The following is a 129,727-nucleotide window of genomic DNA, read 5'->3' as shown; positions in this document are numbered from 1 at the left end:
CAAACTGGCATTGTTCTCATCATTCTTGTAACTGCCGAGGGCTGTGGAGCCAGAAGCAGTGATTGCTCCAAGGATGAATGCCGAGCTATGTGCTGTGCTACCTCTGGACAGGGCTGACTGGGGTGGTTCCCAAAGTAAAACAAAGCCTCTGACTTAGAAAGTGCTGTCTTTATATGGTTGTTTTGTTTGTTTGTTTTGTTTTGTTTTTCTGTGCCAGTAGTGGGGCTTGAACTCAGGGCCTAAATATTGTCCCTTAGCTTTTCTGCTCAAGATTAGTGCTCAGTCACTTGAGCCATACCTCCACTTCTGGCATTTTACTGATTCATTGGAGACAAGAACATTACAGACTTTCCTGCCCAAGCTGGCTTCAAATCACAATCTAGGATTGTGTGAGCCGCTCATGCAGGGTGAAAGTGATAGTTTTTAAATTATAAGCCATGAGACTGAAGGAATGCTTTGGGGAGGAGAAACTAGTTATATGTTGAAAGCCAACAAGCAATTTCCCATCACTGAATGTAAAACATACTGTGAGAGGACCATAATTAGGTCTAAATGTTTAATGCCATCATTTATTGTGTCTGTTGCTGCTGTTTTTCCAGAACCTATTTGGTACATCTTGCAAACTAAATACTCTGAGGTGAGGCTTAATTATCTTTTCAACTACTCTTAGTATGCCCCTATCCTCCTGCTTTGTAATAGTAATGATGAGTGTCTTTTGTGTGTGTGTGTCTTTTGTGTGTGTGTGTGTGTGCGCGCGCGCGCGCGCGCGCGCGCGCGTGTGTGCACACGCATGCTACCGGGGCTGGAACTCAGGGTCTCAAACTCTTACTTGGCTTTTTTTGCTCAAGGATGGTGCTCTGCTGCTTGAGTCACACCTCCACTTCTGCTGTAGTCTGGTTGATTGAAGATAAGAGTCTCAGAGACTTTTCTGCCTAGGCTGACTTTGAATCGCAGTCTGCCGATTTCAGCCTTCTGAGTAGCTGGCATTAGAGGCCTGAGCCTAAGTGGGGATCTCCTCTTAATTAGAGTGAAAAGGCCACATGTGATGAATGAACAGCTCCAAGATAACATCTTGCACCTCTTTCTGGGGATGTTTGCAGTGAGGGAAGGACAGCTGTGCTCAGTTGATAAGAAATTGACTTTATTCCACCCTATTAGAGCCCAGAGCCAGAAGGAAGCCCACATCAGATCCTGTTCTGTCAGCTTCCAGCCTGACATGCTTTGGGAACTAGTCCTTATAGTTATACCTTCTCTTAGCTTATGTGGAAATAAACCCAAGAGTTAACTTCAAAGAGCTTTTGCCTATGTTAATGGGATTCAAAATCAATGAGCCCATGATGAGTTTCCTTGACCAAAGCTGAGACTCCCATGTTGTCTGGAGACAGTTTTTATTTTGCAATACTTAAAAAACATTTAGTAAGCCCCCTCGCTCAGCTAAGTTGTGGCCCTTAGCCAGTGAAGTCTTAATTGTGGATATTTTTTAATCAAATGCTGTATATATAACTTATTATATTTTATATCCTCAGCAGACATGTTAATAAAAAAAAAGAGAGATCTACTGACTGGTGTCCTGTTGGCTCTTTGTGTATGGTGGTGGTGTTAAGACGGAGAAGCTCCTCATTGCTTTGTCCTGGGTATGATAAGAGTGAAAAGTTACAGCCACTCAGGAAGAAAATGCCTGAGAAATTGTAACCTGAGCCATTAACTCGGCAAAAGCAAGTGCAGCAGATCCCTGGTTTCCTTGGGTGTACAGTTCTAGGGAGACTACCACTGAGGGAAAACCACACGTGCTCAGGATGCAGGGTTTAATACTGGATTATGTGGGTACTTGATTCCTTATTCCCATAACACCACCCACCTTTCGCCATCTTTCAATCATTCTAAAAAGTTTCCCACTTTCTCACTTCAATTAAGCATGCTCACTTTTTCCCTTGCTTTTGTGGCACCATTTAATTTTTCAGGAGGCAGATTCTCACAAAATTAAAGGCAGGAAAACACCCTGCAGATCACAGAACAATTTAAACACCATCGACAGTACCAGAAGGCTGAGAGTTCCTCTGCAGTTATGAGTGCAGCAATTGGAAATTTTTGTTCTGAAATTTAAAAGAGGACAGTGTGATGGGAATTGGAACTAAGTGCCTCATACTTGCTAGGCTGGAGCAAAAACGCGATCCATGCCTCCAGCCTTGTTTTTCACTGGCTGTTATTCAGATATGGTCTCCTTTTTTTCCTTGCTTCACCTATTTTAGGTTTCCTATTTTTGTTAGGATCACAAGCACATGCCACCATGTCCAGATTGCCTTGTGGAAACTGAGTCTGTCAGCCCTTTCTATTCTGGCTCTCTTGGCAGCAGGGCCCTCTCAATCTCAGCTTTCCATATAGTTTGAGATGACAGACACATACCACTGCACCCGGCTATATCATGACCCAACCAACCTATAGCAGAAAAGTAAAGAACACAAACTTCCCTTGGGACTTTTGCTCTGTCATGTTGCCTTAAATGTGATCACTTAAAACAACACAAACATGTGTCCTCAGAGTTCTGGAGATAAGAAATCCTGAAATCAACGTGTTGCTAAGGTTGTGTTCCTTCTTGAGGATTTAGAAACCCATCTATTCCCTTGTCTTGTCTGTATTTCTCAACTTGAAGTTCCTTCAACCTCTCTAGGCCTTCCTCTGTGCTCTGATGCTCTTGACTCCCTCTTTACCTCATAAGAATACTTGTAAGTCCATTATACCCACCCATTCATCCCTCTGCCTCTCACAGCAGATGTGTGAAGGAATGTGAAGTCAGAGAAGTCCCCACCAGCATCTGGAAAGATGCACTCAGTTGAGTCCACTTATTATATTAGCAGAACATAGTAACAGCAGCAGCTTCCTTCCTGTTGAGGCTTTGGGAGGAGGCTGGCATGGTATGATCAGGCTCACTAGGCTCATGTGGGCCTCCTGTCTGGATACACGCCTGTGTGTCACTCAGCACTCCTCCAGGTCCAATCATGTGGTCCAGAAAAGACATGGCAGAGCCATTTAATCCTCATTTTGAATTGCAGGACAATTCTTTATTCAGGATTTTGCTCAGACTTTTCTTGTGAACATTTCCTGCACCAGTTCCCCCAGGAAGCAACAATCATGTGGAAGGCCCACGTGAGTTTTCATCTGCATAACACCAGAGCCTGAGCTTTATATATTGCTTCATCACTCATCCACTGAGGCCCTTCAGACATTTTATTCCCAATTCCTGGTACTGGAGTGTTTTACCAACCAGGAAAACATGGAGAAACCACTTCAGAGAAAGAGAAAATCTGGGTGCTGGTGTCTCATACCTATAATATTAACTACTCAGAAAGCTGTGATTTGGGGATTGTGGATCAAAGCCTAACCAGGCAGAAAAGTCCATGAAAGTCTAATCATCAATTAACCAGCCAAAAGCCAGAAATGGAGCTGTGGCTCAAGTGGTAAAGCACCAGCCTTAAGCAAAAAAGCCAAATGAGTTGAAGGCCCCAAGTTTAAGCCCTCATACCAGCACACACACACACACACACACACACACACACTTGAAGCTTTGGTTTCCATCCTGTGAATTGATTGGTGATTGGATCATGAGGACTGTGACCTAATCAGAGGATTCATCCCTGCATAGATTCCGAACAGAGAATTCTTAGGATGGGTGAAAGTAAAATGGACATCATAGAAATGGGCTGCTGGAAGTATACCCTAAACAATGTCTTGTTCCCAGCCCCTTCCTTCTCTTTGCTTCCTGTCCACCATGAAATGAACTGATCTGCTTACCATAAGCTTAGGGCCAAGATATTCAACCTTGCCTGGACCCATAGCAATGAAGCCAGGTGACCACAAACTGAAACTTCTAAATCCATAAGCCAAAATCAATCTTCCTTTTGTTTTTCTCAGGCCTTTGTCACAGTGATGAAAATTCAATACTGGGTGAATTGAGTAGCCACGTATATGATCATAGGTGGGTGTCTCTTTTCCCTAAAAGATGAGGCGAACAGGACAGGGCTATGCTTCTGAATCTCTCTGGGCCCCCCAAGATATAGATGGCACAGGGAGGCCAGGACCAGGTCAAGAGAATATCATGAGAGGCTGCGTCCCAATGTGTGGCCAGAGGTCAGAGACACTTGTGTAGCCCAGGGTCAGGAGCCTCTGAAGAAGACAACAAGAGAAAAGGAGACTTCGAGAGCGAGGTGACCTTGTTACTGAGCCAGGCACACTTCAGTTGCCTGGATGACAATCACTAAAGCATGAGTTATGAAAGGAGATGGTGTTTCTTTGGAGAGAAAGACAACCTAGAGGAGGTCTTCACGTCAAACTTGCCTTCCCCCAGGACAGAGACTGGGTCTATGAACGGATATGTTACAGCAATGCATCTTAGTCAATGTCAACTTGGTTTCAAATTAACACAATGCCCCTTGACATGGCATTGGTTCACACACAAGTTCATCTTAAGCAGCCCACCACTACTGGCCCCAAAGCAAGGAGAGGCTGAAGGACTGATCTTTTTTCTAGATTCCCTGGAAAACAGCCATCGTTCCTTGATGGATTTGCCATTGTAGCTCTGCACCTCTGTGAAGGTTTGTATTGGCAATACTCTGCGGAGCCTCTTGCAAAAGAATACCAGTTATTCTCATTTTTCACACAGGGAAATTCCAGCAGTCAGGACACCAGGCCGGTACACTGCCCATGGCAGCATGTGTGTCCTTGGAGAGACGACACAAGGCTAACGTGGCCCTTCCCAGTTTGAAGATGCCAATGGCAGCTTCCAGCGAGTTCTGTTCAGTAGGACAAACACTAACTAGCTGAAAGGGGACTTGTCCTAACAGCCTCAGCATGCTTACTTTGCTCTTCTGCCAAGACAGTCACTTTATATGGCTGGCCTTGACCTCATGGGCTTTTCTCAGTGGCCCTAGATGAAGCATGGGATCACTATCACAGAGAAACAAAAATACAAAGCAAAACCCAGGCTCCTCTCTGCTATGATGTACTGTCTTGCTTTGCTTTCATGCAACTATTCAGAATGGAACCAGACCCTGTGTCTCCAGGGTCCGTCATTCTCATCCCAGTCGGTGTAGGCTACACAAGCCCATTCTTAGCCTCTTGTAACTGCACTGCTACCTTGCACTTTTTATTGTTATTGTACAGGTGATGTACAGTAACATCTACAGAAGTCAGGCACTGAGCATATTTCTTTTTGAACAGTGTCACAGCTTCCCTCATTTTGTCCCCATTTCTTCCTCCTGACCCCCTTCCACCAAGTTCTATAGTTCCTTTTCCACATAGTGTCTAGTGAGTGTCACTGCTGCATTTGCTCTCCCTTTGTCCCACCATTTCTGTGCTCCCCCTTATCTTTCCCGAAACAAATAAACTTACATACAAAAGGTACGGGAAAGAAGGGGGAAAGAGGAGGAAAAAAGGCAAAATAACAAAAACATCTCTTGCTTCCATTTCTTGGAGTTCATTTTGATATGTATTATTTTATATGATCATATGCACATAGCTATTAAGCCTTTGTGAAATTCTCCTAAGAATATCCCCCCTTTGGCCTGTGTGAATGTTTAGAGTCCTGTATAATTTATCATGTCCAGATGTATTTTTTGTCTTTTACCATCGAGTATGTTTACTTGTAAATTTATAGGCACATCCTAGTTACAACAAATGAGCTACCTTTCATTTGGATGATTCATTGACATTTTCCAAAGTGTCCATTATGTTCCTTGACATTCACAATCAGGGCTATCAGGTATTATGGTCCTGCTGGATAGGACTTGTGAGGCAAGTCAGGTACCAGGAACTGACCTTTTCAAGTACAAAAGTTTCTGGAGGGACCCTGGCCAGCCAGGAAGCAGATGGCATACTCAAGTGGGAAATCATGAGACCAATTTGTAAGAGAGGTGTGAGCTCCACAGAAGCCATGAGGGACAAGGATATGAGCTGCTAGGCCCTGGAGATGCAGCGGTAGACCCAGGTCATGTGGGGCATAGAGGGACACTGGAAGGGTTGGAGATTTGGATATCCTCTCCCCACTGGTCAAGCCCAGCAAGAAAGCCACACAGGTCATGTTCCCTGTCAGGGAAGGGTACAGAGTAAGTCTGGAGGGAACCCCAGAAGTCTCCACCACAGTCAGCAAAGCTGGCATGGGATACACTGTCTCCTGGCTGTCCTCATTACAACCAAGGGCTCTGCAGAAAGAACTGTACATACATAGTCGAGGCACGGGACACACACAGGTCCTGTGCTAACTCTGTGTGCACCCCCAGCCACTCATGTTTATGTCAGGACTTCAGCATGAAACTGAAGTTTGAAAGAGGCAATATCTGGGCAATTGCATGCATAAACAGAAAATAGTGGATGTTCTTGTCAGCAATTCTAACTCCATCTTACAAAATTCACAGGCACAAGAGCCACAGAGCTTTTTCTAGGTTAGTCTTTCTATGAAATGCTTTCAGAGATTTGTGGGATGAACTGTGGCCTAGGGCACATATACCATCACAGGTTTGATCACTGTGTCAGCCTTCCTTGACACATACCTAAAGGCTACAGACTTGCAAAATACAGAAGGTGGGATGACATGAAATACAAGGAATTCAGTCATGAGTTCCAATTTTTCTGGCCCTCTTGTTTAGCTTATTCACTCAAGGTTGGCTCGCTACCTCTTGAGCCTCAGCTCCACTTCCAGTATTTGGCTGGCTGGTTGCTGCATGGACTTTCCTTTCCAGAGTGGTGTTAAATTGGAATCCTCCAATCTCAGCCTCCTGAATAGCTGGGATTATAGGTATGAAGCACCCACATCTGGCTCACACTAACATTTTTAAAAGACTTCTGTGTGAATAGAACACACAACAGTGCTCCTTTGCCTATTTTTGCAATGAGCTTTAGAAAGATTTTTCTAATATCAAGTTCTTTGGGAATGCTGATGGAGATTGATTTTGCTGAAATGTGCAAAATAATTTGGCACAATCTGATGCCCTACAAGTATCAAGACTTTTCCCAAGAACAGCTAGCTGTCTTCCTGAAGTCTTCAATGTCTGCTATGGTTGCATGTATCTGCCAAAAGTTCGTATGTTGGAAACTTATTCCTAAAGTTGGATGTTTTTTGTTTTGGGGGTTTTTTTTGGGTCCGGTCGTGGGGCCTGAACTCTGGGCCTGGGCGCTGTCCCTCAGCTCTTCAGCTCAAGGCTAGCGCTCTACCACTTGAGCCACAGCGCCACTTCCAGCTTTTTCTTTTTGCTTATGTGGTGCTGAGGAATCGAATCCAGGGCCTCGAGCATGCAAGGCAAGCGCTCTACCACTGAGCCACTTTCCCAGCCCCCCCTAAAGTTGGATGTTAATAGAGGCACAGTCTTCAAGAGGCAATAAGAATTAGGTGAGGTCATGGGGGTGGGTGGCCCTGATCTTAGCAACTTCATGAGAAGCAGCAGAGATCTTAGCACATTTGCTGAAATCTCCCCCTATGAGCCTTCACCAGGTTATGCTACCGCAAGGAGACACTCCCCAGATGCTGAACAAATGTGAGCACCACTCAACTTCCCAGCCTCCAGCACCAGTCAAATAAGCTTCTGTTCTTTATTAACGCACGGTGTCTCCAGAGTATTGTCATAGCAACAGAAGACAGACCCAAGATAATATCCCTCACCTATTAGTTGAAAGTCTTTCATTTCCATTCTGGACATGACAGCCTTTCACTTAGATTCTGGACATTTCTTAGTTTTGATTCATTTTATAAATAATACAGTAAGTAAAATATCAATTCCTAATTTATCATTACTCAAATATTAACTTCATTTTCTATGGTTATTTTGTAACTGAGTATGTTATCTAACTAAAGTTTGATAATAACCCTGCAATTTTCTAGGTAGTTGTATCAACAATCATTTGCTCCTTTTCAATACGTTATGTCTTCTTAAATATATCATATTATACAAAAGTAGCGACTGCCTTCATTTATTCCTAACCTTACTAGGTCTATCTCTAGTGTTTCATTGTAAACGTTTTTTTTTATATTACCTTAAACACAGTAGAATCCTTGTATCAGGAATATATTTGTATTTATCTTTAGGTACTTAAATAAGAACATAGCTTTACTCTTTTGCTCCAGGAATACAGTAAAATGTTTTCCCAGCAGAAAATATTGTATTGGCAGGATGCACATTTTCCTTCCTTCTTGCTGATTTGAGGTTCTTATCATAAGCAGTTCATGTTAATTTGCTCAATCTCTTTAAGACTTAGGGATGGATATTCTTCCTCACTTTCTCTGATAATGTTTTGATGCTGGATTCATGCTATCTGTATAAAGCCACCTTAGATGTTTCCTTCACTACCTTTTGGGATAGTTGGTATAACTTTAAATATTTTCACATTGAAATTTTAAAATAATTCACCTGTAAAGTACTTACTGACACTTCTAAAAAGAATTGATAATTTCATGTAAAGCTTCAATATTTTCTATTAAAAATTTCTTAGCACAATTTTGGTAATGCCTTCTATAAACCTCTTTTATACAGATTTCAAATTTATCACATAGGGCAATACAAAATTTGTTTTTTATAAACTTCTATTGTTTATTCTGTTCATGTTTCTCTATTCCTGTTTATCTAGGTTTTTTTGTCTTTATTTTTTTAATTTTTATTTATTTTTTATTGTGAAAATACTGAACAGAGGGGTTACAATTACATGGGCAAGATAATGAGTACATTTCTTATCAAGCATTGTAGCCTCCTCCTTTGTTTCTTGTCTTTATTTTTTAATGACAAGCTCAAGACCAACCTGGACTAGATGTTTTAGAGAGAACTTTTCTCTACAAGACCCTCCCTTCAAATGAAAAAGAAAAGAAAATGAAAGCTAGCAAGGTAAAATATTCACATTTTGGAACCTGGGTGAATGGTATACAGGCAGCTATTCATAGTATATTTGCCACATATCTAACATTGCAACATGAAAAAGTAAAAGGAGAACTTGAGGTACGGTAGAGGACTTGCCTAGCATTTCTAAATATGTGGATTCATCCTCCTCCCACTCCCCTATTTCCTGGGCAAAAAGAGTTAAAAAGGGCATATAATCTTTCTGCTTCAGGCTCAAAGGCTAAGAATGAAGTCTAAAACTGCTTATAAAACTCTTAATGAACCAGCCCCTTCACCCAATTTAGCCTAACCAAGAATACTCCCACCAAGTCATTCTCAACTGTTGCTCCCATGAAAACCTACGTAGAAGGAGCGGGGACCAAGATGGAGACGGGGCAGTAGGGAAACACCACAGCTCCCACCAACCAAAAAGAGAGTTCCAGTTCCCATGCTTAATCTCCCCAAGAATCCGACAACAACAAAAAGACGAACACTCAGAGAAAAACAGGAAGTGGAAAAAAATTAAAAAGAAAGAGAGAAAAAGAAGAATTTCAGAACAGAGGAGCATGCAGACCCTTCCCCCAACCTTTACTGGCCGCGCTGCAGCACGCCAAGCCGCAGCCAGCCAGCCCGGCAGGGGCTGCTGGAGTCCCAGAGACACAGGGGGCTGTCTGCAGATCACCCGCACAGAAGCCACCTGAGGTACCAGTGTTGGACCCGCTGATCATAACAAACAGAGAAACCTCAAAGCCGGGAGCTTGCACAAAGATCCCACCCCCACCCCTCACTCTCCACCTGATCACAGAGGCTCCATCCCGCCAAAGCCCCATGGCAGGAACCCCAGAGCTACACGTGATGCCTACAGAACACCAGAGCAGAAGACCTGCAAGGAACTGGTGCTGATCCGGAGAGCGCAAACAGAGACAAACCCCAGTACTCAGAACCTGCACAGAGGCCCCATTCCCACCCCTAGGGCAGAGGCTGGAGACCCATCACAAGGTGCAGACCTGTCAACGGAGGCAAAGGCAGAAGAGAAACACGCAGAGCCGCCACCACCCAGCCCAGCCCACAACCACCTCACTAAACTCTGATTGCAACGGCAACCAATGACCTACATCACATAGAAACAACAACTAGCTCCAGGGTGAGTACCCCACAGGGGACAGTGTATCCCTCAAGGGAGACCAGAGCTGGTGGGAATCCCCAGACCTTGACCCAGACCCCCTACCCCAACACCTGGACCACAGGACCCACTAAAACTGGGAACTGTTCAAGAGCTCCAACAGCCCGTGGAGCACACTCAGCTGGCCAGGCTAGAGCAAGAGCGCCCCTGGAAGGAAGCTTAAACGCCCTAGCCAGGAACAGCGCACCTGTCAAGAAACCCAACAGTGGAAGAAATTTGAACTTTGTACTCCAGGCTGCGTAACCTAGGCAGGATACACAGCAGCACAGGTCCAACCGGCCTGCCCCAGGCCGGGAGCTGGTGGCTGAGCAACACAACCAACTCCTCCCAACTGAAGTCAGAAGCTGAGCAGAGGGTAGAAAAACAGAACTGCATCCCCTGGGAATAATGCCTGTGACAGCAAAAGACCCTGGGGTTCAGGACAAGAGAAGCCCAAACCCCACCAAAACCCAACCCATATATTCTAGGCTGGGAATTGGACAACACAGGCTGCCAGCACCTGATAATAGTCAGGAGCTCAGGCTGGTAAGGTGGCTCAGCAGTAGAGTGCTTGTCTTGGGTGCATGAGGCCCTGGATCTGATTCCTCAGCACCACATAAGCAGAAAGGGCCAGAAGTGGTGCTGTGGCTCAAATGGTAGGGTTCCAGCCTTGAACTGAAGAGCTGAGGGACAGCGCCCAAGTCCAGAGTTCAAGCCCACAACCGGCTCCTCCCACCCCCCCCCCAAAAAAAATCAGGAGCCCATAGCAGACTCCAGCATCTGGGAGAGTGCATCCAGCACATCTGGTCTTGCCAAGAGCACCTGTAGGAGCAAACAGGAGCAGTCTAGGCTGCTCAACCCATCTAAAGGTGGGAACTGCCAGTGAGCTACAGCAGAGAGCCGAGAACCCTATTTGGGTCAGACCAGTAGCTGGAGGTCGGCCCCCCAACAGAACCGAGATCAGGTACAGACTTTCTCTACCAGCACAGAAACAGCAACCAAGCAAAGACACACCTATTGACCAAAACAAAATTTCAGATTAGTCTCCCATAATCCCTGAATCCCCATGCAAAAATCAGAGAAAAATTACAAGGTTTATCAACACCCAGGATAGCAAGCTATCCCCAAAAGCCAGTAGCCACCCAAGCCAGAGCCCCAGTGGGAGCAAAGCAGGAATGGAAGACAAAAGCTACATCCAAGAGATTCTGGAGGCAATGACTCAAGAAATAAAGCGAGAAATAGACCAGAAATTGAAAGAACACAGGGTCGAACTATCGAAAGAGATGCAGGATATCAAACAGGAGATGCACGCAAAAATAGAGGCAGCACACACCTCACTAAGAGGTGAGATTAGTGCCAAAATAGAGGCAGTACACACCTCATTAAGAGGTGAGATTAGTACTTTGAGAACCAACATCGAATCCATAAATGAGTCCATTTCCTCCATGCAAACCACAATGGAAGCCACAGTCAACAGAGTGAACAAAATGGAAGGTAGAATGTCAGATACAGAAGACAGAATACACCAACTGGACCAAAAAATGACAGCTATGGAAAAATCACTTAAATTATGCCAAAAGGAAATTCAAGAGCAAGCAGATAGTAGCAAGAAATTTAACCTTCGTATAATTGGAGTGGATGAAGGTGAGGAATATCAAAGCAAGGGGATGCAACACCTACTCAACAAGATAATTGGTGAAAATTTTCCCCATCTCAAAAAAGAACATCTTACCTACATAACAGAAGCGTATAGAACACCTAACAAGCAAGATTCCAGGAGAAACACTTCTAGACACATTACAGTAAAAATGATAGATCTGAATAATAAGGAAACAATCTTGCATGCAGCAAAAATGGAAAAAAAAAATTAGAATCACTGAAGATCTCTCCACACAAACATCAAATGCAAGAAAGGCCTGGGAAAGTACCATACGAGCCCTGAGAGCCAGTAACTGCCAACCCAGACTGATATACCCGGCAAAGCTAGCATTCACATTCAATGGAGAACTGAAAATTTTTAATAGCAAAGTAAAACTAAATGAATACATAAACATTAATCCAGCATTACAAAGAATACTAAGAGGAGGGACACAACCTGAAGAAAGCGATCAGGAACTGGGACCTGCACCCAGACAGGCATTAATCAAAGTCTAACTGAGCAAGCACAGGAGGAAAGGAAAGAAGAAAAACTTCAGAAAACAGGGAATGACAGGGACCACAATGTCTCTATTCTATCTCTTAATATTAACGGGGCTTATTTCACCAATCAAAAGAAAAAGAACTGCAGATTGGATCAGAAAACATGACCCATCCATCTGTTGCCTTCAGGAGACCCACCTCTCAGCCAAACAAACAAACAAACTCAGAGTGAAAGGTTGGAAAAGGATCTACCAATCAAATGCCCCCAGTAAGAAAGAAGGTGTAGCAATCCTGATATCTGACAAAATAAACTTTTCATTAAAATCAATACAAAAAGACAAGGATGGACACTACATATTAATACAGGGAACAATCCAAAAGGAGGATATTACCATCATCAACTTATATTCCCCAACCATTGGTGCACCCAAATATGTTAAGCAAATACTCTCAAACTTACAGAATAAAATAGATCCCAATACGATAATGCTAGGAGACTTTAACACCCCACTCTCACCAAAGAACAGGTCTACCAACCAGAGGATTGGCAACGAAGCTACCGAATTAAGTGAGGCCATACTTCAAGTGGAACTAACTGACATCTACTGAGTATTTCACCCTAAAACAACACAGTACACATTCTTCTCAGCAGCTCATGGAACTTTCTCCAAAATAGACCATATCATAGTTCATGCAAGGAACTTAAGCAAATACAAGGGGATTGACATAATCTCCTGTATCCTATCTGACCACAGTGGAATCAAGCTAGTTCTCAATAACAAAGCATACCGCAGAAATTTCTCTAATACATGGAAATTGAATAGTACACTTCTAAGCAATGCCTGGGTAATGGAAGAGATCAAAGAAGAAATTTAAAAAATCCTACAACTCAATGATAATGAAAACACATCACAACAAAACTTGTGGGACACAGCAAAAGCAGTCCTGAGGGGCAAATTTATTGCCCTCAGTGCCCACATCAAGAAAATAGAGACAGACCAAGTAAATAATCTCATGCTGCAATTAAAACAGCTAGAAAAACATGAAAAAATGGAACCTAAAGTTACTAATGGAGCCATATAACCAAATTAAGAGAGGAGATTAATGAAATGGAGAATGGGACCATCATAGCCAAAATTAACCAAACAAAAAGCTGGTTCTTTGAAAAAATAAACAAAATTGATGGACCACTGGCAAGATTAATTTAAAAAAAGAAGAGAGGAAACCCATATTAATAGAATTAGGGATGCCACGGGAAAACTCACAACACGTACCCAAGATATCCAAACAATTTTAACGGACTACTTTCAAAAGTTATACTCTCTAAAGAAAGAAAACCTGGCAGATATGGGTGCATTTTTAGAGAAATACAAGTTGCCCAAACTGAGCAAAGAAGAAGTAAATCAATAAGCCATATATCCTACAAACGAGATACAGGAAGCAATCAGAAGTCTTCCAACATAGAAAAGCCTAGGACCTGATGGATTCACAACAGAATTCTATAAGACCTTTAAAGAAGAACTAATACCCATACTCCTCAAGCTCTTCAGAGAAACAGAGGAGGGAGCTATTCCAAACTCATTCTACGATGCCAATATCACACTCATACCCAAATCAGGCAAAGACCCAACCAAAAAAGAGAATTACAGGCCAATTTCCTTGATGAACACAGACGCAAAGATCCTTAACAAAATTCTAGCTAACAGAATCCAGAAACACATAAAAAAAATCATACACTACGACCAGGTAGGCTTCATCCCAGAGATGCAGGGATGGTTTAACATATGTAAGTCAATAAATGTAATCCAACACATCAACAGAGCCAAGGTCAAGAATCACATGATTATCTTCACAGATGCAGAAAAGGCCTTTGAAAAAATTCAACATTCATTCATGTTAAGAGCTCTGGAGAAAATAGGAATAGAAGGAACATTTCTTAAAGCAATCAAAGCCATTTATGACAAATAGCCAATATTATACTTAATGGGGAAAAGCTACAATCAATTCTCCTAAAATCAGGAACAAGGCAAGGATGCCCACTGTCTCCACTCCTCTTCAATATAGTCCTGGACCCCTTAGCCAGGGCAATAAGGCAAGAAAAAGACACTAAAGGAATCCGCATAGGGAAAGAGGAAATTAAACTATCCCTTTTTGCAGATGACATGATACTACACCTTTACAATCCCAAAAACTCCATCCCCAAACTCTTAGAAATCGGCAAAGCAGCAGGATACAAAATCACCCCACAAAAATCAGTCACCTTCCTGTACACTGACAATGTACAAGCTGAGAGGGAAATAAAGGAAGCAACCCCATTCACAATAACCTCCCCAAAATAAAATATTTAGGAATTAACCTAACCAAAGATGTAAAAGAACTATTTAATGAAAACTATAAAAAGTCAAAGAAAGAAATTACAGAAGACACTAGGAAATGGAAAGACCTCCCATGCTCTCAGATATGCAGACTTAATATAGTGAAAATGGCAATACTGCCAAAATTAATATACAAATTCAATGCAATTCCTATTAAAATCCCAATGACATACATCTCTGAAATACAGAAAACAGTCCAAAAATTCATATGGAACAACAAAAGACTTAGAATAACCAAAACAATTCTAGGGAATAAAGACAACATGGGGGCGGGGGGGGGGGGGAGGGGATATCCATGCTGAACTTCAAACTCTACTATAGAGCCATAATAACAAAGACAGCATGGTACTGGCACAAAAACAGACCCGAAGACCAATGGAACAGAAGATCCAGAAATAAATCCACATGCCTACAGTTAGCTGATATTTGACAAAGGAGCCAAAGACATACAATAGAAGAAACACAGCCTCTTCAACCACTGGTGCTGGGAAAACTGGGCAGCCACGTGCAGAAGACTAAAAGTGGACCCCAGCCTATCACCATGCACCAACATCAACTCAAAATGGATTAAAGACCTTAACATTAAACTTGAATCTCTGAAACTACTGCAGGACAGAGTAGGAGAGACACTTGAACTTATAGGCACAGGAAGGAACTTCCTGAGCAGAGTCCCAGGGTCACAACAAATTGGAGAGAGACTCAACAAATGGGACTACTTTAAAATAAAAAGCTTCTGCACAGCTAAAGCTATCACAACCAAGCTAGAAAGACAACCAACTAATTGGGAAAAAAATATTTACCAGCAATATATCAGACAAGGGGTTAATATCCAGTATATACAGGGAACTCAAGAAACTAATCCCTCCCAAACCTAACAAACCAATTACTAAATGGGCCAGGGAACTAAAGAGAGACTTCTCAGATGAAGAGATAAAAATGGCAAAGAAACACATGAGGAAATGTTCATCATCCCTAGTTGTGAAGGAAATGCAAATCAAGACAACCCTGAGATACCACCTTACCCCAGTCAGAATGTCCCACATCCACAAATCAGCCAACGACAAATGCTGGAGGGGATGTGGAGAAAGAGGAACCCTGCTGCTGCTGGTGGGAATGTACAGGTTTTTTTTGTTGTTTTTTTTTTGGGTCTGGTCGTGGGGCCTGAACTCTGGGCCTGGGTGCTGTCCCTCAGCTCTTCAGCTCAAGGCTAGCGCTCTACCACTTGAGCCACAGTGCCACTTCCAGCTTTTTTCTTTTTGCTTATGTGGTGCTGAGGAATCGAAACCAGGGCCTCTCATGCATGCAAGGCAAGTGCTCTACCACTGAGCCACCTTCCCAGCCCTGGGAATGTACACTTATACAACCACTTTGGAAAGCAGTCTGGAGGGTCCTCAGAAAGCTAAATATTGACCTCCCTTATGACCCAGTCATACCACTTCTAGGCATCTATCCTAAACAACAGGAACCAGTATGCAAGGACACATGCACCTCCATGTTTATTGCAGCACTGTTCACAATAGCCAAGATATGGAAACAACCCAGATGTCCCACAACAGACGAATGGATCCAAAAATTGTGCTATCTATACACAATGGAATATTATGCAGCCATTAGAAAGGACAAAATAATGGCATTTGCAGGGAAATGGATGGAGCTAGAAGAAATCATGTTGAGCGAGGTAAGCCAAGAGCAAAGAGACAAACAGTACATGGTCTCCCTGACAAGTGGATGTTAAATCCAAAATGTTAGGTGATATGACAAAATTAACAGGACTTAAGAAACAAAGGACTTCCACTCATCTGGTCGAATCACTAATAAATAACCCCATGCTGTTGATCACATGTATGGTGTATATGTGTTCACTGGAGGGAAAACAGGAGGACAGCACAGAACTAGAGGGAATCAGGGAAAAACATACAACAGCGGGACCCATCAGCTGCACTGGACATTGACCAAAATGAACTAAGCAACTTAATGGCAGTGATGGGAGGGAGGGAACAAGTGGGAAAGAGGGAACAGCTGATGCTATGCAAAACAAAAGAAATGTACATATCACCCAATGTGGAAGAAATAACTGTATCGCAAAGCTCATAGAACTCATAAATGTTATAGACCATGATAGATATTGCTCCAGGAAAGTTAGAATGTGTTTGTGATTTTAACTGAGCATCACTATCCCACAATACTGTGAAATTTGGGAAATTATGTAACCACTTATTCACAATAAAAAATTTGAAAAAAAAAAAAAAAAAAAAAAGAACCAGGGTGGAGCTGACAAGCACAGGACCCATCCTCAGAAGAGTGTCAGGAATGCCACAGATGAGGACATTTGCAGATAAAAAAAGAAAAAAAAAAACCTATGTAGAATTCTCTTAGCTCTACCTATATAGTTTTCTTCTTAGTACTTTGATATTATGTACCTTAATTGCAACAGCATTCTTCTATACCTTGTTTAGAAGTATCTTTTAAGCCAGCCCAGTGATTAACACCTGTAATCCTACCTACTCAGGAGTCTGAGGATCAAAGTTCAAATTCAGTCCAGGCAGACATACAGATATGTATTTCCAATTAACCACCAAGAAACTGGAAATGAAAGGGTGCCTCAAGAGGTAGAGTGCCAGTTTTTAGCAAAAAAGTCAAGCAAGAAAGTTCAAGCCTCAGTATGGGCACAGAAAGTAAAATAAAATACAAATATAAAAGTATCCTCTAGGGCTGGGAAGGTGGCTCAGTGGTAGAGTGCTTGCCTTGCATGCATGAGGTCCTGGGTTCAATTCCTCAGCACCACATACGCAGAGAAATAAAAAGCCAGAAGTGGTGCTGTGGCTTCAGTGGTAGAGCGCTAGCCTTGAGCTGAAGAGCTGAGGGACAGCGCCCAGGCCCAGAGTTCAGGCCCATGACCAGACCCAAAACAAACAAACAAACAAAAGTATCCTCTAGACTATATTTTTCTGTTAGTATTAAATTTTGTGTGTGTGTACACTGAGAATCAAACCAATGGCCACACATTCTCAGCCCTCTTCCTCCTCCCTCCTCTTCTCTTTCTTTGGCCAGTCCTGGAGCTTGAACTCAGGGCCTCAGTACTGCTGTTTAATTTTTCCACTCAAGGTTGGCACTCTACCAATTTGAGCCACAGCTTCACTTCCAGCTTTTTAATGATTAGAGATAAGAATCTCACAGACTTTCCTGCCAAAGTTGGCTTGAAATTCATCCTCAGATCTCAGCCTCCTGAGGAGCTAGGATTATACAGGCGTGAACCACCAGCACCCAACCCCAAACACTCTTTCTGATGAGAATAGAGAGTACAAATGTACTACGATTCCTTTTTTCACCCATTACTTCTCAGTTTTGGTTAATCAAGTTAATCCTTTTGTGTGTGTGTGTGTGTGTGTGTGTGTGTGTGTGTGTGTGTGTGTGTGCAAGTACTAGAACTTGAACTCAAGGCCTGGGTGCTATCCTTTAGCTTTTTCACTTAAGTCTGGTGTTCTACTCCTTAAGCCAGGCTCCACTTAAATAATACACAGCATTAGCCAAATACAAATGTTTTTCCCTTCAGTTATCCTTTTGGAAAACATTAACATCTCACTCCAACTTATAAATTTATTTAGAACCATCATTTAAACTTATGTTTAAGTGGTTTTAGTGTTCACTAGTCTTTCAGGATGGGGCTGATCTACACAAACTGTTTTCCCTAATCTCTACATTGATTAAAATTTAATTAAGTTTCTTTTCTTGAGAAGAGCACATAGGTAATAGGCTTTCTGAACACTTACCTGTCTGTAAGTATGTTTTCCTTACCTATAAAAAAATTAAAATTTTTCCTTTTTGTAACTTCATATTTATTTCTGGAATTCTACTAGGCTAGTTTGTAGGTCTTATCTTGTAGATTAATGCTTTTTGTTCTTGCTTTGACCTTACAATTTATTATTTTGTCAAGATGCACCCGATTATAGGACGTTTTAAGCTTTGTCTATCTATACATGCAGCTCTCTTTAACTAAAAAACTTTACTCAACTCTGTCTTTGAACACTGCATTTGCCTCATTTACTCTGTCCTCTTCTTCAGAAACACCCTTTGCTGGGGTACCTACTATGCATTATCTAGAGATAGTTAAACCAGTTAGAAAACAGTACTTTTGGACTGGGAGTGTAGACTCAGCAGTACAGTGCTTTCCTTCATGCAGAAGGCACTGGGTTCTATCCCTAGGCCTGCAATAAATAAAAGTCCCAATTTTTTAAAAAGCATTTAAAAATATGTACTTTTTCTTTCAAAAGGAGGGTTTCTTGTATGCTAACAGCCAAGTACAGTGGATCACACCTGTAAATCCCAGCTACTTGGGTATGGAAGTAAAAGGATTGTGCTTTGGGACTCCCCCAAACAAAAGTTAGCAAGACCCCCAGCCCCATTCTCAACTAATAAAGCTGGACATGGTGGGACATGCTTATCAGCTCAGCTACACAAGAGACCTAAACAGGATGACTGAGGTCTACTTGGACAAAACAAAAACAGCTAAAGCAAATAGGGTTGGGAGTGTGGCTAAAGTGGTAGATGCTTGCTTAGCAAGTAGGAAAGTCCCCAATTCAAGTCCCAGGAGGATCCAAAAACAAAACAAAAAACCCAGAATGACAACATGGTTAATTCTTCCCACATAAGCAACCAATTTATTTCAAATTGTCACATAATTTTAATAAAGCTTTCCTAGAGTACTTTTATAAAAAGTATCCCAACCCCAATGTCATAAATTCTGAAAATGTCATCTGTCATCTTGTACATAAAACTTTCATAGCTTATAGATTCCATTTACAAAGATGAAAAAAATGCCAGTTATCTTTCATGATAGATGATTCTATTCTACTTGGGAGAATCTGTTACTGTGGTGACTTTTTACACTTCTACAAATAACACCTGTTTTATATACATATATACACTCATCTAATGGGGCAATAAACCAATCTATTCGCTTGTATTGGAGACAAAGGAATTGCACTTTGTTAAGCCCAAATTGAACAGAGTTGAGTTCAAGTTAATACAGAGGAAGGCGTGCTCTGGATGAGTGGTCCTTTGTAGTTCTTGCAGCATCAGATGAATTGTAAAAAGCTCAAAGAGCTTCTTATTGCTCCTGAAAAAGAATAAACCATATTACTGAACTATACACACTGAGGAAATTACCTCTAGAGATAATTTATATATAAATGTGGAGAAATGGCATTTATTTTTTCAAATATTGGGGAAATGGCTGAGTAATGAATTAAAATGCTAAGAAAAACAAAGTTTTGGGGTACAGGTCTTAGGCCAAAAAGGCTTAAAAGGGTTTCACAGTCCTGAAAACTATACCATATACACAATTAAAAAATGAGAAATCTCCTCCCCAAGTCTCCCGGCAGTCAGCCAGAAAGTTAAATACTTGTTATCAAAGTAAACTAGCTTTTAAGATGGCACCATTCTGGTTTACCTTTGAGATTAGCTCCAGAATACTTTTCAACTACTCCTTTTTAACAGCAAGTTGGTAATTTCATTTTCACTCAGTAAGACTCTCATTTTCTAGTAACATATTTTTTATTTCCTTGTCTAGACAAGAAATATGTCTCATCTCTTCGAAGAAATTATCAAATGATCACATCTACTACCCCTTTAAAACAGGATTTATCTTTGTGTGCTTACGCAACAAAACACTTCATGGAGAATGCATTTTTGGCCTAAGGATAAGCTTCTATGTAGAGACTACTTTTATTCCTATTATATTTTTATTATCTTTAAGTACTTATACAAAGGGGTTTCCATTAAGCATGTCAGTTTATAAGTACCATGTATCTTGATGGATATCATCCCTTCCATTATTCTCCCCCATCCCTCCTAGTCCCACCCATACCCTCAATGTTCCTAGTTGGGGACTACTTTTTAAAATTCTATGAATTGAGAGGTAAAAAAGACCTAAATCTAAATAATGTTACTGAACCTCCACAGAACCACAGGTTAACTGTATTGGGCTGCATTGAGACATTAACAAACCAGAAAATCATTGTTCCCAAATTGATTGATTCCAAGTAAAGGGAGAGAATAAAATTTATAAGGTTAATTGATACCAGACTAAAACTAACAATTTGGTGAGTTAATACGTTACAAGCCAGGTGCTAGTGGCTCACGCCTGTAATCCTAGCTACTCAGAAGGCTGAGATCTGAGGATCACATCCAACCTGGGAAGGAAAGTCCATGAGACTCTTTGTCTCCAATTAACCACCAGAAAACTGGAAGTAAACCTGTGGCTCTAAGTGGTAGAGTGCTAGGTGCTAGCCTTGGACAAAAGAGCTCAGGCCAGTGCCTAGGCCCTGAGTTCAAGCCCCACAACTGACAAAAAAAGAAAAAAGAAAAAAAAGAATGTGTTACAGCCAAGTGCAGAGGCTCATGCCTATAACTCTAATTACTCAGGAGGCTGAGATCTGAAGAACATGGATGGAAGCCAAACAGGGCAGGAAAGACAATGAGACTCTTACCTCCAACAAAAGCCAAAAGTGGAGCTGTGGCTCAAGTAGTAGAGCACCAGGCTTGAGCAGAGAAAAAAAGCTCAAGGACAGTGCCCAGGCCCTGAGTTCACGTCCCAGGACCACACACACACACATACAAAAGTCACAACTTGGCATTAATAAATTATATGACTGGGTATATGACTGTCTATAATCTTAGCTCAAGTGTTGAGATCAGATGATCTCAATCTGAAGCTAGCCTTGGCAAAAAAGTCATGAGACACTATCTCAAATTAAGTAGCAAAAAAATTCAGGTTGGAGGCATGGCTCAAGTGGAAGAATACCACAGGTACACAAAAGCATGGAGCAGTAAATTCAATCTCTAGTACTAGCACAGGCGTACATACAAAATAAGAATTTATAACAGCCAGGTACTGTTGTCTCATGCCTGTAATCCTAGCTATTCAGGAGGCTGAGATCTGAGAATCACAGTTCAAAGCTAACCTGGGCAGCAAAGTACATGAGATTCTTATCTCCAATTGACTAGTAAAACCTAGAGATGGAAGTGTGGTTCAAGTAGTATAGTGCAAGCCTTAAGTGAAAAAACTAAAGGAGAGCACTGAGGCTCTGAGTTCAAGTCACAATACTGTCACAAATACAAAGACTGACATGCTGGGCCTAGTGCCATATACCTTTAGTTCCAATACTTAGAAGGTGGAAGCAGGAGGATTTCAGGATTGAGTCGGCCTCGCCTAGCTACATAGTGAGACAATATCACCATTAAGATTAAGAGAGGGAGAAGAAGCACTGTTACCTCCTCCTTTGTGCTCGATAGGAAATGTACTCATTACCTTTTCTCATCTAACTGTAACCCCTCTGTACACTATTTTCACAATAAAAAAAAAACATTAAAAAAAAAAAGAGGGAGAAGGAAGCCAGATACTGGTGGCTCAACTGTAATCTTAGCTACTCAGGAGCCTAAGATCTGAAGGCCATGACTCTAGTCAACCTGGGCAGGAAAGCCCATGAGACCCTTATCTCCAATTAATCACAGAAAAATCTGGAAGCGGTGCTGTAGCTCAAGTGATAGAGTGCTGGCCTTCAGCATAGGAGCTTGGGACAGCACCCAGGCCCAAAGTTCAAGCCCCAGGACCAGCAACAACAACAATAACAAAAAAAAAAAATGGAGAAGGAGAAGAAGAGGGGTGGGAGAGGAATGGAGGAGGATAAAAAGATTTGCAAAGGAAAAGACTATGCTAAACTTCAGGGGAAAAATAGCTCAAAATCTATGTATTTAATTCATAATTTTTTAATTTTTATTTTATTTTATTTATTTGGGTCTGGTTGTGGGGCTGAACTCTGGGCCTGGGCACTGTCCCTCAGCTCTTCAGCTCAAGGCTAGCGCTCTACCACTTGAGCCACAGCGCCACTTCCGGCTTTTTTCCTTTTGCTTATGTGGTGCTAAGGAATCGAACCCAGGGCCTCAGGCATGCAAGGCAAGCACTCTACCACTGAGCCACCTTCCCAGCCCATTAATTCATAATTTAAAAACTAGCCATACCAATATTTAAATCGGGGGAAAAAGAAAGTGAAAAAAGAAAGCCCTTGATTTTCACAGTAAAACTCAATCAGCAGCAGTAGGAAATCCACAATAGTTTCCTAAGATAAACCCCAGTGTAAAATCATCTAAAATCTCTTTGCCAGCTTCCTCAAACTCACTTTAGTATTTAATAAGGAATTACAAAATAAAGTTTTATTATCTATTTTATTTTATATTTATATTTTATATTTATATTTACATATTTATATTTACATATTTATTTTATTTTTTTATTCTTACTTACGGAGTGTCAGTATAGCATGATTTGTTCTGATTTGTTTGCTAACAGGCCTAGAGGTGGAGCTCAGTGATAGACCACCTGCCTAATATGAGAAGTCCTGGCTTCCACGCAGGACATGCACATTGGTGCATGTGCGCATGTGCATGTACACAAACACAAAATAAAAAGATAAAAGTGTTCTTAGATTTATATACTATAGTTTGTTTTAGATGAAACAATTAGATGTTCTAAGATTAATATTATAATCATAGTCTATTAAATATATACTCTTTGATAAGCAGTAATATTCATGAATCTTGATTTTCTTCTTTTCTTTCTTTTGCTAGGACTAAGGTTTGAACTCAGAGACTCACAGTTGCTAGATAAGTGCTCTAACACTTAAGCCACAACTCCAACCTTTTCTATCAGCTATTTTTCAAATAGGGTCTTCCATTTATGCTTCAGTGCACCTAGACTAGAATCCTATTTATGTATTTATGCTTCCTGCACAGCTGAGATGACAGACATGCCCATGACTCCCAGCATTTTATTGGTTAAAATGGGGTTTTGCAACTGTAAGCCTCCTGATCTCCACCTCCCAAGTAGCTAGGATTATAGGCATGAGCCATGGAGAAATTCTTACTTGATTTTGGACAGCTTCTGTAGAATAATACTGAGCTTTTCTAGGATTTGAAGATCAAGCTTAGGGGTTCGAAGCAGCACAGAACAAGTACGAAAAAATAAAGCGTTGCTACAGGCTTCCAGGAAAGACTGCAAGCATCCTGCAAAACAAATAACCAATGTTTACTGTTAGGGAATAACTAAAAAGGAAATTAAAAACAAACCCAAAATGATGTGATGTATAAGTACTTCCTTGGAATTTTTTTTTTTTTTTTTTTTTTTTTGCCGGTCATAGGGCCTGAACTCAGGGCCTGGGTGCTGTCCCTCAGCTCTTCAGCTCAAGGCTAGCGCTCTACCACTGGAGCCACAGCGCCACTTCCGGCTTTTTCTGTTTATGTGGTGCTGAGGAATCGAACCCAGGGCCTCATGCTTGCAAGGCATGAACTCTACCGCTGAGCTACCTTCCCAGCCCCACTTCCTTGGATTTTTATTCCATCATATTTAAATTTTGAGACAAAATTATCATTTCAAAAATTAAAACATTATTGTGTGCCAGTGGTTCACATCTGTAATCCTCGCCACTCAAGAGGCTGAGATCTGAGGCTCACAGTTTGAAGTTAGCACGAGCAGCAAAGTCTGTGAGAATCTTATCTTCAATTACAGCAAAAAAAAATGTTGGCAGTGGAGCTATGGCTCACGTGGCAGAGCACTAACCCTGAGCACAAAAGCTCAAGGACAGTACTCATGCCTTGAGGTCAAGTCCTAAGACTAGCACACACAAAATATAAAATCCAATGGCTTTTGTTTAATATCTCAGAGATTATTTTTCCCCTATGACAGACTTTTTTTTTTTTTTTTGCCAGTCATGGTGCCTGAACTCTGGGCCTGGGTACTGTCCCTCAGCTCTTCAGCTCAAGGCTAGTGCTCTACCACTTGAGCAACAGCACCACTTCCAGCTTTTTCTGCTTATGTGGTGTTGAGGAATCGAACCCAGGGCCTCATGCATGCAAGGCAAGCACTCTACCACTGACTCTACCAGCCCCCCCAATGACAGACATCTATTAGCAAAATTTTTCAGAAAGCCCATGTTTGAAAGGAAAAATAAAATTTCCCAATATAGCTCATAACTATAAACTCATTCCTGACAACTGTCAGTAAGAAATTTTGGCCAAGCCCCAGTGTCGAACACCTGTAATCCTAGCCTCAGGAGGCTGAGAATTGAGGATTATGGTTCAAAGCCAGCCCAGGCAGGAAAGTCCATGAAACTCTTATCTCCAATCAACCATCAGAAAACTGGAAATGATGCTGTGGCTCAAGTGGCAGAGCACTAATGAAGAGCTCAGGGACTGCGCCCAGGCCCAGAATTCAAGCCCCATGACCAAAAAAAAAAAAAAAAAAAAAAAAATTGTAGTAAATAATACTAGAAAAAACAACCAAACAACAAAAAAAAACCCTCAGCTCTTTCTTTTCTCCTTCTATTGTTCTGCCTTCACTCACTCTATTTACACTGACTAAAAAAACACTGCACAACAGCCAGGCACCAGCGGCTCATGCTTGTAATACTAGCTACTCAGGAGGCTGAGATCTGAGAATCACAGTTCAAAGCTGTTTGAAGCCAGCCTGAGTAGGATCCATGAGACTTCTCCTTGCAGACATGCTTCTTGTCATGCCACATAGAGTGCAGTGGTTACATGATTCTTCCTCCATGTACAGCCCAGTGCCTGCCAGTTCCAAAAGCTATTTACCAATTCTATTGAGATTTCTTTTCCTATGATTTTTGGCATGTGAAAATTTTATACGTAGTGAATGAGTTTCTAATATCAAACCTAGAAAATAAACAAATGGAAAGAAGAACAATAAAAGAAGTATTTATTACATTTTGATCTATTCCTTCAACCAAATGACAATGCCAGTCACCAGATTTACATTTAAAGTGGGAAATAAATCAACCAAATCAATATGCTTCAACCCAACATCAAAAATTTACCCATTTCTGATATTTAAAAAGTTTGTCACAAAATAATAAGGATTTCATAGAAACAGTATTAAAGAGCTGGGAAGGTGGCTCAGTGGTAGAGCGCTTGCCTTGCATGCATGAGGCCCTGGGTTCAATTCCTCTACACCACATAAGCAGAAAAAAAAAAGCCGGAAGTGGCGCTGAGGCTCAAGTTGGTAGAGCGCTGCCTTGAGCTGAAGAGCTGAGGGACAGCGCCCAGGCCCAGAGTTCAGGCCCATGACTGGACTCAAAAAGAAAAAAAAAGAAAAAAAGAAATCAGTATTAAAAATCAATTTGAATAAGTGTTAGAAGTGAACAAGTGAGAGTAATTTGATCAACAGTAAACATATATGAAGGACTAAAATGCCTGCTGATTTCTCTAAATATGAAATGTGGTGCCACAATTTTTCTTCGTTGGTTATTCCATCAAATTAAACTTAGCTTTTCTTTGATTATAAGAATATTAAAAAATATTTGTTTCTAATAAAGACAACTTCTATTTGGTAGAATGTTTTCTCATGAAAATAAAAAATTCATAAGAAACAAGTTGGAAATCTAGTCATCACTTATAAGCAAGTAAAATTTAAACTTTTGTTTTATTTCATATGTTAGTAAACTGAAAAATAAAACTCTAGGATTACTCATCCAGATAGCCAGATCCTTACCTTGAAGTTCAGTATCTGAAGAGTTACAAATGACTAAATATACTGAGGAAATATCCGAAAACTTTGGAATAGGGAAAAAGCAAATTTGAAAAACTTAATTATGGTACTACAGTAGAGTGATGCTAATGTATAGCTCTTGGATCCCTGAAGGTATCTCACTTTTCTAGTTTTCATTTTTCCTATCAGGCCTCCTTCATAGAGAAGTTGTGAATTAAAAATGAGAAACTGTACATCAAGCCCAGCTAGTCAGAAACACATCCAGGCTTTGTACCCAAACACTGGAAAGCTGCTAAAGCAGTATCAAGCCCACAGATTTCAGAACAATAGCTTTCCATTCTAAGTTTATATCCCCTGGGGGGAGGGGGGGGGAGGAAGTAGGAGTTTAGTTTTAGAACAGTTGTAGAGAGAAGAGAGAATAAAGAAGAAACAAATAAATGATTGCTTTTTATTTATTTTTATGTCGGTCGTTGGGCTTGAACTCTGGGCCTGGTCATTTTCCCTGTACTGATCTTCAGCTCAAGGCAAGCACTACTTCTGGTTTTCTAGTGGTTTATTGAAGATAAGAGTGTCACGGACTTTCCTGCCCGGGCTGGCTTTGAACAGCGATCCTCAGATCTCAGCCTCCTGAGTAGGTAGGATTACAGGCATGAGCCACAGGTGCCCGGCAAATGACTGCTTTTTAAAAGTCAATAGATTATCTGAGGTTTAAGGAGCCATGGAAGTAAATTGTATTTGGCATCCCTGTACTGCTCTGTGTTAAACTAGAAACTATTAACAAGCTAAAAGAACTTATCTTACCAATATAAAAACCCAAAAGGAATCCCATAGACTTCAGAAAATCACAAATGAGTGAAACAGATTATTCAAATGCCCAGCCAAAGTGTCCCTTTTCTCTGGCCTATGCCCTACCCCTTGAATGAAACAGAAGCTGAAGAGACAACAACAGGAACATGTCTCTGTCATTATTCTCATTTTAAGTAGAGATACATTTGATGCTCTTACTTCAGCTGAGCAAAGAGAATATACAACAGAATTGGCTAGAATGACAGAACACGAGCAAATAGAAAAAGAGGTTCAAATATGTAATGCTTGCGGTGTACCCACAGCACAATGAATGACTAATGGAAGCTGTTAAGTCTGTGAAAATCTAACAAAAGGTGAGCGTTTGAACTCTTGATGATGAGTGTTGGAACTCTTGGTGATATTAGTTGCTGAAATGCCAAAAACACTGGAATCAGTTAAAGTATAAAATACAATAGTGTCTAATATGGAATAACATGTATATAACAGAAGATAGGAAAACCATTCCCCTTTAACTTCTTTACATATAAAAAACAAAAACTTACTAGATTCTACTGTCATCTGGAGCAGACTATCAATGACGTTGGATAAAAGTCCCTTACTGGATATTTTCAGATGGCCTAATATTACTGGAACAGCTTGATACTCTAAAAACAAGGATTTTCCTTCATCTGTCTTCAAGTCCAAACATAGAGAATCAAATGCCTGAGCCAGATAATCAGCTGAAAAACAACATAAAATCAACAGTTTATCAGCAGGCACATCGGTACTCAGAAATAGAAAGTAATAAACATCATCACTGTAACAAAATCAAAAGACAGACACAAGTTAAATGATGGAGAGATTATAGGCAAATTTAGATGAACGTTCTCCTAATTGGTTAGGAATTCAAATGGGGAAGTGGAAAGGAAAAGCATTATGTTATAGTAGGGTAAATTTTACTTAGAGTCTTTGTATTTTAGCACTACAATAATAAAGTCTCTTTCTCATGTCAAAGAAAAACTGATGATTCATACTAAAATACAACAGCAATGTTTATATTCTACATACATGCTTTCAGACATTTAAACAGCATTAGTGTTTACTTCTATTTTTGCTATTATCTATTTAAAAATATAACTACACAAATTTGCTAAAATGAGCTTTAAATAAGGTTTTCTGTCTCCTACTAAAGAGCAAACAGTCCATTCTAAGACAACATCGGAAGACTAGAAATGCTCGTGTGCTACTTTTTGTGATATATCTGTCATTAAGAATGGCAACAGGGCTGGGAAGGTGGCTCAGTGGTTGAGTGCTTGCCTCACATGCATGCATGAGGCCCTGAGTTTGATTCCTCAGCACCACATAAACAAAAAAAGCCAGAAGTGATGCTGTGGCTCAAGTGGTAGAGCGCTAGCCTTGAGCAAAAGCAGCTCAGGGACAGCACCCAGGCCCTGAGTTCAAGCCCCAGGACCAAAAAAAAAAAGAATGGTAACAAGTTTTACCAAGGCCAGCATTATAATGGTGTCTCCTGAATCCAAGTCACAGAAACTCTAAAGATGACCCATGGATGATTTGTATTAGTTTTACTAGGATTAATGCAAATAAAGTATTAGATATGTATATATTACACTGGGGGGTGGGGGAGGGGTTGTGGGTACATGCCAATACTGAATCATGAACTCAAGACCTTATACTTGGTGAATGTGAGATCTTGAGGCCCTGGGTCTACAACAAAACCAAGCCAAAAGAAATCTCTAACATTTCTCTAAAAAAAAAATCTCAGCCAATCTGAGCTTGGCTTGCTTACTCATGGCTGGTGCTCACTCATGGCTAGTGCTCTAGGACTTGAGCTACACCTCCAGTCTTGCAAGGGTATAATAATTGTTTCCTAAAACTCTTCCTATAAAATACTATTCAAAGGAACAAGAAACTGTTACTGTTTATAAACTACTGTTTTTCTACTAACATTTCTGCTTAAGAGTACCTTCAAATTTACTAAAAGTATAGAAAGAACCATCAAAGAAAATATTAAACAAACCAAATCCTAATTATTAGGAACCTGAAGTTGGGAATAACTTACGTGTTATTAAGACATATATGAGGACTGGAAAGGTGGCTCAGTGGTAAAGTGCTTGGCTTGCATGCATGAGGCCCTGGGTTCGATTCCTCAGAAAAAGCCAGAAGTGGCACTGAGGCTCAAGTGGTAGAGCTCTAGCCTTGAGCTGAAGAGCTGAAGGACAGTGCCCAGACCCAGAGTTCAAGCCCCATGACCGACCAAAAAACATACATATATATATATGTATATATATGTATGTGTGTGTGTGTGTGTCTGTGTGTATATATATATATCAATTTTGAGGAGTATCTGTGGCCTCTGGGTTCATTTACAGTGTATTCTATTTTTATTTTTGGTAGAATTTAGTTCAAGAAACACCACTTGATCTTGTAGTAAATAATAAACACTGTAAGCCAGGCATAGAAGGCTCATGCCTATAATCATAGCTATTCAGGAGGCTGAGACCTGAGGACCAAGGTTTGAAGCCAGCCCAGGCAGAAAAGTTTGTAAGACTCTTATCACCAACCTCCCCTCCCCCACCAAAAACACCCCCCCAAAACAGAAATAGAGCTGCAGTTCAAGTGGTAAAGCACTAGCCTTGAGTAAAAAAGCTTAGGGATAACACCCAGACCCTGAGTTCAAGCCCCAGGACCAGCACAAAAATAAATAAAAATAATAAACATTGTAAACAAATGTATATTAAGTTAAGCAAAATTGTTAAGATTCTACTCAGACTTGCCTTATTAAGATTTTTTGTGTGTGTGTGATGCTGGCAAAAGTATATAAATGGACCTTGAATTCGATTCTTTACAAAAATAAACTTTATCATGGTGCCACCTTCTGTATTTCATACAAAATTACTTCACTTAGCCAGGGCGCCAGTGGCTCATGCCTACAAGCCTAGTTACTCAGGAGGCTGAGATTTGAGGATCACGGTTCAAAGCCAGCCCAGGCAGGTAAAGATCATGAGATTCCTATCTCCAATAAACCACCAGAAAACTGGAAGTGGCGCTGTAGCTCAAGTGGTAGAGCGCTCACCTCAAGCTGAAGAGCTGAGGGACAGAGCCCAGGCCCAGATTTCAAGCCTCACAACTGACAAAAAAAAAAAAAATTACTTCACTCATTAATACATCATCTGATAAATTTAAGTCAGTTGAATACTAAGTGTTTTTGAGCTGGTACTCGGGCTTCAACTCAGGTTCTCAAACTCTTGCTTGGATTTTTTGCTCAAGGCTAGCACTCTACCATTTGAGCTACACCTTTTTTTTTTTTAAAAATAGTAAAAATGCCATACAGAGGGGTTACAATTACATGGGCAAGGCAAAGAGTACATTTCTTTTTTTTTCTTTTTTTTTTTTTTGTCAGTTGTGGGGCTTGAACTCTATGCCTGGGCGCTGTCCCTCAGCTCTTCAGCTCAAGATGAGTGCTCTACTGCTTGAGCCACAGTGCCACTTCCAGTTTTCTAGTGGTTTTATTAGAGATAAGAGTCTCATGGACTTTCCTGCCTGGGCTGACTTTGAACCGTGATCCTCAGATCTCAGCCTCCCGAGTAGCTAGGATTACAGGCATGAGCCACCAGCAACTGGCTTTGAGTGCATTTCTTATCAAGCATTGTTGCCTCCTCCTTTGTTTCCCCTTCCCATCCCCCCACCCTTGCTAAAGTTGTAAAGTTTGTTTTTCAACCTAATGTCTTGTACTGAGCTACACCTTTGCTTTCAGCTTTTTGCTGGTTAACTGAAGAGACTCAGGGATTTATTTGTCTACCAGGCAAGATTCACATCTCAATTCTCAAGTCTCAGACACTTGAATAATTAGGTTATAGGCATGTGTCACTGGTGTCCAATCTTTTTTTTTTGGACCCATTTAGGATTGAAAGCTTAAAGTGTCATTTTTTAAAAAGCCAGTGCTCATGGCTCATACCTATAATCCAGGCTACTCAGAAGGCTGAGATCTGAGGATCATGGTTCAAAGCCAGCCTGGGCAGGAAGGTCTGTGCAATTCCTTACTTCCAATTAATGACCAAAAAGCTTAAAATGGAGCTGTGGCTCAAGTGGTAGAGTGCTAGTCTTGAGCAAAAGAGCTTGGATGGGAATGTGGCTTAGCAGTAGAATGCTTGCCTAGCATGCATGAAGCCCTGGTCAATTCCTAAGCACCACATAAACAGAAAAAGCTCTGCTAGCCTTGGGCAAAAAAAGCAGCCAGGGATCGTGCCCAGGCCTGAATTCAAGCCCCAGGACAAAAAAAAAAAAGCTCAAAGACGGCATCTAGGCCCTGACTTCAAGTCTAGAACAGGTGTGCTCACACACATGCACAAGTGTGCACACACATACACACACACACACATACAAAAGTTGTCATTTTATAGTTTATAATGGGTATTTGATTATTTTTAAAGGGTGGCTTTATTTTTAAAAATAAATTATGATTTCATCTTAATTTCTCTAATTCTAAAGACTTTCTAAAAATGAGACCAATTTAACTTCCTGAGCACTTTTTTTTTGGTAATAGAGTTTGATCTCAGTCTTATACTTGCTAGGTAGGCACTCTACACATGGGTGGTATTCCAGCTCTTTTTGCTTTGTTAATTTTTAGTCCAGATCTTGACTTTTTTCCTCATCCAGTCTAAACCATAATCTTACTTTTTACAAGTAACTGGGAAGACAGGTATGTGTATCCACACCCAACTTTTTTGTTGAGATGGGATCTCACTAATTTTTTCCCTCTCCTGATTCCACCTCCTAAACAGCTGAGCTTATAGACATGGCCACCATGCCTAACAGTAAAGAATTATTTTTAATATTTTAGTTATCAATACCAAAACATTTAGTTCCATATATATGCTAATTTGTGTGTGTGTGTGTGTGTGTGTTGGCTGGGGCTTGAACTCAGAGCCTCAGTACTATCCCTCAGCTTTTTGGCAAGGCTAGTCCCTCTAAACACTTGGCCAATCTCTACTTCTAGCTCTGTGGTGGTTAATTGGAGATTAGAGTCTCATAGACTTTCCTGCCCTGGCAGCTTTGAACCACAATCCTCATATCTCAGCCTCTTCAGTATCTAGGATTACAAATCTCAGCTTCTTCAGTAGCTAGACAGGCTATGTATACACACACACACACACACACACACACACATATACACACATATATGTATATACGTATATATGTGTGTATATATAAAATATTGACTCTTAAATGTTAAATTATTTTAATTCTTTACAAAAACAGTTATACTGTCAATTAGTATGATTTTATTTTTTGTGCTTGTCTATATGGTTGATTTTAAAGGTGTCTATATGGTAGATTTTAAAGGTGACTAGAAACTCGCAGCAACTCTCATCAAAAGCTCCACTACCCTTCTTTGGACTCTGGGCTAAACTTGACCAAAAGTGCAGTTGCAAGGACTCCATGCAGTCAGACATCCAGCACTTGTATCTCTCACTATTCTACTAGGCATTCTTCTCCTGCCTGGTCCAGTAGAGAGGCCAGTGAAGAGCAAGGGAACCCAGCCCAGAAAAAATGGCCACTGTTAATGAAAAAAAAAAACATCGTACCATCCTCATGATGATACTGTTAAGGGTCCAATATTTGGGGTTAAGAAAGATCTGAGTTTATATTTGCCTGACCCTTAGTTTGCTCTTCTGTGAAAATGGCACTGGCTAGGGCTGGGTACAGTAGTACATACCTGTATCTGTAATCCCAGCTACTTGGGATGCAGAGACAGAAGAATTATAATCTGAGGCCAATCTAAGCAAAAAATTAATAAGATTTAATCTCTAAAACAAGACTAGTACAATGGTTCATGGCTGTGGTCACAGCTACTAGGAAGATGAAGGTAGAAGAACTACATTCAGAGGTCAGTCTGGACAAAAGCAAAAGAATCTATCTAAAAATAACAAAAAGCAAAAAAAAAGGAGGCTCAAATGGTAGAATGCTTGCTTGCAAGGCCCTGAGATCAACTCACAGTACCATCAGACAAAGATTAACCACAGTGAATAATTCACAACCAAACAAGAACAGGGACTAAAACAATATTAGCAACAGTACAAGGGCTCAGTTAATATTCATTTCCTTACCATTCGAGTTGTGGTTTGTCAGTTATTTTCCCTTAATACTATTACAAGCAGCACATTAACATTTAAAATTTTTAACTTTTTAAATGATTTCCTCACAATGAATCCCATTAAAAGTTATAGTGCATTCAGTGGCACCTGTGAGCATAATGAACCTTAAAATGATAACTGACAGTATAATGAAAATCATAATGTACCTCACAGTGGTACATTATATCATTTTACTTTTATGAGTATAATGTCTATAAGGCTCTATTACACATTTCGTTTCAGAGATTCAGTATAGCACAGTGATTAACTCAAGGCCTTCTACTTCACTTGAGCCATGTCCCCATTCCTTCTTACTTAGAAATAGAATCTGCTAGTGTTTTTGTCCTGGCCAGCCTCAAACCTTGATCCTCGTACCTCAGCTTCCCAAGTAGTTGAGATAATGGGCATAAATTACTATCCCCAGCTTGTTTTTTAAGATACAATCTTGCTAACTTTTTTAGCTAAGATTCTTTTATTCTTACCTTTTCAAACTAAGGACTTTATTTTCTCAAATTCAGTAAATAAAACAAGTTTTTTTTACTTGCTTAAAACAAGTTTTTTTACTTGCTTTTTACTTGCTTTATTATACAGTATTTTCCCCAAGCTGTATAACAAAATTATCCTATAAACACCCTTGAAAGCTTACCTTGAGTGACTGTTTTGAGAACAATTAAGGTTGATAAAAATCTCAATTGCAAACTGGAACTTTTAAAGAAAGCAACTGTCTTTGGTTTGTTCTCCACAGAATGCTCTAAAGAAGTATCGTGGATTCCTTTAATTGTCACTCCTTTAAATATGTCCTCACCCAATCTCCTCAATGTTGATGTCATAGTTGAATGCTGTTAAAAATACAATCTTAGACAGCGCCCAAGCCAAGAGTTCAAGCCCCACGACTGCCCCTCCCCAAAAATACAATCTTAGTAAGAACTTAAGTTCATGCTATCTTTTCTAGCACAGAGAAATATCAAAGAAACAGGGTTAAGCTTTATGTTGAGTTCACCATTGTTCTACCATCACTCACAACCAGCTTCTCAATTGTATCTAACTATACATGCTTACAAGTGATCATCCAGATCATGTCTTCTTCTTATTAACAATTTCAAAAGAATAAACATGGAGAGTTTTCTTGGAGAATAGACTGAAATAAGAAAATGGGCAAAATAAAGACAATGGCATTGGGCTGGGAAGGTGGCTCAGTGGTAGAGCGCTTGCCTTGCATGCCTGAGGCCCTGGGTTCGATTCCTCAGCACCACATAAGCAAAAAGAAAAAAAAAAGCCAGAAGTGGCGCTGTGGCTCAAGTGGTAGAGCGCTAGCCTTGAGCTGAAGAGCTGAGGGACAGTGCCCAGGCCCAGAGTTCAGGCCCCATGACTGGACCCAAAAAAAAAAAAGAAAAAGAAAACCTATACAAAGACAATGGCATTGAAAGATTTCTAAAATGACAGTACTTAGTGAAAGTCTACCAATCTGTTAAAGAACCTACTGAAACTGCTGTATATGGGAATGCTTAAGTCACTAAAAGTTTCTATTTTTATGATCCAACTTTTGAATGTTACAGTTATAATGGATTTCCCACATTTGCATGGGAAGTTTGTGAACAACTAATTTCCAGTTCAATACTGCTTCTTCAGTGTAGATAACAGGTTTTATCTTTTGAATTTATATAGCTAATATTAGAAAGATATACTGAGGTGATTTTAAGGACAAAGGCCAATAGCTGCATGATGACTGGTACTAACAATGGAACCTAATTAAAATACACTACCAATATGATTTTAATATCATTAAGGAATAGAAACATATAGGTTTTTAAACCTTGAATTAAAATCACAATAAAATATTTTAAAATTGTTTTAGGCTGTTAACGGTAAAGTAAATCAGTTTTTATTTTTTGTTTTTTTTTTATTGTATGGATAATTTTTAAAATTTCTTGCTAACTCAACAGGTAGAAAATTGTCACCAAGATTTTACCTTTGGACACTGAAAACAATCTAGATCCCAAATCCCCAGTACTCAGTCTAAAAGCACACACCCAGCCAAGAAAGAGAAAGAGATGAGACTAAATGAAACAAGTAATACCTGTCAATGCCAGGAGGATTTTAAAATGAGCTGACAAAGCATTTAAAGCAGCCATGATAAAATGAGTTCCTATATACACTTAGTAAATCCTATCAAAGAAACAGAAAAGTACTAACAAATATAGAAGAATGAAAGAGAAATTTTAAACTAGAAATAGCATAAAGAAAAGAAAAAACTAAGTGGAAAGCTTCTGTAGCATAATGGAGGCAGAAAAAAAAAGAATCACTTAGTGGGAAAATAAAACAACAGAATATAGCCAATCTGAATAACCAAAAATAACTGGGAAAAATAAAAGCTTCAGGGAGGAAACAAAAAAATAACCAAAATAAATAAAAATCTAACTATGTTAGATTTCCTCAAGTGGAAGAAATGCAGGTAGGACTAAAATTTCTTGAAAAAAAAAACACTATCTCCCCAAATTTGGCAAAATGCATACATAGAGGCTGAAGATGAGCAAATCCCAAATGGGATAAATCCACAAAGACCCAAACTGAGAGTACAATTACTTTTAAGAAATCTAAAGTTTATAATGTGGGTGGCAAGAGGGGAGAGGGAAGGAAGAGAGAGAGAGAAAGAAACTAGCAATAACAGTTTCAGGCCTAAGACCTATTTTTGTACACGATGAGAGAACTTCAGCTTTCTGTTTTTACAGCACCTTTTGCCAACATATATTTATGGCTCCTTTGTCAAAAAATCAGATGGCTGTAGCTGTGTGTTTATTCCTGGGTCTTCTATTCTGTTTCACTGGTCTATGTTGTCAGCTTTCATGCTAGTTCATGCTGCTTAAATGGCCAATAAATACAGGGACAAATTTGCTCAACATCCTTAGCCATAAAGGAAATGTACAACAAAATGACACCAAGATTCTATCTCACTCCAGTCAGAATGGAAATTATCAAGAAAATAAACACTGGTAAGGATGCATTGGAAAAGAACCCTCATACAGTGTTAATAGAAATATAAACTAGTGTAGCCAACTACAGGAATGGAGGTTCCTCAAAAAACTAAAAATAGAACATCTTCTGAACCTGCTGCTCTATTCCCAAGCATATAGCTAGAATGTAATACAAAACCCGGTAGAGATATCTATCCACTCATGCTTGTCACTGCACTACTTCACAATAACCAAGACCGACCAATGAATGGATAGAGAAAATGTGGTACAATATACACAGTGAAGTATTATTTGGACACTAAGAATTATATCACTTGAAGTGATAGAACTGGAGATTGTCCTGTTGAGTGAGATAAGCCAAGTATCTCATTTTTTCTCAAATGTAGAACTCAGACATAAAATGGTTATAATACTAACAAGCAATGATGGTAAAAGGGGAACTGTTGGGGGATGGGGACCAATGACAAGGAATCCAGTGGGAGGGGGAAGAGAAAAAATGGGTGCAGGAAGTGAACATGATCCAAGTACTTTATATGTTTATTAAGATAGCATAATGAAACCCACTAAATACTGTTTGAAATAAGGCAGAAGAGAGAGGAAGGTTATAAGAGTAAAATAGAAGAGGTAAATTTGATCAAAGCGCAGTGTACACATCTCAGAAATATCACAAAGTGAATGCAGCCCTTAAGCTGACAAATGACCTTCAACTAGCCAGTTCCATCACCAGCATACAGAGCAGCCAGAATAGTGATGTTAGTGGGGGACAACTGGTTTTCTCTTCTCTAGTAAATAGTACTGGGTACGGAGCCCCCATGGGAAGAGTATACACTAAGAAATCCTACAATTAAAATGAGAAGTGATCCCTTTTCCAACAGCTATGCAAATTACAAACCAGAAACAAGAAACAGGAACAAACAAAGCACTATACTCCTCCACAAGCCATAACTCTTCAAATAGCTGAATCCAAAGATGCTCAATGGCTGGAATGGCTAACAAATTAAAAAGGAAAAAAGGATTGAAAGAAGTTAATGAGCTAGGTACAATAGCTCACTCTGTAAGACTAGATGTTTATGAGGCAGATTATCTGAAGGATAACAATATGAGACTAGCTCAGGGAAAAAGTCACTGACAGCCAAGAGCTGGTGGCTCACACCTGTAATCCTAGCTATTCAGGAGGCTGAGCTCTGAGGATCACGGTTCAAAGACAGCCTGGGTAGGAAACTCTGTGAGACTCTTATCTCTAGTAATAAACAACCAGGAAACCAGAATTATTGTTGTGGCTCAAGTGCTCACCTTGAGCTAAAGAGGTGAGAGGCAGCGTCCAAGCCCCATGACCAACAATAACAAAAAAAGTCACTGAGACCCAATTTCAACAATCATAGTAATGTGTGCCTGTGATCCTTACTATATATGAGGCATGGATAGGAGGATCAAGGACTGAGACTGGCCCTGGGTAAAAATGACAGAACCATGGGGCTGGGAATGTGGCTTAGTGGTAGAGTGCTTGCCTAGAATGAATGAAGCCCTGGATTCGATTCTTCAGTACCACATAAACAGAAAAGGCCAGAAGTGGCACTGTGGCTCAAGCGGTAGAGTGCTAGCCTTAAGGCCTTGAGTTCAAGTCGCAGGACTGGCACAAAAAGAAAAAAAGAAACACAAAAATGACAGAACATGTCTGAGGTAGGGGCATGACTCAAGTGAACCAGCCTAGTAAGTTTAAGGCCCTGAATTTAATCTCTGGTACTATGTTTTTAGGTTGTAAATGAAGAGACATTTTGTTCATGAACTGGAAGACTTGACATTCTTCTAAAATTGATAAACAGGTTTTACTTCAATCAAAACTGCAACAAGATACTTTACAGTATAGTCAAGAATATTCTCAAATATACAGAGAACACAAGCTATGTGTATATATATGTATATTTTTTTCCTGTGAAATCATGATCAAGAGAATAAATGGAATATGATAGGTCAATTACCTGTGTTCCTGCATCCAGTTGCCTTAGGGACCAATATATAAACTTCACAAAAGGCTCATGAAATCTGGCATTGATAAATGGCATCCACTGTAGCTGCTCTGTCATCAAAGGTAAAAGCTAGAGATAAAATCATGGGAAACACAGGCACTGCATGTTTAGATATCTGAAATCAACCACAATTTTCTAAAGGCAAACTAAAGTTCTCAAACAGAAAACCTTTTCTTTAAATCCCTATGTCATACAATTTGTCAACATGTATTTGTAACTTTAAATAGATATTTCCTTTCATCCAGAAACAACACATGTAAGATTCAAGATCAATCTGCGCAAAAATATTTTTGAAGCTTAAAAGTTAAATTTATTGTACACATATAGCCATTAAAAAAGATAATCTAAGGCCAAACATAGTGTTCATGCCTATACTCCCAGATACTCAGAAGGTGGAGATAGTGAATATCAATGCCAGCCAGGACAAAAGGTGAGACATGTTTCCCCATCTCAATCAATACACTAAATGTGATGGAATGTGACTAAAAGTCCAAGTGCTCAGGAAGCTACAAGTAGGAGAACTGAGGCCCTAGGCTGATCCTGGACCAAAATATGAAACCTTATCTGAAATACAATGCAGAGTAAGACTGGAGACCTGGCTTAAGAGGTAGAGTGCCTGCCTAGCAAATGCTAGGACCTGAATTTAAATCCCAATACCATCTAAATAAATCAATTAAAAATGAACTACATAGGTATTTTCATCACTATGGAATAGTCTAGAAAAAAGGTTACAAAAGAGCAAGATCTCATTTACATAAAATGTGTCTATACTTTCACTGAAAGAGCTATAAAGATATCTTTTAAATAATACAAGAAAGGCTGTACTTTAAAAATCAAAGTAATATTTACTTTCCACTTTCCACACCTAAAAATACATTAATAATATGTCGATATGTAAAACTAATTTTTAAAAAACTTTAAAAGATGATGAACTTTGCTCCAAAAATATGTCATTTTAAACTGGGAATAGTGGTACATGTTTATAATCCCAGACCTTAGGCAGATGCAATAAGATTATGAGTTCAAGCCAGCATGGACTATATATAACTTTTCAAGTGTATATGTATGTAAACATATTTACATATAGGGAATAAACCTATAAATATCTAGTAACAGGGAAATGTTTAAGACAACTAAATATCCACTCAGTAAAATAAAGAATATGAGTGTATTGTATATACGTATTATGAGGGTTTTGTTTTTGTTATTGATTTGTTTTTTTGGTAATATACATTTTTAATCCCAGCATTAAAGAGCCTAAACCAGTAGGATCCTAAGTTCAAAGCCAGCGTACATTACATAATGAATTTAAGGTTATTCAGCAAGAACCCCTAATAACACAAAACAAAAAATTTTCAATAAAACTTTCTCACTTATAAAAACACCAGGAGAGATGCTGTGGCTCAAGTGGTAGAGCATTCACCTTGAGTTGAAGAGTTCAGGGACAGTGCTCAGGCCCAGAATTCAAGCCCCACCACCAGCACAACAACAAACAAAATCAAAAACGTCAGACACCTGGGCAGATGGCTCACACCTGTAATCCTAGCTACTCAGGAGGCTGAGATCAGAGGATCATGGTTCAAAGCCACCCAGGCAAAAAGTCCATGAAACACTTACCTTTAATTAACTACCAGAAAACCGGAAGTGGCGCTGTGGCTCAAGTGGTAGAGCACACACTTTGAGCTGAAAAGCTCAGGGACAGCACCCAGGCCCAGAGGTCAAGCCCCACAACCAACCAAGAAAAAAAAAAAAAAGAGGTTTTTGCTTAATCTTGCATCTAATAAATCAAATATTTCAAATTAGAAAGAACAAACCTTTACACATTTCTCTTGAATATCACTTCTCTGAGACTTGGGTAATGGCTTTTCACCATCTATACCAGATTCTTCATGTTTCACTTTGCTAAGGTGATGGTCTGATATCCAGTCCATGAAGACAATTAAAAGTTCATATACTTGTCCATTAACTGGTCCCTATTTGTCAAAAATTAAATATTTTTTTCAGTTCACAACCTCTTAAAAGCTGAAAGACCAACCTTGAAATTCACGAGTGACTATAGAATAAAAAAGATGAATATGGCTAGCTGTGTGTGGTGGTACACAGCTATAATCCCAGCACTTGGGAAACAAAAACAGAAAGATCCTAAGTTAGAGGTTAGCCTGGATTATCAAAAAAAGATTCTGTCTGGGGAAAAAAAAAGAATTCCTTAAGAGTTCTTTAACTAGGGGGAGGATGGGAAGGTATGGGAAGGGGAAACAAAGGAGGAGGCTACAATGCTTGATAAGAAATGTACTCATTATCTTGCCCATGTAATTGTAACCCCTCTGTTCAGTATTTTCACAATAAAAAAAAACATTAAAAAAAAAGAGTTCTTTAACTAACTTTGATAATACAGAAAAATAAAACTACCTTTAATGCAAGAGCATAAAGCTAAGTTAGAAGATTTCAGTAAAGATTTCCAAAATTCATCTGTGGGCCTTCATATTTACTTCTGCTCTTTTATTTTCTTTGTCTTATAGTACCCATAATCATAATATACAATCCTCCCTCCTCCCCAGCTTGAAATCCTTTTCTCTGAGAGCTTAGCAAATAGGAAGAAAAAGAAGAACAGAATACTTCAAAAATGTTTAAATTTAACTGTAGAATTCAGTATTCCTTTGTGAAAATCTATTATGCAAAATGGACTCATTAATATCATCCCAACTTATATAGAACTGAAACGCAGGACAGAAAGGGAAATTTTAAAAAGTCACCTGCTCCAAGAATGATTTCACAGTCCCAACATAACAAAAATAGCTGTTTTATATTTAATATTATTTTCACTTGGAAACTGTCCACCCTAACCTTCAGACTAACATTACATAATGACTATTGCCACTTGCCAACAATCCCACAGCAACAAAAGAATTTCCTTTCAAAATTACTTTGGTAGATGCCTGTTTCCTAATAAAACTTCCACATGTCACACCAAAGCCATCCTTGACCATGCATATGTACTTTAGATTGAAATCTGATTCCTTACTTCAAATAAAAGTTTGTGAACTGGAAATATGTTCCTATCTCTGTTTGCCTTTGTCAAATCACATTTTTAGCTAATTTAATAGCTTTCATACATTTACCTTAAACTAGGAACTATGTTACATTTAATTACTCTTTAAACATGTAAAGTCAACTGGGTATCAGCAGCTCATGCTTGAAAACCTAGCTACTCAGGAAGCTGAGATCTAAGGATCTCAGCTCAAAGCCAGCCCAGGCAGGCAAATCTTTGAGACTCTTATCTCCAATTAAGCACCAAAAAGCCAGAAGTAGAGCTGTGCTGTGGCTCAAGTGATAGAGTGCTAGCCTTGAGAGAAAAAGGTCAGGGACAGTATCTAAGCCCCAATTCAAGCTGCAGGACTGGTACACAAATACAAATAATAATGAAAACATGTCCTCTAAAACCTTTTGAGTACCTGTAAAAAAAAACAAAACTAGAAACCATCAACATAATAGTGGAAAAACAAACTGTAACACATTATGTAATAAACCAAATAAAATACTAATACACTTGATAAGATGTTCAGAAAGATAATCTTTAGTCAAATGCATACATACTGTATAATTCTGATTAACGTACCATGTAATAAAGCTGTTATTTAAAGATGGTGCTGCAGTTTGCATATGAAATGTCCCCCAAAACTCAAAGTTCACAGAATGGGCTTTCGGAAAATGATTACATTATGAGGGTTCTCAACTAATCAATGAATTAGGTTTATGAGTTCAGGGATTCATCATTTGATGGCACTCTTGGGAGGTGGTGGAAATTTAGTAGGAAGAAGTACGTGACTGAAGGCATGCCCTTGAAGGGTATCCTCTGTCCCATTGCTTCCAATCTGCTCCCTAGCAGCCGTGAAATGAAGTGCACTACTCTGCCACATATTCTTCTACCATTATGTACTGCCCTTACTGCAGGTCCAGAAACATGGAGTCAACTGACTATTGGATGAAACCTCTGAAACATAAGACAAAATAAACCTTCCCTCCTTTAAGCTGATTTGGTTGGGTCTCAGTGATAAAAAGCTAACAGTAAGCAGTATAAGCCTAGCTATGAAAGAGGCCTAGGTGGGAGGGTTGTAAACCAAGGCTAGCCTGGGAAAAAAACTGTCCCTACTGGAAAAGTAACTAAAGCAAAAAGGGCTAGAGGTTTGGCTAAAGCTGTACAGTGCCTGTCTAGCAAGCAAAAAAGGGCTCAAATCTTTAACCTTAAGTTCCTTTGGCTTGTCACAGTTACAGTACCTGAAACATAGCTCAATATTGGTTATTATTATGGTGAATCCTTTTGTAGCAAAAAAAAAGAATTTTTCCTAAATTAAAATAAAAAGATAAAGGAGCAAGAGAAAATTTCCTATTTTCCATTGGAGAAATTTTCAGTCACGTCATACCTTAAAAGTTTTTGAAACTGGTACTTTTTCTTGTTTTAAACTTTTTACTTCATGAGTAGAATGGAAATTTCCTTTCAGCCTCTGTATTGTCATAAACTCATACTTCCTCTGCAACAGTACACACCCATGAATTAGAGAACAATTTATGAAATAAACACATAGAAAACCAAGTATTTTAAAAACCAATTTGAGAAAAAAGCTGACAACTTACCTGTAAGTTATCTAAACGTGCTTGAACCCTCTTAGCCTGAATCTCCATTTTCTTGTTTTCTTCACCTACGTCATTTAGCTAAGGAAGAGAAAAGTTAAATTGTTCAATATAAACATTAAAATGGTTCATATTAAGGATTTCTCAATCTACTATCTCAACTGGTCTAGTTAAACAAACAAAGGCAAAAAACAGAAGCATTCATGAACAAAGTAGGTCATCATTTTCCCCTCAAACATTAATAGTTTCTAAGAAAGGTCACGTCCTTCTATGAAAACTTTGTAAGCTTCCTGCAATTTGAAAAGCATATTTTACTTTGAATGTTTTCTGCAGTAAAAGCTTTATCAAACTAATATATGAAAAATATGTCAGAAGTATGTACCGCAGTAAGTTATTATTTAGATTCTAATATACTACATAAATAAATGGAATAACTGGCACCTTCACAATGTTGAGACTCCCCACCAATAAACACAGCAGTCTTCAATCTTAGTTTTTAATTTTTATTTTCTTTTAATGATTTATTATAACTTCAGTCTTCTACATAGTTTTTTCAATTTATTCCTGGTAGTCAATTTGTGATAATACTATCTTTGATACTGTTTAATAAATCACACTTTTTTTTTCATATACAAAAAAGGCATTTCATTTTCATACATTGACATTACTTATACATTTACAATATACGACATAGAAAATATTTAATATTTATTGTAAATATATAATTTATTTATAAAGTAATGTTAAATTATATATTTATGTATTTATTTAGCATATTTAAATATTAATATATTCCTAAAATATATTTACAATATTATATATTAATATATACACTATATTGTAAATATACAATGTTTTATATATTTAATTTTATATACTTATGCTAATAACGTATTATAAATATATACTATTAAATATAGTTTTTATTATGTTATTTATATATAGAGAGAGATATATAGATATATATTTTTGTTGTGTTGGTCGTGGGGTTTGAACTCTGGGCCGGGGCACTGTCCGTCAACTCTTCAGCTCAAGGCAAGCGCTCTACTACTTAAACCACAGAGCCACTTCCAGTTTTCTGGTGGTTTACTGGAGATAAGTCTCACAAGCTGGGCGGTGGTAGCTCGCGCCTATAATCCTAGCTACTGAGGAGGCAGAGATCTGGGATCATGGTTCTAAGCCAGCCCAGGAAAGGAAAGTCTGTGAGACTCTTATCTCCAATAAAAACCACTAGAAAACCGGAAGTGGAGCTGTGGCTCAAGTGGTAGAGTGCTCGCCTTGAGGTGAATAGCGCAGGGACAGTGCCCAAGCCCAGAGTTCAAGCCCCACAACCCACCCAAAAAAAAGAAAAAAAGAGTCTCACAGACTTTCCTGCTAGGGCTGGCTTTGTACTGTGATCTTCAGATCTCAGCCTCCTGAGTAGCTAGGATTACAGGCGTTAGGCACCATCACCTGGCTTATTATGTTATATATTTTTATATATTTATAACATATTATATATATATATATATATACTTACAATATTTTATACATATTGAAAGTAATTGAAATTACTTAGAGATTCTGCTAAATTTACTTATTAATCCTGAGTCTTTCTGACAGACAACTGAGAGCTAAGGTCATATCCCAACTGTAGGAAACTATAAATAAACTTGGAAGTATAACTGGATCAAGTAAAATATAAGATAAAGAGGTATCACTACCAAGAAGAAGAGTTCAAATAACAAATAGATACAACAGTAAATCAAAGCAGAAACAGAATGTAAGGACAAAGATCTTGCTAAAGAATTCCAGGAGGCAAATTATCTCCAAGAGTCTAAGCTTACTTATATTTTAAAATTCATGTCTCCAAGTCCAAGGCTATATTTTTAAAATTCTATTTATATCTCCTCATACAATATCAAATAGAAACATAACCATTCTTGTTTCTCTCTAAACATACTCCCTTTATTTTCATCTCTTTAGACAAACACTAGCAAAAAGGACATTTTTTTAAAAAGTGTGTGTTTGTTTTCACAACTACTCAGGAGGCTGAGATCTGAGGGTTATGGTTCAAAGTCAGCCCAGGCAATAAAGTCCATGACACTCTTACCCCTAACAACACAAAAAGCCAGAAGTAAAACCGTGACTCAGCACAAAAGCTCAGGGACAGAACTCAAGCCCTGAGTTCAAGCTTTGATTTCAAGCTCCAGACTCAGCACAAAGAAACAACAACAACAACAAAAAACTCACAAGAATACATTTGATATGTCATTTAGAATTCTTCATTGACCTATATTTACCACCTACATATATAATTAATTACAGTTCAATGTTTTAACATACTATACCCATGCTAAACAAGTAAACACTTATTAGTTATGGTGAATATCAGTGCCAAAAAAATCAGTGACTTTTTATTTAATAATTCTTAGGATATTAGTTTTCTTTTGATTTTCTTTAAACTAATGGCCTTGTTTTTAAGAAGTTTTTCAAACTACCAAATATATCAGCTATTTACCAAAATAGATTAACAAGAATCAAGAGCTTCAGAATATATCTTATTAGCCAGATGTGTTGGCTCATGTCTGTAATCCTAGCTACTTGGGAGATTAAGATAGGGAAGACTATGGTGCAAGGCCAGCCTGGGCAAAAAGTGTGTGAAATACATCTTCACCAAGAAAAAGCAGGAATGGTGAAGGGTAAACAAAGGAGGAGGCTGCAATGCTTGGTAAGAAATGTATGCATTATCCTGCCCATGTAATTGTAACCCCTCTGTACAGTATGTTCTCAAATAAAATAAAATAAAATTTAAAAAAAAAAAAAAAGAAAAAGCAGGAATGGGGGCTGGGAAGGTGGCTCAATGGTAGAGCACTTGCCTTGCATGCATGAGGCCCTGGGTTCGATTCCTCATCCTCAGCACCACATAAGCAAAAAGAAAAAAGCCAGAAGTGGCACTGTGGCTCAAGTGGTGGAGTGCTAGCCTTGAGCTGAAGAGCTGAGGGACAGCGCCCAGGCCCAGAGTTCAGGCCCCACCACGGGACAAAAAAAAAAAAAAACAGTAGCAAAAAAGCAGGAATGGGGATGCATGCATGTAATCCCAGCTACGTGGGACATGGCAATAGGAGAATCACAGTGTAGGCTGGTCTGTAGAAAACTCAAGACTCTATTCAAAAAAATAATGAAACCAACAGGACTGTGGGTGTTAATCAAGTGGTGAGTGCCTGGCAAGTAAGCACAAAGGCCTGGGTTCAAACCCCTGTCCTGAAAAGAAAAAAAATCTTATTATTTATAAGTCCTTTATAATAAAGCTAACAAAATTAGACAAAATGAGCTAAGTACTGGTGGCTCACATCTGTAATCCTAGCTAATCAGGAAGCTAAGAGCTGAAAAGCACCAGAGTTTGAAGCCAGCCTGGGCAAGAAAAGTCCTCGTCTTATTTCCAATTGAAAAAAAAAAAAAAAGCCAGAAGTTGAACTGTGGCTCAAGCTGTAGAGCAGCACTAGCCTTGTGTAAAAAAATCTTGTGGACAGTGCCCTGAGTTCAAGTTTCAGAACCAGTGCGTGTGCGCGCGCGCGCGCGCACACACACACACACACACACAATTAGCTGAAATTTTCTCTAGCTAACATATGTTCTAACACTGACTTATAATTTGTTAAAATATAATGCTTAGGTCTTAGGTTTTATACCAATAAAATAGGTCTTACTTGTTTTTTTAGATTATCATTCAGTTCTTTGAGTGAATCGAAAGATGATCTCAATCTCTTGCATTCTTTATTCCTTTCCTTGAGAACTTCAGTTAAATGTTCAACTTCTGCATTATGTTGCTAGGAGGGGAAAAAAAAAATCTGAAAATTAGGTAAGGTCCTATATCACTAACACTATAGAAGCAGTCTATGGTTATAAATTGGGGGGCAGGGAAGTTAGCACTCCCTGATCTGTGAAAGGGACTAGGTTTGTTTCCCAGCATCACAAACAAAACAAATCTGCTTTGAAAATTTGGAGGAACAAACTTTAAGGGGTGAAGTCCTGGGTTTGTTTTTCCTTTTCTCTGTAAGGTTTGCCCCAGCATGCCCTACAACCTAAGGAAATGGAGCAAAAACTTCCACAAAAACTCTGGGACAAAACATTCCTTCTAGCAGAGAAATCAGGAAACCAGAGGTGGGAAGAACCTCAGAAGAACAGTTCAGAAAGAGGATCTTTCTGCTTTAGTGTATGTGCAATTCTGTACATCAAGCTCAGTTCTACCCTGTAATGCTGAGGTACAAGACAGACAACTGCAGAGCAGGTTCTTAAAAAGAACTGATTAACTGATTAGAGAATTATTGCTAGTATCAGACTAACCTCTAAGTGGTACATGCATCACTGCAAAGTCTTTGAAAGCTGACCTGAGATGGGTACCATGGCCCATAGAAGCTGAAAAAGAACTGTGATCCAAACATAGTTGATCTGAATAAATGCTTTAAATAATAATATTTTACAGAGGATTATAACTGGACAGAATCTATAAAACATAACTTCCAAAAGACTTCAAATAAAATTTAAAAATTTTTGAACATATAAAGAACAAAAAAAGTAATTAAGTATCAAAAAAAAAAATCAATAGATGTTTACTCTAAGATGACCCAGATAATGAGTTAACTGATGTCTATAAGGTGGGTAGAAAGACAGAAATTCTTGTAAGAAAACAACAAAATAAAATCTGAAGTTAGAGATCAGTAGAAATTACTCAGAGTCTGAAGAATTCAGAAGAAAAAAGATGGAAGAAGAGGAACGGAGCCTTAGAAATCTTTTATAGCAAACAAACTAAACACATGACTTGCTGGACAACAAAAAACAGAGAAGAAAGCAATTAGGACAGAAAAATTATTTGATGATATATTAGCTGATAATTTACAAAATTTGGAAAAAAGACATGTGTTTATAAAATCAAGAAGCACAGTAAGTCACAAATAAAGACTAAACTCAAAAGAAAATAGCAGGATACATAATGAATGAACTCTCCTGAAAAGCAACTTAAAGAAAAACCATGAAAAAATCCTATTTATATAACATTCTGAAAAAGGAGAACTATCAGGACAGGAAATTAAAGGGCATAATATAGGGACCAACTGGGAAAGTGAACTGTATATTAAATATTATTATTCAAACAGTACTCTTTTTCTGCTATGATAATTGTATTTATCTCCTATTCTTAGGAGATATATGTTGAAGTATTTCAAGACACTATATCATGATTCTCTAAATTACTTTCAAATGGTTCAAACAGTAAGGTGCCTAGGTGTGAGAAGGAAAAAGAAGCAAATATAGCAAAATGGTAATAACTAGTGAATCTAAGAAAAAAGGAGAAATCACATTACTCTAAAATCAATCATACAGAAGTGAAGGACCTCTATGATGAAAACTTTAAAAACCTGAAAAAGGAAAACAAAACAGAACTTAGAAAGTGGCAAAACCTCCCATGCTCCTGGACTGGAAGGATCAACAACATGAAAATGGCAATACTTCCCAAGGCTAGTTACAAATTCAATGCAATACCTATCAATATTCCAACCTCATTCTTCAAGGAAATAGAAGAGGCAATCCAAAAATTCATATGGAATAAAAGACCCCAAATAGCAAAATGATCCTTAACAGAAAGAACAGTGCTGGAGGAATATCAATAGCAAATTTCAAACTCTACTACAAAGCCATAGTAATCAAAACAGTTTGGTACTGGCACAAGAACAGTCCCTCAGGACCAATGGAATAGAATTGAAAATCCAGAAATGAACCCACAGACCTATAGCCATCTAAACTTCAATAAGGGAGCTAAAAAAATAGAATGGAAGAAAGACAGACTCTTCAGTAAATGGTGCTGACAAAAACGGTTAATCACTTGTAGAAAACTAAGCAAGATCCTTATTTATCACTGTGCACCAGAATCAACTCCAAATAGATAAAAGACCTTGGAGTTAAAGCAGACACTCTGAAAACATTGCAGGATGGAATAGGAGAAACCCTAGGTCTCTCTGGCAAAGAGAAAGGTTGGACAAATGGGATTGCATGAAATTGCAGAGCTCTGCATGGCAAAGGACATAGCTAGCAAGATCAATAGAAAGCCCAGGGATTGGAAGATCTTCACTAGCCATACAACAGACATATCTAAAATATACTTGGAACACAAAAAATTAAATCCCCCAACAACAAATCCTCAAAGAAACAACTGCCCAATAAATAAGTGGGCTAAAGACTGAAATTTCTCTGAAGAGGAAAGATGGATGGCCAATAGACACATGAAGAAATTGCTCAACCTCTCTAGCCATAAAAGAAATGCAAATCTAAACTACATTGAGATACTACCTCACCTCTGTTAGAATGGCTATAATCAAGAAATCTAATAACAACAGATGCTGGAGGGGATGTGGACAGAAGGGAACCTTACTGCATTGTTGGTGGGAAAGTAAACTTGTTCAACCACTTTGGAAAGTAGTATGGAGGTTCCTCAGAAGACTCCACATAGAGCTACCCTATGACCCAGTAATCCCACTTTTGGGCATTTACCCAAATGATCACAAACAAGACCATACTAAAGCTACCAGCACAACTATGTTGATTGCAGCGTTATTTACCATAGCTAAGATATGGAACCAACCCAGATGCCCCTCAGTAGATGAATGGATCAAGAAAATGTGGTATATATACACAGTGGAATTCTATGCCTCCATCAGAAAGAATGACACTGCCCCATTTGTGAGGAAATGGAAAGACTTGGAAAAAATTATATTAAGTGAAGTAAGCCAGGCCCAAAGAAACATAGGTCCCATGGTTTCCCTTATTTGCAATAACTAGTATATGTCTGAGACAAGCAGAAACGGTCAGGTAAGTTGATGTTAGGCAAAATGAACCCCAAGATAAAGACTCAAATGTTTTTTCTTTCTTGCGATTGTTTCTAACATATTTATAAGATGATTTCTTTTTGCTTTGTATGTCCCTCCCCCACGGTATAACCCCTGTTTTCACTGTATTTGATGTTGGTATAATTTGTGGAGGGGAAGGAAAAAAAACAAATTGTTTAAATAGGGATACAGGTAGACCCATTGCAACAATGGGATGTACAGACAATGTAATGAACTTTACAACTTTGGCCTGGGGGGGGGGGGGGGAAGGGGAGAGGGGAAGGGATGGAAAGGGAAGGGAAAACAAAGGAGGAGGCAAGGAGCAACAATGCTTGATAAGAAATGTACTCATTACCTTGCCCAAGTAATTGTAACCCCTCTGTATGGTATTTTCACAATTAAAAATAAATAAATAAAATCAATCATACATAATTACCTCCTTTATAATTTGAAATCTTGTAACAACTTCATCTTCAACACCTTTAATTTTACTCAAGGCATTTTCATGTCTGAAAAGCAACTGTTCTCTTTCTACTAAAAACTCTTCTCGCTTTTGAAGTTCTTCAGCAAATTTCTGTTGTGCTGTGGTTTCACACTAAAGCAAAATGCAAAATGTAAATGTGTTTTTTTAAATATGTTTACAAATTCTGCAAATTATGGTCTGCCCACTGACACTGTGATTTACTTAGTTTTCAGCAATACTATTTCCCTAGAGAAAATGTAGATAGTTTAAATTCTTTGCTTTACTTCAACTTCATGGTCCACATTATTTTACTACACACTCTACTTGTGGCTACTCTCTTACCTTCACAACTTTGTATCATCTCATGCTGAAAGATTCCAGGCCTACATAAATATATTGATCATGGCCCCAGCCCAAATGATAAGAATAATAAGACAGTATTTAGATACAACTGAAGAAAAAACACACACCTTAAAAAATGGTACAAATGTGAATTTAGCTTCAATTGTCTACTCAGTTCTAAATACAGTCCATAAATCTTTTGTATATTTTCATGGGCAACTATTTCTCTTTAGGGGAAGAAACACACACACACACACACACACACACACACACACACACACACACACACACACACACACACACACACACTTCTCTTTAGGGGAAGAAACACACACACACACACACACACACGTAGATTGCTTACAGTCCATAAATCTTTTGTACATTTTCATGGGCAACTATTTCTCTCTAGGGGGAGAAACACACACACACACCCATAGATTGCTTAATCTACTACTTCAGAGAAGATGACAACAGAAGACAATATGTGTCTCCAGTCCAAAAGGTACATACCCTTTTTCCCTCCCTACATTACAAAGGTATGCTCAGGATCTGGTTGCATTAAGCCCTCTTAAAATGTTAACACCTTAGATTCAAATATTGCAATACTGTAAATGCTTTGTCTAGGACATAAACATACTTCTGAATCCTCAATTTAGTATTTATTACTTACCTGTAGCTTCTGATGTATTTGAAATAATTCATCATATATCTGATTTACATGATGCGGAAGTATGCTATGCCTGTTTGATACTTTAGATGTTGCATAACTGACATGTTTCAAAGGACTGTCATTGGTATCACTACAACATTCAGCACGAGGTCTTGATGAGGCCACATTAGTTGGCGGGGCAACTGCAAAAGTTTTAAATATTCTCAGAGTAATCTTCAGGAAGAGTTGCTTTAAGTAAAAATTACAGTATTGTTAGAAAGGAAAAAAGGAATGATATAGCAAAAACGGTGATGTTGTAACACTCAGAAAATCTGCATAGAGTATAAAGGAATACTTTGCACTTTGTACAACTTCTCTTTTAATGTGTATGAAAACATGCAAGTACTGAAAGCCTAGACCAAAAAATGAAAAGTTACTTCAGAAATCTCTCTTGTGCTAGGTGTGGTGGCTCATGCTTCTAACACTAGATACTTGGGAGGCTGAGAACTGTAGGATTATGACTCAAGACTAGTCAGGACAAAAAGCCTATAAACCCCCACATCAAGCAATATTTAGGTGTTAGGCACACATTTGTCATCCTAGCTATACAGAAGAAAAAAACAGAATTCCAGTTGGACAAAAATCAAGAACTTATCTGAAAAATGATGAAAGCAAAAAGGACTGGAGGCATAGTTCAAGTGGTACAGGACCTGCCTAGCAAGTGTGAGGCTGAATTCAAACGCTGGTACTGCCAAGAAAAGAAAATCTTTCATCTTATTTTCCCTTCCTACTAAACCAAATTAACAATTAACCCAATCATACTGCTAATCATTGCCTTAAATTTCCACTGCTTATATCTTTGTCTTTGTTTTGCCTATTTTTAAAGAACTATGTAATGGTTACAATTATGTCATTTCTTTTTTTATATCTAAATTTTATTATATTCAAGTATTTGAATAGAGGGGATTCAACATGTCAATTTGAGTTCAATACATCTGTTTATGAGTACAAGATTCATTTATGTAATTTCTTTATGTCTTTTAAAATATATGTGGGTGAGTCAAGCACAGTGGCTCATACTTGTAATCCTTAAGCTACTCAGGAAGCTGAAATCTGAGGATCACAGTTTGAAATCAATGAGCACTAAAATCCTAAGACTCTTTATCTCCAATAAACCGGCAAAAAGCCAGAAGTAGAGGGAAAGGAGAGATGAAATGTATGTAAACAAAAGGGCAACCTGTGTTCCAAATCCTGTAGCCCAAATGACAATGGGCACCCTCTTATACTACTAATCAGAGCTAAGAAAGTTATAACAAATAATTTAGAGTAGTTTCTCAAAATATTAGCATTAGACAGATACTATCACAATCTTTTCCTCATTCCATTTATACACCAACACAAAAAAGTATTGGAAAACATCATAAAAGTACTGAGTTAATTGTTAACTTATTTGGCTGAATTGAGGATCTTTAGTGTACAACTGGAAAACAGCAAGTTTTATTTTATGCTTTAGTTTAATACATAGTAACAAACTTGTGGCTTATAAAAATTCAGAACACAAAATATAGAGTTAGTCCTAAGAACAGTTATTACTATGGTTTATGCACTCTAACAAAATTATCATTTAAATGAATATTTCTTTTACCTTTCTCTATGTCTTTAAAAGATTCCTTGGTTATTTGGGAAGTACTAACTCTACGATTGCTCTTAATTAACTCTTCTTCTGTTTCCTGTTTCTTCAAATCATGAAAAGAATCCAGTTCATCATCTAGGCTTTAAAAAAAAATTCTATGACAAAAATCTGGAAATTTATTACAGCACTTGAAAAAGATAAAATTGCTTTTCAAATATAAACAGCTTACTGAGAAAAAAGTAAAAATAAATTTCAAATGCAAAAATACACAAGATGTAAAAATTAAGACACTGATTCTGATAACGAACTAACCAACACCTTTCCACCTTTTCTACACATTAAACAGACCAAATTTAAAACTACATACACATGTACAATCCTCTGCAGCTGCCAAATTCTTCTTTTTGTTCCCCAGTCATTGAATGTGATAGATATAACAAGTATTATCTATTATTAGTAAAAGACTTAATATTTAACATGAGGAAAAGGAACCCTAAAGAAGTCAAATAACAGAAAAGTTATATAAAAGGGAACAGAGCTATAGAATCCCAAGTATTCTCTCCAAAAACAAATAATCTCAGAATTGAAATTTCTAGAGAAGCACTGTTTTAAAAGAATATAAGCTATATTATTTACCATAGCTAAGATATGGAACCAACCCAGATGCCCCCCAGTAGATGAATGGATCAAGAAAATGTGGCATGGGGGGAGGAGGGCTGGTTGGTGGGGTAGGGGGATGGGATGGGAAAGGGAAACAAAGGAGGCTACAATGCTTGATAAGAAATGTATTCATTATCTTGCCCATGTAATTGTAACCCCTCTGTACAGTATTCTCACAATAAAAAAAAAAGAAAATGTGGTATGTACGTGTATGTATATACATATATATATATATATATATATATATATATATATATATAATGGAATTCTATGCTCCATCATAAAGAATGACATTGCCCATTTGTTAGGAAATGGAAAAACTTGGAAAAATTATATTAAGTGAAGTAAGCCAAGCCCAAAGAAATATAAGTTTCCCTTATTTGCAATAACTAGTATATGTCTAGGACAAGCAGAAGAGGTCAAAAGCTATGTACATATGACCATATAAGATGATGTTAAGCAAAATGAATCCCAAGACAGGACACAAGTGTTTTTTTCTTTCTTGCTATTGTTTTTAATGTACTTATACATTATAATGTTTCTTTTGTATGTTCTTCCCCCATGGAATAACCCCTGTTTTTACTGTATTTGATTCCGGTGCCCTGCATCTTGTATATACACTTTTCTAATTTGGGGAGGGGAGAAGAAAAAACAAAATGCTTAAATTGGGATACAGGTTGACCCATTGTAACAGTGAGATGTACAAGACACTATGTTGAAACCCAGAATGTATTTTCCACATATAGTGTATCTCAATTTAAAACAGGCACTTTTCAAGTACTAAATAGCTACATGTGCTTTGTAGCTCCTGTGCTAGACATCATATTCTAGACTAGATCATAATTAGGGATTGTGAAAATACCCAACTGTATGAAGACCTTCATAGTCCAAAACTTTAAAATTATAATTTGGAATTACACCCAAATAGTTAAGAAAATAAAACAAATTATAACACTACAGAGCACAGCAAGGGCTGGGGAAGTGGCTCAGTGGTAGAGCACTTGCCTTGCATGTATGAGGCCCTGGGTTCGATTCCTCAGCACCACATAAGCAAAAAGAAAAAAGCCGGAAGTGGCGCTGTGGCTCAAGTGGTAGAGTGCTAGCCTTGAGCTGAAGAGCTGAGGGACAGTGGCCAGGCCCAGAGTTCAGGCTCCACGACCGGACCCAAAAAAAAATTTTTTTTTAAGTGCTCAAAAGGCAATTTATTTAAAAAATTTCAAGCTCACATGCATCATACCAATAATTTATATTTTATTCTTAATTATCTTTTCTCTCCATATCACATCAACATTTCAAATTGTGTGTTCATACACCTTTTCACGTTTTTCAAAATGTTAACTTCTGAAAACCAACATTTCTTCTGCCACATATTGATGTCACTAAATAATATTCAATTAAAAATGTATATCAGCCAGATACTGATAGATCATGCATATCATCCTAGTGACTCAGGACGGTGAGATCTAAGGATCGTGATTTAAAGCCATTCCAGATAGGAAAGTTCAGGAGACTATTATCTCCAGTTAACCACCAAAAAACTTAAAGTTGAGCTATGGCTCAAGTGGTAGAGCAGAAAAACTAATGTACAGCACCCATGGTCTGAGTTCAAGCTCCAATAGACAGGCAGACAGGCAGGCACGTAGAGGCAAAGAGGCACAGAGGCACATGCATGGGTGCATGATGCGTACAAGCACACGCACACATGCGTGCGCACACACACGTGTGCGCACACGTGCATTGACATGAGCAGGGGCACATACACCTCCCCCCCTACACTCACATTATTTCACATTTGCTCCCATTGTTTTTATACTGATTGTATCTGTAAATATTAAAGTCCTTTACAAAACTGAAACTTCATTTAACAACCCAGCAATGTAAAGATATATATTTTCTTATTACAGTCTCCTTTTCAATCTCTCTCCCAACTATCTTATGTACAGTGCTTACCACATTCCAAGACATACAATAGACACAGAGTTGCCTGAAGTCTCGTATTACAGTTCTATATCTTTCTAAAGAAAGTAAACAGGTCTTCCAAGATAAACTCTATAAGTGAGTGAGTCTCTTTAGCTATTCAGTGGGATCCAGATTGCATATATTTCCTCTCAAGGAAAGGAGCACATAAATATTTCCTTTATTCAGAAGATAATAACATTAAGAATTCAGAATACTTTACCCATTCACATTTAAGTGTTTAAATGAACTGCAAAAAGGTGTTGAATAATTCATTCTTTCATCTGAATAACATCTTAATGATGAACCAATCTTATCTCCAGAAGAGTAGATATCCAAATCTGTCAATTAAAAAAATATATACTGATATCAACTAATTCTCTCATTCTAGTCTCCTAAAGGTAAGATACTAACATCACTGAATGACTTATCTCCATGTCTCCCTAATGAAAGCATATAGATCAGACATCAATTTTTATATTTATACAGTATTTCATTGATTACAAAATGTTTTTTCCATTATTAACTTATTTGTCTCTGTGAAGCAAGTAAAATAAGTGTCTTCAATCCTATCCTATGGAACAGGAAAATAGCAAAGAACTGAACTTTTCCAAGTAACCTAACTAGTAGGTATGTTACTTAGAAATTCAGAATCCAGACTAAAATCCAAAATCTACCCTTCTTTCCTCACGTCCCCATTTGTCTTAACTGTAAGCCTCTATAGCTAAAAAAAATAAAAAGGAAAACTGCGACAAAAAATTCAGATATTGTTACGATTGAATATAAAATGTCCCCTCTCTCAGGCTCATGTGTCACAATTTGGTCTTCAGCTTGTGGCACTATTTTGGGAGGCTCTGGAAACCAAGAGGGGAGATTCAGATGATGGGAGCAAGTATGTCAGTAGAGGCAGGTCCTTGGGAGGATCTTGTCCATGACTGCTTCCTATTTCTACTTCCATTCTAACATCTCTCCTCAATTACAAATTCCTATTATTATGATGCTCTGTTCCAAGCACTTGGGACCAAGTCACCACAGACTGAACTCTTGAAAATCGTGAGCCAATATACATCTTTCCTCCTTTAAGCTGCTTTTCTTAAGTATTTGATCATAGCAACATAAAAACCTACTATAGATAATCAGGCAAATGTATGTTCCTTCCTCTGACATTCATATCTATGCCTCAAAAATTTAATGGGATGTCATTATTTTTAATTTTTATTGTTATTGTAAAGGTGATATGCAGAGAGGTTACAGTTAGATAAGTAAGGTAGTGAGTACTTTTTTTTGTTTTTGTTTTTTTTTGTTGGTTGGTTGTGAGGCATGAACTCTGGGCCTGGGTGCTGTCCCTCAGCTCTTCAGCTCAAGGGTAGCACTCTACCACTTGAGCCACAGTGCCACTTCCAGCTTTTTCTGCTTATGTGGTGCTGAGGAATCATGGGAGGCAAGCACTCTACCACTGAGCCACCTTCCCAACCCAGCACATTTCTTTTTGGACAATGTCTCATTCTCTCCCAGTCTCCTGACTCGTACTCACCCACAAGTTACATAGTTCATTTTCAACATAATGTATAAATGAGCACCACTGCTGCATTTGTTCACCCTTTGGACTATAATTTTCAAGGTTTTTTTCTCTTGGAAGTTTAAAGGTTTTAGTACAAATTTCAAACTGAAGTTTGATATTATTAAGAATGTTTTTAACAATCTGGAACTCTTCCTCATTCTTGAAGAATGAGTATTTTTCAACTCAACCCATTCCAATTTAAAACAAAATAGATTTACTAAACCAATTATCTGAGATAACCCATCAAAAGAAATATCTATACATAAGTTACATTACCTAATACTTCAAATGGGGAATGGTAAACCCTTTATACAACTACTTAAAGATAATAAAAATATAATTAAATGAATAAAATTTCAAAATGGGGCCAGGCATGGTGGGGCATGCCTATCATTGTAACTGCTCTGGATGAGAAGGCAGGAGTTGTGATTTGAGGCCAATCCAGGTTAAAACTAGTAAATTCTCTATCTAAAAGTCAAACTAAAAGCAAAAAGACTGAGGCTGTGGCTAAAATGGTAAAGTACTTGCCAAACTTGAGATCCTGAAGTCAATCTCTAGCAAAAAAAAAAACAAAAAACAAAAAAAAAAACTCAAAATGGTCAAGCATGATGGCGCTCACCTGCAATCCCAGCACTCAGCAGGCTGAGTCAAGATGACTGTAAGTTGGAGGTCAGCCTAGGCCACATAAAAGACACTGTCATTAAATAAAAATAAAAATTAAAAAATGATCCCAAAAATTTACAGGTGGACCCATTGCAACAATGAAATGTACAAGTCGTTATGTTGAAAACGAACTTTACAATTTTAGTGGGGGGAGGGGAGCGGGGAAGATTGGGTGGGGGGGGCAAGGGAAGGATGGGAAGGGATAGGAAGGGGAAACAAAGGAGGCGGCTACAATGCTTGATAAGAAATGTACTCATTATCTTGCCCATATAATTGTAACCCCTCTGTATAGTATTTTCACTATAAAAAAAAGTCAAAAAAAGATCCCAAAAATTAAAAATGAAATAATGAAATATGATAATAAATGGGATATCAAAATGAAATATGAAAACCTAACCAACCACCTGATAAACCGTGTATATCTATCTTGGTACTATGACTTGAACTCAGGGCCTCAGGATTTTTCCACTCACATCTTGTGCCTGACCACTTGAGTCACACCTCCACTTCAGTTCTTTGCAGGTTAACTGAATCTGGCTCCTCACCCAATTCTCTAATTTCAGTCTCCTGAGAAGCTAGGATAATAGGCATAAATCATCACTGTCCAGATTTTTAAACTTTTAAAGATAGTCTTTTTCAATTCTCCTAACATTTAATGATTAGTATGTTTTACTAGTGGAAAAAAAAATCATTTAAAAGTATTAACAAGGGCTGGGAATGTGGCTTAGTGGTAGAGTGCTTGCCTAACATGCATGAAGCCCTGGGTTTGATTCCTCAGTACCACATAAACAGAAAAAGCCAGAAATAGTACTGTGGTTCAAGTGGTAAAGTGCTAGCCTTGTGCAAAAGAAGCTCAAGGACAGTGCCCGGGCCCTGAGTTCAAACCCCAGGACTGGCAAAAAAAAAAAAAAAATATATATATATATATATAAGTATATTAAGTTTAATACATATTACCATAGCAATAATGCTGCAGATTACCAAAGATATTATTAACTAACCTAACCTTACATTACAATTATCTTTTCCAAGTACTTGATCAATCCCTGTTATAATGGAACATAAAATTTATGATTGAAAATAGCAATCAGTTTTCTTTACTCAATATATTACAATTTTTAACATCTTCAAAAGCAGACATTATCAGTTGTAGATGTAACTCAGTAGTAGAGACTACTCATGCCTAACGTGAGTGACGCTTTGAGTTTGAACCCCAGCCTTGGTATAGGGATGGAAGGGAAGCTAGATATATTGCAATTGAAAAGCCAACATACATAAGAAAATAAGAGACTTACTAACTTTGATTTTTAAAGATATCGTACACATTTATTTCCAAAATCTTGATTGCTATTATCTTATTACCAGATTGAAAACAGTACCATAAGACTATCACTAACCACATCCAAAAAAAATCTTTTGCCTCAAATTGACTTGTTAAAAACACTCAAATCTCTTACCTGGGGAGATCAGAGATCTTCTCTTATATTTAGCCTGATCAAAATTTGAAAAGTCATGCTAAAAAATGAGAGAGAGAGAGAAAGAAAGAGAGAGAGAGAGAGAGATTGAATTTATTCTCTCAAAATATTTTCCACAAATTATACATTACAAAGGTTAATGTAGAGACATATAGTAGACACCCCCCAAAACCAAGCGGTCACTATGAAAAACACCAATAGCAAAGCAGCCAACATTATATACCTTTTGGTTCATCAGAGCAATCCAAACTTCACTATATTATATTCCTACCAAAAATGTATAACCAGCCAGGCTTCAGTGGCTCACATCTGTAGTCCTAGCTGCTCAGAAGGCTGAGATCTGAGGATAGAGGTTCAAAGCCAGCCTTGGTGGTAAGTTTGAGAAATTTTTATCTCCCAATTAACCACAAAAAAGCTGGAAGTGGAGCTATGGCTCATGTGGCAGATCATTAGTTAGCTTTGAGCCAAAAAAGCTAAGGGATAGCACCTGAGCCCGATTTCGAGCTGCGGTATGCATACATACACACACATACATACAAAAAAATGAGAGTCAATAAAGAGTAACCCATCAGAAAAATCTGAACTGAGGGCTACTCTAATAAATCATCTTAAAATTCACAAAAGATTTTTGTTATGTAAAACAAAGACTGAACTTCTGTTGTAGTAAAGGCTGCAAGAGAATCAAATGAAACGTTTATTCTTGGAATTTTTTTACCTGCACCAATTTTTTAAAAATGTACCAGTACTTGGGCTTGAACTCGGGCCTGAGTGCTGCCTCTTAGCTTTTTCACTATAGGATAGTGCTCTACCACTTGAGCCGCAGCTCAACTCTGATTTTTTTTTTTGGGGGGGGGGGTGGCTAATTGGAGATAATAGTCTCATGGACTTTCTTGCCTTGGCTGGCTGTGAACTGTGACCTCGGATCTCAGCATCCTGAGTAGCTAGGATTACAGGCGTGAGCCACCAGCACCCCACCAAAATGTTTTCTGAAAAGAACCATAATTGAGATAATTAGTATAATTTGAACATGACCCTTAGAGTACTGTACCAATAAAAGGTTTCCTGAAAATGTATTAGAAGATATATAATATCTGTTAGAAGATATATTAGAATGCCCTTATTCCTAAGACAAACTTATTTATGTAGGAGCAAAGGAGCCAGTAAATTACCCTCAGAGAGCAAAATATGTGGATGCAGTGAAGCCGGTAAGGCAAATGAGGCAAAACATTAACTGGTTAAATCCAAGTGATGGCGAGAAAAATTCGAGCTACTCAATTTTCTCTAAGTTGGTAATTACTTCAAAATAAAAGCCTCCTGTTTTCCGTGCTTCGCTGGTATCACTCAACACTACTTTCGTGGTAAGCCCCGGAAAGTTTATGGTGATGGAATTTTCCCGAGGGAAAGCAAGGCTTTCCTAAGCAGCACTCGGCCCATGAGGACAGGCCCGGAGAGCGCCTGGGAGCCCATGAGGGCCGCGGCGAAGCCTTCACAGCAACCACCCCCTACGCGAAGACCACCTTTAGTCTCACCTCGCTGGAACAGTTGCCCCTAAGTCCGTACTGGCTTTTGAGACGCTCAACAACTAAATCTTGTCCAGGCGGCTTGACTAGCCTCGGCTCCATAGCACGCCGGTGCAGCGGCGATCTCCAGGGAAACTGCTTTCAAACGCGCTATACGTCGCGGAGGGGCGGGGCTCGTGCAACGCAGTGCGCTAAGGCGCACCGGCCACACCCTCCAGGGGGCGGGGACAGCCGAGCGGCCGTGCGTGGCGGCGCGAATCGCGCAGAGCGAACGCATCATGGAGCGTCAGGACCCCCTTGGTGGTTTACGCTCCAACCGGAAGGGGCTGGAACTCGCGCCTTGCATTACCAGTCAGCTGATTCCGCGGCCAAGTGGGTGCGTTTACTGAGTGTCCACTCTTTCCCCCCAGCGGATGACTTCATAAGTGACAATTGCCTTTCCATCTCCCCGGGCCGGCGCCAACCCCCAGCAGTTGGGTTGGTAGCTGCACGCCCGAGGGGCCGGGATTGGTGCCGCCGGAAGACAGGTTTGGAGCCCAACTGCAGCATGCTGGCCCAAGGGCCGAGCTACCAAGTAGCTTTGGTGTGCTTTTTGCCACAAAAATTGCCTGTTAATTCCTTGTTTAATTCCTTGCCGTTTCCAAAAGTGGTGTAAAGGGGTACTTAAAAGTATTAGCAATTCAGCTGCTTGAGAAAACATCCACTTTGTTTTTAAAGGGAAGCTTTCCTCAGCAACAACAGTGCCCAGATGTCTATATAGCATATCAACCTAAAAACTTAAGAGACTAAGGGGAACGGTTGTTCAAACACTTTAATATCTTTGATTCATACATTTTACATTTGTGTAACCCCTTTTCTGAGTTCCCTGTACTAACAACTAAATTGTCTGGATTATTTTTTAAATATACAAATGTCCTAATTTTATTACGAGATCAATACTTTAGCAGGAGGATGGATAGTAAAGGTTCTACCTAAAATTTAATTAGTACGGTGCTTTTTGCTGTAAAGTATTACTTAAAATCCATAAACAGTGAATTGCTTTATCTTTAAGCAGATTTTAATGAAACAATATAAAATCCAGCCAGTTTGAAAAAAATACATTATCAATGTTAGGTATATACCATGTTAGCGATTAACAAACATCACAAAGTTGTTTCCTGAAATGTGACACAAAGATGTTCCTATAAATGCTTCAAGCTGCTTTTAATCATCTTTGGAATACTCATACCAGAAAATTCAGTTTACACATCACACCTCATCAAATTTTTGGCTAAAGTTTTTAAAGCTTTTTAATTAATAAATTTAATAATTTAGGATAGCATAAAATCTGTAAAACATCTCTTAAAAAACATTTGCTTTTACTTAGAATTTATTCTAAAATCATAATGGTATTAACCATCTCAGCTGAAGTTTACAATACAATTTTTACATCCATTTATATTACATAGGTTTCCAAAGAAGACAATTCTAAACACTAAATGTGCATATATGCAATCCACCATTCTCTGAGGTTCAAGTAGTTCCACAGATACACTTGGGAGTAGTTACTTCAGGAATCTAGGCTTTGTGGCTAAGATGATTTACCAAAGGTATTCCCATCACTAGTTGCACAGACCACACATCATACTGTCTCACTGGTAGCTGAACAGACAATTCACTAAACTCTATTTTCAAATCAGCATTAAAAAGGAATTATCCTCATTGGCTTTCCTCACTAAACAAAATGAGCTATTTTCACTGGAAAGAATAGAGTAAAAGGGAGTCGATACCCATGATTGCAATATAGAAATTTTTGTGCTGTCTAGAGTTTTTGCACTTCTACATTGGGAATGCCAATGAGAATATCCTCTTCAATTTGCCTAACTTTTGACACAGTCATTTCCAAATACATTTTTGGGGTTTATCAAACGTGAAAATTATGTGGTCAATGTTTAGTGACCTTCTTTTAACTGTCCTCCTTACTTTATGCATAGTACTAGAATGAACAGACTAGATGCACAAATAATTTTTTAAAATATCATAGTTGTTATCAATTATCACTTTATTTTTGCTACAAAATTCACCAGAAAAAGGTACTGCAACAATCTAATATAATGCAAATCTTTTAACCAAAGAATGTGGTATAGACCTTGTAAAAATATTCATACTTTATCACAATAACTAGGGAAAAATTCAGTTCTGTTATCAGAACCAAGCTGAAGTTTCTGAGGTAGTAGAGACAGATGACAGTAAAATATAAAACAAAAAAATTAAAATGTAAAAATCAATACCTTCAAGAGAGCACAGGAAGCTACATGTTTTAAGAAAAGAGGAAATTCTATTTAAAAGTTAATTTGTACCTATACAGGAGGCATAAAGATTACAGAAGAGCACTTTGGTTAACTCTCTACCTTCTGTGACTCTACCCATTTATAAATGAGTCTCTATGCACAAACGAGCACACCAATAGTTAAGATTACCAAATATATTTCAGATCTAAAATAAAATTATCCGAGTTATGGTCCCTTTATTCAAATGGTAGGTATATTCATGCAGGAAGTCCCAGTATCTTAAAAAGGAATTAAAATTGCATATATCATATTTCTTCAATAGTCTGGGAAGGTCTATTGCTTTTAACAAGATTAGTATTATCCGTTTTAATACAATTGTGTCAGGAGTACATAAACACAAGTACACCTGAAATACACCAGTGTTTGAACTTTTATTTCACACCATGCAAGGTCAATTATAACACATTAAAAAGTGACAACAGCTATAAGCTGCAATTTTACATTTATACACTGGAAACGTCCATTTTCAAAAGCTGAACATAATTACCATATTTTTTTTAACAGTTAAGCTTCAATTCAACTGCTTATACAGATAAAATTTACTATGAAAAGCAATGATTTTTTATAGCTGTCCACATTCTGTGATACTAATTCTTCCACTAACAGACCCTTTGGGAGAACCAAACGATTCGATCTTTTTTACAACATCCATGCCATCCTTAACAAACCCAAATACTACATGCTTAAAGTCCAAATGTTCTGCTTTCTTCAGTGTTATAAAAAACTGAGAATTATTGGTATCCCGGCCTCTATTAGCCATGGAAAGTAAGCCAGGACCAGTGTGTTTCACGTCAAAGTTTTCATCTTCAAATTTATCTCCATAAATGGACTTTCCTCCAGTTCCATCATGTTTGGTGATATCTCCCCCCTGGTGGGAAAAAAAAGAAGATTTCAAGTAATAAGAATCCATAGTAAAATATTTATACACAAAAAAAGCATCACTATGGGATAAATTCCAAACATCTGAATTTTTTGTACAAATGCAATTTGGTAACTAAAATATTTGTTTTCTAAAGGTAAAAAATAAAAAGACCCAGTCTCTAGCAACCTTCAATTATTAGAAATGTGAATCCTTCCAGTTTTAACAAAGGATATAGTTGAGTACCAATGCTAAGTGTTCGATAAGAAAGCTAAAGAAATTTTTTAAAAAGGCCAGAATGAGATCAAGAAGAAACAGTGAAATTTGCCAATTTAGTGTAACTCTTTCAGGCTTTAAAACTGTGATGCATAGTTTATACTTACTTGGCAAACAAAATCTGGAATTACTCTGTGAAAAATGGAATTCTTGAAACCAAAGCCCTTCTCTCCAGTGCACAGTGCTCTGAAGTTCTCAGCAGTTAGAGGAACAATGTTTGAAAATAATTCCATGGTTATACGGCCTAGAGGTTCACCATCCACACAAACATCAAAAAATACCACAGGATTGGTCTCCTTTGATAACTCTGCTGCCAGTGATACTTGTCCTTTCTGAAGTTTCAATAAATTCTGTTGACATTCTTCAAACTTTTTCTTAAAGCACTCAGCCATTTCTTTTGTTTTAAATCTCACTGCAAGCTGTTCTATTTTTGCTTCTCCATCTATTGAAAGAAAAACCTTAATATCAAAATCATTTATAATGTTTTTGTAAAAGATTTTAGAAAACTTCAAAAGAAAAGAAATGAAAGGGGCGGGGGAAGTTGGCTAAGTGGTAGAGTGCTTGCCTTGCTTGAGGCTCTGGGTTTAATTCCTCAACACCACATAAGCAGAAAAAGCCAGAAGGGCCTTATGGCTCAAGTGGTAGAGCACTAGCCTTGAGCTGAAGAGCTGGGACAGCTCCCAGGCACAGAGTTCAGGCCCCATAACTGACCAAAAAAAAAAAAAACAAAAAGAAATAAGAAAATAACATATGAGAGTAGAAACTCACCAGCATAATCTGAAGCAGTCCAAACTAAAGCATTATTTGAAACATTTAAAGGTTTTAATTCCATTGTTTTGGTAATAAAATGGTTTGCACACACTTTAAAGACTTGGTCTCTTCTCATCAGGATCCGGTAATAATTCTTCATTGTATGCCAAAGAATCTTTATGTCTCCTACACCACGTTCTTTCCATTGAATAACATCTCTATCCCACCTATAAAGTTTGGCTCTTTCTTTAAATAAAATTTCTTCATCTTCTTCTCCAGATTTGACTTCTACCTATGAAAACAAATAGGATTACCTATAAATTGGCATTTATAATATTCAAATCCCATATTTTCAACCTATTTTCTTTATAATAAAGCTAACAAGTTGTATAGTACTGTGGGAGATTATCCCAGAACTAGAAATATAGTTGATTTGGTTGAAGCAGTTAAGCTCTGCTTTGTCATTAAGTATTTTTTTTAATTATGTAGTAAGTATATTTTGCCTGCCTCCTTTCCAGGTTAGATGAGGCTTCAAAAGTAGTGGTTCAGGGGCTGGGAAGGTGGCTCAGTGGTAGAGCGCTTGCCTTGCATGCCTGAGGCCCTGGGTTCGATTCCTCAGTACCACTTAAGCAAAAAGAAAAAAGCCGGAAGTGGCACTGTAGCTCAAGTGGTAGAGCGCTAGCCTTGAGCTGAAGGACAGCGCCCAGGCCCAGAGTTCAGTCCCCATGACCGGACCCAAAAAAAAAAAAAAGTAGTGGTTCATTTTTTTGTTTTGCTTTTGGCAGTACTGGAATTTGGAACCTACATTTTCTAGGGAGGTAATCTTACCATTTCAACTACACCCCTAAAAGCACATTGTTAATTTTTTTGCGTTGTTTTTCAGCTAGGTTCTCAAATACTTGTCAAACGCCAACCTCAAACTAAATCCTACCTATGAACTCCTTTGGAAGCTGGAATCACCAGTGTGTGTGCCATTATGTAGGCTTGCAGCTGAGATTGGGTCAGGCCAACTTTTTGTCAGTAATACTCTATTAGTATTATTCTCTCAATCTCTGTTTCCTCAGTAGCTAGGATTACAACTCCAGTTACTCTAACTGGTCTAGTACTGATTCTCAAAGGGAAATATCAACTACCAATTAAAATTTAAAAAGGATAATTTTCCTTGTCTAGGAATTTTGCAAATTGACTTCTGGCCTCAGAATTATATTATGCAAACAAAACATATCCTAACAGGATATAAAAATGTTTCTTCTGCCAGGCACTGGTGGCTCACATATTTAATCCTAGCTATTTCAGGAGGCAGAGATCTGAGGATCATAGTTCAAAACTAGCCTGGGTAAGAAAATCCATGAGATTCTTACCTCCAATTAACCACCAAAAAAAGCCAGATATAGAGCTGTGGTTCAGTTAGTACAACACTAGCCTTGAGCCAGAGACAGCCCCCAAACCCTGGATTTAAGCCCGAGGAACAGCCCAAAAAAAAAAACAACAACAAAAAAAACACCTTCAAGACAAGGTTAAGGGTGCAGCTGTGTAGAATGCAGGCATAACATGCACAAAATCCTAGGTTTAACTCCCAGCATCAAACACAAACACATTTAAAGTAATATATAATTAAGGCTGGAATCTTACAAATAGGGCTTCCATTTCAAATTGTAAATATTCAGAAAGAAATGCACACAAATAAACGTAAGCCAGAGCACATTTTAAACTCCAACCTGAAAATAAGCGTTTTAATGCAATTTTCAATACTTAACAATACCTCTGGTAGTGAGACTATTGGCTCAAAATGGATGTCTTCGTTATGAACAACTTCTTCATCACTACCATCCTCATCTTCAATACCTTTCCCTCTTGTCTGTGTTCCGAACACAGTTGCTCCAGTATTTGCCCACTGGAAATTTTTATCTGTTGAATAAATTAAGAGTATTTAAGGATGGAATCTATGGTCTTAGATAACTTTGAACATTCAAAGTGGAATTGTGTCAATTTTAACTCCTATATATAGGAGCAAAATTGAAAAGGACTTATAAAATTCAATCTATGAGTATTTTTTTTTTTTAGCAAATGCAATCTATGAGTATTTACCATACAACAAATCCAGAGAAAATCAATCGAAGCTACAAAAATGTACAAACAAAACTCAGAAGTAATCAAATCAAAAGCTGCTTCACTGAACGGCTAAGTATATCTTCAAAAGTCCCTAATGAACCTGAAGAACAAAACAAAAAAAACAAGTAAATTTAAAAGAGCTTGGTGAGGACTGGGAAGGTGGTTCAGTGAAAGAGTGCTTGCCTCTGGGTTTGATTCCTCAGCACCACACAAGCAGAAAAGGCCAGAAGTGGCGCTGTGGCTCAAGTGGTAGAGCGCTAGCCTTGAGCTGAAGAGCTAAGGGGCAGCGCCCAGGCCAGAGTTCAGGCCCCATAACCACCGCCCCCCCCAAAAAAAGAGCTTGGTGACTAATCTCCCTAGTAAAGAAAAGTGGTGCTGAGGAGAGACTGCAATGGGTAAAGATTGTTAAAGCAAGGCACCTGCTGTGTTGGTTAATTTTGATTATCAATTTGATTGAATTAAGAGATACTTAGATTAATAAAAAGTATATCTATGAGTGTGTCTAGTTGATGGACAATTAGATCACAAGAGCTCTGATCTAGTGAACAAATGGATTAATCCCTTCAAGGAGTCATACTATGGTGGCATTCATAAGGAGGTGGTAAGAGACTGAAGATGAGGCCTTGATGGAGAAATGAGGCCATGGGATGTTTTGGCAACTATATCTTGTTCTAGCTCCTTCTGTCTGCCTGTCCACCATAATGTAAATAAATTAAACTGTTTTACAGACTAAATCTTATGAGACTATGAGATAAAATAAGTCTTTGCTCCCTTAATTTGCTTATATCAAGAATTTGGGCAGAATAACACAAAAGCCTAACACAACTCCCTGTAACAGTTGAGTCTTTTGGGCTTAATACTTTAGTGTATAAGTCTGATATAGTAATTGGGATACTCACAGGAACAATAATAAGCACAGCAGTTTTCGTTTGGCATTTTTTTAAACCAATAAACACATAACTGTTGTTTTCTGTATCTGTTCATTTACTACCTTTGATCACAAGGTATTGTGAAAGTTAAAGCAAAAATAAAAAACTTGATATAAGTGAAACCATCAACTATACCATGGCGTAACACTTAAAAGTTATTTCTTAATGTTTAATTTGTTACCATAAGTAGCAAGAACTGTAAAACTTGTACATATGAAGCCAGGTGCCAGTGGCTTATGTCTGTAATGCTAGCTACCAAGGAGGTTGTAATCTAAGGTTCACAATTAAAAGCCAGCTGGGCCAGAAAGTCCATGAAGACTCCTATCTCCAATTAACTACCAAAAAGCAATAGTTATGGCTCACATGGCGGAGCACTAGCCTTGAGCAGAAAAGCTCAGGAACAGTGCCCAGGCCCTGAGTTCAAGCCGTCAGACCAGCACCCAAAAGAAAAAAAAAAAAAAAAAAACCTAGTAAATATGTGACAGCAATAGGAATTTAAATTATTTAAGCATCTTTAATAAGGGCAATTTAGATGGCACAAATATAAACAACAAGAGAAGCCAGGTGCTGATGGATTACACTTGTAACACTAACTACCTACTGATGAGGCTGAGCTCTAAGGATCATGGTTTGAAGACTGCCCAGGCTGAAAAGTCCATCCATGAGACTTTTCCAATTAACCACCAAAACCGAGAAGTGGAGCTATGGCTTAAGTGACAAAGCACCAGCTTTGAGCGATAAGCAACAGCATAAGGCTCGGAGTCTAAGCCCAGTACTGGTACAAAAAAATACTATGAGAATATATAACAAACAGCTTTATACTTCTAAACTTGAAACAAGAAAACTGATTATTCCTATATTTCTTTCTTTTCTTTTCTTTTCTTTTTTGGGTCCAGTCGTGGGGCCTGAACTCTGGGCCTGGGCACTGTCCCTCAGCTCTTCAGCTCAAGGCTAGCGCTCTACCACTTGAGCCACAGGGCCACTTCCGGCTTTTTTCTTTTTGCTTATATGGTGCTGAGGAATTGAACCCAGGGCCTCATGCATGCAAGGCAAGCGCTCTACCACTGAGCCACCTTCCCAGCCCCTATTTCTATATTTCTTCTTAAATAAGTGTAATCCAAAATAGATTAAAAGTAGAAGCACTTGGGGCTGGGAAGGTGGCTCAGTGGTAGAGCGCTTGCCTTGCATGCATGAGGCCATGGGTTCGATTCCTCGGCACCACATAAGCAAAAAGAAAAAAGCTGGAAGTGGCTCTGTGGCTCAAGTGGTAGAGCACTAGCCTTGAGCTGAAGAGCTGAGGGACAGCGCCCAGGCCCAGAGTTCAGGCCCACAACTGGACCCCCCAAAAAAAAAAAAAGTAGAAGCACCATTGATCAAGAAGATATATCAGTTGTATCATTACTTTAATAAATTAGTATAACTAATACTGAATCCAAATTATCTGCTTAAAACAATGTATATTCAAAAATCTTAAAATATTAGCAAATCAGAAGATGGCGACGGGGCAGTAGGGAAACGCCTCAGCTCTCTCCAACCAAAAAGAGAGTTCGAGTTCCAACGCTTAATCTCCCCAAGAGACCGACAACAACAAAAAGACGAACACTCAGAGAAAAACCAGAGGTGGAAAATAACAAAAAAAGAAAGAGAGGAAAAGAAATTCAGAACAGAGAACAGCGAAGACCCCTCCCCCAACCTTTACTGGCCGCGCGGCAGTGCGCCAAGCCGCTGGCCAGCCGGCCCAGTGGGGGCTGCCGGAGCCACAGAGACACAGGGGGCTGCTTGCAGATCACCAGGTACCGGATTGCAGAACAGCGGATCGCCAGGAACAGAGAAACCTACCAGGAACAGAGAAACCTACCAGCCGGGAGTCTCCACGAGGATCCCACTCCCACCCCTCACTCTCCACCAGAGCTGAGAGGCTCCATCCCGCCAAAGCCGCCCAGCACCAGCAGCGCCACAAAGGGACCTGTCGGTAGACCACCCGCCCAATCGCAATTGCAACGACCCGGCGGGGGCCGCCCAACCCAGCCTGCAACCACCCCAACTGAACTCGGACTGCAACAACAACTGACGACCTACAGGGTGAGTACCCCACAGGGGACAGTGAATCCATCAAGGGAGACCAGAGCTGGAGGGAATCCCCAGACCCTGACCTAGACTCCCTACCCCAACACCTGGACCACAGGACCCACTAAAACTGGGAACTGTTCGAGAGCTCCACCAGCCGGTGGAGCACACTCTGCTGGCCAGGCCAGAGCAAGAATGCCCCTGGAAGGGAGCTTAAATGCCCAAGCCAGGAACAGCGCCCCTGGGTCAAGACTACCAACAGTAGAAGAAATTTGAACTGTGTCCTCCAGGCTGCATAACCTAGGTGGTATACACATTAGCACAGGCCTAACGAGCGCGCTCCAGGCTGGGGCTGGAACCAGGCCCGGGGACCGGCGCCTGAACAAAGCAAAAAGGGTCAGAAGTGGGGCTGTGGCTCAAATGGTAGGGTGCCAGCCTTGAGCTGAAGAGCTGAGGGACAGCACCCAAACCTAGAGTTCAAGCCCACAACCAGCCCAAAACAAACAAAAACACATCAGGAGTCCATAGCAGACTCCAGTATTTGGGAGAGTGCATCCAGAGCATCTGATCTTCCCAAGAGCACCTGCAGGAGCAAACACAAGCAGTCTAGGCTGCTCAACCCTTCCAAAGGCGGGAATTGCCAGCAATCTACAGCAGAGAGCTGAGAATCCTAAGTAAGTCAGAATAGCAGCTGGAAATAGGCTCCCAACAGAATCCAGATCAGGCACAGACTCTCTCTACCAATACAGAATCAGCAACCAAGCAAAGACAGACACACCAAAACAAGATTGAAGAGCAGTCTCCTGAACCCCCATGCGAAAATCACAGAGAAAAATCACAAGGTTTACCACTACCCAGGACAGCAAGCTCACCTCAAAAGCCAGCAGCCATGCAGGGGAGAGCCCCAGTGGGAGCAAAGCAGGAATGGAAGACAAAAGCTACATCCAAGGGTTGCTGGAGGCAATGACTCAAGAAATAAAGCGAGAAATGGATCAGAAATTGAAAGAGCACAAGGATGAACTATCAAAAGATATACAGGATATCAAACAAAAGTTGGATGCAAAAATAGAAGCTGCACAAACCTCAGTAAGAAGTGAGATAAACGCCAAATTAGAGGTAATGCATACTGATCTCACCTCATTGAGAGGTGAGATCAGTACTCTGAGAACCAACATTGAATCCATAAAGGGATCCATTTCCTCCATGCAAACCACAATAGAAGCCACGGTCAACAGAGTGAATGAAATGGAAGGTAGAGTGTCAGATACAGAAGACAGAATACACCAACTGAACCAAAAAGTGACAGATATGGAAAAATCACTCAAATTAAACCAAAGGGAAATTCAAGAGCAAGCAGATAATGCTAAAAATATTTAACCTTCGCATAATCGGAGTGGACGAAGGTGAGGAATTCCAGAGCAAGGGAATGCAACACCTATTTAACAAGATAGTCAATGAAAATTTTCCCCACCTCAAAAACGACCATCTTAACTACATCACAAAAGCTTATCGAACACCCAACAAGCAAGATCCCAGGAGAAACACTTCTAGACACATTATAGTAAAAATGACAGATCTGAATAAGGAAACAATCCTGCATGCAGCAAAAATGAAGAAGGAGCTATACTACAACGGGAAAAAAATTAGAATCACTGCAGATCTCTCCACACAAACAATGAATGCAAGAAAAGCCTGGGAAAGCACCATACGAGCCCTGAGAGCCAATAACTGCCAACCCAGACTGATATACCCGGCAAAGCTAGCATTCACATTCGATGGAGAACTGAAAACTTTTAATAGCAAAGAAAAACTAAATGAATACATAAACATTAAGCCAGCATTACAAAGAATTCTAAGGGGGGGGGGGGGGGGGGGACACAACCTGAAGAAAGCAACCAGGAACTGGGACCTGCCCCAAACAGGCATTACTCAAAGTCTAACTGAGCAAGCACAGGAGGAAAGGAAAGAAGAAAAACTTAGGAAAACGGAATGGCAGGGACAACAATGCATCTCTCTATACTTTCTCTTAATATAAATGGGCTGAATTCGCCAATTAAAAGAAAACGAACTGAGGACTGGATCAGAAAACAAGACCCATCCATCTGTTGCCTTCAGGAGACCCACCTCTCAGCCAAACATACAAACAAACTCAGAGTGAAGGGGTGGAAAAGGATCTACCAATCAAATTCCCCCAATAAGAAAGCAGGTGTAGCTATCCTGATATCTGACAAAATAAACTTTTCATTAAAATCAGTACAGAAAGATAAGGACGGACACTACATATTAATAAAGGGAACAATCCAAGAGGAGGATATAACCATCATCAACTTATATGCCCCAAATATCGGTGCACCCAGATATGTTAAACAAATGCTCTCAAACTTACAGAATAAAATAGATCCCAATACGATAATACTAGGAGACTTTAACACCCCACTCTCACCAAAGGACAGGTCTACCAACCAGAGGATTGGCAAAGAAGCTACCGAATTAAGTGAGGCCATACTTCAAGCGGAATTAACTGACATCTACCGAGTATTTCACCCTAAAACAACACAGTACACATTCTTCTCAGCAGCTCATGGAACTTTCTCCAAAATAGACCAATCATAGTTCATGCAAGGAACTTAAGCAAATACAAAGGGATCGACATAATCCCCTGTATCCTATCTGACCACAGTGGAATCAAGCTAGCTCTCAATATCAAAGCATACCGCAGAAATTTCTCTAATACATGGAAATTGAACAGCACACTCCTTAACAAGGCCTGGGTAACAGAAGAGATCAGAGAAGAAATAAAGCATTTCCTACAACTCAATGAAAATGAAAACACCTCACAAAGAAACTTGTGGGACACAGCAAAAGCAGTCCTGAGGGGCAAATTTATTGCCCTCAGTGCCCACATCAAGAGAATGGAGACAGACCAAGTAAATAATCTCATGTTGCAACTAAAACAGCTAGAAAAACAAGAAAAAATGGGACCTAAAGCTACTAGACGAAGCCAGATAACCAAATTGAGAGCAGAGATTAACCAATTAGAAAATCAGAAAACCATAACCAAAATAAACCAAACAAAAAGCTGGTTCTTTGAAAAAATAAACAAAATTGATGGCCCGTTGGCAAGATTAATTAAAAAAAGAAGAGAGGAAACCCATATTAATAGGATTAGGGATGCCACGGGAAACATCACAACATGTACCCAAGATATCCAAACAATTCTAACAGACTACTTTCAAAAGCTATACTCTCTAAAGGAAGAAAATCTGGCGGAAATGGATGCATTTTTAGAGAAATACAAGTTACCCAAACTGAGCAAAGAAGAAGTTAACCAATTAAATAAGCCAATATCCTATAATGAGATACAGGAAGCTATCAAAAGTCTTCCAACAAAAAAAAGCCAGGACCAGATGGATTCACAGCAGAATTCTATAAGACCTTTAAAGAAGAACTAATACCCATACTCCTCAAGCTCTTCAGAGAAACAGAGAAGGAGGGAGCTATCCCAAACTCATTCTACGAAGCCAATATCACACTCATCCCCAAACCAGGCAAAGACCCAACCAAAAAGGAGAATTACAGGCCAATCTCCTTGATGAACACAGATGCAAAGATCCTTAACAAGATTCTAGCTAACAGAATCCAGAAACACATTAAAAAAATAATACACTATGATCAGGTAGGCTTCATCCCAGAGACACAGGGATGGTTTAACATACGTAAGTCAATAAATGTAACCCAGCATATCAACAGAGCCAAGGTCAAGAATCACATGATTATCGCCACAGATGCAGAAAAGGCCTTTGATAAAATTCAACATTCATTCATGCTAAAAGCTCTGGAGAAAATAGGAATAGAAGGAACATTTCTAAAAACAATAAAAGCCATTTATGACAGACCAATAGCCAATATTATACTTAATGGGGAAAAGCTACAACCAATCCTCCTAAAAACAGGAACAAGGCAAGGATGCCCACTGTCTCCACTCCTCTTCAACATAGTCCTAGAACCCTTAGCCAGGGCAATAAGGCAAGAAAAAGACATTAAAGGGATCCGCATAGGGAAAGAAGAAGTTAAACTATCCCTTTTTGCAGACGACATGATACTATACCTCCACGATCCCCAAAAACTCCATCCCCAAACTTTTAGAAATCATAAGTCACTTCGGCAAAATAGCAGGATACAAAATAAACCCACAAAAATCAATTGCCTTCCTATACACTGATAACGCACAGGAAGAGAGGGAAATAAAGGGAGCAACCCCATTCACAATAACCTCCCAAAAAATAAAATATTTAGGAATTAACCTAACCAAAGATGTAAAAGAACTATTTAATGAGAACTATAAAAAGTTAAAGAAAGAAATTGCAGAAGACACTAGGAAATGGAAAGACCTCCCATGCTCCTGGATAGGCCGACTTAATATAGTAAAGATGGTGATACTTCCAAAACTAATATACAAATTCAATGCAATTCCTATTAAAATCCCAATGACGTACATCACTGAAATACAGAAAACAGTCCAAAAATTTATATGGAACAACAAAAGACCTAGAATAGCCAAAACAATTCTAGGGGATAAAGACAATATGGGAGGGCTATCCATGCCGAACTAACTCTACTACAGAGCTATAATCACAAAGACAGCATGGTACTGGCACAAAAACAGACCCGAAGACCAATGGAACAGAATAGAAGATCCAGATATAAATCCACAGGCCTACAGCCAGCTGATATTCGACAAAGGAGCCAAAGACATACAATGGAAGAAACACAGCCTCTTCAACCGCTGGTGCTGGGAAAACTGGGCAGCCACATGCAGAAAACTAAAAGTGGACCCCAGCCTATCACCATGCACCAACATCAACTCAAAATGGATTAAAGACCTTAACATTAAACCTGAATCTCTGAAACTACTGCAGGACAGAGTAGGAGAGACACTTGAACTAATAGGCACAGGAAGGAACTTCCTGAACAGAGTCCCAGGGTCACAACAAGTTGGAGAGAGACTGGACAAATGGGACTACCTTAAAATAAAAAGCTTCTGCACAGCTAAATCTATCGCAACTAAGCTAGAAAGACAACCAACTAATTGGGAAAAAATATTTACCAGCAATATATCAGACAAGGGGTTAACATCCTGTATATACAGGGAACTCAAGAAACTAATCCCTCCCAAACCTAACAAACCAATTACTAAATGGGCAAGGGAACTAAAGAAGGACTTCTCAAATGAAGAAATAAAAATGGCAAAGAAACACATGAGGAAATGTTCATCATCCCTGCTGGTGAAGGAAATGCAAATCAAGACAACCCTGAGATACCACCTTACCCCAGTCAGAATGTCCCACATCCACAAATCAGCCAACGACAAATGCTGGAGGGGATGTGGAGAAAGAGGAACCCTATCACACTGCTGGTGGGAATGTACACTTATACAACCACTTTGGAAAGCAGTCTGGAGGGTCCTTAGAAAGCTAAAGATTGACCTCCCTTACGACCCAGTCATACCACTTCTAGGCATCTACCCTGAACAACAGGAACCAATATACAAGGACACGTGCACCTCCATGTTTATTGCAGCACTGTTCGCAATAGCTAGGATATGGAAACAACCTAGATGCCCCACCACAGATGAATGGATCCAAAAATTGTGGTATCTATACACAATGGAATATTATGCAGCCATTAGAAATGACAAAATAATGGCATTTGCAGGGAAATGGATGGAGCTAGAAGGAATCATGTTGAGCGAGGTAAGCCAAGAACGAAGAGACAAACAGTACATGGTCTCCCTGATAAGTGGATGCTAAATCCAAAAGGTTAGGTGATACGACAAAACTAACAGGACTTAAGAAACAAAGAACTCCCGCTCATCTGGTTGAACCACTACTAAATATCCCCATGCTGCTGATCACAAATATGGTATATAACATGTGAACACTGTTATATATTACAGACTGTGGTAGACAATTTGCTCCAGGGAAGTTAGAATTAACTTGTGACTTTGAAATTATGTAATCATTTAATCACAAAAAAAAAAAAAAAAGAACCTCGGGGAAGGGAGGGAGGGAGGGGATGGTAGGGGGAAAACAATGGAGGGGGGTAACAATGTTCAAGAGGAAGTGTACTCAATACCTCACTCATGTAACTGTAACCCTCTGTATAGTAGCTTTACAATAAAAAAAAAAAAAGTAAAAAAAAAAAAAAAAATTAGCAAATCAAACTAAAAGAACAAAGCTACCAAATCAAGGTTACTCTGAAACTCAAAAGTAGATCTGCAATTCAGGATGGAATGGACTATCACAAAATTTAGTATTCCACATTAAATTATGAAACAATTCCTATAGTCATATTTTTTAGTAACAGGATATAGAAGCACTTCATTATTAAAAAACTAATGAAGTGGCATTTTTCTTATAGTCAAAACACTGTAAAAAGGACTCCTATCAGTTGCACTTGATTTCTAAAATGATCATTAAAATTTTTCCTCCAGATCTTACCTTTAGAACCAAAAGCAAAATCCCCAGAATTACTGGAAGCCAAGTCCGCAAATGACAGCCCTGTACTATTTCCAAATCCAAATGAAACTGTTTTGCTTTCCACTGGCAAAAGAAAAAGAATTTACTATGTCTACAAATTTCAATTTACAATAATTAAGATATATTGAACATCAAAGCTTTATCCAGAACCAAAAAAGAAAAGGAGGACTTTTCTATACTACAGGGTGATGAAGGGTAGCACCTATATTCTGATTAAGTGACAAAACACATCCAATTCTGAGATTTTAAGAAACATTACTTTGACAGAAACTACTCCTCCTCAAAATACTCTAATGCCAAAAGCATGACAAATAGCAATGAGGAGTAATCTATACAAAAATGGGATAGACGTATGTAGATCCCATTTTACACCAAACCTTATTCCCTAAAACAAATAATCAGAGGCAAGATCTTAGGAAACATCTATGTAAAAAGATTTAGTGTTCCATACTATATATAAGCTTATAAAACCAAATATACCATTTAAACTAGGCCATCACATGTAGGGAGTCTTGTCTGAATTTTAAATTTGTCTTTCAAATTCTCTACTTAAAAATTAATATAAGTACAGATTTAAAGATACTTTCCTCTTCTAGCATATTAAAGTCTCTAAAGGGTCTAAACTTTCAGAAGTTTAGGACTTCTGAAAAATAATGTACACAATATAGTGGTATTAAGCAATACAATTTAAAGATACTTTCTACACTTCAGAAACAGTAATTCTAAATATTATTTACTATAATTGAAGAGTTAAAATAAGCTTTGAGGCACTGAAAAGACACAAAATTTTTAAACCTCTAATACACTGACTCTCACAAATAACTAAAAAAACTATACTTGAGTGGTGATATAATAAGTAAATTTCAAACAGTTGTCAAGTAAAAACCATACACACAAAAAATTACTGTGTAACCAAATTTGTCTTTTATGCTCAGATATAGGTCAGAATCCCAATGCTTTTTTATATTCCTGCCATCACAAATCTAACAATTAAAAATGTTGACTGTCTTTGACAACAAAGTATGCTAACAATTATGATCAATATATTTTGCTTCTTTAAGGCACCTCAAAATTTGTTTTCAAGTGAGTTTAGAATCCACCTTTAAAAGTCTGATTATCTCAAACAGATAGACATATCTCATCCAATGTATGATTTAAACATATCAGTTTTACCTTCACTTGTAGGTTTTAGATCAGTTTCCTTTGCAGTAGATAAATCTACAGGTTTATTGGCAGTCCCAGAAGAAACAGGTGGTAAGCTAGTAAGCTTGATGGCGGAATCAGGTTCTTCAGACTTACACAAAAATGGTGCAGTCACTTCAGTTCCACCTGTGTACACATTATCAGCTATGTCAGTTATTTCCTCACTCTGGGATTTCTGCAAAGAACAAAATATTATGTCATTTAATAATGATCTACAAAAAGGGTTGTAGAACCTATTTCAAAAAAGAAACAAAGACGTAAATCAGGTACTGGTAACTCAGACCTTTAATATTAGCTATTTAGGGAGCTAAGAACAGGAAGATCATGGTTTAAGGCCAGCCTGGGCAGAAAAGTTCTAGAGACTCCTCTAACCTAGAACTGAGAACAGTGGAGAGTACATGACATCTTAAGCTACACTGATGGCAACGATTGGAAGGATCACAGTGCCAGGCCAGCCTGGGTAGAAAAGACTACCTCTTCATCTAGAAAGCTAGAAGCAGCAGCACTATCAGCAGTAATGAGCCTTTTAAAGTAGATGGTTCAAGACTCAGTCATGGATAGGAAGAGGCTTATCCACAAGTGAAAAACAGGACTAGAGGTGTGAATCAGCCACAAAGCAACATAGCAAGCATGGGACCCTGAGTTTAAACACCAGTACCAACACACACACAAAAAAATTTTTTTAAGAAAACAGAGGATTCAGACTTTGAATGATTACTATACTTCACCTTATCTACTCCCAAACCTACAACTAGATACTTGCCCTGAAACATACACAGAAACTCTAGGAAGCCTCAAAGTAGATGTACTTAGGAGTATCAAGATCAGAGGGACAATTTGGTGGTGGAATCCATGGTGGGAACTTTTCTCCCTATCCTGTATTTCAAGCCTGGGTGTTTAGTAGATTAATGAACTAGAATTACCAATGGTACCAATAAAAAAATTAAAGAAAAAAAAAGCCAACTTTTTTAGCCAGATGAGAAAAGGACAATCTAAAGTACAAGCTTGAGGACAGATTTTTGAAGACTGCTATCATAGCTGTTGGATCACAAGTACTCAAAATTGATCAAAACACTTCTACTACAAGTAATAGTCTGTGTATGAGTATATAACATCTGAACAGATAAATCTATTTACTGTGGTGAGTAGACAGATTTTAGAATGACTTGCCATCCTGACCCTTTTTTAGTAGCTGCAATAGCAATGAAGTAATTCCACTGTCATTATGATTGTCTAGAGAATTTAAGGTAAGAGTGTTCTAAAATTGTAACTACTAGGCATTCTTCATATCCCTTTTGGTAATTATCTAAATGTGTAATTTTCTGAAAATATTACAGCTAAGCCCAAAATTAATATTCCAGAAACGGAATAAAACCATCAAGTATGCTAACAATTATGATTAATATATTTTGCTTCTTTATGGCAGCTCAAAATTTGTTTTCAAGTGAGTTTAGAATCCACCTTTAAAAGTCTGATTATCTCAAACAGACAGACATCAAGTAATGTTATATTTAAGACAGACACATTGATTCATACCCAGCGTTCATTATGAGTTATTTTACATGTTTTGAGCAATATTCAAACCTAACATAAATGGCCTAATATTATGTTAAGACTCTTATATGAAATTAACTAGCAAAAAGTCAGAACTAGAGGAGTGGCTCAAGTGGTGGAGTACCAGCCAGGAGAGAAAAAGCGGAGCCAAAGTGAGAAACCCTGAATTCAAGAAATACAAAGCAAGAGAGAGACAGAAAGGGGAGAGCAAGCAGAGTCCAAACTCATCAGGAAGAAAAAAATGGGATGCTGGGAAAGAGTAAAAAAAGCACTCAAGACACAAACTAAGCCATAATTATGCCTGAAAATGTAAAAAGTGCAAAAAAGCAACAACAACAAAAAACACTTGCTTTTGCTAGGCCCACAGATTATCTCAAAGTAGGAGAACGCCTGGCACCATGGCCTCCATTTTGTATGCCTCTGGTCTAAGCCATTTCCTCTGCAGTCACTTTGCAATCACCTTGATCCTGGGAAAGTTAGAACTGATCAATAATAATTTTATGACAAGGAACTTGAACTGCCCCAAGCAAGACTTTACATCAAAAATTACCAAAGCCGGGCTGGGAAGGTGGCTCAGTGGTAGAGCGCTTGCCTTGCATGCCTGAGGCCCTGGGTTCGATTCCTCAGCACCACATAAGCAAAAAGAAAAAAGCCGGAAGTGGCGCTGTGGCTCAAGTGGTAGAGTGCTAGCCTTGAGCTGAAGAGCTGAGGGACAGCACCCAGGCCCAGAGTTCAGGCCCCACAACCGGACCCAAAAAAAAAAAATTACCAAAGCCAAAAGGGGCTGGATATGACTCAAGTGGTACAGTACCTGCCTAATAAACACTAAGCTGTGTTCCAACCCCAGTACTGTGAAAAGAAAAGGGGGAGGGGGAAGAAAGGGAAAAAGGAATAGAAACTGGAAGGAGGGGAGCAAAGGCAAAAAGGAAATCGTAGGGAGAAGAAATCAATAAAACTTAAACTGGGAGAAAAATCAACACAGATTAATAACAAAATCAATGACAAAACCTGTTTCAATGAGGGGAAGAGCAAGAGTAACGGGGGGGGGGGGGGGGGGGGGGGGGGGGGGGGAGTCGAATCATTGTCAGGTATTGGTGATCTGTGCCAGTATATTCCATGTGAAAGACAACTGGTAAAAAATAAGATTGTAGGCATGGCTCAAGTGGTAGGGCACCAGCCTAACAAAAACAAGGTGCTGAGTTCAAACCCTATCCTCTCCCACAGAGAAACTGTTAAACCTTTAATCAGATAAAATCAGTAAACAGCAGAAAAGAATGGGATATTTCAGTACTAAGCTTATACAAAAGACTAATGGAAGGATTATAAAAACACTACTTTGACAATTCCTTCAGAGTCACAAATTATAGTACTCTATTACAACCATCTATCTACTTATTGTACTTTAAAAATTCTAAAAGAACTCAAGACTTACACAGTTCCACTGGTGAGAATTACCAATCACTTAAGAAGAAACACAATGTTATAGCAGCAGACTGTTAGGTCTGCCCAGGAGAAAAATGGCCCCTTCCCAAAAAACCCCTACCCAGCATTCGTAATCCAGGTAACTGGCATACTTGGGGGCAGTGGAGGTCCTCCAGGCTCTGAGGTTTTAACTGGGGCCACACTTCCTCCCTGCCTTCTCCCTGTATATCAATCTCCATCATCAGTTCTGCCTGGCCCCCTTGCAGCCTTGCCCTTGCCCTTTCCCCTTTTCTTTCCCTTTCCCTGCATCCCTAGTGCAGGAGGCAGTATGCTCTTCCTCCAATAAACTCTTTTTCTGCCTAAACCATGTGACAGTCTCCTTTCAGCTGAAACTTTGTACACAGACCAGCTAAGATCAAGACCACTTTTTAGAAAGGATAAAGTTTACTGGCAACAACCTGAATCAGGCAAGTGCCATAAAGTAGTTCAGAGAAACCATGTTTTTTATGTAAACTGGTTACACACATACACAGACACACACAAAGTGTGTGTGCATGCCCCCCCCCCCAAAAGTCATTAATCAGAAAATCAAAAGTCAGGCAGGGATGACATCAATTACAGGCCAGGTGTGTAATTTCAAAATTACCTCATGGACTTTCTGTTACTGATCCAGATAGCCACCTGCTCTGCCATAAGCTTACATTTTGTCAAAATGGCCTTTGCCGTGAACATAGTTACTAGGAAGTGGTAACATGTTTACTTCATTCACCCCTCTAGTATATAAGTACTATTACCATTGCTGACAAGTGCCTCACACAAAAAGCACCTAGTCTGCTCTCAACCCACATGCCAGCAACGGGGGGGGGGGGGGGGGGGGGGGGGGGGGGTTCGTGCTCTGGCACCAGCACTGGATGCTTGAATGTCCCTTCACTGGGAGGAGTAACTTCACCTGCTTCATTATGACACAATCTCTTTTAGAAAAAGCAGCACAGGAAACTATTTCCCAGTCCACTTAATACACAGTACATGAAAGCTCAAGACAGAAACTGACCAATAACCTTGACTACAAGTCTAAAAGTTCTAATGAAGCAACATATAGGTAAGGTGATAGGGAAAGAAAAGTAATTATTTCTGTGCCAGTCCTGGATGGGAATCTGCTATGCTCTCACATCTCAAATGTTTTTCCCCTGGCATGGCTTACTGACTACCCTCCCTCCAGTGGCCTTCCCAAAATTCTCCAGCCCAGAATCTTAAATCTAAAAGTGAAAAGCACATTCCCCCACACCATCCCCCAGGTGTCTTCACCTGAATTCCTGGAAGTAGGCCCCACCTGGCTAAACCATTAACCTGTACATTAAGTTTGCATAGTAGGTTCCCAGAACCAGGTAAGTGTAAAACAAGGCATGTCTGGAAACTCCTTGAACTCTAGCTACCTGCAGCCTTACCCGACCCAAAACCCTACTTAAAGTCCCTCCAACCCCTTTCCCCCCATTACCCCTCGGGTCTCCAGACCATGCCCAGGTCATCCTGGTGTCCCTCTTCAACTTGCACTAAAGTTGATCTGGTCTGTTGAGGTCAGTTATGTTTTCATACTTCTCTCCTTTGGAGTCTGTCCTTTTTCCCTAACAATCGTGGCTTGAACTTAGGACCTGGGCACTCTACCACTTCAACCACAGCTCCACTTCAGGCCTTTATTTTCCTGGTTAACTGGAGATAATAGTATCAAATATTTTCCTGCTCCGGCCAGCTTCAAACTGGAACCCTCAGAACTCAGCCTCCTGAATAGCTAGGATTACAGGTATGAGCAATCAAACCTGGCTAAAGTAATCAATATTTTTAAAGACCATACTCAGAAATGAGATGAAGGAAAATAGAAAATTTCAAGTAAAAACTGAAAATCAATTGCTCTGATTTAAAAAATCTGAGCAATTACGTCTACTGGCACCATCATCTCCTTTTAGATGTTAGGCTTTCCAAGACACAAAAAGTGCTATATCTATATCTTCTTTTCCTTTGAGATGTTAAGAGCTGCAAACTCTCCACCAACGGATAGAGACAGAAAATGGGAAGATATGTCTGACAAAAGGATGTTCTGAAACTCACCTATTTTCCCTGTGTTTTGGGTGGATCTAGATTAATATCCACAATTAACACAATAATAAACATGGTGTAGGCCCACCAACACATTCTCTGTCATGATTAAGAGATTGCTAAACTCCAAGACCACATATTGTTCTCCAGCTCAGAGTGAATATCCCAGATAACAACTACTATTTTCAGTCTAAATTCCCATGTCCTGTGTAGGAAGCAGGCAATGTTTCTCTTTTCCTTTCCTGTTTCCCTTACTTTATTGTGTTTTACTAACACACATCTTTGCTAAAACTTCTACCTTGTGAAACTATTTTTGCAAGGCGTCTTGAAATGTTTTGCACTGTGGATGTTAAACCGAAGATGGAAAGCTGCGAAAACTTATTGTGTCTTCTCTTTCCTCCAGTGACATTTAAAAAATTTATATAAATCAAACTAAAACATCAATTAAGGCTTAGTGCAGACATGTAAGGTTGGTTTACTAAACATTCTATAAAGCATTTTCATTCACAGAATAAACATCCACCTGACTGTAATAAACATAATTTGACCATAATCAATATGCATTTGAACTCCAAATTTTGAGTGATATGTTAGTGTTCACTGATAACAACCAGTATAATTTTAACTTTCCATGGAAATTTTAGAATAAGTTGGTTTAAGTACAAAGAATCCTGATGGAGTTTTGACTGGTGCCGCCTTAAATCTATAACACTATTGGGAGATTTGATGTTCTATTTTGAGCATCCCAATCCACAAATAGTATGCCTCTAGATCTTTTAATCAACTTGCTAACCCAATTCTTACCTGAGCTTCCTGAACTTTTTGAAGCTCTGATTCAAAGTCTTCCCCATGTCCATTGTCCTCATCAGTATCACTGCATACACCACAAAAAAATGTAGGTGGAAGCTTCAATGTATCTGCTTTTGCCTTCTCTTCAACTGTTGGCTTCTTTTCCCAAACAATAACACACTCTTTCTCATTATCTGAAAATTCCATGTAATACAATATTAGGTCCTCAACGTAATCTACAGAACGAGGTAACAAACCTTGTAAATGTGAATGGAGAACAAGGACCAAAAGACCAGTATTTTTCAACTAACACTATTTTTAGTGGTACTTGGGTATGAACTCAGGGGTTTGTACTTGCAGAGAGGCATTCTACTACTCTGGCCACACCTGAAACCCTTCTCTGCCTTATTTATTTTTCAGATAGGGTTTTGCTTTATTGTGACCAGGGCTATCTTTGGACTACCATGTCCTACCAATGCCTCCCGGGAAGCTGGGATTACAAGAATGTACCACCATACATGGCTTGTCTGTTATGATGAAGTGTTGCCAGGGCTGGCCTAAAATCAGTATCTTCCTGATCTCTACTTTCTGAATAGCTGGGATTATTTTAAAATATTTCAAATCACCATGTCTATATTTCATAAATAATCAGAGTAAAGATTATACTAGATTATACACTGAATTACTTAATTAGGCTGAACATACCTGTTAGATTTTCTTCCAATGGTCTAAATTTTTCTGAATCATCCAGATAGAGTTTTCCATTAAGTTTCTTGACGGCCATTTCAAAATCTTCATCTTAAAGTACAATTGAGTTTTAATAAGTAAATTATAGTTTTAAAGTACAACTGATTTGAATAAATTTTATTAAGTTTTGAAGAGTGTCCTAGTCATAAACCTAGGGATCATCTGCAACTTGATTCTTTCACTCTCCACAGTAAGAAGCAGTCTATTTTGCCATTTCCATACCACTTATTCCTTCCTGTTAGAACTTGAACTTGTGTTCTCCTCATGTGCTCTGCTAACATTTCTGCACAGCTACCAACCTCTTCATCTCACAAATTAATGTTCTAAAGCACTATCAAACTCATCTTGGAATCTTAGCACATGTGTTAAGTGCCCCACCTAAGAACTCTGATATGGCATATAAAATATTCTATTATCAAACTGCCTCGCTTTTTCTTCACCATTAAAACTTGTAGACAATCATGACTACTTTCAATTCCATCAAAACATCTACCAGGCACATGAGAGCCACCCTAAAAAAGGCTTAATGACCTGACATTTTTCCATTATTACATCCATTGACTATTACATAAACATTTAGGGCAAATACTTAACTATAAGGATATTAGTTACAAGTTCTAAAAAGCTCAGGTTTAAATAAACACCTTTCCTAACTATTAAGATCCATAGCAAAGAGTTGATTTAAATAACAACAGATTTACCATCTTCTTCCTCTTCACTAACGTAATCTGGCCTATTCTTATAGCAGAAGAAAGTTGGAGGAAGTTTAAGTTTGGTTGCAAGAGCTTTTTGCTCAGGAGTCGGGGTTAGTTCATAGACAATAAGAACTTCATCATCATCATCATCATCATCTGAGGGAGGATCTGCAGGTTTTTTCTTCTCTTTTGCTGTAACACAAGGAAAAACATGAAAAACCAGAAGCTATAAGGTTACTACTGAGTTCATTAGCCAACTGAAAATAAGTTCTATAAAATTTATCAGTTAAAAGAACATACTGATTTTTTTAAAATTCCATACTTTCACACAAAGCTTTATAATATTAATTAGAATTACCAATCTAATTTAGTATTCTACCAAAACTCAGTAAAGAACACAAATTTTTGACCCCAAAATATATAAATCTTATTTTTATTACTCACAAAAAAGAACTGTGGCTAATTTCTATAGTTTATAAAGTGCTACCACAATCATATTTAGAATACTATAAAATATATAGTTTACAGCAAAACATCCATGCATTTCAAACAACTGAAAAATAAACTTAAATTATAAGCAAAGATTAGTATACTTATGAAATTAATCCAAAATCAACCTTGATTAGTTCATATAAGAAAACTGCTACAGATGACACAGTAATTGGAACCTCATGCAGTTTTGCAGATTTCCAAATGTAATACTATGCAAAATTAAGCCAGACTCTCATCCTATGGGTAATACTGTAAGAATCTGAGAAGATATCTACGACCGAAAACATCTTTCTTCACTTTTTCCCATTTCCTTACCAATAAAAAGGGCAAAAAATTAGGAGAAAAGCAATTTTATATACCATCTGTTAGATCTATTCAGAATTTCTAGCCATATGCTAGTGGCTCACCCCCATAATCCTAGCTACTCAGGAGGCTGAGCTCTGCGGATCATGGTTCGAAGCTATCCCTGGTAGGAAAGTCCATGAGGGTCTTATTTCCAGCTAACCACCAAAAAGCTAGAAGTGGAGCTGTAGTTCAAGTGGTAGAGTGTTAGCCTTGAGCACAAAAGCTCAGAGAGACAGTGCCCATTCTTGGCACCAAAAAAAAAAGGTAAATCAATTTTAAAAAATTAAAAAATAACAGTAATTTCTATCCTAAAGGATCTTTAAGTTTAAAATAATCCAGTCACGAACCATGCTATGTACCAAGAAGAGTTAGAAGAACAATTCTCTAGAACAACACTGTCTAAGATAATAGCCTTGTCATATATGCATGGCTATTTAACACTTTTAAAAGAGGGCTAAACATATTGAGATGTAAGTGTAAATAAATACATTGGAGTCTAAAGACTTGGAATGAAAAAAAATGTGAATACTTCAACAATTTTTATATTGATTAAAAGTTGAGATGATATCTTGCATATGTAGATTAATATAATATTAAAATTGGTTTCACATTAAACTGGTATTTTATACATATGAAACAAATCAAATATATTAAAATTTATTTTATGCTGGGCGCTGGTGGCTCACACCTGTAATCCTAGGAGGCTGAGATAAAGGATCGTGGTTCAAAGCCAGCCCAGGCAGGAAAATCCAAGAGACTCTTATCTCCAACTAACCAACAGAAAACCGGAGTGGCATTGTGGCTCAAGAGGTGGGGTGCTTGCCTTGAGCTAAAGAGCTAAGGGATAGCACCCAGAGTTAAGCCCCACAATCAATAACAACAAAAATAAATAAATTTCATGTTTTTCTTTATACCATCTGTGTCTTTTTTTTTTCCTTTTCTATTTTTCCTTTCTTTTTTTCCTTTCCTTCATCTGTGCCTTTTTATATTTTATTTTGTTTCACTTTGGGCCAGACCCTGGGCCAGGGTCTGGGCACTATCCCTGAGCTACTTTTTGCTAAAGGCTGCTGTTCTATCACTTAAGCCACAGCTCTACTTCTGGCTTTCTAGTTGTTAACTGGAGAGAAGAGTCTACTGGACTTTGCTGCCTAGGCTGGCTTTGAACTATGATCTTCAGATCTCAGCCTCCTAAGTAAATAGAATTACAGTCATGAGCCACAGTCATCCAGACATATTTGATGTTTCGTGTAGCTACTATAAATATTTTGATTACATACACAAATCATGTTATTTCTCTTGGATGAGATACTGCAACTAGAACTAGAGCTGATGCTTTTCAAAGGATAAACATGCCCTTCTCCATTATCAACAAAAACCTAAATTTTCTGGCTAGGGATACTAATGGGGCACTACAACAGAGACATATTAAGTCAGACCTCTCTAAACCTGTTTTTCCATGTCTACAGTTTTCAAGTTTATAGTCCTTTAGGACTATGATACTAACAAATTCCAAACTAAACCTCTGTTTTGCAGTAACTCATTAATAAACTAGTCATAATCCAAGGGATTCTTAAACTAGAGTGGACAGAAATTGTATACAAGTATATATACACTTTTCCATTGTGTCCATATAATTTACCAAAGATTGCATTTTCAAGAATCAAAGTTTCTAAGAGCTTCCTTGGCTAGTAGTAATTGGTGTAATTTAAAAATAAAGATCCCAGTACCAGTGGCTGTAATCCTATTCTAGAAGATGAGATCTGAATTCAAGTTTCAAAGCCAGCCCAGACAGAAAAGTCTGTAGACTCCACCTCCAACTAACCACCAGAAAGCCACCAACTGTAAGCAAGAAAGGCAAAGGAAAAGCTAAAAGCCCTGAGTTCAAGCCCCAAAACTAGCTCTAAAAAAGTATCAAGGGGCCCACAAAAAAAAAAATCAGGAACTATCACCCAACTGCTGTACTTGCTCAGCATACTTAGTATGTAATACCAGATGATGATTTTAAGTATGAAGGTGTTTAAGAGATTCCACTTTCCTGTTGTTCCAGTCTAGTAGAAATACTTAAAACAAAAAAATCTGTACTACCTATATAATATACAAGCTATACAATGACGGTTGTTAAAAATGCAAATTCAGTATTTTTCTAAACCATATACAAAAAGAAATACCTATAAGGATCCAGAACTAGCCAGGCACTGGTGACTCACGCCTGTAATCCTAGCTACTCAGGAGGCTGAGATCTGAGGATCATGGCTCAAGTGGCAGAGCACTCGCCTTGAGCTGAAGAGCTGAGGGACAGTACCCAGGCCCAAAGTTCAAGCCCCATGACCACAAAAAAAAGGGGGGGAAGGATCCATAACAATGTAACAATATATTCTGCTGCCATCATGTTTAAATATTGGCAGATATTAGCGGCTAAAGACAAGAGTTAGATAAAACATAGGTCTTCATTTAAGCAGAGTTGTAAACAACAAAGCAATAAAGCACAGAGCAGAAAAAAATCCAAAATATGTAGTAATGAGAAAACATAGCATTTGCTTTTTTAATAAAATTACTTAAGGGTGTTCTACAACAAATGAAAAGGTTCGGTGCTTAAAATGACATTCTTTAACATGCATACTGTAGTGTTAAATACTTTATTTCATACAGCCACAGTTATTTTGCTAAGGACTACCAGCTGCTAGTTGCCTCATACTAAGAATGCTAATTCTATACCTTCAGGCTGTGAGGATGGGGTGCTGGTCCAAAAGGCCATTGGATTGGATTTAAAAAGGTTAAAATTAAATCCTAGAAAATAAAGAGTGTTTCACTTTTGAACATCCTAAAGGAAACAAAGTGAATATGACTTTAAAATATAAAACTAGAATTATACCAATCTGCTTGGCTCATATTTTCCATTTATTCCTCTGGTCTCATTTTTTGATCATTTAACAAATAGTGCCTTATTACTATGGACATCTTAACACTACATCCTTGGAGTGACAAGGAAGGAACACTGAAGAATAACCACCTGAAAACCTTGAACGAATGATCATAATTTTAGTATGTATACCTGTGCAATATTGGGCTCTTCTCCACTTTTTCATAATATGAACATTTTGTAATATTGAAATCTCATACAACTTACACAGCATCTGTTATTTGTTGTACAGTTACAGGTAAACTTATTTAGAGAGGAGCAAGTCCACTCAAATACTTGTTGGGTGTTCATACATCCATTTGTATGACTAACATATCAGAATCCTATAAGGAATCTGCATCAAAATGAACATTAAAACAAAAAGGGGCTTGGGCCTAACTGAAGACTTACCCTTTTCTGGTGTTTTAAATGTGTAAGTAGTTGAAGACTCTTCTTTTGGAAAGGAAACAAAGAGATTTTTGACTCTGCCATCTGAAGATTGTTGCATATCAGACTTCTGTGACTGTTCACATTTGTTAGGCTCCATTTTCAATTCAGATCCATTCTGGACTACTGAACCAGTTTCACTATTCTTCAAAGGTGCATTAAAACTAAATCCAAACAAAGACCCAGTGGCTGAACTGTTGCCAAATGCAAATGGTTTTGTCTTTTCACTACTAAAAATGCTTTTAACAGACTCTGAGCCAAATACAAACTTTGGAGGAGAAACTACTGCTTTTGGTGTTGTTTCAGTTGTACTAGACACTTCTCCAACTTCTGAAGTTGTATCTGCTACGTCGTCACTCTGAATTAAATCTGTCCTCTCTCTTGTGGTTTCTTCTAAAACAGCTACAGCAATTTTGCCACATGGGGACTCTCTAGGAGTGCCTGAACGAGAAACATGAGGTGTTATCAAAAAATTTTTCTCTTGGGCTGTTTTTGCCTCATCAAATACTTTCTTAAATGAGTCTGCGACATCCTGTAGTTTAAAACGGACAGCTAAATGTTCTACTTTTCGTTCTCCATCTGCAAAATCACATGCAGTCCATACCCACACTCTCTCTGTCCCTTTCATATTTTGCAAAGTCATGTCTGGAGTTATTCTGTGGTTGGCGCAAAGTTTTAATACCTGATCTCTTCTCATCACTATGCGAACCTGCTTACTGTCATAATTCTGTAAGATCTTTATATCACCAATACCTCTTTCTTTCCATTGAGCAACATCTTTATCATATCTATAGAGTTTTGCTCTGTGACTAAAAACAATTTGTTCATTTTCCTCACCACTGGATACTTCAACTAGATCAGGTAAAGGTACAACAGGTTCAAAGTACTGCCCATCTCGCTCTTCTTCTTGAGTAACATCAGATTCTTCATCAGTGCCAATTGAAGTCCCACTCTGATTCAACTTGGCAGGAGACTTAGATGGACTCAAAGCAGATTTAAAGCTAAAGTTAAACCCTGTTGTAGACTCACCAAAGCGGAAGAGGTTTTTTCTCACAGGGCTGTTTGCCAATGGAGAAGCATGTACTGAACTACTGCTTACGCTGTCATCCAAAGCATCTTCCCTTAAGTCATAGTTATCCCATTCTAAAGTGGGCCCAGTGTTTTCAGGATTTGGCTTGACTGCTGTGTCTGAAGCAGCACTGGTGGTGCCTGCACCTGAATTCTGACTCTCTTCATCGGTGACTTTTGTTTGATCATTTGTCAAAAATGTTTTGAAATCTTTCAGTCCACTCTTCATTTCCTCAGCTCTCTGTATTAACTTGGCAGCTCTGCCAGTATCTACAAGTTTATGGGGCGTTTGAAGTGGAATATCCAATAGAAGTCGCTGGCATTCTTCAAATTTCTGCTTGAATTCTTCAGCTAGCTCTGGTGTCTTAAATTTTGCTGCCAGCTGCTCCAGTTTGGCATCACCATCAGAAAAATCACTAGCTAGCCACATCCATGCTCTATCTGACCCAGAAAGAGGCTTCAGGTTCATTGTAGTTGTTATCCAATGATTGGCACATACTTTTAATACTTGTTCTCTTCGCATTAGCATCCTTAGTTTGCCATTGACTTCATTTTTGAGAATTTTTAAGTTCCCCAAACCCCTTTCTTTCCACTGACTTATTTCAGCATCAAATCTAAATAATTTTACCCGCTGTGAATACAGAACTTTTTCATCTTCTTCTCCTGTCACAAGTTCTACTTTTTCAGGCATTTGTACTACAGGTTCAAAATGGATGTCATCATTGTCCTCAGTCTTATAGGCATCATCATCTTTCTCGAGGTCAGCAGAAGTGTTGGCTTTGTCAGACACTTTACCACTTTGTGACGAGAATAATTTCTCTCCTGCACCTGAAAATCCTTTGAAATTAGGGTCTTTCTTGCCAAATTGAAATCCTTCTCCTGAAGTTGATTTTGCCAGATCTGCAAAGGTAAAAGTGCTACTTGTTTGACCAAAAATCACACCACTACCATTCTTCTGGTTACTGACATCCTGAGCCTGAAAACCAGCATCATTTTCAGGAGACTTTTCACTCTTCTTCTCTTGACTTCCCTGTTCCTGAATACCAAACTTAAAACCATCAGCAGATGGAGGGATGGAAAAACTAAATCCTTCTTTTATTGACTTAAATTCTGTATTAGAAGAACCCTGAAGTGAAAATGAAGGTGTACTTTCTTGATCCACATGCCCAAATTTAATTCCTTGTTTTGAAATGCCAAATTTAAAAGTTCCCACCTGACCTCCAGAAGATTCACTTAACTTTGTTTTTGAGCCCATTGTGAAGGCTGAAGGAGCTTCTGCAATAGGTTTATGAGTTGGTTTGGAGGCATCACAAGCCACACACTTTAAGGAAGAAATCTCATTTTGTACAAAGCAAACACTACAATCCCACTGTCCTTCCTTTTTGGTGAACATTCCTTCAAATCCATTCTTTGTGGATTTGCTTATCTCTGAAGAGGCAGGAAGTGAAGGCGTAGACTGATTTTGTTTACTTGGATTCTGACAAGCAATACAATGGGTAGCACTTGCTTCATTTCTTACTAAACATGAACTACAATCCCACTGTCCTTCCTTCTTGGTGAATATTCCTTCAAACCCACTCTTTGGAGCCTTGCTTATCTCTGAAGTACCAAACTTGAAAGAGGTAGAAGCTGGAACAGCAGAAGATAAAGGTATTGGTTGAGCAGGATTCTGACAAGCAACACATTTAGTAGCATTTGCTTCATTTCGCACTGCACATGTACTACAATCCCACTGTCCTTCCTTCTTAGTGAACATTCCATCAAACCCACTCTTTGGAGTTTTACTTATCTCTGACGTACCAAACTTAAAAGAGGCTGATGCTGAAACTGAAGGAGTAGGTAGATTCTGAGTTCTTAGATTCTGACAGGCAACACATTTTGTAGCACTTCCTTCATTTTGTACCAGGCATTCTCTGCAATCCCACTGCCCTTCCTTTGTAGAAAACACAGATCTGATATCACTGTTACCAGACTTAGAAAGATCTCCCTGACCAAATTTAAAAGAAGCTTGAGCAAACGAAGATCCACTTTTGTTAGCAGACTTTGTGTTTTGACATGCAATGCATTTAGATACAGCAGGTTCATTTCTTACTAAACAAATACTGCAATCCCAGTGACCTTCTTTCTTTGCAGTTATTAATGCAAATCTATCTTGAGCATTTTCTGGGCCAGTTTTAGAAGCAGAACCAGTTTCTACCAATGGTTGGCCTAGGAGCTCTTTACTGCTTGGGTTTATATTTTGGCAGGATATACACTTCTTAGCAGTTGCAGCATTTCTTAATGAGCAGCTATTACAATGCCACCAAGACCCTTCTTTCTTTGCAACTTGAAATTCAAAATTTACATTCCCAGCATCAGACTTACAAATATCCTTATCATGAGTTGTAGATTCTTTTGCGATTCTGACAGTCTGATTTGATGGGATGGCTACATTTGTTCCAGAGGATTTTAAAATGCTCTGGGCCTCTTCAAATTTGCACTTAAAAAGTGCTGCCTCCTCAGGAGTTTTGAATCTAATTGCAAGCTGTTCTGGTTTTGGCAACTCATCTGCATAATCAAGGGCATGCCATACAAAAGACTTGTCTGATCCAGCATTTGGTGTCAGTTTCATATCAGGACTGATATAATGGTTTGCACAAATTTTTAATACTTGCTCTCGTCTCATTAGAAGGCGAATTTTACCAGATGTTTTATGCCTTAGTATTTTTACATTGCCTATCCCACGCTCCTTCCATTCTTTGGATTCTCCATCAAAACGGAATAACTTTGCACGGTTGCAAAAGAATTCTTCTTCATCTTCCTCACCAGTTTTCACCTCAATCTTATCAGGAAGAGGTACCACAGGCTCAAAGTGAGGGCCATCATCATCCTCATCTCCATGGGCACTTCCTCCATCTGTTTCATGACTTTTATTTGCCAACTCTGGAGCAGGTGTTCCAAATATAGATTTCCCTGGACCATGGAAAGTAAACATTTCATCATTTCGACGAAAACCAGAATTCTTCTGCTGATTTGGCCCCATGTTTTCTGTAAATGAGATTCCAGATACATTTTTACTTCCAAAATTAAATGTATTTCGAGGTCCAATACTTTGACCAGGAATTGCTTTTGGTCCACTATAGCCATCTCCTTGCAAAGGTTTATCTGAAGTCAGGAGACCTAAAAGGCTTTCACTGTTACTATAAGTAGAAGGAGGAGGATGTGTTACAACCTGTGGTGAAGAAAATGTAAAGTCACCGTCATTTGATTTGAAGTTTGAGTTAAACTTAAAAGGAGTTGGCTGTGTTGTATGTGTTCCTGTTGTCAAAGATGGCCTTAATCCTTCACCCGGCATGGGCTGAACAAAATTAGTTTTTCCAAATTCTATAACCTTGGATTCTGCAGATCTTGTAGCATGAGCTGCAACTAGAGGTTTAGTGAAATATCCTGGTTCTGGCAATGGAGGATTTGTGCTTGTTTGTTGAACATTATAATTGAAGTAGTCATCACCCCTGGGTGATAGAATTCCTGTTGCAGGAGACTCAAAACGCAATGGAGGACCATACAGCTCCTGTGAGAACATACAAGCTGATGAGCTTTGCACTGGTGGTGTGTGCATTTGCTGTGAATAGGCATAAATATGTTGCTGGGGTGGAAGCCTATTCATGCCATAAACTGGACCCTAAAAGAAAAAAATTAAAATATTTTGTAGATTGCTTAAAAAACTAGATAGAAATCAATTCTCACAAACTTCAAACTGAGTATTAAATAAAAGAAAGAGAACATTTATAAGATTATCTCTTTGTTGCTTTGTATGTCCCTCCCCCACAGTATAACCCCTGCTTTCACTATATTTGATGCCAGTATAACTTGTGGAGGAGATGGGGAAAAACTAGTTGTTTAAGGATACAGGTGGACCTGTTGCAACAATGAGAAGTACAAGTTGACATGTCGAAAACGAGCTTTACAATGTTGGTGCGGGGGCGGGGGGGGGGGGGGGGGGGGGGAGAAGGATTGGGATTGGGGGGAGGCTGGGAAGGGATGTGAAGGGTAAACCAAAGGAGGAGGCTGCAATGCTTGGTAAGAAATGTACGCATTATCCTGCCCATGTAATTGTAACCCCTCTGTACAGTATGTTCACAAATAAAATTAAATTAAATTAAAAAAAAAAAAGAAAGAGAACATTAGGATATTTACCATTAAGAAGGTATCGCCACAAAAATGCCTGCATACATACTTAGGATATAATGAAAATTAACTGATATAGCATCATCTTTTATTGATGAACAATTTATCAAATGATATTAACAGTGATGAACACTAACAATTATTGAGCATTTATTAATATGCCAAATAGGCACTGTTATAAACAGTTTAATACACTCAAAAATACTATATAAGATACTTTCTTCATTTTACGTATGAAGTGTATGACATACAGTCTCTCTTTAAGCCCTCATATTCAACTCCTGTTGTAATACCAGGTGTTTATTCACCAGTTACTAAATACACTAGGCCTAGAATTACCAAATAATCATTCAGCAAGGAAATTATACTTGTATTTCTATCAAAACTGAATGATAATACCACTGACAACATTACTACTCCCATCTTTTAAAATATTGAATGTTTATACCTATTTTAGCAACACTAAAATAATGTCATTAACTTCTGTATCTGGAAATGAACTTGAAATAACTGTCATAAGCTTTGAATACCTTTTAATACTGAACTACTTTCTTGAATTTCTTTAAAAGAAGCCTAAATAATCAAAAATGAAATAATGCCATGGCTCAAGTAGTGAATCATCTGCCTAGCAAGCTTCAGGCTGTAGTACAAACCACAGTACTAGCAAAAGACAAAATAAAATTAGCAAAAGTTATAAATGCATAAATTATTCCTTTGTTACCTTTGGAGGAGTAACATTGGCTGCTGGTCTCAGAAGATACTGGGAATTATATGCTGGTGACTGGCTATAGTATACTGAAGGACCAGTAGTTGCAACTGAAGGAAAAAGAGGAAAATGAAGAAAACATTGTTAATGTTCCTACAGTTAAGGCTATGTAGGCAAGAATACAAATACAATAGTAATAAAAATCAAAGATGATTTGACTGCATGTAATTTTTTAAAATTTTTATATGCCATCAGGTGATAAAACAGAAGAAAAAAAAACTGGTAAATATGACACAAAAATCAAGAAAGTAGCACTGCTATGGTAAAGAAGAACAAGCACTTAACAATTATTTAGAAAGGAAAGGAGAAGGGAATAGAATTTCCAATCTTCCAAAAAGATGTAAAAGTAAGGTCACATTCAACATTAGAAATAATGAAAATAATGCCGGGCGCTGGTGGCTCACGCCTGTAATCCTAGCTACTCAGGAGGCTGAGATCTGAGGATCGCGGTTCAAAGCCAGCCCGGGCAGGAAAGACCGTGAGACTCCTATCTCCAATAAACCACCAGAAAACCGGAAGTGGCGCTGTAGCTCAAGTGGTAGAGCGCTCGCCTTGAGCTGAAGAGCTGAGGGACAGCACCCAGGCCCAGAGTTCAAGCCCCACGACCGACAAAAAAAAAAAAAGAAATAATGAAAATACAAGTAACAAAGGATTTAAGAACCAATCTACCGGGGCTAGGAAGGTGGCTCAGTGGTAGAGCGCTTGCCTTGCATGCATGAGGCCCTGGGTTCGATTCCTCAGCACCACATAAGAGAAAAAAAGCCGGAAGTGGCACTGTGGCTCAAGTGGTAGAGCGCTAGCCTTGAGCTGAAGAGCTGAGGGACAGTGCCCAGGCCCAGAGTTCAGGCCCCACAACTGGACCATTCCCCCCCCCACACACACACAAAAAAAGAACCAATCTACCTTATGCGCTCAAGGTTATAAAGCCAGTCTCAAAACACTCCAAGAAGGTGCTGGGAAGGTGGCTCAGTTGTAGAGTGGTTGCCTTGCATGCATGAGGCCCTGGACGCTGTTCCTCTGCTCTTCAGCTCAAGGCTAGCGCTCTACCACTTGAGTCACGGCGCCACTTCCGGCTTTTTTTCTTTTTTTGCTTATGTGGTGCTGAGGAATCAAACCCAGGGCCTCATGCATGCAAGACAAGCGCTCTACCACTGAGCCACCTCCCAGCCCCAATCCGTGGGCTTTCTATTGATCTTGGGAGCTATGTCCTTTGCCATGCAGAAGCTCTGCAATTTCATGCAATCCCATTTGTCTAACCTTTCTTTGATTTGTTGTGTTTCTGGGTCTCTATTAAGAAAATTTTGGCCTGTGCCAAGGAGACCTAGGGTTTCTCCTATTTCTTCCTGTAATATTTTCAGAGTGTCTGCTTTGACTCCAAGGTCTTTGATTCATTTGGAGTTGATTCTGGTGCAGGGAGATATATAAGGTTCTAGCTTTAGTTTTCTACAAGTGATTAACCATTTTTGCCAGCACCATTTACTAAAGAGGCTCTTTCTTCCACTCTAAGTATTCAGATGTTGTTTTCTTTCTTGCAATTGTTTCTAACATATTTACAACATGATTTCTTTGTTGCTTTGTATGTTCCTCCCCCACGGTATAACCCCTGCTTTCATTGTATTTGATGTTGGTATAATTTGTGGAGGGGAAGGGAAAAAACAAATTGTTTAAATAGGGATACAGGTGGGCCCATTGCAACAATGAGATAAAGACATTATGTCGATAAACTTTACAACTTTTGGGGGGGGAGGGGATGGAGGGGATGGGAAGGGGAAACAAAGGAGGAGGCAACAATGCTTGATAAGAAATGCACTCATTACCTTGCCCATGTAATTGTAACTGCTCTGTACGGTATTTTCACAACTAAAAAAAAAAAAACCTCATGCTTTTTTTCCTTCTGATATTTCAAGTAAGATTAACTAGTATAGTACTGCATATACTCAATAAAATTACTCTCCAGTGATTTAAGCTCTTAATTAGGATAATATATTGGCTAATGTTTCAATTTAAAGGAAGATTCCATTTCAGACTCAGCTCATCTGAAATGTACTTTAAGACACTTCAGAGGACTGGTAATATGGCTTAGTGGTAGAATGCTTGCCTAGCATGCGAAGTCCTGGATTCAATTCCTCAGTGCCACATAAACACAAAAAACTGTGGCTCAAGTGACAGAGTGCTAACCTTGAGCAAAAAAAGCTCTGGAGACAATGCCCAGGCCCTGAGTTCAGGCCCCAGGACTGGCCAAAAAAAAAAAAAAAAATACAGATATTGGCATGTGTATAAAAAACAGAGAAGGTGATTTCAGCCAGATGCCAGTGGCAATTAGAACTCAAGAGGCTTAAATCTGAGGATCACGGTTCAAAGCAAAGTCTCTGGGATAAAATTCCAAGAGACTCTTATCTCCAATTAACTAACAGAAAGTTAGAAGTAGAGACGGTGTTTTAAGTGTTAGAGCACCAGCCTTCAGGTGACAAAGCCAAGCACAGGTTCTGAATTCAAGTCCCACTACTCGTACCAAAAAAAGAAAGAGAGAGAAAGCGAAAGAAAGCGGGGGGGGGGGGGGGGGGGGGAGGGAGAGAGAGAAAGACAGAAGCTGATTTCACAAGTTATTTATTTACATGAGGAAGAAAAAGGGAGAGTAATTTCACTGTATTTTGGGGGAGATCTATTGCTAATTCACCTGTTAGAGGAGCTCCATGAAAAGACTGAGACCCTTGATATCCATCAGGCACTGAATCTGGTCCATAATTCTCTGTGGGCCAACGATGAGGAGATGCCGAATTACTGCTATTTAGTTTCAATTCCTGCATTTCTTTCTGTTGGAACAACAAAATAATATTAAACATTTAATAACATATTAGAAACAGTATCGGAGAAAATAAAACTACTTCTCTATTCCTTAGTAGCATCTAGCAATGTTATTTACCAATTCTAATCTAAAAACTAGATAGCTCCTAAAATCTCATCTCCATTTCCACTCTATACTTGCTTAATCTTTATTAGTCATTAATGGTATCTTGTCAATAGCTCTGAACCTGTAATCTGGGCTATAATCATAATTTTAAAGATTCAAACTGAAAAATGTAAAATTTTACTTCAGGGGCTGGGAATGTGGCTTAGTGGTAGAGTGCTTGCCTAGCAAGCATGAAGCCCTGAGTTTGATTCCTCAGTATCACATAAACAGAAAAAAGCTGGAAGTGGCACTATAGCTCAAGTGGTAGAACACTTGCCTTGAGCAAAAGAAGCTCAAGAACAGTGCCCAGGCCCTGGGTTCAAGCCCCAGAACTGGCAAAAAAAAAAAAAAAATTTGACTTCAAATTTTCTTACTTTATAGATAACAAGAAAGAAGAAAAGAGTTGCTAAGCTTGTCCACAATTCCACTGTAGGAAAGAGAAACACTGTGCCAAGCACAATTCACTTTAACTACATACTATATAAAAGATTTTGGTCAGGGGAAAAAAAAAGAAAAGAAAAAGAAAAAAACAACTGGAACAAAATCATTAATCAGGGATGAAATCCATAATAGCTCCAGGCTTTCAAGGCTCATTTACATCTCTAAAACATGTCAGGTGTACAAAACCTATATGCTAAGTACTTAGGTAATATCACAGGTTACACAAAGTGAGCATATAAATCTATTATAAATTCAAAAGTTCATCAAAATATATTTTTAGCCATACACTGCTGAATTCACCATAGTAATCACCACAAACCAGAATTTCCTTGGTATAACTTCCGAAGTATGAGTAATTTAGTTCTTGCCAATGAACATGAAAACATATCTATTCGTACTTCCAATTCCAAACAAAGGCCCTGAGAGTGCTACAGTATAAAAGTTATATATACAAGACTAATTTTCTTACATAATTAAAATTCAGACAAAATCATTTTAAGAAATTAAAACAATAAACTTTTGAAGGTTAGATCATTTTTCAATTCCTAGACATAAATTTAATACTTCACCCACAGCCAAGCTAAGAATAAGGTACAATTAGTATATTTCAATATTTTAATTCAATCTCTTGAGAATCTCCTGAGGTGTTCTGGGTAAAAATATTTTTGAAGAACTCACATTTGGGAGGAGGCAAACATAGAGATAATTCCAAAAATATGGTAAAGGTGAAAAGAAATGTATGAAAAACATGGCATGATCATTCCTATATTGATAGCAAGGGATTAATTAACCACCTTTAAGAAAGTAAGGAAGTGCTAAGGGAACAATCTTTGAATAAGAATATTCAATAAATTAAGTGGCTTACCTTAATGGCTTCTACTTGTTGGCAAATCATTTTTAGTAAAGAATTTTGATCTTCTGCCCATCGAGGTGGTGTTTTGGGAGAATACTAAAAATGTAACAATAATAAAACAGTACTTAAGACATTTAGAAAAAAAATACATTTTATAATGTACCAATTCATTTTTTTTGTTTTCTGCCATTACTGGGGCTTGAACTCAAGGCCTGGGCACCATCCCTGAATTGCAACTCCACTTTTTGCATGTTAATTAGGGAGTCTAACGGACTTTACTACCCAGGCTGGCATGAAACTCAAGATCCTCAGATCTCAACCTCCTGAATGGCTAAGATTATACCCATGAGCTACTGGCACTCAATTCTGATTCATCTGTTTCCAACTTACTTTGTAACTTTTACTTGGTGACAGAGAATACTTGGTAGGAGATTGTGTAGAATGTTTAATTTCTAAATCTGTATTTCGTAAACAACCATTTTTATAAAGAGGACCTCCTTCACTATAGTCTTCAAGTTCCTGCATGACCGAGTTAAGCATCTCTTTAACAGACTCCAAGGGCACAGGCAACTAAAAACAAAAAGCATTAGTCAAAGGTTTTAGTTTGTAAAATTTAAGAATCCAAAATAAATACAATGATTCTATTTTAATAATTGGTTTGCATTTTCTTTGCTTTTTTTGTTCTTTTTGGAAACAGCCATGTAGCTCAAGTTGGCCTTAAAACTCTCAGCCCTTCCAATTCAGCCTCCTAGTGCTGTGCTGGTATTAAAGCAGTATACCATCACACGCAGCTACATTTTCTAGTTTGTGTACCTGCCAGTACTAAGACTTGAACTCAGGGCCTCACTCTCTCACTTAGCTTTTTCACTCAAGGCTGGCACTCTCACCATCTGAGTCACAGTTTCACTTCTGCCTTTTTGCTTGCTAACTAGAGATGAGTGTCTCTCATTTTTTCTGCCTAAGTTGGCTTCGAATCTCCATCCTCATTTCAACCTCCCGAGCAGCTAGAATTACAAGTGTGTGCCACCAGGACCAAGCTATTTTCTTAGACATTCCTAGAGAATATACCATGTATAGCTGAGTAAGCAACTGCATAAGATCTTTGTGAAATGAGAATTAGTATTCAAATAACTATCATCCCACCACTTATATTACCATACCCAAACTTGTTTCTTCTTTCTTCTATTGTGATAGCCTCCTCTTTCTATATCTGAATTGAATTTCTCCCTGAAATACTTTACTTTAAAAAACACATGTAAAACTATGTATACTCTAGTCTTCTGACTCTAAAATCGATGTTGCTTCTGTAAACCTTAACAGTAGAGGTATATAAACCTGACATGCTTTTCCACATGAGCAAATTATTAAGTTTTTTAAGTGGTTTTTTGTTGTGGCAATGGTGGTGGCTTGGCTTGCTTTTTAACTCAGGACTTCCTGCTTCACAGGAAGGCATCCTACCATTTCAACCATGCTTCCAGCCCTCTAAATGATTTTGGCTGTAAGAAAAAACTGTATGTCTACTTCAGAAACATTTTCTAATTCTTCAAGTATTTTTGTAAGAAATACATTACCAAGTATGAAAACAAATCAAACCTAAGACAATGTAAAGTTTTATACTCTTTCTCACTCTCTCAATCTCTCTCTCTCTCTCCTCTATACCTCTCCTAATAAGGCACTGCTAAATGATAAATCTGTTACCAGTTACCAACAATACTAAATTATATACAACAACCAGCCAACTTACTTTCTGGACTACTGAAAGATTTGAATCACTATCATCTAAAATCTTTATTAGGTAGTCTCTGGTCTTTCTCAGATAATTTTTGCACTCTTCTTGTTCTTCAGGAGAAAGGGCATCATTTTCAATGTCTTCTGCTTTCCTGTGAAAAATCTATACAAAGACAGCTTTTATAAGTGCAATTTTCAAAACAAAACTTTTCTGGGGTGTATGTATGTCAATACGAGGGGCTCAAGGCTTGCTTGACTTATTTGCTCAGGTCCGGAGCTCTACCACTTCAGCCATGTGTCTAAGTCTAGCATTTTGCTGGTTAACTAGAAATATTCAAATACTTTCAGCTGGGCTGGCTTTAAATCATGATCCTCCAGGTCTTAGCTTTCCAAGTAGCCAAGATTACAGGTGTGTGCCATTGGTACCCACACATGAAACATTCTTAATTCAAGTACAACATCCACTTACCAGTGCAAGATTCCAGTAAGAAACAACATTTTTAATAGATTCAAAAGTGGTCATAGCATCCTCTACATTTCCATTAACTGCATCCAGTATAGCGAAAGTTATATGTGCATCTTCTTCATATTCATCAATTTCAGATGCCTAAAATATATTTAGTGATTTTTACTCAAAGTGATTTAAATCTAAATGACTAAGTTTCAATTAATCTAAAAAGATTAATATTTCATTACTCTTTTCTGTTATATTTGTGTCATCTAAGGGATGTAGTGATGCAACTTATTTAACCTGTTAACATCTCTTCTTTGTTTATAAACTGTACATGCAGATAATTCATGAAGTGTTTTTCATTACCTGAATGTCTGCACAATGAAAATGTTTAAACAGAGGATCAGTAGGTTCAGGAATACTGTTCTTCTTTTTGATTATCTTTAATAATGGTAAAACTTTCTTCCAATAATGAACACTCCTGCCTATATATTCCCGTTGATCATAGAAAGAATTAAGACTGCTGCCCTAAAATAGAAAGTTAGAAGCATACAAGCTTAAGGGATACATATAATAAGATTTAAATTTTTCACTCACAAATATTAAGAACTAGTTAAAATTTTAAGTTAAAACTAAATGGACTCTCAAGTCATTTGTTTGATTACCTACATACTGGAGTTGCCATTTTCAGACAACCAAAATCTGCCTCTCTAAAACAGTTTAGCCAAAGAGGTTAAATTATCTGTATCAAATGCTTTTTGTCTCATAAAAATGATCAGGGACTCCCCTTCAAAGAGTTATGCTATATAACATGTCAATTTTGCAGGCTGGACAATAATAGTAATAGTAATCACTTGAGATTATTCCTCCCTGAGTATTTTTTTCCTTTTGTCATTCCTCAGGCAGGATTTTCAGCTTTTGCTAAGAAGCCAGCTTCAGATAGAGATCCTATCTATATCTCCCTCAGAGCTGAGATGACAGGTATGAGTCACCATGCCTTGCTTTTTGGATTGAGAAAGGGTCTATTTTTTGCAGGGACTAGCCTTAAACTATAACTCTCCCAATTTGTACCTCCCACATAGCTGAGATTATAAATGTAAACCATGATGCCAAAATAACTTTATGGTTATTAAATATTAAGCACTTGTTCTTTTAAAAAATGATTCTACTTTATAATGAACTTACCGTTTTCTGAAGGCATTTTGCCCAGTACACAAGCAAAGCAGGTTGAAGGCCATGTTTCTCCTGTCCCCTTAGAGTATTTATTTCATGCTGAACCAGAAGTCGCAATTTTGCTGAGGTTCCAGGTCTAAAAACAGTATTACTTAATCAAATTGCTTTAAGGACACAGTTTAGCACCTACATGTAACTGTCAACATGACAAATCAAATCTTCACAAGAGTTAAGTCTCTGAAAAAACAAGGCTGTAAGTCAAAGAAGGGTTGCTTGTTCTTTAATCTTGGCAATGCTGGGGTTTTGAACTAAAGGCCTCATGCTCAGCTATCAGGCTCCCTCTTGAGCTGTGCCCCTAAGGAGGCAGCCTGATATCTTTCTTTAAAAGTTGACATTTTCAGCCGGGCACTGGTGGCTCACGTCTGTAATCCTAGCTACTCAGGAGGCTGAGATCTGAGGATCGCGGTTCAAAGCCAGCCCGGGCAAGAAAGACCATGAGACTCCTATCTCCAATAAACCACCAGAAAACCGGAAGTGGCACTGTAGCTCAAGTGGTAGAGCGCTCGCCTTGAGCTAAAGAGCTGAGGGACAGCGCCCAGGCCCAGAGTTCAAGCCCCACGACCGACAGAAAAAAAAAAAAAAGTTGACATTTTCAGACAGGCAAAATCTGCCTTTCTGAAAGGATCAATTTGGTCAAAGAGCTAATCATCTAAATCTCATTTTACCATAGAAAAGACCATGAAGATCCATAAAACTTATGTTACCTAAACTGTAAATTTTCCAAGCAGGACAATTAGTACAATTAAGTAATAGCAGTAACATTCAGTGTGCAGAATTCTGTCCCTCTAAACATCCTTCCTCTTTTACATGTGAGGCATTTTTCAAGTAAGGTCCTCTATTTTTTTCACTAGGCTGCACACAGACCATGATCCTACCTTTGCATCTCAAGTTGCTGGGATTACAATGTACCACCATGCCTGGTCATCCTTTAAGATAGAATAAGGTTTTTTTGCCCTGGCTGGCCTTGAATCTTAATATTACTATTGCTGCTTCCCATATAGATAGAATAAGTGCAAGCTACAACACAACCTGAAGAAGTTATCTTTTATTTTACTACTTACATTGCTTTCCTGTGAATTAGAGTACAAACTGCATCCCACCAGGATTTCTGTCGTTCTGTACAAAGCTGTTTGCACACAGGGAGTGGCAAACACAGTGGCTGATAGGAGCTATGATGAGAATTACACTTCTCCTTTAACTGCAAGTGACTAGTGTATATTACTCCAAGTAAAAATACCTATTTAAAGAAAATTTTAAGTTAGGAAACAAAATTAAACAAAACTGAAAATAAGTAATTTGTTACAATTTTTGCTTACTTCAAGATCTAAAATACATATTGATTCAGGTGCATTAGTTTCAAGCCTTGAGGTTTCCTGGGGCAAATGATGAAAAAGCTGTTTTAGCCATTTTCGAATTGCAGGTAAGGTAGGCAGTGAATTCCACTGTAAGCCAAGCCAAGTAAGGTGCTGAAGACTACCATTATGTGCTCGAATGGCACCTGAAAACAAAAATAGGGAAGAAAAACAGAGTATAGGTTGGAGAAATTTTCTTTGTACCATTAGTTTTGCCAAAAGAAAATACTTTAAAACACATTAAATGAATCTTTACATTGTTTAGTTACATATATATATATTAAGTATATGTATATAAACATACATATATACAAATACATGTAAATATATGCTATATCAGAGCTAAGGCAAATATTAAAATAAGCAAAGTCTCAAATTTTTATTAAATGTATTCATACTTTACAGCTAGGGCTTTTAATAAAACCAGCTGCAGTCAAGAATTTTTTTGGAGGGTATGGGGGGGACTGAGAAGGTGGCTTAATGGTAGAGTGTTTTGCCTTGCATGTATGAGGCCCTAGGTTAAATTCCTCAGCACCACATAAGCAGAAAAGGCCAGAAGTGGCGCTGTGGCTCAAGTGGTTAAGTGCTGGCCTTGAGCTGAAGAGCTGAGGGACAGCGCCCAGGCCCAGAGTTCAGGCCCCACAACTGACAAAAAAAATTTTTTTTTCCCTAGCCAGGTACCTATGGCTCATGCCTATAATCCTAACTACTCAGGAGGCTGAGACCTATGGAACTGTGGTTCAAATTAATTACCAAAAAAATTATCCCCCAAAAGCCAGAATTATAGCTGTAGCTCAAGTGGTAGCCTAAAAGCACAGGAACATTGCCCAGGCCCTGAGTGTAGGATGGACAACAAAAAATAATAATAAAAAGTTATTTTTCAGTCCATTTTAAGAAGTGAGACTCAACAGGAATCAACAAATCTGATGGGGACCAAAGAATGTACACCTAGTAAAAAATATTAAAATAATGAATTTTCCTCAAAAAAAGTCATCAAAACAACAGAATATCACTCTACTAATCCATTAGTAAAGAGATCTACAAGAAATCCAATACTGAAAAGCTTATGAACTTCCAAAAATAGAAACTTTAAAGAGTATATATTAAAATATTAATATTAAAATTCATATTTATATTCAATCTAGTTATATGTATTAAAATATATATTAACAGTGGTGCAAGGCACCAGTGGCCCATGTGTGTGATCCGGGATACTTAGGAGGCTGAGATCTAAAGTTCAACACCAACCAGATAGAAAAGTCCAACAGACTCCATCTCCAATTTACCAACAAAAGCTAGGCTGGAGACATGATTCCAATGGTAAAGATAAAGCCATGAACAAGCAAATGGATTAAGTGTAAGTATTAAGTTCAAACCCTCTAACCACCTAGATAGAAATCAGCAAAGTATTATTCTAAGAGTAAGAAGACTTAGATACTCAACAACAGTAAGCAAATTATAGATAATCCATAAGAGTTATGTTGCCTAAAATTTATTTACCTATTTAATGTTTGTGCCAGTACTGTTAACTTGAACTCAGAGCTTCACCATTTTGCTTAGTTTTTTTACTCAGGTTGGCATTCTACCATTTGAACCACAGCTCCACTTCTGACTTTTTGATGGTTAATTAGAGGTCAGAGTCTCACAGATTCTCCTGCCCAGGCTGGTTTCGAATCTTGATCCTTAGAGATCAGCCTCCTGGGTACCTAGGATTATTTGTGTGAGCCACCCATGCCTGGCTTATTAGTTCCAAAATAGTAATATAGTAATATAATGTAATATAATATAATAGTAATATAATGTAAATAGTAATATATAGTATAATGAAAAATATGTGCTATCTACACCCATACTCTCAAACCCTCTCCATAAACACACTCCTCAAAAAGCTCCAAAAAGGAATACAGGAAAATTTTAATCAATACTTCTAGGTAGTGAGTTTATGGGCAATTTATTTTTCTTCTAACATAAAAGAGAATTAAGATGCAGAGTATTTCCTTTGGAAGATTCAACTTACCAATATCATATCTAGCCAAGTCATCGGGCTCTGGTGCTTGTACATCAATGTTTCCAATATCATCACAACCAAGGAAAGAATTATCCTTAGGTGACTGACTAGAAAACAAAGCATCATACAGAGCAGACTGGCCACTTTTGTTGGCAAAAGATTCCACAACTTCCTTTAAAAAATCTTGCTTGCCACGACTTAAGTTTAGTAACATGTGCCCTGAAAAATAAATGAAGTTATTTTTATCATTTTATGGTGAAGTACAGGTTGTATTTACTAACATTTCAACTGTTTCAACAATTAAACAAGGAGGAAATAATATGATTAACTCAGACCTTACCTCCCAGACTACAAAAAAAATTAAAATTTAAGAAAAATCACACCTGAAAAAGGATGTTTAGATAGAAAATAAATGCAGTACAGGTTTAACACTATCTCTACTAAAAGTTAAAGAGAAATGATATAATGTATATGTAAAATACCCTAAGTATTTGCATTTCACAAGGAAAAATATGGGACTTAAGTGGCCTTTTGGACAATAGTGGGGCTAAGTTCTAATTCTCTGATGTTACACACTAATTTTTTAAACACAGATTAGAGTCCTCCTTTATGAAGCTTTTATTTCTGGGCTTCAGAAATAAAACTTATTCCCTAAGATTGGAGTGAAGAGTCTACTTTAAAACACTCCTTGGGTAAAGTATCACTGCATGTTACAGCAGACAAACCTAGAAATATGCTAAGGAAATGAAACGAGTCCCAAAAGAACTTAAGTATATGATTCCATTTATGTGAAATATTCAGAATAGACAATTAAAGAGATGCAAGTAGACTGGTGATTGCATGAGACTGAGGAGATTAAGAAAAATTGCACATAACTGCTAATACCAATTAGCATTGGAACTTCACTATGGGGTGATGAAAATGTTCTTAATTTGTGATAGTAACTGATAAATAGGTGAAATGAACTATGTGAAATGTTAATTACATCTCAAGCTGTTCGTGATAAAGAAATTTTCTTTTTTAAATTAAATAAGTTAAAACATTACTATTACCTGATTGGCTCAGGCGATCATAGGCCATCATTTCCAGTAGATTTTGTCCAGCTTCTCCTTTTATTAATTTAACCTTTGGTCTTGGAACCTGGTAATTTTAAATTAAATCCTTAATTCAGAGGTATCCACATTCCTACAACTGTGATGGTCCTTTCTATTACATTTTTGCTAACGAAAAGTTAAGTAATGATCAAACTTAATTAGAAAACAGTGCAAAAAACTGGGAAACAAGTAATAATAATCTATAAAAGAGTCATTACAAAGAATGCTTGGGAAAAAAATTACTTTCTAAAAAAGTACATTTAAATTACATTGGGCACCAATGGCTCACACCTATAATTCTAGCTACTCAAAAGGATGAAATCTAGAGGACCAAAGTTTGAAGCCAGACCAGGCAACATCTCAAAAAAAAAAAAAAAAAAAGAAAGAAAGAAAGAAAAGAAAAAAGGCCCAAAACATCAATCTGGAAGCCAGAGATGTGGCTCAAATGGTCGAACACCAGCAAAGTAAATAAGCCAAGTAAGTGAGAGGCCTTGAGTTCAAACCCTGGTATTGCAAAAAATTTCATTTGGGGAAATGGAGAATTTATTTACATTACTTCTCTACCTTGCATAAACTACAGCAGGAGAGATAACACTAGTGAGCAGCCCTAGTAAAACCATATCTGGAAATAACACTGTAGGAGGGGGCACAGTTTCAAAGTATACGGATGATTGGGGAAATTATAGAATAAAGAAGCACAACCAACACATTATATGGACATTAAAGCATATCTTATGAAGCTGAATGGTGAATAAGTAGAATGGTGAAAAACATGTCATCTGCTTTCAAGTATTAAGAAAATTATCTTGTAGGTAACAGATATAAGAATATTCTTTTGTTCTTTTTTTTTTTTGGGTCCGGTCGTGGGACCTGAACTCTGGGCCTGGGCGCTGTCCCTCTGCTCTTCAGCTCAAGGCTAGCGCTCTACCACTTGAGCCACAGCACTACTTCCGGATTTTTTCTCTTATTTTTCCTTATGTGGTGCTGAGGAATCAAACCCAGGGCCTCATGCATGCAAGGCAAGCGCTCTACCACTGAGCCACCTTCCCAGCTCCAGAATATTTTTATTCTATATATAGCACAAAGAATTAAATAGTCGAAGACACTCTACTTTCTTAAAAAGAAAAGAATACTCATTGAAAATATTCAGTATCAGGCAGTGACTTAACAGGAGATAGTAGAAGATATCCTAAGATAGCCAAATTCCTCATTATTTTTCCTTTTTTTCTGTATTGGTCCTGAGGCTTGAACTCAGGACCTGGATGCTGTCACTAAGCTTTCATGCTCAAGACTAGCACTCTCTGCCACTTGAGCCATAGCTCCACTTCTGGATTTGGGGAGGGTAATTAGAGGTTAGAGAGAGTCTCATAGACTTTCATGCCCAGGCTGTCTTTGAACCAAGAGTCTCAAATCTCAGCCTCTTGCATAGCTAGGAATATAGGCATGAGTCACTAGTGCCCAGTTTACTTTCCTTTTTTGTAATACTGCAATGGACCCCAGATTTCAATCATGCTAAGCATGAGTTCGACCACTAAGGTATAGCACAGGCTCCTCTTACATCTTTTTTTTTTTTTTTGGGTCCGGTTGTGGGGCCTGAACTCTGGGCCTGAGCGCTGTCCCTCAGCTCTTCAGCTCAAAGCTAGCGCTCTACCACTTGAGCCACAGTGCCACTTCTGGCTTTTTTCTTTTTGCTTATGTGGTGCTGAGGACTCAAACCCAGAGCCTCTGGCATGCAAGGCAAGCGGTCTACCACTGAGCCACCTTCCCAGCCCTCTTACATCTTTCTTAACTTCAGTGGAAACATAATGTGGTACAATCATTGTTAAGGTCAGAAATCTGGCAAGAGCTCTAAAATTTATGAGACATGCTGATCTTGTAATTTATTCTACCTATATGGCTGATATATGCTACTGCCTAAGTAGCATACCAAAAAAAGATAGCAGGAAGCAAAGGTAAGAGAACTGTAGTCCATGGCTGGCCCCAAATTAAAAACACAAGCTCCTATGCAAAAAATAAGAGCAAAAAGAGCTGAGCTGGGGTGTGGTTCAAACCCCTGTAAGAATCAAAGAAATTTCGGTTATGACAATCCTACCATAATTGACTTTGACATTACTCCTGAAATACCATAATGCTGCCAAATTCCCTTTTGTGATTACAATCACGTTAATACCCAATGGTAAAATTTTTTTTTTTTAAATTGTGAAAATACTGTACAGAGGGGTTACAATTACATGGGCAAGGTAATGAGTACATTTCTTATCAAGCATTGTTATCTCCTGTTTCCCCTTCCCATACCTTCCCATCTCCTCTCTTCAGCCTTGAAGAGCTGAGGGACAGCACCCAGGCCCAGAGTTCAGGCCCCACGACCGGACCCCCCCCCACAAAAAAAGAAATGTACTCATTATCTTGCCCATATAATTGTAACCCCTCTGTACAGTATTTTCACAATAAATAAAAATAAATAAATAAATAAATCTGTGTGATCTGTTAAATGTTTTCCTGTCCTTATTTTGTGAAAATCTGTCTCTCAAAAAAGCAAATAATATGTATCAAAACAAGGTAAAAGTTAGGGCAACGCTTCCAAACCCCAAATGGAGATGCTGTATGTTTAACTGAAATGATAAAATAAGGTTATTACATCTGCTGAAAAGCAGGCAGAATGTCATTAACAGAAACAGTGTCGCTATGGGAAAAATAAACCAAGTATCTACAATACATTTTAGAACTCTGTAATTTTAAGTATCTATGTTATTTCTTCACAGCCATCTCCTTAGTAAGAACACTATACCTACAGATATCAAGGGCCTACTGTAATATGAACCAGAAGGAGGATGCAACTCTAGTAATGAATTATTTTCTTTTCCTTTCCTCTCTCAAGGGAAAAAAATCATTTTTTAAAGCTAACAATATTTTTTTTGTTGCTGTCAGCCGTGGAGCTTGAACCCAAGCCCTGGGCATTGTCATTGAGCTCTGTAACTCAAGGTGAGCACTCTACCACTTTGAGCTAGAGCTCCATATCCAGTTTTCTGGTGGTTAATTGAAGATAAAAGTCTTATGGACTTTCCTGCCTGGGTTGGCTTTGAACTGCAATTCTCAGATTTCAGCCTCCTAAACAGCTAGATTACTGGCATGAGCCACCAGTGCCAAGATTACCTTAAACTCAGAAGCCCACATAATAGGCCATACCCAAGCCTGCTAACAATCATTTTTATAAGCTGGCTTATTTGGAGACTGCTTTTGCGCGCACACACACACACACACACACACACACACACACACACACACACACACACCACACACACACACACACACACACACACACACACACACACACACACACACACACACACACACACACACACACACACACACACACACACACACACACCCCTAAGCTGGCTTATTTGGAGACTGCTTTTATACACACACACTCTCTCTCTCTCCCATTTCAGGAGTATTACAAAGCTCACAGAAACTTTTTTTTTTTGGGGGGGGGGGGGGCGGTTCCAGTCGTAGGGCCTGAACTCTGGGCCTGGGCACTGTCCCTCAGCTCAAGGCTAGTGCTACCACTTGGGCCACAGCACCACTTCCGGCTTTTTTCTTTTTGCGTATGTGGTGCTGAGGAGTCTAACCCAAGGCCTCATGCATGCAAGGCAAGTGCTCTACCACTGAGCCACCTTCCCAGCCCCACAGAAACTTATTTTTAACTTTAATTCTTAAGTTTGCTCACATATTTTCATTACTACTAAGGCAAACCTCTATGAGAAATACAGTGTCTTATTGAAATGTCAATTGTACCCAGAATTGAGAAAGGCTTACCTGAAAGGCTATGAGATAGCACAATGCAGCCAGCTCACAGAGAGCTCGCCACTGGACATCACTATGCTGACCCATCTTCAAAAGTAAAGAACCAGCATGCATGTAGAAATGTCCTTTCATTTCTATGAAAGTAGCTGACAGTTCATCATTCCCGCCCACAGAAGCTTTCACAGACTGAAGAGCACCATCAAAACTGTAATATTAAAATATTAAACAGGTAGTTCATATATACTACATTAAGAATAATCATTGATTATTTCAGAATGAAAAGTTTCCAGCTTCATCATGTACACTTAAACTAAGATTAATTTACTTTGTTTGCTATTTTGTAGATAAAATATATGAACTACTCAGTACTTACTTTTAATCCTGTATACTCCCTACACTTCAAGCTTTATCTCTACAATGACATTTTACTCCAGAACATTTTTTTTCTGCCTTATATAGAAAAGGCTGAGTAAGATTACTGGTACTAGGTGAATATTTCATAATAAACCAGAATAAAATAAGGATATTATTTTAATTTCTTCTTGATGTATATATGTGGCTTCATTCTTTACACGTGCCATTTCAAAAATTACTGTTAATAACTGACAGGCATTTGGCTATCAAGAATATAACTGTTCTTTTTCCCTTATAGAGCTACAGAGTCAAACTATGTATTTCTTACTATTGTATACAATCTATATTCTAATTATTTCTAAATTCCAATGATCCTCAGAATCTTCACTTTGTAAGGAAAGCAAACATAAACAAGTATAAATATGATTTTCAAGTAGCTTACAATACTTGAAAACAACAGATTTGTTTACCGAATAAAATTTGGTGATTTCTCCGAAGTCTGAGACCTCTTTAGGGAATCCATAGTTAAATTTATTTTGTAATAATAGTATGGAATTTTTCATCTTTTTCTTGCTTATATCTAGCTTATATATAGCTGCATTTTCTGGAGACTTCATGATTAACAGACTGAGTGGCAAAATTAATGAAAATCTAGAAGCATTCAAATAAGCTAGGCATTAAAGAGATTATGAAAACACAAAACAATGCCACCCTTCTAATTTTTTGTAACATATCTTTCAATATAACTATTGTCATGGTTTACATTACTTAATGAATTAAGTATTTTTCTCTGCTTTAATTTCTACTATAATAGTACTAATTAACACCCACCCAAAGATCTTGGTGAGTCCTCAAATGATCCAATAGTCTTTTAGTTACAAAATCAGGCACCTTTGGCCCATAAACTCTTACCAGCCCTTATTCTAACAATATATACTACTAAAATCCAAGTGATATTTTTATTGGATGCAATTTACATAAAATACAGAGAGTGGCTCCCAAAATTAAAGTTGCAGAAAAAAGAAAGCTTATTATATTTGAGTTACTTTGTTTCCAAATCAAAACTGTTTTCTGAAACAGTAGTGATGGTAAGCAAATATATTACTAGGGTCAAATTTAGCCAACTGACAAGATATGAACAACTTAGAACCTGATTTTTCACTCAAGATTACCCTTTTAAAAAAGTAAGAAAGTAAAAAGCAGTAGCAGAATAGCAATTAGAACACTCACTTTCAATTTATTTCTTCATTAGTCATGCCAAAACCAAATATTTAACTATTAGGCTAACTTCACCCAAAACTACTTTAACATCCCCATGAAAGAAGATCCAATTTCCTCTAAATGTTTCATTATATTGATAATTCTTGGGTACATAATTGAAATAATGACTGACAAAGCAATTACTGTAAAAGGAAAATTCCCTTTTTGTCAACATACCTTTCCAATAATTCTCTACTCTCCTGCACATCTCTTGTGGAAAGTGTTAGAAGAGTAAGGTTAGCATAGGCCAGAAGTAAGTCTTTATTTGTTGCTCGCCAGTTACTTTTATCAGACTCCAAACATTGCAAAGACTCCAGATATTCCTATTTTGAAGAAAAAAAAAATAGTAAGTTATAAAACTTACCACATTTTAAGAAATAGTCTATTGTATGCCTTCAAATTTCTTGGCCTATTCCAAGTACATTTGAAATTATATTGGTTTTTACTAGCCTTATAAATAAAAATTAAAGAATACGTATTTGTCAAAGTGGAAACCAGTGGCAAACACTTGTAATCCTAGCTACTAGGAGGCTAAGATCTGAGGATCACGGCTCAATGCCTGTGAGACTCTTTATCTCTGATTAAAAACACCAAAAAGAAGTGGAGAAGTAGAGCTGTGGCTCAACTACTGGTAGAGTTAAACGATCACAAAATATGAGGGACAGCACCCTGACACTGAGTTCCAGCCCTAGGACTGGCACAAAAAAAAAAGTATCTATCATATATATTTATATATATCCCCAATATATGCATTGTAAGTTTAAATGATCCTGGTTAAAATTTAACTTTATAGTTGTTCCACATAAATGAAAGAAATTTAAGTGTTGAGTACTTTTAACTACAAAAAGATATAGTCTATATAGATTATAGAGTTCAAACAGCTGTCACTTACCTTAAGTGTGTGTACAACACATGAATTCCATTCTAAACTGGAACGCAATGCTATGTTTTTCTCTGCCTCATGGCAGTGGGCTACAGCATCCTTCAATCTCTTATTTGAACGATATAGTTCCACTAGCCGGATATTCACATGGACATCATCGGGTCTTGCATAAAGTTCAGACTGAATCAAATCAAAAAGTTTATTCCATCCATCTTCACCTGTACAATCTAAAAGCTGTTCCTGTTTGGGGGGAAAAATCATTAACTTAGTTAATATTTGTACTTTGTTGCTTTTTTGGTGCCATCCTGGGTCTTGAACTCAGGGTCTGGGCACTGTCCCTGAGCTTCTTTTGCTCAAGGCTAGTACTCTACCACTTGAGACACACTGCCATGTCCACCTTTTTCTGAGTAGTTTATTGGAGATAGGAGTCTCGGGGGCTTTGTTTCCCAAGCTGGCTTTGAATTTCAGTCCTCAGATCTTAGCCTCTTGAGTAACTAGGATTATAGGTGTGAGACACCAGTGCCTGGCACATTTGCACAATTCTAAGCAGCAGTTGCCCATGGGCAGTTATTTTCCACTGTGACTAGCTTTAGGGAAGTACTATCAAACATACTATCCTAACATTATGAACAAAGAAGCACCTAGGAATACTGACTAGTAGCTTATATCCTCCCACAGACTACTAAACCTACACTGTCTCATGTTCTTCCTGTACACTCCAGCCACCTGACCACAAAGACTCCCAAGTCAATTTTCATTATGGAGTATCTTTAAATTATTCTGACTCTCCCTTTAATCAACTTAATCTCTCACACCTGATTCTACTATTCTACCACCTTCACCATTTTCTCTCAGCATTTTACCTCCTAACCTTGTCATGACAGCCTCTATTACCTCTACTATAAGTTTTCTCTTCACATACCATCACTTAGATTTTTGACCTTTTATTCCCAATTGCTACCTATTTCTCCTATTCATACTGTAAACATTTGAAGGAGCAATTGGAATTATTCATCTTCCCTAACAAATCTTACTAGTATTAGCAATTTAAAGATATACAAGTAGCTTAGCTACTCAGTTCTTTAATCACCTCATATTTAGTGACATCGTCTTTTACTCTAAACTCAGTCATCCATTTTCCATTCACACAAGTTTTCTATTTCAATAGGTGTCTACAAACCCTCACTGCCACTTATATACTAGTCCTCCACCAAAAGTTCCCTCCAAGCCGGGCCCCTGATTCACACCTGTAATCCTAGCTACTCGGTAGGCTGAGATTTGAAGATCAGGTCAAAGCCAGCCCAAGTAGGAAATCTGTGAAACTATAATCTCAAAAAAAACACCAGAAAATCAGAAGTGGCACTGTGGCTCAAGTGATAGATCGCTAGCCTTGACCTGAAGAGTTGACAGACAACACCCAGGCCCAGAGTTCAAGCCCCAGGACCGACCAAATTAAAAAAAAGATCCCTCTAGTATACTGACATCACCAATTTTTTTATTAGCTGTAATACACATTTTTGCTGCCTCTCTATCAAGCTAAAATGCAATAATCCTTAATATTCATGAATACTGGCTGCTTATAAATCCCTTTACTTACCCCTACAAACAAAAGGTTGAAGGACTAGGGATAGTACATATGGAATTTTGGGAATCTCAACCACCAGGATGACTTCACTTTCAAACTGGTACTGCCTATAACAAAACATTATTTCACTTCTAACCAACTCAATTTCTCCCCCAGACTTAAGTAAGCCTGTTAGGCTGGTTTCATATCTCGTGTCCCACAACTTCCTTTAACCCTCAGTATCAACTAAGGAGAGCTCAACTTATCCTTCACTAGGGACACTGAAGCCATCAAATTCTACATTACCTAATCATATTCATTTTCTCCCTGCTTTCTCTGCCTAGCAGAGACCAAGATCCCCACTACTGCCCTCCAAAATCTCTCTCCTTCTGGGTCATGTCCATAAACTTGTATTTGGCCTTTCCATATCTACAAAAGCCCTAGCCTTCCATTATATGTTGAAGTAGTAAATAAATACCATTATGAAATCAACTCCACAATACAAGTTTTAAAAATCCTATCAGAAGCTGGGCACTGGTGCTCACACCTGTAATCCTAGCTACTCAAGAAGCTAAGATCTGAGGATCACAGTTCAAAGCCAGCCCAGGCAGGAAGAGACTCTCCAATTAAACACCAGAAAATCAGAAATGGAGCTGTGGCTCAAAGTGGTAAAGCACTAACCTTGAGCACAAAAGCTCAGGAACAGTGCCCATGCCCTATGTTGAAGTTTCATGACTGACAAAGAAATAAACAGGTGCTGGTAACTCACATCTGTCATCCTAGCTATTCAGGAGGCTGAGATCTGGGGATCACAGTTCAAAGCCAGTCCAGGAAGGAAACTCTGTGAGACTCTTAACCTCCAATAAACTACACATAAAAAGGCAGAAATAGTGCTGTGGCTCCAGTGGCAGAGCGCTAGCCTTGAACATAAAGAAGTTCAAGGACAGTGCCTACTTCCTGAGTTAAAGCTCCAGACAAAAAAGAAAAAAAGAAAAAAAAAATCCTATCAGAAACATATATACTGGCAAAATGTGTGGGGACAGCTAAAAACAAAAGATTATACATTATCTTTTACTCCACTTAATACTGTACATATTTGGGGCTGGGAAGGTGGCTCAGTGGTAGAGCGCTTGCCTTGCATGCCTGAGACCCTGGGTTCGATTCCTCAGCACCACATAAGCAAAAAGAAAAAAAGCAGGAAGTGGTGGAAGTGGTACTGTGGCTCAAGTGGTAGAGCGCTAGTCTTGAGCTGAAGAACTGAGGGACAGCACCCAGGCCCAGAGTTCAGGCCCCACGACTGGACCCCCCCACCAAAAAAAAAAATACTGTACATGTTTAACAGTGTACGCATACATTACACATATAATATTATAAAACAATATGTATTTTAAATGCCTGAAAGACTTTTTCCAAGAGTTAATCAGTAACTGTGTTTTATTCAACAAAGAACAACAATCAAAGCTCAGTTTGATCAAGTGATCCCAGCACTCAACACTAGAGGGGCTGAGTTAGGAGGATTTAGACCAGTCTGGGCTACCTAACAGTAACACTCTTAAAAGAGAAAAAAAACTTAAAAAGATCAATATTACTTCTAACATAATAGAGAAAGTTGTCTTCTATGTTTTGCATGAAAACTTCACAGTTCTGGGGGCTGGGTAGGTGGCTCAGTGGTAGAGTGCTTGCCTTCCATGCATGAGGCCCTGGGTTCAATTCTTCAGTACCACATAAGCAGAAAAAGCTGGAAGTGGCCCTGTGGCTCAAGTGGTAGAGTGCTAGCCTAGAAATGAAGAGCTGAGGGACAACACCCAGGCCCAGAGTTCAAGCCACATGATTGACCAAAAAAAAAAAACACTTCACACTTAAGATCATCTGATCATCTTTTCTATTTTTAGGTAAGTTAGTAGAATGTTCTTCATACTAGCTCTAAACTTTGAACATGTAAACAATTTTTACTTAATAAAGCAAAAATTTCATACCAGATCTTAATTTAAATCTTAGCTCGCTATTAGCTACAAAAGTGTAAAAAAATCTATATTATTCCAGAATGATGCATCTGTAAAAGTTTACAGTGACTAATAAAACATTAAGTGATTTTAAGGGATTAGGGGGAAAAAAAAACCATAAATATACAGTCCTTGACTTAAAAGTTTGCTACTAAGAAGTAATTTAAACTCCAAATTAAACAGAAAAAAACAAAGTGGCACTGTGGCTCAAATGGTAGAATGCTAGCCTTGAGCAAAAGCATTCAAGGACAGTGCCCAAGCCCTGACTCCAAGCCCCAGGACTGGTAAGAAAAAACAAAATTAAAGCCAGAAGCTGGTGGCTCACGCCTGTAATCCTAGCTACTCAAGAGGCTGAAATCTGAGGATCGAGGTTCAAAGCCAGACCAGGCAGGAAACTCTGTGAGACTCTTATCTCCAATAAACCATCAAAAAACCAGAAGTGGCTCTGTGACTCAAGTGATAAGTGCTTGCCTTGAGCTGAGGGACAGCGTACAAGCCCAGAGTTCAAGCCCCAAGACAGAGAGACACACACACACACAAATTAAAAATCATGTGTCTTAACTTTTGCCTTTTGTTAGGTTTGGTTTCTTTACCTTTAGCTTATAAACTGCAGGACTTCCTGGGAAAAATTTAGCTGCTCTCTCAACCCAGTATTTTGCTCTTCCATCAGTCACATCATTTTTACAAAGCAATTCTGCAATCTTCAGTACAAGATCTTTTTGTGTTGGGTTTAACTCCACTGAACGCTAACATCAGAAAAGAAACAAATTAGTAAAGAACAATGTACATGATTTAAAAGCCATAGAAAGGTTAAAACAATTACTAATGTTAGCAATTCTACTGTCCAGAAGATAACTTATTTTAAACTTGTTAAAATCTGTTTCACTCTGTATCACTTAATGGTACTATGATGCCAATGCTTATTTTCATGATATCCATAAAACAAATCTGAATTATTCATTACATAAATTACTTTGGATGTCATGTGTTGGGCTATAGATAGTCTGTATTTTAATCTTGTAATTACCTTATAACACTCAACGGCTTTGTCTGTGTTTTCCTCTGCTTCGTAAAGAAGACCTAGAAATCTGTGAGCTTTCGGGTCCCTCTCTTGCACATTAATATATGTAGATATATACCTGTTGAAAAATAGGAATTCAAAAACCATTTTTAGATTCTTAAATTTACAACTGTACTTGAATGCTAATAAAAAGTACATTATACACCAAAGAAATCAAAAAATATTCTTATTGATATTCAATTACAAATTACCATTATTTACTTAAAATGTAACATGCAGACAACTCAAAAGAAAAGAGTAACACTTAAAATAATAGAGTTGATAACATACTTAACCACTGAATGCTATCATTTGCCTAGAGTTTTTTCTAGTGCTTACACATAAGACATGACCATATAAATTACCTTTCCTTCCCAATCCCATTTGGTAAAGCACTTGGTAAAAGATTTTTGAATGTAAGTAAGAAAAGTAATTACAATCTACAAACTACAGTAACAGTTTGTACTATTCTCATAATACATAATAATAACACCAAAATAGTTTCCTAAGTAACAACTAAGAGAACTTATCTATTCTTTAAACAAGAAAATAATTTCAAAGAAAAATTACTAGCTACAATACCAAGTAGAAATAACTTGTTTCTCAAGTCAAGAAACAACTGAAAATAAATAAATTCTAGGTTCAGGAATGTTATCAAAAAAGAAACTAGATCAAAGACCAAACAAAACAAAACAAGAGAGAAAAAGCCTCAATATTAACAAGGAACAATTTTTAATAGTTCCAATACTGCTAGTTTGATAAGATACTATCATTTCCCCTTATTTGTGGGTGAGAGAGGTTTGCTAGGGATCTAATCCAGAGTACATACATACATACATTAAAGTGAAGAAATTGAACAAAATAGGATAGTGACTAAGATTTTCTAAAAGCAATCAAATGGCTCATGAACTGTTCTGATGAAACTAAAGCTACATCCTCACCCCTATTCTCCTTTTTACTAGCTTTTTTCTCTTCCATCAATGCTTTTAGTAATCTGCCTCCCTTCTAATTTCCTGCTTTAAGCTGCTCTAGGAAATCAGAATCACAATTTCCTACCATACTGGTGAGACAGAACCTCAAAATATCAACTATGAATCAAAGACCTTACATAAGCTATTCTCCCATCCAGTAATCATAGTTTAATCTTAAATACATTACTCTTTTCCAGCATATATACTAGATATATAACCAGAAAAAAGAGATAAATATCATCTTTTCATTCTAAAACAGAACAATCTTTAGAAAAAGTGTTTTTAGCTCATGACTTTGTAATTTGGCACTTACTTTTTAGCAAGATCATATTCTTTAGCTTCATAGTATAGCTTTGCAAAATAGAATCCTTTCATTGACTTCTGAAAAAAAAGAATGGTTTTTACTTTTCATATTTTGAAACACTGTGTACAACTTTTTCAAAGGGACAAATTGTCTCCTAATACGGTTAATAATTTCTTTTTGGGGGGGTTGATCGTGGGGCCTGAACTCTGGGCCTGGGCGCTGTCCCTCAGCTCTTCAGCTCAAGGCTAACACTCTACTACTTGAGCCACAGTGCCACTTCTGGCTTTTTCTGCTTATGTGGTGCTGAGGAATCTAACCCAGGGCCTCATGCATACAAGGCAAGCGCTCTACCAATGAGCTACCTTCCCAGCCCAGGTTAATAATTTTTTAATGTAAAAGGTTAAATGCATATAAGCTCTAAAGTCATGAAACTTTTGTTAATTCCTAGGGTTATAAACAGAAAGCAAACTCAAGAATAGCAAGAAAAGCAGATATAAAAGTTAATGATGGCGGGGCTGGGAAGGTGGCTCAGTGGTAGAGCGCTTGCCTTGCATGCTTGAGGCCCTGGATTCGATTCCTCAGCACCACATAAGCAAAAAGAAAAAAGCCAGAAGTGGCGCTGTGGCTTAAGTGGTAGAGCGCTAGCCTTGAGCTGAAGAGCTGAGGGACAGCGCCCAGGTCCAGAGTTCAGACCCCACGACCAGACCCCCCCCAAAAAAAGTTAATGATGCCTATCAGATTTGGAAACCTAAAAATCATGCGGTATAGATTTCATCTGAGCGTAAGATAACCCATATTATACTTTTGCTTGCCACTACATTTGAAAGCAAATTTCTCACAATATGCCTTGCATATTGTAATGTACAGCAACATATATGTGACCCTTGCATATTATAGTTCAGTCAGAAAGTACAAACAAAATGGATCTAACTAGTAATATAGCCCTAAGAGTCCAAAACCAGGTCCAAACACTCACACCTGAAATCCTAGCTTATTCAGTAAGCTGAGATCCAGAGAATCATGGTTACAAGCCATGGCCCCGAGCTTTTAAATCTGCTAGACTTTCCCTCTCAAAAAAAACAGGGCTGGACTGGAGGTATAGGTCAAGTGGCAGAATGCCAGTCATAAGCAAACCGAATGAAAGCACAGGCTCTGCTTTCAAGATATTGTACCAACACAGAAAAAAAGGCTGAAAGATGGTAGAGTGGCAGCTGAGTCTTAAGCCAAGCAAATGCAAAGCCCTGAGTTCAAAAACCAGCACTGCTTCCCCTAAAAAGAAAAGACCAAAAGCAGGTACAGATATGGTAAGATTTCTGTCTAGTATTCTTGTTAGAATGAAGAACTTCAACAAAGGTAGATTAGTAAAGTGCCCAAGAACTATCCTGATGATATCACAGTTAACAGACCTTGTTAAGATCTTGTTGAGTATGACTCTAGTCTGGCACAGTGAAGAGTTAGATTAAGTATAAAATAAGTGAAAGGCCCCCACCTCACATTCCTCCTACACTAGAGAGAAGTAAACTGAGACTAGTATATCTGCCAAAACGGTAAAATAACACAGATGTCTTAGGTCAAGCTCAGGAAAAATTGAAAACCTTAGTGTAGCAGACAGAATGTTAAAGTCTCTGGTCTTGATAGTAGCAGATCAGTCTGCTATTCTATAACCTGTAACACCAGATCCTTTAACGCCAGGTATTTGGGAGGTGGACTTCAGTTAGAGGCGAAGGAGGGTGGGGACACACAACAAGATTATCTCAACAAATAAGCCTTATGTGGTAATGTATGCCTGTAATCCAAGCTGTTCCCCAGTTGAAGGCAGAAGAATCATGGTACAAGGCTAGCCCCAGGTTCTCAATAAAAAAAACTAAAGCAAAAAGAATTGGGATGTGGCTCAAATAGTACAGTGTTTGCCTACCAAGCACACGGTCCCAAGTTCAAATCCTAAAACTGTTCCCAAGAAAATTAATAATTTTCAGTATTAATATAAACAGTAAAAATGAAGCCTTCTGATCTTCCTGACCTATATAGTTTTAAGCAAGATGGCTGTCAGAAGGCTGAGCACTGGTGGCTCAGCTACAGCTGGTGGCTCTAGCTACTAAAGAAGCTGAGATTCTGAGGATTACAGTTTGAAGCCAGCCCCTACAGAAAAGCCCATGAGACTTATTTCTAATTAACTACCCAAATAAGCCAGAAGTGGAGCTATTGCTCAAGTGGTAGAATGCTAGCCTTGAACAAAAAATTCAGTGCCCAGTCCTTGAGTTCAAGCCCCAGAATCAGTACCCCTCCCCCCAAAAAACAAACAAACAAAAAAAGTCAGAAAGGTTACAACAGGCTTTCAGTAGCCACTAATTCACAAACTCATTTTGGTCTTTTGGTTGTTCTTCCTATCCCTGTGGAGGGCAATTTATCTACCAGTGGGTTGTTGGCTACTCAAGTCAGATTTAGAAGACCATGAGGTGTTTGTTCCCTGATAGATTATTAGAAATAAAAGGTACCAGGCATCTATACTCCTAGCTATTCAGGGGACTGAAGACTTGACGATTAAGATTTGAAAATAGCTTGACGCCAGTGGCTCACGCCTGTAATCCTAGCTATTCAGGAGGCTGAGACCTGAGGATCACAGTTCAAAGCCAGCCCAGGCAGGAACATCCGTGAGACTCTTATCTCCAATAAACCACTCAGAAAACAGGAAGTGGCACTGTGGCTCAAGTGGTAGAGAGCTTGCCTTGAGCTGAAGAGCTGAGGGACAGGGCCCCAGAGTTCAGGACCCACAACCAACCAAAAAAAAAGAAATGGGATGGTTTTGTTCTTATCATCTGACCTCCTACCTCCTGCTACTTCCTACCCACGTCCAACCCCCCCATACCAAAAAAAAAAAAAATCAAAATAGACATTTGAAAGCCAGGCACTGATAGCTCACACCTATAATCCTAGCTATCCAGGAGGCTGAGATTTGAAGACCGAGGTTTGAAGCCAGCCCAGGAAATAAAGTGCAAGAGACTCTTACCTCTACCAAAAAAAGCTACAAATAGAGCTATGACTCAAGTGGTAAAGTGCTAACCTTGAGGAAAAAAAGAAAAAAAGCTGGGCGCTGGGTGGCTCACGCCTGTAATCCTAGCTGCTCAGGAGGCTGAGATCTGAGGATCATGGTTCAAAGCCAGCCTGGGCAGAAACGTCCGTGAGACTCTTTATCTCCAATAAACCACCAGAAAACCAGAAGTGGCTCTGTGGCTCAAGTGGTAGAGCACTCGCCTTGAGCTGAAGAGCTCAGGGCCAGTGCCCAGGCTTAGGGCCAGTGCCCAGAGTTCAAGCCCTAAGACTGGCACCAAAAAAAAAGGACATTTGAGGGACTGAGGACATAGCTCCATGACACAGTGCTTGCCCAGTATAAAGACACAGGGTAGAACTACTATATAGGTGGATTTGTCAACTAATTAGAACGACTAAAGTAGAAGAGATATGTAATAATAAAAATCTGTAAATTGTGTGATGATAAAACAAGAAAATTAAAATCATACATCACATTATGAAGGAAAGACAGCAGTTCTATTCATAATAGCATCTAAAAGATTACAACAGCTTCCAATAAAGTTAATCAGACAGGTGAAAATACCCTAAAAATTACAAAACAATGCTCAAAAAAAAAATAAAGAAAAGCCAATAGACCTATGTGTTGCTGAACTGGAAAATCTAATAGCACAGGTATCTATCTACATTACCTAGTCTACAGATTGAATGCACTACTTCTCAAAACTTCAATGGCCTTTTTTTGCAGAAACTGAAGGCTAATCCTCAAATTCACAAAGGATTCCAAGAAGCCTGAAATACATTATTGAAAATGAAGGAAAAAAATTCAAGCTTCCCAGTTTCAAATTTTTATTAGCAAAACTATTCAAAATTATCCTACTGCATGACACCAGTGGCTCACCCCTGTAATTTTAGCTACTCTCGAGGCTAAGATCCAGAGGATCTAGGTCCAAAGCCAGCATGGGCATAAATATGAAAACTCTATCTCCAAATTAATCCTAGCTACTCAGGTGGCTGAGTTCTGAGGACCTCAGGATTCCTATCTAAAGACTGAAGTTCAAGGCCAGTGAGGTAGGTTAAGTCTATGAAACTCTTGTCTTAAAATAACCACCAAAAAGCCAGAAGTAGAGCTTTGGCTCAAGCAGAAGGCTAGCCTTAAGGAGAAAACCACCACCACCATCTCAGGACAGTGCCCAGGCTCTGAGTTCAAGCCCCAGGACTGGCACAAATGAAACTCTAACTTCTACCAGCAAGAGACAGTCTTAGTTCAAGCCCCATTATCAACCCAGAAATCAGTCCAGGATGGAGCAATTAAGATATAGAGAGAGAGAGAGAAAAATAAAGCCAGGTACCATGGTATGGGAGAGACTAGGGAAAATCATGAAGTATAGGAAGGAACTCAAGCTGGGAATGTGGCTTAGTGGTAGAGTGCTTGCCTAGCATGCATGAAGCCCTGGGTTTGATTCCTCAGAACCACATAAACAGAAAAAGCCGGAAATGGTGCTGTGGCTAGTGGCAGAGTACTAGCCTTAAGCAAAAGCTCAGGGACAGTGCCCAGGTCCTGCGTTCAAGCCCCAGGACTAGCAAAAAAAAAAAAAAAAAAATAGGCATTTACTTCAGTAGACACTATGTTGAAAATGAACTATACAACTTCCAAGTGAGGATGAGAAAGAAAAACTGGAACAGCAAGGGAAAGGGTAACAACTGTCCCTAAAAAGAAATATACTCTACCTGGTTTATGTAACTGTAACCCCTCTGCATATCACCTTTATAATAAAAATAAAACAGGCAATCAAGGTCAACCTAGGCAACAAAGGAAACCTTCACCTTAAAAAAAAAAAAAAAAAAAAAACGGGTGCTGGTGGCTCACACATGAAATCCTAGCTACTCACGAGGCTGAGATCTGAGCATCACAGTTCAAAGCCAGTGCAGGCTGGAAAGTGTGTGAGACTCTTATCGCCAATTAACTACCAGAAAATGGGAAGTGGCACTGTGACTCGAGTACAAGCTTTGAGTTGAAGAGCTCAGGGACAGTGCCCAGGCCCATAACTGACCCCCCCCCGCCACACACACACACAAAAAAAAAAAACAGCCAAGTACTAGTGGCTCGCACGTATAATCCTAGCTACTCAGAAGGCTGAGCTCTGAGGATTACAGTTGGAAGCCAACCCAGGCAGACTAAGTACAAAAGATTTACATCTCCAATTAACCACCAAAGAGCTGGTAGTGGAGCTGTGGCTTAAGTGATAGAGAGCCAGCCTTGAGAGAAAAAGCAAGGGGACACTGCCCATATCCTGAGTTCAGGCCCCAGTACGGGCACAAAGGAAAAAGAAAAACAAAATATTTTAAGCTGAAACCTCAGGGTTTAAACTCTTATGAGTGTATAAAGAATATACATCATAACTAAATGACAAAGTATTAATTGCACAGAAAAAAAAACTGCATTCAAATACAAAAATATTTGCCTTATCATAATACAAATGCTGAATACTTTTGTAACCAAAATGTATATTAATAGTATAAGCAGATTGAAGGAATCTTCTGGACAGAGTTCAGTAAACTACAGGTAAAAAGTGTCAAAAATAAGGGAGATGGGCTGGGAAGGTGGCTGAGTGGTAGAGTGCTTGCCTTGCATGCATGAGGCCCTGGGTTCAATTCCTCCGCACCACATAAGCAGAAAAAGCTAGAAGTGGCCCTGTGGCTCAAGTGGTAGAGCACTAGCCTTGAGCTGAAGAGCTGAGGGACAAGCGCCCAGGCCCAGAGATCAGGCCCCATGATTGACCAAAAACAAAAAAAACTAAAAAGAAATCAATTCCTATTTAATTGATTTTTTTTTTTTTTTGGTCAGTCATGGGTCTTGAACTCTGGGCCTGAGTACTCTCCCTCAGCTCTTCAGCTCAAGGTTGGCGCTCTACCACTTGAGCCACAGCACCACTTCCAGTTTTCTGGTGGTTAGTTGGAGATTAAGAGTCTCATGGACTTTCTTGTTCGAGCTGGCTTTGAACTGTGATCCTCAGATCTCAGGCTCCTGAGTAGCTAAGATTACAAGTGTGAGCCACCGACGTTCAGCTATAATTTCTACTAAAAAAAAAAAAAAAAAAGAAGAATGAAGTACAGCTGAGTGCCAATAGCTCACATCTATAATCCTAACCACTCAGGAAGCTGAGACATGCAAATCTAGGGTGGGAACTAGCAAGAGCAGAAAAATCAACAAAGTTCTAATTAACCACTAAAGAGCTGCAACAGAGTGTGGTACAGTGCCGGCTGAGAACAAAAAAGCCAAATGTGAGTTCAAACCCCAGACTGGCAAAAAAAAAAAGTACATATGGATGTTTGTGGTTAGATATGTATAGAATAAGCAACAAAGAGTTGTCAGGTTGTCTCTGAGTAGTAGGTGCAGAAGTAAACTGGACAAGAAAACTACATAGAAGCTATCTGGAAACATAAGATATAAAAAGGAAATCTGGTATTTTCTACAAGGACAAAAGTCAATGTGACATAAAGTAGAAAAATGGCAAAACACCACATACAATTTGAAGCACAACAGAAGATTGGAAAGACACACTCCAGAATAAGGACATCCTGGGGGGGGGGGGGGGGGGGGAGGGAGAAAAAAAAAACATGGCCATTACACAGATGGCCCGCTTCTCTGCCAGACTAGGAGAAATAAATATACTCTTCTTCGCTGTCTGTCTCCATTATAATCTTCCACATATCCAAAACACTCTTTTATCATTTTAGTCCAAACTAACTTTTAACTGGTTGCCTGTTTTCTTAGGTATTCAAGAGGCTAAGATCAGAGGATCGTGGTTTGAAATCAGGCCCGGAAAATATGTCCTGAGACTCCATTTAACCAACAAAAAACTAGACCTAGATGTGGAGCTGTGGCTCAAGTGGCAGAAGATCTGCCTTTAGCGATAAAACTAAGGGGTAACACCAGACCCTAAGTTTCAAGCCCCAGTATTCGAATAACAACAGAATACCTTCGTAAGTTTCAAGTTACCAACTAATCCATATTCCACCCAAAACCCCCAGCTTCTAAGCTAAGTGATTTCACCTTGAAGAAAAACATTTGATAAAAATCATATTCTTTAAGTGTAAGAGACGTGCATAATAACCAATCCTAAAGACGTTCTCACCCCACTTTTACTTAATAGAAAAGTTATGTATTTGAAAGCATAATCTAACTTCTGTTTAGAAACGTGATTGTTCATTATTTGGAAGCTGAGGTCTCCAATAAGAAGCTTATGAAGGCTCTAACGTTGAAAAAAAAATGCACAGTTATTTTAGGAGTTACAGAAACCCACAATGTTACTCGTCTTTTATTCTACCACTTCATTTGTAGTTTAGGACTGGGCCAGCCGTTTTAAATTACTGTACAATCGGGACGAAGGAACATACCCTCAGAGCGCGTTGATAGAAAATGTGAACAATTCTAAACCACGGCAACAGCGGTCCGTAAGAAATGTTAAAGAGTTTCTGCGATTCCACTTTTAAATTAAAGGGGACGAGGGTTAAGAGTGTCAAGAAGTGGGACCGGGCTTTTATCAACGCACAGACGTCTCAAAATAAGAGACGCTCCGGCCTCATTTTTTTGGGAGAACCAGACCGTAGCCAACGTGACTGTCCGGGTCCGAGATGTCACCCATCCCAGCGACAAAAACCCACCAGGGCAGCGGCGTCATACCGGCGGAATCTGGGCAATCTCGGAGCCGAGGAGGTGTGGCCTCCGCCGCCGCCGCCGCCGCCGCCGCCGCCGCCGCCGCAAGGGTAAAACTTCCCAGTTCGGGAAACCCAGGGAACGCCAGCGGAAGGGACTCCGGGAACGCCGGCGGGCGCCCACCCGTGGCCAGCGGCGCCGTCACCTCAGAGACGCGGCCGCGAGGGGAGCCCGAGCCAGGACGGGCCCCGCCAGGAGGAAGAGGAGGGCCGACGCCGAAAGCCAGGGACCCGCCGCGGCCCCCCACGCCTCCACACCCAGCGCGGGCCGGCGCCAGGCCGCACAGCAGACGACGCGGGCCGGCGGCGCCTCAGCGGGACGCTCCCGGGAGCAGCGGCCGCCGGGAGCCATGACGCGCACGCCGCGGCTAGGCCCGGGGGGAGACCCCCCGGTCTTTTTCAGGGACCTGCTCACCTCTCGAGGCGACGGGGCGGAACCTTGCACCGAAGCGATGTACCGCTCCACGTCGGCCTTGCTGCGCCTCATCACGCCGCCAACCCGGCTCCCCGAGGGCGGGAGGCCGGTGCTGGGGCCAAAAACGGCCGCGGCCTCCGGGAGCTAAGCGCCTTGAAACCCCGTGACGCAGCGCCGTTGCCGGCGGAGGCGCGAGCCAGCGTGCGGACGCGTCATCACTGAGCGCCAAACCGCCGACGCGAGCACTTCCGCCGCGCGCGCGCGCGTGCTCTATACAAACCCACGAACCCCGCCCAGAGCTCGTGCGTTGGTAGCTCCGGGTCAAAGTGGAGGCCCTCGGGCCTCTAGGCGTGGCCCGCGGCCCAGGACCTCGCGGGAACATAGGTTTCACCTCCAGGTTTTGATCGCGCGGCGTCGCGGGAGTTCAAAGCAAGCCATGACTATTGGCGGGCGTATGTGGAACGACTTTCTCCGAGCGTTTGGCCAAACTGTGACGGACACGTCTGAATACGAAAAGCATACGAATAGTTGCGCGGAACTAACAAGTGCATAATAAAAAAAGTAGGCTATAAGAACGATGCTTTTACTATTATAATAGAAAAATGTACAACTATCCTCACCTGCCCCCCCCCAAAAAGCTGAACTGAACCTACTAAAAATATTAACGGTAATGGTCTCAGGATTTGGGGGACGTTTTCTAAATCTTCAAAAATACCTATATTTGGAATTTATTTATTTTTAATTTTTGCCAGTCGTGGGGTCTGAACTCAGCCTGGGCGCTGTCCCTCAGCTCTTCAGCTCAAGGCTAGCGCTCTACCACTTGAGCCACAGCACCACTTCCCACTTTTTTCTTTTTGCTTATGTGGTGCTGAGGAATCGAACCCAGGGCCTCATGCATGCAAGGCAAGGACTCTACCACTGAGCCACCTTCCCAGCCCCGGAATTTAAATTTTAAAATTTAAAACACGGCTTATCTAAAATATTTTCCATGGTAAGGACAGTTTAGGCTTAAAAAGGTCATGTATGTGCATATAATCCAGGATCAAAATATCAAGTAAAAATATATTGACATTTTAACTGGAAATTGGGGGTGTTAAAGTTATGTGATGTTTATTAATTTTGTTTTTCTGTATTTTCAACTTTTCTACTGAAATAAGTTAGGTCCGGAAGCCTGAAGCCTGACAGAAGTGACTCCATGTTTTCCCCCTAGAAAAAAGGCTCCTGACCCCCAAAGAGTTGTATGTTTAGCAGGTTCTGCAAAAAGTTGTTTGCTCAGCAGGTTCAACCAAAAAAAAAAATTTTTTTCCCCAAATGTTCCAGGCACCCAGTATTCTGGGAAGTAATGCTCAGTTTTGCTTCTATATAACCTTTACACAAAAAAAGGAAGGAAGGAAGGCCTTCATAGATTGCTAAAAAATAAAATAAAAATAAATAAAAATGCAGTTTCTGCCTTTAAAGAACTAACTGAACTATCTCAGAACTTCATGATTTGGGAAATCTATGCCTCTCTGCAGTTGAGTTGCTGGCCTTTGCAATAAAAACTCCTATAATTTGGCTTATTAATTGTGGTGTTTGTTTTCTCGCCGATTGGGCTACAACCCTACAATGAACAAGCACTGCCTTTATAAAGATAGAAAAATAGCATTTATTTTTGTTTTATACATCATATTGGATGTCAATAACAAAAAGGAAAAGATTATTCTGAAATTTCCAGGGTGACTGAAGTAATAGGATTAGCAGAAATAACATGCCAAATTAGAATTTGAGTTGAAAAGCCCTATTTTAGGTAGTTATGTATTTTTATAGATGAGGTAAGAACCACAATCATGCTAATAAACACATCCTTCATTGCACATACTTAACTGAGGGAAGTGTATTTAGAAGATTTAAAATCTACTCTTGGCAATTTTCAAGATTATTCAAGCCAAACCAGACATCAGTTATTCATACCTGAAGTCCTAGCTACTTAAAAGGCTGACATCAAAGGATTGTGGGTTGAAGCCAATCAAGGAGGAAATAACTATAAAACTCATCTCCAATTAACCAGCAAAAAGCTGAAAGTAGATGTGTGGCTCAAATGGTAGAGCACCACCCTTGAGCAAAAAGGCTAAGAGGGGGACCTGAGTTCAAGCCCCAGTACTGGCACACACACACATACACACACACACAGAACTAACTAGTCACTGTGATGTACAGTAGATCTCAGACATCTTCACTCTCTCTGAAACTTTACATCCTTTGAGTAGCATCTTTCATTCCATCCA

The 129,727-nt window shown here is 38.7% G+C and overlaps 2 protein-coding genes across 8 annotated transcripts; both read right to left on the bottom strand.

The window, feature by feature from the left end:
• Positions 1 to 19,143: 19,143 nt before the first annotated feature.
• Positions 19,144 to 60,583, bottom strand: Ccdc138 (coiled-coil domain containing 138). Of its 6 annotated transcripts, XM_042695344.1 has the most exons (16): positions 60,449 to 60,471; positions 58,902 to 58,959; positions 57,401 to 57,475; positions 55,444 to 55,561; positions 52,617 to 52,744; positions 50,993 to 51,174; positions 49,951 to 50,109; positions 46,344 to 46,463; positions 42,658 to 42,735; positions 42,447 to 42,554; positions 39,840 to 39,998; positions 37,978 to 38,094; positions 33,673 to 33,865; positions 27,435 to 27,611; positions 23,450 to 23,588; positions 19,144 to 19,644 (listed from the first exon to the last, which is right to left on the bottom strand). In XM_042695344.1, exons 4-16 carry the CDS (start codon positions 55,494 to 55,496, stop codon positions 19,479 to 19,481), a joined length of 1,779 nt encoding a protein of 592 aa, XP_042551278.1. In that variant the 5' UTR covers positions 55,497 to 55,561; positions 57,401 to 57,475; positions 58,902 to 58,959; positions 60,449 to 60,471; the 3' UTR covers positions 19,144 to 19,478. The 6 variants fall into 6 exon arrangements, with proteins under 6 accessions (XP_042551278.1, XP_042551276.1, XP_042551279.1 ...); XM_042695342.1 differs by lacking the exon at positions 57,401 to 57,475 and having other exon boundaries at positions 60,449 to 60,583; XM_042695345.1 differs by lacking the exon at positions 60,449 to 60,471 and having other exon boundaries at positions 57,401 to 57,456; positions 58,902 to 58,932.
• Positions 60,584 to 61,861: 1,278 nt separating this feature from the next.
• On the bottom strand, positions 61,862 to 127,649 carry Ranbp2 (RAN binding protein 2). 2 transcript variants are annotated; one of them, XM_042695340.1, is made up of 29 exons: positions 127,464 to 127,649; positions 119,312 to 119,379; positions 117,995 to 118,106; positions 117,561 to 117,713; positions 113,410 to 113,640; positions 112,695 to 112,840; positions 110,916 to 111,108; positions 107,055 to 107,142; positions 106,012 to 106,221; positions 103,959 to 104,140; positions 103,704 to 103,879; positions 102,595 to 102,718; positions 101,776 to 101,937; positions 101,428 to 101,565; positions 100,975 to 101,121; positions 99,621 to 99,800; positions 99,243 to 99,326; positions 97,664 to 97,799; positions 94,942 to 95,036; positions 88,950 to 93,714; positions 84,809 to 84,994; positions 84,066 to 84,158; positions 83,376 to 83,554; positions 77,475 to 77,679; positions 76,263 to 76,364; positions 66,417 to 66,562; positions 64,673 to 64,946; positions 64,012 to 64,346; positions 61,862 to 63,637 (listed from the first exon to the last, which is right to left on the bottom strand). In XM_042695340.1, exons 1-29 carry the CDS (start codon positions 127,533 to 127,535, stop codon positions 63,332 to 63,334), a joined length of 9,288 nt encoding a protein of 3,095 aa, XP_042551274.1. In that variant the 5' UTR covers positions 127,536 to 127,649; the 3' UTR covers positions 61,862 to 63,331. The 2 variants fall into 2 exon arrangements, with proteins under 2 accessions (XP_042551274.1, XP_042551275.1); XM_042695341.1 differs by having other exon boundaries at positions 119,312 to 119,376.
• Between the last annotated feature and the right edge of the window lie 2,078 nt (positions 127,650 to 129,727).

This window comes from Dipodomys spectabilis, unplaced genomic scaffold (genome assembly GCF_019054845.1).
Source record: "Dipodomys spectabilis isolate Male_0828 unplaced genomic scaffold, ASM1905484v1 ptg000187l, whole genome shotgun sequence".
Lineage (NCBI taxonomy): Eukaryota > Metazoa > Chordata > Mammalia > Rodentia > Heteromyidae > Dipodomys > Dipodomys spectabilis.
Note: the sequence above shows the minus strand (reverse complement) of the source record. Positions and strands in the feature narration are given on the sequence as shown.

Bases quoted from the DNA above. Each gene is read 5' to 3' on its own strand.
- Ccdc138 (XM_042695342.1), bottom strand. From the start codon at position 60,541: ATGGAGCCGAGGCTAGTCAAGCCGCCTGGACAAGATTTAGTTGTTGAG. The intron at 42,555-42,657 runs GTAAGTTGTCAG...GTACTGTTGCAG, and splicing joins CACGTTTAGATAACTTACAG to AGGAAGTATGAGTTTATGAC. The intron at 27,612-33,672 runs GTAAGCTTTCAA...GTTGTTTTTCAG, and splicing joins TCTCAAAACAGTCACTCAAG to CTGATTATCTGGCTCAGGCA.
- Ranbp2 (XM_042695340.1), bottom strand. From the start codon at position 127,535: ATGAGGCGCAGCAAGGCCGACGTGGAGCGGTACATCGCTTCGGTGCAA. The intron at 102,719-103,703 runs GTAAGTAGTAAA...TACTGTTTTTAG, and splicing joins CTAATTCACAGGAAAGCAAT to ACCTGGAACCTCAGCAAAAT. The intron at 93,715-94,941 runs GTAACAAAGGAA...TTTTTCTTTTAG, and splicing joins CCAATGTTACTCCTCCAAAG to GGTCCAGTTTATGGCATGAA.